Source organism: Ovis canadensis, chromosome 17 (genome assembly GCF_042477335.2).
Source record: "Ovis canadensis isolate MfBH-ARS-UI-01 breed Bighorn chromosome 17, ARS-UI_OviCan_v2, whole genome shotgun sequence".
Taxonomy (NCBI): domain Eukaryota; kingdom Metazoa; phylum Chordata; class Mammalia; order Artiodactyla; family Bovidae; genus Ovis; species Ovis canadensis.
The window spans coordinates 75,496,917-75,624,958 of record NC_091261.1 but is presented as its reverse complement, the minus strand read 5'-3'; the positions used below and the strand labels follow the sequence as shown (position 1 = coordinate 75,624,958).

General features: G+C 48.5%; 3 protein-coding genes and 1 long non-coding RNA gene across 7 annotated transcripts in view; 3 read left to right on the top strand and 1 right to left on the bottom strand.

The window, feature by feature from the left end:
• The window catches only part of LHFPL7 (LHFPL tetraspan subfamily member 7), a 6,190-nt gene extending 3,804 nt beyond the window's left edge, over window positions 1-2,386 (top strand). Inside the window, exon 3 of the mRNA XM_069558291.1 lies at window positions 1,961-2,386. Within this exon, the coding sequence (XP_069414392.1) occupies window positions 1,961-2,223 (263 nt within the window). The 3' untranslated portion in view covers window positions 2,224-2,386. The remainder of the gene's footprint in view (window positions 1-1,960) is intronic.
• A 4,048-nt stretch (window positions 2,387-6,434) lies between these two features.
• On the bottom strand, window positions 6,435-81,229 carry SGSM1 (small G protein signaling modulator 1). Of its 4 annotated transcripts, XM_069558288.1 has the most exons (26): window positions 81,123-81,229; window positions 80,983-81,026; window positions 56,536-56,611; window positions 52,237-52,399; window positions 49,915-50,067; window positions 46,481-46,548; window positions 46,057-46,202; window positions 45,788-45,919; window positions 44,002-44,126; window positions 41,941-42,008; window positions 40,719-40,882; window positions 40,405-40,537; window positions 36,738-36,902; window positions 34,736-34,871; window positions 32,288-32,352; window positions 30,235-30,380; window positions 28,817-28,945; window positions 27,393-27,575; window positions 26,144-26,212; window positions 24,607-25,197; window positions 20,050-20,174; window positions 19,220-19,302; window positions 15,014-15,123; window positions 13,117-13,213; window positions 11,265-11,432; window positions 6,435-8,589 (listed from the first exon to the last, which is right to left on the bottom strand). In XM_069558288.1, the coding sequence occupies exons 1-26, from the start codon at window positions 81,139-81,141 to the stop codon at window positions 8,501-8,503; spliced, it is 3,447 nt and encodes a 1,148-aa protein (XP_069414389.1). In that variant the 5' UTR covers window positions 81,142-81,229; the 3' UTR covers window positions 6,435-8,500. The 4 variants fall into 4 exon arrangements, with proteins under 4 accessions (XP_069414389.1, XP_069414391.1, XP_069414388.1 ...); XM_069558290.1 differs by lacking the exon at window positions 36,738-36,902; XM_069558287.1 differs by lacking the exon at window positions 6,435-8,589 and having other exon boundaries at window positions 10,565-11,432.
• Window positions 66,703-69,782, top strand: LOC138422788 (uncharacterized). Its single transcript, XR_011250014.1, has 3 exons — window positions 66,703-66,808; window positions 66,992-67,154; window positions 68,259-69,782. It is a non-coding gene; the product is annotated as an uncharacterized lncRNA (long non-coding RNA).
• Window positions 81,230-81,336: 107 nt separating the features above from the next.
• PIWIL3 (piwi like RNA-mediated gene silencing 3) lies at window positions 81,337-122,059 on the top strand. Its single transcript, XM_069558285.1, has 21 exons — window positions 81,337-81,492; window positions 95,910-96,093; window positions 99,425-99,533; window positions 99,950-100,078; window positions 100,706-100,920; window positions 101,711-101,829; window positions 102,551-102,631; window positions 103,650-103,847; window positions 105,820-105,931; window positions 109,346-109,472; window positions 109,686-109,803; window positions 110,283-110,397; window positions 111,482-111,663; window positions 112,069-112,141; window positions 116,126-116,326; window positions 116,458-116,561; window positions 117,504-117,574; window positions 118,014-118,167; window positions 118,832-118,960; window positions 119,824-119,977; window positions 120,644-122,059. Exons 1-21 carry the CDS (start codon window positions 81,443-81,445, stop codon window positions 120,758-120,760), a joined length of 2,742 nt encoding a protein of 913 aa, XP_069414386.1. The 5' UTR covers window positions 81,337-81,442; the 3' UTR covers window positions 120,761-122,059.
• The last annotated feature ends 5,983 nt before the right edge of the window (window positions 122,060-128,042 follow it).

Genomic DNA, 128,042 nt, shown 5'->3' with positions numbered 1-128,042 from the left:
TATCCAACCCCAGTCCTAAAAGTTTTCCTCCTTTGTTTCTCTCCTGTGCATCCACTTTGCATCGTTTTTACCAGGACCAGCATATACAGTTGGGCAGGTTGTGCACTGCACAAGGGCATCCGGCTGAGGCTGGGAGGGCTGAGAGCTGCGTTTGCTCAGAAGAATTATTGTTATTTCTGTTGTTTAGTCGCTAAGTTTTGTCCAACGGTTCTGTGACCCCATGGGCTGTACCCCGCCAGGTACCTCTGTCCATGGAATTCTCCAGGGAAGAATACTGGAGTAGGTTGCCATTTCCTTCTCCATGGGACCTTCCCAATCCAGGGATCAAACCCATATCTCCTGCTTGGCAGGTAGATCATTTATCACTGAGCCACCTCGAAAGCCCTCAAGCCCAGAGGATTGCTTTTCTCTAATTTACACATCAGCTTTGGATGATCTAGTTCAGGTCTTGGTGGTAACCCTCATCCAATTAATTCTCCACCATTTCCCACCTGGATTAGAGGTGACCACCTCACGCATCTCTCTGCAGCCACCCTTGTCCCCTAGAGTCTGTTTGCCAAGTGAGACCTGTTAAAACTGAAATCAGATCAAGCCACCATGTCAATGACTTCCTGTTACCGATGAGGCTCCACTGAGGAGGCCCTTATTCCTTCACTGACCTCATCTCTTAACTGGCTTTGCCAGGCTCAGCACGTACTGAGCACACTGGCTTGCTTTCTGTTGCTCATAAGCACCAAGCTTGTTCCCTCTGCCTGGAATGTTCTCTTCTCAGATCTTCACAGCTTGCTCCTCCCACTTTATGAAGGGCACTGCTCAAATACCTCTCTCAGTGGGGTCTCCCATGACCTCAAGGTCAGGAGCTCCCCTCTCCTTAGAGTCTCCTTCCTCTTGCCTTGCTGTCTGTTTTCGTAGCCTGGAATATCTCATCTGCCTAGCTGAGTTCTGCATCTCTCTCCACGAGAACATCAGCTCTGTGGGGTCAAGGACACGTCTGCCTTGACATCACCAGCATCTGACGCAGTGCTCCGCACACAGAGTTCACTAGATATTTGTCGGGTCAATGAATGGAGACACAGTCCTTGTCGTCAGCTTGCACAGAGTCTAGTGGGGGTGGCAGTTATAACTCGGTGGATATTTGGCACAATAGGATGAGCACAGGATGCAAGGAAAAACTCCAAGAGGTACCTGACTCAGTGTTTGGAGGGGGTGTTAAGGAAGGCTTCCTGAAGGAGGCGTCACTGAGATGAATCTGGAAGGATGAGTGGGAAGTTAACCAAATGTGGAAGGGCGTTTCGGGTAATGGGAACATCAGGGGGCAAAGGCGTAGAGAGATGAGAGAGCAAGGCACAGTCAAGGAACTCCAAGTGGACAAGTGTGGCTGAAGAGGGGTTGGAGGTCATGTGACTCTCCTGCGCTGGGACTGCCTCCAAAGTGAGGAGGTGTCTGATTCATTTGCTTAGTATCACTAGTGCTTTCCACAGAGCCCCTTACAGTTTTGAGGAATGAATACATGGACGGATGGGTGGGTTGGTGGATGCGTGGAGTGGGGTGTGTAAGTAGGTGGATGAGCTGATGGATGGATGGATCAGTAGATGTATTACTGAATAGATGGATGAATGGCTAGATGGATGGGGAAAGTGGGTGGAGGAATGGATGGATGGGGGGATTCGTGGTGGGCAGGTGGCTAAGTGGGTGGTTGGACAGATGGATGGATGAGTGAATGGATAGGTAGACAGAGGAATGGAGAGCCTGAGTGGATTAGAATATGGCTGAAAGGATGGGTGAGTAGGTGGACAGACAGGTGGAAGGTACTTGAGTGATAGGTGGATACAAAGATAGATGAGCCAATGAGTAAGTGAATGGCTGATGGATGACAAGTGAGTGGATGGGAGGACTGGGATGGAAGGTCAGCCCAGAGCCCCATGACCGACACACCGGCTTTCCTCCCTGCTGCCTCTAGCCATCGCCACCATCGTGGGCCTGCTGGTTTTCCCCGTCAGCTTGGCCTCGCCGTTCGCCAAGGAAGCCTGCGTAGCCTCCTCCATGTACCACGGTGGTCAGTACCAGCTAGGCTGGGGCTATGTGACCGCCATCCTCAGCGCAGTCCTGGCCAGCCTCCTGCCTGTGATCAGGCGGCCCCACGTGACCGAGGTCCAGTGGAGGACCATCTTCTTCTCCAGTGACACTGGGAGCGTCATCCTTGCGCCAGAAACGACCAAATAAAAATATCTCAGGAGGAGCAAAAGGAGCCCACGCTAGAGCTGTATGAAATCACCACACACCCAGGTTCAAATCCCACCTCTGCTGCTTGCTTGTCGTGTGGCCTCAGGCAAATCGCCTCATCTCTCTGGACCTCAGTGTATAACTTCTATAAAATGGGGTGGGGCAGGGGGTTGAAATAATGCCTACCTCGGAGGGCAGTTACGAGAATTAAGATGCTGTGTATAAATAAAGCCCTTAGGATATGTTAGGCAAACTTTAGCTATTATTATTGTAATCCTGACCCCACAGGAGGATTGTGCTGAGCATAAAGCTCTTCATGAAAAGTGCCTGGGGGCAATTCTGGATCCTTGTCACTCAGATACTACACCTTTTAACGGGTATGTGGATATTCTCTCTCCCCTCCCTTTCTGTAACTCCTCCTCTTGGTGAATCTGGAAAGTATTCATTTCCCATCAATAAGAACGTCTCCTTATAAATGAGAGCTGGTCCAGTGTTGGGGTGGGGATTCGGCGGGGAGTGGGGTCAGGCGTTAAGGACCTGTCTCACCCCTTCATGCAAATAACCCCACTGATGTGAAACCTCACCGTTACTTGGGGCACACGAGGCCCCTTGAGATCCAGTCCCAACCTCTCTCTTTGGCTTCTTTCTTGTCACCCACCTGACCCCGCACCTCTCCCTCTGGCCACGCTGACTTCTGAGCCCCACAGTCGGTCTCTTCACAGCTCCACACTGCTCTCTCTGCCACGGGGTGCTGGAGTCAGCCTCTTACCTTTGCTGATCATGACCCAGTGCCCTGCTTTGGGAGCAGCACCTTAATCCTCCCTTTGGATGTGACCCTCAGTCACTTTCTGACTGCTCCAGGCTTTAAGATGGACAAATGAGAACTTTTAGCCAATCAGGAATGGTCGGAGTGACTGGTTCAGAGACGGGCCTGGGACCTGTATAAACCAGCATGGAGGAGAGCAGAGCCGTAAGTCACACAGCTGATTGGTGGCAGAGCTGGGATTTGAATCCAGGGCTGTCAGACTCTGTGATGGAGGCAGAATGATGTCTCTGCCCTGACCCAGCTCATCAAGCTCTTTTGGCTTTAAGCATTCAACTAAGACCATCGGTAAACAACAGTACTATATTATTACAGCAATTCTATAACTTTGAAAGACACATCGGCCACTGAGAATGCAGCCTGCATTCATCTCTCAGAAAATAAGGACTATAATTACTTTTAAAAAGTCACAGAATAACGGAATAAGGTAATAGAAACCCTAGGAAGCCGCCCCATGGTGTGAAGATGGACTCGAAGACCCCTGGTATGTTTCAAGTGTCATCGGAAGCACGCTGATGAAGGTCAAGCTTGAGTGGGAAGATTTCAGGAACCCTAAGCAGCATCCCCAGTGCAAAAAGCAGCAAGCAGATAGATGCCAACAAGAAGAAGCCCAAACAGCCTCAGGTCACCCACCTGCGCTTGAGATGAGCGGCCTCCTCTGTGTAATAACCTTACAACAGTCCCCTGCCATCCAAATTCCTTAATCATCTCTCTTGACCACGCAGTGTGGCTAGGAGGATCTTAGTTCCTTGACCAGGGATTCAACCTGGGCCCTCGGGCAGTGTGGCATCCTAACCACTGGACCGCAGGGGAAATTCCCTTTCATTTTCTCTCTCAACAGTTTCAGCAGTGCCAAAGGGAGCGATTCTTCAGCCTATGAGGCAGAAGCATTTTCACAGACACCATCTTTATTTGACAAGAGACAGAAGGATCTGTCTCATTTTTCTCTTCTTCATAATAAGAGGCGCTCTTTGTTTGGAGGAGCCCTGCCTCTACAGAGGCTGGAAACCACTGTGCTTGCTCCACAAGTCTGAGTAAAGGATGCCAGAAAGATACCCAAGGAGCCCTGCCTAACGCCCTGATGTAATGGAAAGTCCCCGGGGCACTGCAGGGTTCGGAGGATCATCTGAATTCTGCTAGGTTGACTCCGAGGATCTGATTGCACTCCCTCTAGAGTCTACACCTGTCCTGGGCTCAAGCTCTCAGTGATTCCAGTGGCTTCAAAGCCAGCCGCACAGAGCCCCGAGAGCCCTTCCCTGAGTCAGCAGAACCCAGCGCAATCTGCAGAGTCGGCATGGGCTTTGCTCCTGCCAGGAACTGACGGCCTCACCATACCCCTCTCAAGGGGCTCCGTCACAGCCGAGAGGGCTCAGAGCTCATTCCTTCCCCACTTCTCCTCCAGGAGCTGTATCCTCTCAGGTTTCAAAGTCTCACCTGAGAACCTGAGCAAGCGATGATGGGAACTCAGGGAAACTGAGGTCTCAACCAGGAAATCGTTCCCAGTGATGCTAGGGCCAGAGGGTCCCAGTGAAAGAAGAGGGCCAGGACTGAATCCACAGCCAAAAAAGTAAAAGTGTTAAGTCACCCAGTCGTGTCCAACTCTGTGTGACCCCACAGACCATAGCCCACCAGGCTCCTCTGTCCAGGGAATTTTCCGGGCAAGAATACTGGAGTGGGTAGTTGTTCCCCTTCTCCAGGGGATCTTCCCAACCCAGGGATCAAACCCATGGGGCTCCCGCATGGCAGACGGATTCTTTATCATCTGAGCCACCAGGGAATCCACACCCAAGGGGGTAATTCCTACCACCAGTTTGCAAAAATGAAAACCAAGGCTCAGAGAGGTAAAATCACTTGTCCAAAATCACATAGCCAGGAGCTGGCAGACTTGGGATCCTAAGTCATCACTCCCCAAACATGTGGACAAAGATACAGAATGTAATTTTAGTTGGTGCAGTGAGAAAGTCATTCCCACATCAATCCTGCTTGAAGTCCTCCAAGAAGGAAAGCTCGTCTGGTGCTAATATGCCTTTAACCTCTCAGATCCTTATTACGTCTCTTCTTAACAGCGAGAGAGCAGGCTTCAGGAAAGCCTTTGGTGGGAAACAGTACTTTTGTAAAAGAGTGGTATTCATTTCTACAACCATCTTCTGTTTATGCAAATGATCCTGACTTGCTCTTAGCTTGAAGTTTAAAAAGTGAGTTGATCTATGGCATCTCCCTGGTGGTCCAGCGGCTAGGACTCCATGCTCCCAATGCAGGGAATCCAGGTTCGATCCGTGGGTCAGGGAACTAGATCCTACATGCTGCAACTAAAGATCCCACATGCTGCAACTAAGACCAAGCATGGCCAAATGAAGAGATAGATAAATGTTTTTTGTTTTTTTTTTAAAGCTGAGTTGATTTAAAGAAAACTAGTTAAGATACAATAGCACACAGATATGGTGCAAATCATAAAGGGGGATGGCAAGTGACTTGGGTTTGGAAGAAGCTGTCATAAAACTTGGGGAGAAGACTCATTGATTGATGGATCTAATGTCTCTCAAACTTGAGTATCTGTTTGAAAAAAGAGAAGAGATCTAAACTAGTTCCTCCCCCTCCCCTTAGCAGCACCCTCACCTCCCTTCTCTGCCAGGCTGCTGGAACTTCAGGCCTGGGAGAGGAGGGGAAGATGGAACAGGATGGCACACATGGGCACTGGCCCTTCTGAAATGGGATGGTCGCAACCTCCTCAGCTCTTTGCGGAAGTGCTTCTCAACTGTCCCCATGGACTCTCCCAGATGCCAAGCGGAAAGCTTGAGGTGCAAAGAAAAGAGAGTATGGTTTAGAAGGGAAATGGTGGAGCAGCCAGAGGGGCCTAAACCCAGCATGTTGTCCTAACCGGGAACAGCATCATTCAGGTGAAGGCATGGTGACAGACAGCATCCATGTGCTCGAGGCTACAAGGAGCTCCCCGTGCAGAGGGCTCAGGTTCAGTCCCTAGTTGGGGAACCAGACCCCACGTGCTGCAACTAAGAGTTCCCCAGGCTGCAGCTAAAGAAGGGTGCAGCACCGCAACGGAAGGTCCCACGCGCTGCACATACGTGAATGAATAAATAAATGTTAAGAACGAATCATCACAAGCTAAATAAATGGCTGTCTGAAGCCACTAAGATTTGGCATGGTTTGTTACACAGTGTCACTTGTGGTAACAACTAACTGATACAGAGCATGAGACCAGTTTCACCAGCCTTGAACTTTCTGGGGACAGACCAGGCAGCTAGCGTGAGAATCTGTCCCTCTCCGGGTCTGGGTCAACTGGGGTATGAGGACGCACTCTTCAGCAGCAAACATTTCTTTCTTTCAAATCAAAGAGAAAATCCCCAAACACAGAGGCAAGAAATAACCCAGGTTCACACAATTCTGTTTATATATATTTTCTCTATATATAGACACGACTCTTCAGTAAACAGTAATAAGATATGTTGGCAACAATGAGAAAAGGTGAGCACTCCATAGATAAAACGACTCCCACGCATTTGATTCGGGGACGCAAGGACACACACACAATGTACAGAGACCCAAACAAACACAGTAAGCCAAATAAATAAGCATTGTTTCAAATCACAACCACGACGTTCTCTGGAACACCATGAGAGAAGGCAGAGAAGACATCTTGTGCTGTACTTTCAGACCGGTCTGTCAAAAAATAAATACGAATCGAAAGGTCTAGGACCTGGGTCTTGCTAAAATAACATCCTCTGTAGTGAAGAGTTGAATGGCAAAATAAAACTCTTATCTAGAGGGAAATTTCATACATGATCACCCGTCTCGGGAAGGCAGAGGGCCAGAGCGGGGAGAAGAAACTTGCACAGAGCGCTCTTCGGAAGCGAGGTCCATCTCTCATCCATCCCACCCAGGACACCCCACTCGGGAGGAAGTTCTGATGCAGCCGAAAGTGCTGGGTCCAAGGGAAGCGCCTTCGCAAGCACGCCAGGCAGGGACTGCTCCCCTTCCTGGTTTGCTCAGGATGGGAGGACTGATGCGGCCCCTCTGTCAAGGTTTCAATGTGCTTGATGAGTCTCCTCTCCTCTTCAAAATCCTACCTGCCATTCTTGGGAAGAGCATCCTTCTGGGACTCTCTCTGTTTCTCCTGACTCTGGTCCGTTCTCTGAAGCAGAGAAGGGCTGGCACGATTGCTCTCCCGGGAAGACATGTAGGCAGGGTAAACTAGCTCACCTAGGGTCTGTTTAGGGGGTTGGTGACCCTTTGTGTGAAGACATGGAGGGGACCATTTCCAGGCTGGGCTGTGACCCGGATGCCAGTTCATTGGCTCATTTTTTTTTTCCCCCCAAGGAGAATACCCGCCACACCCTACCCTGGCCAGCCTCTGTCCTCTTCTCTTCCCTTTGTCCTGAGTAAGCAAGGGCACTTAAGGAAATGCCAGCCTCCTTGAACAAGTGGCTTGCACCAACACACACCTTCCAAGCTTCTGGAACTCCGGACCCAATGTAGGAAGGAGAGGCGAGGTCCTCCCCAGGATGAGAGGAAGGGGATGTGGGCTCTGCCCTGCCTGGAGCAAGGGCTCTGAGCAGGACCATAAAGAGGCCTGTCTCAAGCTTACAGACCCTTCTCACAGCCTTTTGTTGAAAGAAGAAAAAAGTCTCTCCCAGGGCCAGGGTGAGGAGGAAAAGATGAGAAAACACAACTGAAATCCCCGCTCCCAGGAGAGATGTGCAGAGGACCCCATGTGCCTTTTCTGAATGGGGGAGTCTCAGGACACAGGTGGCTCAGATACAAAGAAAGTGGGAAGGGAGAAACACTTGCAGTCCCTCCTCCAAGCCAGTGGCTCTCAAATGGGGGGGCTACCTGGCAATGTCTGGAGAAGTTCTGGATGTCATAAGGTGGGGGGGTGGGGCCTGGGGGGCGGAGGGCGCTACTGGCATCTAGCAGGGAGAGGCCAGAGATGCTGCTCAACCCCCGACAGGGTTGAGGGCACAGGGCAGCATCCTTCATAGAAGAATTGAGCAGCAGAGCAGTGATCTGCTCCCAGCCACACTCTGGAACATCTCCAAAGGCCCCTTCAGAGCTCAGAGGCAGCCCCAGACCTCTCCTATACCCGTTTCCGAAAAGTTCCCAACCCAAGTCTCATCGGACAAGACAGCTTGGAGGGATGGGAGCGAAAGGGGAGGAGACCTTGCTGGAGACCACGAACAGAGATGCTCCTCTGCCCACCAACAACCCCCAACTCCCGCCAGGGAGAAATCCCAGGCTTGGGCGATCTTTGGTCAAACAAGAAAACGTAAGGCTGAACCGCAGGGGCAACCCCTCCACCCCACCTGCCCAGCGGCCAAAGTTGGGGTGATTTCTCTTTGCACAGAAGTCCATGCTCGGGAACAGACGTCAGGACCTCGCTCCCCGGGCGGCTGGGAGGAGAAGCAGGCGGGACAGGCGGGTGGGCGGGCGGTGACGCAGCCCTCACTTGTTCTCAATCAGGGTCTGCACCTTGTACACGAGGTCCCGGGCCAGCTTCAGGACCTGTTTTGTGTTGTGTCGCTCGGCCATCTCTGCAAGAGCGGAAGGCAGAATCACATGAGCCTTCTCTTTGTCTATCCTTGGGCCACACTTCCAGCAGAGACCCTGAGAGGTCTCTGGGGCACCCCCATCCCCATCATCAACTGGCATCAACCCCAGAGTGGCTCTGGAAGCACAGACTTTGGGGACGGCCTGTGACTCCAGACCTCAGTTTCCTCATCTGTGAAATGGGAACCATAACAGCACCTACTTCACGAGGTTACTGTGAGATCAAACGGGATGAAGTGTGTTTGTTTAAAAACTGTGTGTCTGTGTGTGTTTAAAAAATGTTCGGTCTTCTCACCATCCTCCTACAGACACAATGACTGGGCACCTTTTAAGAAAGCAATGTTGGGCACACGGTGGATGCTTCAAAGCAGAGAGGAAAGGAAGCAACAGGAGGAGATGGGAAGGGGAGGGGAGAAAGCACAAATAGCCATTTTTGTCAGGAATAACACTCAATGATCAGCTCTTTGAAAAATAAAAATCCTAAATTTAGACATTTGTCATAAAGAAATCACCCAGTAGGAGAGAAAGACACTAAGACCATGGTTCCCAAATTGGGTGCCGAGAGTACCACTGTGAACTCATGGCAGTTTGGGGGGAAATACAGCGATCCTCCACATGTGTTGAACACCGCATAAACTGCTAACGGGAGTGAGTGAGTTTGCAATTTGCGCTCCTATCAATGGCTTTATAGCTTTGCAGAAAAACCAAGTTTTCAGCAAGCAGTTGCCATGATAAAAGTTTCATGTGAAAATCACTATGGAAAAGGAAGTGAAGGCGGTGAGTTCAAACTGGTTCCAAAATCTGAGCAGTTGGGCAAAGTCCAACAGGTGAGCACACCCATTAGAAACTACTTGTTTAAATAACAGTTCAGTTCAGTTCAGTCGCTCAGTCGTGTCCGACTCTTTGCAACCCCTCGACTCTTTGCGACCCCATGAATCGCAGCACGCCAGGCCTCCCTGTCCATCACCAACTCCCAGAGTTCACTCAGACTCGCGTATAAAATATATTTTTTTCTTTTGACTTCCATGTGCTATTTTTTCAAATGGCTACTAAGTTGTTAGGATAGATATACTTACTAGGTGGTTTGGACTTAATTATCCAATAGTCACTGAATAGTCTGGGATGCCATGAAAATTTCACAGAGACACTAGAGGCGCTATGAACTAAGAAAGTTTGAGAACCTCCATGCTAAGATATGAATTACTTTGAGTTTTCAGGTACAACCTCAAACCAAAACCAATGTAGATGTTAAACTAGAAAGGATGGTTCAGTAAGTTATGAACAGGTGCTTGAGGTATATTCTGCTTTCTCAAAAATTATTATATGGAAAATGGTTTTAAAAATATCAAGTGGAAAAAAGCCTAGATGCAACTCAATTCTGTGATGGTTGTTGTTTAGTCGCTAAGTCGTGTCCAGCTCTTTGCAACCCCATGGACTGCAGCCCACCAGGCTTCTCTGTCCATGGGATTTCCCAGGCAAGAATACTGGAGTGGGTTGCCATTTCCTTCTTGAGGGGATCTTCCTGACCCAGGGATTGTCTCTGGGTGTCTCCTGCATTGGCAGGTAGATTCTCTATAGCTTAGCCACCATATACATAAGTTTGGAAAAGACTGAATGAAAAAATAAACATTTTTAAATGAACCTGTTAAGTGCAACATGGTTTTCTGGGTCGGATCCTAGAGCAGAAAAAGGACATTGGTTAAAAACCAAATGAAATCAAGTAAGTCTAGTTTAGTTGATAGTACTATATCAGCATTAATTTCTTTGTTGTGATACATGTATGAGGATCAGGTAACATATTAATATTAGCAGCTGCTGCGTTACAGGTACAGGAAACTCTCTGTACTATCTTTCAAATTTTTTCTAATAATGATTTTAATTATTATATATTATTTAAATATAAAATATATTAATAATAATAACTAACAGTGTTTCCAGTGTAAGGTCATCACTGGTGGCTTTTTTCTTTTTTTTGCTTTATCCAAAACCTTCTTTAGTTTAAGGAGATGTTTTAATAGTGATAATAGCAACAGCTTCTTTTTTTTTTTTTTTTAACAGCTTCTATTCAAAGCAACAGTTATGAGCCAAGTGCCACGTGACTGATGGCCCTGACATCCCTGTGGTCTCATTTAATCCTCCTGACATCTCTGTGATGGAGGTGTCAGTACCATTTTATTCCCAAGGAATCTGAAGCCCGGAGATGTGAAGTCACTTGCCCAAGGTCACACACCTCCCGGGTGGCAAGACTGTGCCTTTTTCATGCCACCTTCCTGTGTCTGCTTTCCCTCCACACGTCAGCCCTCTGAAGCAGACACCCTCCGTCCTGTTCCCAGGTGAGGAACAGATGTTTAGAGAAAGGGGAAGTGACATGTCTACGGCACAGCTCGCTCCCAGCAGAGACAAGATCGGCCCCTGAGCCTGATGTCAACACCTAGGCCCCTTCGGCCAGATCCCTGAGAGAAACACACGTGGAGCACTCAGCATTACAAGATGTCAACTCATCCACTGGGAAATAGCCACCGGAGGTGGGCAGAAGCCTCCTCCGTCCCCTTCATCTTGAATCAATCTCAGGGACTCTGCATCCATCCCTCTCCAGGACCCAGGAAGGGGCCCTCCAGAAGCCTGCCCCCTTCGGATGAGACCCTGATTACGTGGGTACCGTTAAAAAATTTGATGATGTCTGTGAAATCCATGTTGTTCTCCAAGATGATGTCACGGTAGACCTCCACCAGCGCCAGCGCGATGAACAGGACGTAGTGGGCGGATGAGACGTGTTTGGCTGCCCAGATGGTCTCCCAGACGGAGAAGACGTCGTCATAGATGAGTTCTGCCAAGACACCAACAGACACGCATGCCCAGGGAGAGTCCCCCACGGAGCTCACAGCGCTGCCCTCCCTCGAGAAGGGGCCCAGGCCAGCCGTGCTCTGTGCTTCTGTCCTGGGGCAGCAGACAGAGCTCAGGCCAGGACGTGGGAGACCTGGGCACCGTCATTTGACAGCAGCCTCAGTTTCCCCTTTCTGTGGAATAGGCTGGGCACACTAGGGGGGTTGCATGTTTCCAGCTCCGATACCCTGTGAGTGGAAGAGCTGCGCACGTGCAGATTTAGTTTTCCTTGACCTGTCCCTGCCCTGACCCTGGGCCGGTGTCCTGCTCTCTGCCTGCACCCTCCAGCTCCTCGAGCACCCGAGGGGTACCTCCCCTTCCCCCTGCAGCCAGGCAGAGTCGGCTGCTGCTTCTGGGTCTAGTAAAGAGAGACGACAGAGTAAGGATGAAGAGTAAGGCTTCCTGTGTCCAATAAAAATCAGTCTGAATCCTGGCTCCATCGCTTATGAGCAAGGTGACCTTGGGCCAGTTACTTCCCCTCCATGAGCCCTTCCTTTTCCACATCTGAAAGCGTGGTGATGTTCGTGGCGGAGGTTGCCAGCTCTTTCTCCAGGGGAATCTTCCCGACCCAGGAATCAGACCTGAGTCTCCAGCATCGATAGGCAGATTCTTTACCACTGAGTCACCAGGGAACTTCGCATGGTGTGATACCAGTAGTATTAAAGGACTGAAGAGACTTTCCTGGTGGTCCAGTGGTTAGGCGTCTGCTTTGCGATGCAGGGGACACAGATTCAACCCCTGTTTGGGGAACTAAGATCCCACAAGCTCTTGCACTGCAATGAGGAGCCTGCGCACTGCAACAAAAGATCCCACGTGTCGCAACTAAGACTCAAAACAGTCATATAAACAGATACAGAAATAAATATTTTTTAAAAATAAAGGGCTGAGGAAATAATACATAGAAATGGCTCAGCACAGTGCCTGGCCCTTAATAAACACTTTTATACAGGTTAGGGGATTCCCAGGTGGCTCAGTGATAAAGAATCAGTCTGCCAATGCAGGAGACTCAGGAGACCCGGGTTGGATCCCTGGGTCAGGAAAATCCCCTAGAGGAGGAAATGGCACCCCACTCCAGTATTCTTGCTGGGAAAATCCTGTGGACAGAGGAGCCTGGTGGGCTACAGTCCCTGGGGTCGCAGAGAGTTGGACACGACTGGACAATTGCGCACATATGTATGCATAGAGGTTAAATATTATTACCAGCATTATCCCAAATTGGTATGATAGCAATGCACTGTGTCAGACATCATTTCTCAGTCACATGGGAAAGATACTCCACGGGCTTCAGAGTTCTTGGCCTCTGATAAGCCGCTTAACAGAATGATAGGGAACTGGGCTTGGGTAGAGAGACGGGGGCTCAGATCCTGGCTCTATTATGGCTAGGTCTGAATTTAGTTCTTCTCAGCCTTAGTTTCCTCATCTGTAAAATGGGGATTGTGACAACACCTACTACACAGTGTCTCTGCAAGATAAGGTAGGTAAATTGTAGTCAGAACTCAACAAATAGGTGTTACTCTCATCCAGTGGCTTTGCCCCAACACTTCCCAGCCTCACTGCTGTGGTATCTTGTCCCCCTGGGATTCTGCTACAAAGAGTCTGGGAACAAGGTCCCAGTTGGAAGTGTGTACCTCGCTTGAAATCCAGCAGGAACCAGCGGTAGCAGAAGTAGAAATGAGTGTAGTCCCCATTCTGATGCATCAACTCAAAGAGCTCTGAGTCCAGGATCTGTCAGAGGAAGAAAGAAAGGCATCAAGCCTCCCCGGCAAAGGCTGGGCCAGGGGGGACAGTCGAATCAATGACGCTACGTCCCCATACCAGACACCGCACAGCCCTTAACAACCGGGTGGAGTTTAAAAATGGCCAAAGAATCTGAAGCGGAAATCAGTCTGACGCAACCTAAGCCAGTCTTTCTCTAAAGAAGATATGCAAATAACCAATATGCACAGGAACCATGCTTACCATCATTAGTAATTAGGAAAATGCCATAACGAGCTACTATTTCATGCCCACTAGGGTGGCTATAATAAAAGTGACAGACAACAAAGGGCGGGGAGGATGTCGAGAAACTGGAACCCTCGTGTGTTGCTGGTGGATGTAAAATGGTGCAGCTGCAGTTTTACTTGTAGGTATATCCCCAACAAAAATGAAAACCTACGTCCACACAGAGACTTACACATGAAAGCACACAACGGCGTTCTTCATAATAGCCAAAAGGTGTAAACACCCCAAGTATCCATCAGAGGACGAATGGGTGCATAAAATTGGTCTATCCGTGCAATGGAATATTCAGCAGTAGAAGGAATGGCGTATCGATACGTGCTGCAACAGGGACAGGCCTTGTCAACATTATGCTAAGGGGAAAAAGCCAGACACGAAAAGCCACGTATTGTGTGACTCTGTTTACGTGAAACGTCCAGAACAGGTAAATCTACAGAGACAGAAAGTAGGCTAGTGGCCACCAGGAGCAGGGGAGAGGGGTTGCTGTCAGCGGTGCTGGTGTTTGTCGTTGTTTAGCTGCTAAGTCATGTCTAACTCTTTGGCGATTGAATGGACCCGCCAGGCTTCTCCGTCTCTGGGACTTCCCAGGCAAGAATACTGGGAAGTGAAACTCGCTCAGTTGTATTCGACTCTTTGCGACCCCGTGGACTATATAGTTCATGGGATTCTCCCAGTAAGAATACTGGAGTGGGTAGCCGTTCCCTTCTCCAGGGGATCATTCCAACCCAGGGAACGAACCCAGGTCTTCCGCATTGCAGGCGGATTCTTTACCAGCTGATTTCCTTCTCCAGGGGATCTTCCCGACCCAGGGATCAATCCTGCGTCTCCTATGTTGGTAGGTGGATTCTCTACCACTGAGCCATCAGGGAAGCTCAGGGGATAGAGATTCTTTTTCAGAGTGATGAAAGTGTTCTGAAATTAGATAGTGATGATGATTTCACACCTGTGACTATTCTAAAAACCAATGAATCAAACATTTTTTAAAAGCAAATTTTACAATATATGAATTTATCTCAATAAAGCTCTGCACGTGTGTCTGTGTGTGTGACAGAAAGAGAGAGAGAGAAATATACTCAAATATTTCTTTGCAGTCTGGAGGAGGAAATAGCAACCCACTCCAGTAGTCTTGCCTGGGAAATCCCATGGATAGTGGAGCCTGGCGGGCTACAGTCCGTGGGGTCGCAAAGAGTTGGACACTACTTAGCGACAAAACCACCACCATTTCTCTGTAGAAAAGGACCAAGACCCTCAGTGTCCTGTTAAGGGCAAGGACCGTGTCTTGTTCATCATTGTAGCCACAGTGCCTGGGCCAAGTAAATGCTCAGTAAGAATGAATCCAGTGGAGCTGACTTGAGCTACTGAATAAAGGTTAAGTTGAATTGAATTTTTCAGTTTAACTCAACTGGGCTGAGTGAAGTAGGACTGAGTTACTGAGTTAATTTAAACAAGGAGTGGCTATTAAGTTGGTCTGTGGTCCATTGTGTTGAGCTGGAATAAATTATGTTATGGAGAAGCACAAGGTCACACCTGGATTAGCGACCTCATGTTGGCAAAGTGTGTGTCCATGGCGCCCCCGTGGGGGAAGTTCTGATTCATCCTCTTCATGAGCTCGGTGAAGCAGCTGAAGGCGAGGGCCTCTGGGGAAAGAGTACAGGAGAAAGAGTCAACTCTGCCACTGCCCGGGGCCCCAAAGTGATGGTCCGAGGGTCTGAGCCAGTTCATTAAGTCCACAGGCAAATAAGAAACGTAAGGAAGTGGAGCATATGGATGCGCACCATTTCAAGGGATGCTCGCCAATCTTTCATTATGTACTTCCCACCCGAGAGGTGTTGAAATAGAGCATCCTTTCTTTTAGGAAACAATGGTGACAGCAAATCCTCTGTTTTAAAGATCCCTATTTGCTCTAATAAAAAGTTGACAATATTTGGTCCCAAACGTCTTGAAAAAAATTCTGCGGGGCTCATGAAATTCTCATGTCTGAGAACCACTGCATTAAAATAACAATTGTCAATATTGGAAGGGTGTTTGCAGGTGTTATGCAAAGGAAGGGTCAGATAACTTTGGGAAATGCTACATAGAGAGTGACTATACATACGAAGGAAAAAAACAGGCTCTGAGCACTTCAGTAATTTAAAAGATCTATGCTGGGAATTGCCTGGCGGTCCAGTGGTTCGGGCTCCACGCTTTCCCCACTGAGGGCGTGGGTTCAGCCCCTGCTCCTGTGGCCGGGACTCCACACTTGCACCAATGAGGGTGTGGATTCACTCCCTGGTTGGGGAACTGCTAAGATCCTGCAAGCTGCATGGCACGGCCAAAAAAAAAAAAAAAAAAAAAAAATCCGTTTCATACTGTTCAACCCAGTGTTTAAAGAATAATTTGAAAACAGTACCTATTTTCTCTTAACGCCAAGTAGCTTTAGAGAAAGTTATGAGAAGGTTACCCAAGTCACCACAGAATCTTGTTCATTTTCTTTATTTTTCAGAACAGTTTAGATTTACAGAAAAACTGAAAAGAGTGTAGAGTTTCCATATACCTCACACCTAGTTCCCCCCATTACTGACATCTCCCATTAATAGGTACATTTGTTACAATTAATGACCTACTTATGATACATAATTAACTCAAGCCCATAGTTTTTTTTACCTTTTGGCCTTTGCCGTTCCAAGAACTCATCTAAGAACTACATTATATACAGCTGTCATCTCTCCTTCGGCTCCTCTTGGCTATAGCTGTGACTCAGACCTTCTTTGTTGTTGGTGACCCTGATGGTTATGAAGAGTGCAGACCAGGTGTTCTACAGGATGCGTCTCTATTGGAATTTGTCTGGTGTTTTTCTCATGATAAGATTGGGGTTATGGGTTATTGTGAGAAAGACCACGTGGGTAAGGTGCCGCTTGCATCATGTCACATCAAGGGGGTACAGTTTTGATGTGACTGAGGACGGCGGATGACCTTGGCCACCTGCCAGAGGAGGTGTCTTCTCCACTGCAGAGCTTCTCTTTCGCCTCCCACCCTCTTCTGCAGAGAACTTTCTGGAAAGAAGTCACTATGCTCAGCTCTAAGAGTTGGGAGTTATACTTCTCATTTTTAAACAGTTTTATTGAGGCTTGCCCACCGTGCGAATTCACTCTTAAAATTCACTCTTTTAAATGTACTGGGTTGGCCAAAAAGTTTGCTTGGGTTTTTCTGTACAATGTTCTGTATGACGTTACAGAAAAATCCGGGCAAAATTCTTGGCCAACCCAACACAATTCAGTGGTTTTAGAATAGTCAGAGTTGCAAACCATCATCTCTATCTAATCTCGAGACATTTTCATCACCCCCAAAAGGCACTACATATTGGCAGGCATCACCTATCTTCCTCTCCTCACAGTGCCTGTCAACCATGAGTCTATTTTCCGTCTCTACAGATTTGCCCTTTCTGGAAGCAACCTTACCATGATGTTGCTAATGTGCCCAGCTTCTCAAATGTTCCTGAAGCCAGTTTTCGTACCTTACTGGTTTCCTCATTAATACACTGAATAAAATCTTTGTTCACTTTATTTGTATGTGAGAGTCATGTAACCTTTTAAAAATCATATTTTATTGGTTCTGAAGGTCATCCACTGAGCTGTTTGAGGGGATTAATCCAGTGGAGACAAATTAAGTCCACTTGCCTGCACATCTTTCCTTGGTTTCTGAAGTGAGTTTTGGGTGGCATCAGAGCTTGAACTTTTCTAGCCCTCTAGTTCTTTTTTTTTTTTTTCTATTGATATTATATACTTGTTTTTATTTCCAGTTTGTATACCTTCAACAAATTAATCTGACTTGGTGATAGCAATGGTTGGGGATTTGCTTTTATAGTTAACTATCTGGTGAGTTCTGTTGGGTGTATAATGAAAGTCTTTTCTCCCTTGGGTGAGAAATAACAAAGAATCCAATTTTATGGTCTTTTTTCTTTTTTGCTTTGTTTCCTTTTGGGGGATCTGTTTGTCTATTTGCAATCTCAGATCAATTAAGAATCACATGCTCACTGGAAGAAAAATGACTCAATTTTTGTGTTTCGGGCTCACTACATTCAGCAACATTTTAAAGTTTTTGGCGTACAAATCTTGTACTTCTGTTAAATTTATTCATAAATATTTTACTCTTCTAGAGGCTACTGCAGATGGAATTGCTTTTCTGTTCTCATTTTTAGATTGTTCGTTGCAATAGTATAGAAATATAACTGACTTCTGTATAAGTCCTATATCCTACAACCTTGCTGAACTTATTAGTTCTAATACTTTTTTGACTCCTTAGGATTTTCTGTATGCAAGATCATGCCATCTGCAAATATAGATGGTTTTATTTCCTTTCCAATCTGGATGTCTTTATTCCTTTTTCTTCAGTAATTGTTCAGGATAGAGCCTTTTGTGGCAGAAGTGGACATCTTTGTCATACTGTTGATCTTAGGTGAGAGGTATTCAGAATTTTGTTGACATTACTTTGTCAACAAAGGTCCGTCTAGTCAAGGCTATGGTTTTTCCAGTGCGCATGTATGGATATGAGAGTTGGACTATAAAGAAAGCTGAGCGCCAAAGAATTGATGCTTTTGAACTGTGGTGTTGGAGAGGACTCTTGCAAGTCCCTTGGACTGCAAGGAAATCCAACCAGTCCATCCTAAAGGAGATCAGTCCTGGGTGTTCATTGGAAGGACTGATGTTGAAGCTGAAACTTCAATACTTTGGCCACCTGATGCGAAGAGCTGATTCATTTGAAAAGACCCTGACACTGGGAAAGATTGAGGGCAGGAGGAGAAGGGGACAATAGAGGATGAGATGGTTGGATGGCATCACCGACTCAATGGACATGGGTTTGGGTGGACTCCGGGATTTGGTGATAGACAGAGAGGCCTGGCGTGCTGTGGTTCATGGGGTCACAAAGAGTTGGACACAAATGAGTGACTGAACTGAACTGATTCAGAATTTCATCACTGAGTATTAGTTGTGGGTTTTTCAGAGATGTCTTTTATCATGTTGAGTAAGTTCTCTTTTGTTCTGAGCTTGCCGAATTTTTTTTTTTTTTATGAAAGGCTGAATTTTGTCTGATGACATGATCATGTGACCTTCTTCCTTTATTCCATGAATGTAGTGAATTGCACTGATTGAATTTCATATATTGAGTCGGCCTTGCCTTCCTGGGATAAATCCCATTTGATCACAATATATAATCCTTTTAATATCTTGATGGATTCAGTTTGCTAGTGTTTTCTTGAGGATTTTTACCTTGATTTCATAAAGGATATTGGTCTGTGATTTTCTTTTCTTGTGATGTCTTTGTCTGGTATTGCTATCCGGGTACCAATAGGGCCTCATATAAGGACTGCACCATAGGATGAGTTGAGAAGCGTTCCCTCCTCTTCTATGTTTTAGAAGAGTTTATGAAGTGTTGGCATTCATTTTTTATAAAGTGTTTGGTAGCATTCACCAGTGAAGCCATCTGGGCCTGAGATTTCCTTTGTTTTCATTCATGTTTATATAACCAGTGGCTAGCAAGAGCTTGGATGGGTGTCAGGCACCTGGAAATAAGTGTTGGTCAATGTAGAATAAAAGAACTTTTTATTTCACCAAGACCTTGATGTGTTCACTGGACAGGTCTTCTGAACCCTGGCACTGCCTCAGTTTATGGGGTTGGAAAGTGAGGTTATCCTTTCTTCTCTGTCATGAGAAGGAAGCCACATCCCCAGGCCGAGGGCAGGGAGGGTACACTCACCATCATCCAGGATGACCAGCAGTGGGGCCAGGAGGTCACACATGCCCTGGACATAGCCGACCTCAATGTGCTGCCAGATGTAGCTGCAAGAGACACACAGGACGGCCAGTGATAGCGCCCACAGTCTGCCTCTCCAAACCCACTCCTTCTTTCCTCTCACCCTGCTTTGGCCCCCATCTCTCACCTGGATCAACTTCCTCAACCGCCCGCCTATCCTCCCATCCTGTCTCACTCTCTCCAAGCAGCCTACGCAGTCACCAGGATGACCTTCTTAAAGCTCAGGAACCTTTACAGGCTCTTCACTGCCTCACCGGGCAATGTCCAGACTCCTTCACTGGGGGTGCCAGGCATCTATTGCTTCCTCCCAATCCCCCTTCACAGTCTCACACTTCTCAGGACTTCTTCCCTTCCCGCTGCACTGAGGTACTTACCTCTGTACAAACAGAGTACACATTCACGCGCCTGTATTTTTGCCTGAGCTGTTCCCTCTGCCTGGCATTCTCATCTGCTTCTTAATAATCATGACTACTGTTTACTGAGCATTCACTGTATGCTCTGTCCACTATATATGTATTTATCACTCAATTCTCAAACTAATCATATGGAAAAGCTACTATCATTATCGCAGTTCACGGGAATGCACAGAGAATAACGGGAATAAAGCACAGAGAATTAAGTGACATGCGCTGAGTCACACACCTCATAATGAACAGCAGAGAAAGGATTTGAATCCGGGGGGCCTCACTCCATTGTGTGTGCTCCCCAGTGCCTGCACCTGCGCCGCCCATCACCCATCTCCGACAGACAGCCCCGCCCCCCGCCCCGGCCACCTGCACATGATGTTCCGCAGCTTCTCTAGGTTGGCGGGCGTGAAGTACCAGTAGTTGCGGTCACACCTCTGCACGTCCTTCTCGATGCGGTGCAGGTTCACCGTGTACAGGTCCAGCAGCTCTGGCTGCGGGCCCCCAGGAGGGGAGGGAAAGAACAGTCACACCCAGCTCCTCACAGGGAAGGAAAGAACAGTCACACCCCAGCTCCTCAGAGGGGAGGAAGAACAGTCACACCGCAGCTCCTCAGAGGGGAGGAAGAACAGTCACACCCCAGCTCCTCAGAGGGGAGGAAGAACAGTCACACCCCAGCTCCTCACAGGGAAGGAAAGAACAGTCACACCCCAGCTCCTCAGAGGGGAGGAAGAACAGTCACACCCCAGCTCCTCAGAGGGGAGGAAGAACAGTCACACCCAGCTCCTCACAGGGAAGGAAAGAACAGTCACACCCCAGCTCCTCAGAGGGGAGGAAGAACAGTCACACCCCAGCTCCTCAGAGGGGAGGAAGAACAGTCACACCCCAGCTCCTCAGAGGGGAGGAAAGAAGTCACACCCCAGCTCCTCACAGGGGAGGGAAAGAACAGTCACACCCAGCTCCTCAGAGGGGAGGAAGAACAGTCACACCCCAGCTCCTCACAGGGGAGGGAAAGAACAGTCACACCCCAGCTCCTCACAGGGGAGGGGAAGAACTTTTACCTCACAGGGGAGGGAAAGAACTTTTATACCCCAGCTCCTCACAGGAGAGGGAAAGAACAGTCACACCCCAGCTCCTCACAGGGGAGGGAAAGAACTGTTCCACCCCAGCTCCTCACAGGGAAGGAAAGAATAGTTACACCACAGCTCCTCACAGGGGAGGAAAGAAGTCACATCCAGCTCCTCAGAGGGGAGGAAGAACAGTCACACCCCTAGCTCCTCACAGGGGAGTAAAAGAACTTTTATACCACAGCTCCTCACAAGGGAGGGAAAGAACTTTTATACTCCAACTCCTCACAGGAAAGGGAAAGAACAGTCACACCCCAGCTCCTCAGAGGGGAGGAAAGAAGAGTCACACCCCAGCTCCTCACAGGGGAGGGAAAGAAGAGTCACACCCCAGCTCCTCACAGGGGAGGGAAAGAACTTTTATACCCCAGCTCCTCACAGGAGAGGGAAAGAACAGTCACACCCCAGCTCCTCACAGGGGAGGGAAAGAAGTCACACCCCAGCTCCTCCAGGGGAGGGAAAGAACAGTCACACCCCAGCTCCTCACAGGAGAGGGAAAGAACAGTCACACCTTAGCTCCTCACAGGGGAGGGAAAGAACTGTTCCACCCCAGCTCCTCACAGGGGAGGAAAGAACAGTTACACCCCAGCTCCTCAGAGGGGCACTCTTCCACAGTCTCTCTCCTCCTCCTCCTAGCCCTGTCCTGCCATCACTGAGAAAACTTCCTCTATCTGGACCAGTCAGATGTCTCACTTTATTTTTTGTTGATGCTGTTTCCTGAGAAGGCCTCTTTCATTTTGTCTGACGAAAATTCTCTTCACTTTTTTCTCACAATCCTATGAGGTTTATAGAATTATTATCCTCATTTTATATGAGAAGAAAGTAAGATCAAGATATATATATATATGTGTGTATGTGTGTGTGTGTATATATATATATATATATATATATGCTACAATATACATGTAACATGGAGAAGGCAATGGCACCCCACTCCAGTACTCTTGCCTGGAAAATCCCATGGACGAGGAACCTGGTAGCCTGCAGTCCATGGGGTCGCGAAGAGTCGGACATGACCGAGCGACTTCACTTTGACTTTTCACTTTCATGCATTGGAGAAGGAAATGGCAACCCACTCCAGTATTCTTGCCTAGAGAATCCCAGGGATGGGGGAGCCTGGTGGGCTGCCGTCTATGGGGTCGCACAGAGTTGGACACGACTGAAGCAACTTAGCAGCAGTAGCAGCAGCATAAATGTAACAAACCAATTAAAAAAACAAATGAAAACACTTTTAGGAAAAACAAAATTTTTTGCAGGAAAACATGCAATTTAATATGCATTATATTGCTATAATGATATAAACAAAGATCAATCACTTAACTAAAATTATTGTGACTATAGTGGATGGATGGGGAGTGGGATGGTTTCACTTGTGTGGTAAGGGTGTGCAGGTAGGGAAGGAAGAAGACTGAAACCTCTTCCTCCATAATGGGGAGTCAACAGGCAATATCTAAAACTGAAGAAAAGCAAAAAATATCAAGCAGTAGCAATACAAGTATATTATTTACAGACATGAGGGTAAACACCAGATAATTTGGGTGGAATAAGTCATTACTACTGCCTCGGGTGATGAAATTCCAGTTGAGCTATTTCAAATCCTGAAAGATGATGCTGTGAAAGTGCTGCACTCAATATGCCAACAAATTTGGAAAACTCAGCAGTGGCCATAGGACTGGAAAAGGTCAGTTTTCATTCCAATCCCAAAGAAAGGCAATGTCAAAGAATGGTCAAACTACCGCACAATTGCACTCATCTCACACACTAGTAAAATAATGCTTAAAATTCTCCAAGCCAGTCTTCAGTAATATGTGAACCGTGAACTTGAGATGTTCAAGCTGGTTTTAGAAAAGGCAGAGGAACCAGAGATCAAATTGCCAACATCCGCTGGATCATGGAAAAAGCAAGAGAGTTCCAGAAAAACATCTATTTCTGCTTGATTGACTATGCCAAACCTTTGACTATGTGGATCACAATAAACTGTGGAAAATTCTGAGACAGATGGGAATACCAGACCACCTGACCTGCCTCTTGAGAAACCTATATGCAGGTCAGGAAGCAACAGTTAGAACTAGACATGGAACAACAGACTGGTTCCAATAGGAAAAGGAGTACGTCAAGGCTGTATATTGTCACCCTGCTTATTTAATTATGTGCAGAGTACATCATGAGAAATGCTGGGCTGGAGGAAGCACAGGCTGGAATCAAGATTGCCGGGAGAAATATCAATAACCTCAGATATGCAGATGATACCACCTTTATGGCAGAAAGTGAAGATGAACTAAAAAGACTCTTAATGAAAGTGAAAGAGGAGAGTGAAAAAGTTGGCCTAAAGTTCAACATTCAGAAAACGAAGATCACAGCATCTGGTCCCATCACTTCATGGCAAATAGATGGGGAAACAGTGGAAACAGTAGCTGACTTTATTTTTTTGGGCTCCAAAATCACTCCAGATGGTGATTGCAGCCATGAAATTAAAAGACGCTTACTCCTTGGAAGGAAAGTTATGACCAACCTAGACAGCATATTGAAAAGCAGAGACATTACATTGCCAACAAAGGTCTGTCTAGTCAAGGCTATGGTTTTTCCAGTGGTCATGTATGGATGTGAGAGTTGGACTATACAGAAAGGTGAGCACCGAAGAATTGATGCTTTTGAACTGTGGTGTTGGAGAAGACTCTTGAGAGTCCCTTGGACTGAAAGGAGATCCAACCAGTCCATCCTAAAGGAAATCAGTCCTGAATATTCATTGGAAGGACTGATGCTGAAGCTGAAACTCCAATACTTTGGCCACCTGATGTGAAGAGCTGACTCATTTGAAAAGACCCTGATGCTGGGAAAGATTGAGGGCAGGTAGAGAAGGGGACAACAGAGGATGAAATGGGTGGATGGCACCACCAACTCAATGGACATGGGTTTGGGTAGACTCAGGGAGTTGGTGATGGACAGGGAGGCCTGGCATGCTGTGGTTCATGGGGTCGCAAAGAATCGGACATGACTGAGTAACTGAACTGAACTGAACTGCCTCGGGGGAAAGGCAGAGTTGGGCCAGACAACTTTAGGCTTTTGGATCCAGCCTAGTCTGACTGACTCTTTGCGACAGAAATGACAAATTCTTTGAAAGAAAATGGATGTAGGGACTTCCCTAGTGATTCAATGGTTATAACTCCTCACTTCCACTGCATGGGGCATGAGTTTGGTCCCTGGTCAGGGAACTAAGATCGCCAAGCCATGCTGCAAGGCCAAAAAAGTTAAAAAAGAAAGAAAGTGAAGTCACTGAGTTGTGTCCAACTCTGTGACCCCATGGACTGTAGCCCACCAGGCTCCTCTGTCCATGGGACTTTTCCAGGCAAGAATACTGAAGTGGGTAGCCATTCCCTTCTCCAGGGGATGTTCCCAATTCAGGGACTGAACCTGGGTCTCCTGCATTGCAGGCAGTCTTTACTGTCTGAGCCACCCGGGAAGCCCCCCAAACAAAACAGGTACATGATCCTTGGCTCAGAAAACCTTTTCAGTTGACATTCTTTCCTCTGGGTTTTTATGGCAAGAAAGTAAAATATTTAAGAGATACTGGACATGAGTGTAAACCAAGATGTGCCTAAGCTTGGATTTGAACCCAGCACTGTTTGTCTGCAAAGCCTGTGTTCTTTAAGTATTAAATTATCTTCTCTTCCAAATGGGTTTCTACAGTGAACCCTCCATGATGGGGAAAAGGCAATGAAACAGAAGTGGTTCTGGATAACAGAGGCTTGCCACCCTCCCGTGGCTGCAGAAAATGGAGTGGAGGAGAATCCTGGTGACTTACGGAGTAGGTGACGCCGCTGGAAGAGACGGGGGACGCCTCGCTGTTGGCCGAGGTAGTCACGGCCAGAGAAGCGAGCGCGGGGAAGAGACTCTCCATCTCAGGCTCCTCTGAGAGGTTGTCCTCACTGTCCACCTGGCTCTGCTTTTCCGCCTCGCTGCCCCTCCAGCCTTCCATCATGGGGCCCTCCTTTTCGGGCAGAGCCACGTCCAGGCTGCCAGTGATGGACATGAACTCGTCCATGCTCTCGTTGGCCAGGAGGTCGCTCTCCAGGCTGTCCTGCACGGCCAGCTCCTCACGAGTGGCCTCGTCCCGGGAGGTGGTGGCCTCACTGCTCTGCCCGTCATCCATGCTGCTGTCCCTGGGTCGAAGCACCAGGGGGGCGGCGCGCTGGGCATCCATGACGCTGTCTTCCGTGCTCAGGCTGGGTTCTGAGTGCTCCGAGAGGCCCGAGGAGAAGTTGTGGGAGGAGGGATGGCCTGAGTCTGGGGAGCAGGTGCCGTTCACCAGGTTCCCGTTGGGGATCTTGGTCGGTTTCTCTTCCAGCCTGCCTTCTGCCTCCACCTGCTCCGCCTCGTCCACAGACTCAAAGACCTGCAGACAAGGTGCACAAAGGCAGATGAGATAGGATGTCTGTCATGGTGCTGCTTCCAGCTCCAAGCTGAACAGCCATCCACAGGGGGCTGGTTCAGATATGGAACATGCATGCCGGGGACACTACACAGTCAGTAAAAAGATGGAGGCAGAACAAGGTGGGACATATTCTCCCATTTGTAGAAAATTTAAAACTACTCTGTATGCAGGAACAGGCATAGAAAAATCCAGAAAGAAACAGGGAGCATTGCAGTTGGCTCTGAGGAAGAAAATCTTTCATCACACAAAATCATGTGCACAAAAATTTCTTAAGTTAACTAATTAAAGGAACAGGCTTAAAAAATATCCATGTAATTAACCATGATGGATCAATTTTCAAGAACACTTAGATGAATATGAAATATTATGGAAAAGTCTCCAGGATATATATCCAAGATTTATTTGTGGTTATTTGTGTCTTTAGGCCATATCCCATCAATGCAGACTGTATAAGATCATGTCACAAGATCACTGAAGTATTTCTTTGGTGTGGTTATAGCACCCACTTGATTTACTATTAATTTCATGTGCTTCTGGTTTTAAAAAGATTTAATTTCAATTAAATTGCTTTCAGTCATGTTAAAACAAAACAAAACACTTTCCTAACTCCAAAGTCAAAACTAGAAAACAAAGTATATTCAGAGAAGATGGCAATGTTATTCCTAGGGAGGGCATGTGGGGATCAGGGATGGGCAAAACCAAATTTAGTTTTCTCTGCAATATTTTTTTAATAGGCAGAAGAGATTCATGAATTACTTGTGCAGGCAAAACTTCAATTTTTAATGGAAGTATAAAAAGCTAAAACAGAAATCTTAAGTGACCTGAAGATGAGGGACTTCTGATCCCATTATTCTGGGCTGGAGGGAGGCGGATGGGTAGAGAGGGGGCGGGGGCTCTGGAAGGTCACCTGTGTGCTGCTGCTGGAGTCGCTCTGCAGGCGGATGTTCTGGCGGCCGGAACTGCAGCTCTGGGAGGACTGAGAGGAAAGGGGGCAGGAAGGAGCTCAGGTGAGGCTGCATCTAGGCTCAGGGTCCCTGCGCTGAGCTCAGGATGGAGTGCTAGGCTGGGAGTCAGAAAGTGTGGTCTTGTCTCTATTCCTGACATGAGCAAGTCCCGTCTCAAGGCCTCCGCTTCCCATCTGTCAAATAAAACTGGGTGGCGGGGGGCTCATCTCTCCTGCCTAGAGCCCCTTTGGAGGCTACACAAACCACAGGACCTCCACCTCCCACCTGCAACCAGAGAATGCCACTTCTAAATGCTCTGCACGCGAGACTCTGAACTCAAAGGACTGCCTGTATTAATGGCCATTCTCTGCTCCTTTCCTGTATACATGCTTTTAGTCCTGTAGCTTCTAGTTTCTGTCCCCTCTGAAGCTAAGCTAGGCCATGGGACCTGCTGCAGCCAGTGGGATGCTGGCAAACTCAACAGGGCAGACACATAGAAAATGCTTGCGCATTTCTGCTTTTTCTTGTAAAGATCTGCTTTCACTGTGAGAAGGTGGCCAGGCTAGTCTGCTGGAGGATGGACGTGAGGGGCAGGGCTGAGTCACCCCAAACGTGTGAACCCGACAAAGAACAACAAACCTTTCAACTGAGCTTCAGCTGACCACAGACTCAGGAGTGAAAAAGAAACAGTTATTGTCGGATGTCACTGACTTTTGGGGGTTGTTTGTTACACAGTTTTAGGGTGGCAATTGATGACTGATACATCATTGGTGAAGGGAACTGATTTTCTTTTCACCTCCGGCTTTTGGCTGCTAAACTTGGGACTTCGTCAGGACAGATGTGTCTGACCTGTTCACTGGAGCATTCCTGACATTCCAGGACATTCCTGACAGTACCCGGCACATGGTAGGTACTCAACAGCATTTGCCGAATAAGTGAAGGTCTAATGCTGCATTGGATGGTTTATATACACTATCTTGTTGGAGCCTGCACGCAAATCTCCCCTATACAAATGGTCATTTCCATTTCATAGATGAGGTAACTGAAGCATAGAAGTGAAGCTGCTTTGCCAGAGCTAAGAAATGAAGGGGCTGGAGTTTGGAGTCAGGTCTGTGCTAAGACACCCAGCCCTTGTCCTTCCTTCAGCAGCCCCATGAAGCAGACCCCAGCCTTTACCCTCCACCTGGCTCCCCTAGGGGAGCAGCCCATCACCTCATTGCTGATGGTGGAGTCCCGGTGCATCATCTGGTGCAGGTGGCTGTCCAGGCTGGCCCCCGACGAGCATTTGGCCAGGGCGGCCGCGTGGGACTCCCGCTCCCTCTGTCTCACGATCGCCTCGCAGCCCAGCCACTCGGACATGGTCTGTGCGTAACAGGCGTGAATCTGCTCATCCACCTGCCGGGGTAGATGCACGGTCAGCCGGAGAGAGTAGATCAGTGGTTGCCAGGGGTCAGGGATGGGAGTGAGCGGGAGGGAGGCAGTGTGGCCATAAAAGGACACGAGTGCCACGGCAGCACCAGAAAACGTTCAGCATGTTGGCTGTGGTGGCGATACACAAACCCACTCGTGTGATAAAACCGTGGAGAACTAGATAGACACATACATGAGAGCACGAGTAGCATGGGAAGTTTGATCAAGGCTGACATATATATATTTACATTATATATATGTGTGTGTGTGTGTATGAGGAAATATTATACAGCACACAGAACATACCCAATATTTTATAATGACTGTAAATGGATTGCAATTTATAAAAACATTTTTTAATTGTTAAGTCCAGATGTCTGGACTGAGTAAAATATTTATTGAATGTCTACTATATGTCAGGCACTATGTTAATCAGTTGCTGTTGCTGCTGCTGCTGCTGCTGCTGCTCCTGCTAAGTGGCTTCAGTCGTGTTTGACTCTGTGCGATCCCATAGTCGGCAGCCCACCAGGCTCCGCTGTCCCTGGGATTCTCCAGGCAAAAACACTGGAGTGGGTTGCCATTTCCTTCTCCAATGTTAATCAGTTAGGTTAACACAATTGTTTTTTTAATCTTATTTTTCAGCTGTGTTGCGTGCCATATGGATCTTAGTTCCCAGACCAGGGATTGAACCCATGCTCCCTGCATGGGAAGCACAGAGTCTTAACCACTGCACCACCAGGGAAATCCCTAATTTATAAAAATTTTGAATTACTATGTTAAACACCTGAAACTAGCATAATGTTGTAAATAAACTATATCTCAATTAAAAATATATACATATTTAGTATAGACAACAACAAAAACAAATGCAATAAAATATGGACTTTAACTGCCAGTGTATATCCATGTTGATGTCAATATCCTGCTTATGATAAATTGTATTATAGTTTTGCAAGAAGTTACCATTGTGGGAAGTTGGGTGAAGGAGATGGCTCTGCATTATTTCTTACAAGCGCATGTGAGTCTATCATTATCTCAAAAAAGCGATTTGAAAAAATGGCATCTGTGGCTTGTGCTGCGTTTATTGGACGGCACTGCCCTCACCTTTCCTGGCTCCCCCTTATCTCCCTGTCCCCCTGGTCTACCAGGGGACTAGAGCTCCCCCAGCCCCACGTACCTGGCTCTTCCTGTTGCCAAGGACCCCACTGCCCCCTGGGGTAACCTACCTCCTTCCTCTCTGTTTCTGTCATCCCGAACTGGTAGTGGCCCAGGAGGAAGGGCCACACGGCTTTGCGGATCTCCGGCTGGATGCCCCCGTAGTAGATGAGACGCAGCAGCTCCTGCTCCTCGTAACTCTGGTAGGTGGGGGGAGGCAAAGATTTGGTCAACACGAAACTAGGGCATGGGCTCTGTGGCCCAGTGGGCCCACCTCTCAGACCCTCAGTAATCATGCTGTGAACAAGCAATGAACACAGATGTCCATCGTGGCATCATATTTGAAAAAGCAAAACCCTAGGAAACCCTCAATTGCTGTTATTAATAAACGAGTAAGAAATACACCTCTATAGGGTTAAGCAACTAAAACAGAAGGGACTACAGTGTTACTGCAGCCCGGATACAACAACGCAACAAACGACTGCAGAAGCGTTAGATGAAAAACATCCGTTTTGACTATTTATTATTTCAGCCAATTTGTCCTTAGGATAGTGCTTCCCAAACTGGGGAGATCTCTAGGAGCATTTGGGGAACTTTCTTTTCTTTCTTCTTTTTTTTTTGGCTGCAATGCATGGCTTGAGAGATCTCAGTTCCCTAACTAGGGATTGAATCTGGGACCTCAGCAATGAAAGCATGTAGTCCTAACCATTGGTCTACCAGGGAATTCTGTGGGAAATTCCCAAAATATAAATTCTTGGGGTCCACTCTTAGAAGTGCTCAATCAGTAAAGCTGGAGTGGGGCCCAGAAATTGATAAATCTTTTGCATTCCTCAAGAAACGTGCAATCATGCTCACCGACTGCCAGAGATCATGAACACTGTAACTTTTCGAGAAAGGTAAGCTGTCATATCCATTTAAATTTAAAATGGACATCAAACAGCTTTATTTCTAAGAATCTATCCTTGAAATAAGAAAACTAGTACAGAAAGGTATGTGCTTATAAAGATGTTGACTATAGCACTGCTGAAATAATTTAAAAAAAAGAAAAGAAACAGGAACAGCCTAGATGTCCATCATTAGAAGAAGATTTGATTAAATTATGGTCCACACATATATGAGGGGCTAAGGTTCTAACATGCAGTATTTCACCTAGAGATCTGAAAGATGTCCTTCATATAAAAGTAAGTTGATCACTTAAAATGCAAACATAATGTCACCTCATTAAAAAATGAATTTCAGCTCTATCTATATAGACATAGCTGTGGATGTATAAGTATAGGAAATGTATAGCAAAGTCTACACCAAACTGACATTAGTCATTAATTTAGGGGATCAGAACTGGGGGGGTGTAGCAGAGACATGATATTTTAAAACTTAAAAAATATGTACACTTGCGTTCTTCACTCTTTGCAGAATGCTAAGAGGTCCCCATAGTCTCTGTCCCCCAAAGCCTCTACCCCACAGCAGGCCGAGCCAGGCCAAGCCTTACTGTGCTGTCCTGAAGGTACTGCTCCCAGATCCTGGCTGTCAGCCCCTGTCCAGCATCACAGGGCAAGTCAGGGGACACGATCATGTGATTGACCAGGGCTGACAGGTGGGTCCTCACGGTAGACAGGTGTCTGCAGTAGGCAAGCCCTGTGGGGAGGGAGGTAGAGTGTCACTGCCCACAACGTAGCACCCCAGCCTTGTCTCACAAAGTCTCCAAAGTACTGTCCTCCTCGTAATCTGCCTGAACCCTTGTGACCAGCGAATTCTCATCATCCCCCTTTTCCAGGTTGAGGAAGGTGAGGCTCAGAGGGGCGAAATTACTTGCTGGCTCAACTGCTTCATGGCCCTGCGACCCTGGGGAAGTCACGTCACCTTTCTCAGTCTCAATTGAGGTGATGCCCGCTCCTCTCGGGCTGGAAACCAAGGCACTTAATTCACAAGCTGGAGGCAGGAAGGGGCAAGTGACTCTGCGGGCTCACTGTGCCTCGGGGTGCCTCCAATGAATACTGAGAGAGAGAGAATGGGAGAGGAGAGGACTTGTTCACATTGCAGCTGGATAAAGAAGGCCCTGAGGTGAGTAGCAGGCGAGATGCTGAAGGCACTGGTTTGCTTTCAAAGATGGCCCTGCACTCTTAGAGGATTACCCGCCAACGCACCACCCTTCATCTGCTCCACCCTGGGTGCCTGGAGGGCACAGCACCCGGCTCACATGTAGCATTCAGCAAACGCTAGCCTGTGTTTGCTTTGACCGGGCTCTTTCCTTCTGGTTATTCCCGACCCCCAATTCATCCTTAAGTCCCAGAGAAGACCCTGGGCCACCTGGAGCCTGAGGACTCAACCCACCAACAATGGGGCTAATGACGATGATTTTGATGACGACGGTGCGATGGCTGACACACAGCACACACTGTGCCCCAGGGTGCTGCTCCCAGAGCTTAGATAGCTTAGTTGATTCTCACTACAACCCTATGAAGCAGGTCCTCTTACTATGCCCAGCTTACAGATGCGAACACTGAGGCACAGTCTGCATGCGTCACTTGCCCAGATCACGGTGCTAGGTGTGGAGTTGGGATATGAACGCAGACCATCTGCTCCAGAACCTGGGCTCTCAACCACCATCAGGGAGGAGCCACATCACCTGAGGGCATCAAGCCCACCTTGACTCCCACCCCTTCTACCAGGAAGCTCCTCCACTGTGGTTTCATAAATACTTGCCCAGAGCCTCCTCCACGCCAGGCCCTGCATCAGGCACTGTGGATGGACGGTAACAGAACAGGCAAAAAGCCTGACCTTGGGGAGCTCACGCTTTCCCCATGAGCTCGTTCCAGGCTGATATGACCTGCACTATTTTTTGACAGGCCCATCCATGCAGGATGTAGTAACACATTTCTAGATTTCCTTAAAATATACACATGTTTTATCTTCCCCAACTAGGCTGTGAGGTGGGGGAAATAAAACTTGCTAAGAATCAAAATAGGAGAGTGGAAAAAACAGAGCCTTCACAGGCCTGGGTTTGAGAGTTCCAGCTCTGCTGGTTTATTTGCTGTGTGACCTTGGGTGAGTCCCTTTGCCTCAGTTTCCTCATCTGTTAACTGGAAATCATCAGAGCACTTGTGTTATTAATTTAGTTTTTAAGTTCTTGGGAAGGCATTAGGCCATCTTACTCTTCTGCTCCTGCCTATAGGAAGAGAAAACTGACATCTACTGAGCACCAGCCTCAAGCAATGTCAGGTGCTTTATGTATGTTTCCGTTTAATCCTGAAAACACACCCTCTAAGGTGGGAAATAGAGATGCAATGGTAATTAAACCTTGCTCCTTCCAGCAAGGAGCCCCATTGTTCACTGCCTTCTCTTAGAACCAAGGGAGAAATTTTATGTTCGGTCTGTAAAAGAGGAAATTGAGGCTCAGGGAGGTTAATGTAACTTAACCAACACGAGACACCTAGGAAACGGAGGCGCAGAGCCAGGCTCATTTCCCGGATACTGCTGATACGCAGTAGGCACTGAATAAATGCTCCCTGGAGACAAAAACGGCAAATAAGGCCAATACGCACATCCATAGAAGGCTCTGGAAAGGATCTGGTACTTCATATTGTCACAGAGAAGCTTCAAGGGGGCCCTGCAGATGGAGCAAAAGGAAGACACTTAGTACAGATCCATACATGGCCCGGGCTTGCTGGACAGGAGCATAACTCGTTATCTCTGGGGAGCGGATGAGAAGCAGTCAGTCAGAGAGACCAGGGGAACTGTTGTTTCCACCTGCGTAGCATCACTGCCCCTTCTTCTTGGAAGCTTCCTCTTCCTCAATTCTGTTCCTACGCTTTGGGTGGAGCTGATTCTACCCATGTACATGACTCAGCTTGGAGTCACAGTGATTGGGTCAGAGGGGAGGTCACATGATTCAACCTGGGCCAGTAAGAATCAACCCTGAGATTTTTGTTGAACTACTAGAAAAATGATACTCTTCTTTACTTGGGTTCCTAAGCCAGTGGGATACAGAGCAGCAGCTGCTAGGGTCCATTTTTCCTGCTGCATAGGAAGGGCCTGCCTGAGAATGAAACCGTCCTAGAGATAAGCAGAGCCGAGCACTCAAGAAACACATTCCTGTGTGCAGCATCTGGATCCAGCCATGCCTGAAGCCTCCATGCTGCTGGATGTCTCAGTTCCATCAGTACATTTTCTTTTTCATTTGCACCAGTTGGAAGTGGGTTTCCATCACCAGCAGAAAATGTTCTGACTTCTAAAGTCATCCAGCTGAACCCAAGAGGAGCCAGTCTGGGATTCAGAGCCTGGCTAATTGCAAAGCAGGTAATGCCTCTGAGATTATCCTTGCACGGGAATTTGAGGGCAGGGGGCTGTTTTGGGTGAAAGAGGAGAGAGGAATATGGCCTCAGAACTGATGGGGAAACGGGACTGCTGAAGGGAGTGTGGTACATTCTTGGAGAGAACAGAGTAGAAGAATGTCGCACCCATTAAAAGCCCAGGGAGACTGGGAAGGAGGCATGGCTGAAGTCCTCCAGGCATGCACGTGGAGGCATTAAGCATTCAAGTCACTCTCTTTGTGCCCTCAGGCTGGTGAGGCTCAGGCATCCTCAGGTTACAGAAGGGCAGCATCATACTGATCACTGCCCCCTAGAGTGGCCCTGGCTATCTGTAAGGCGGCGAGTTCCCCATCACTGCAGCTGTGGAAGCAGATGCTGTGAGGGGGGGTACTGGGTTAGAACAGCATTTGTCAATGGTCCGTGGACCATCAGTCACAGAATCACTTGGGGTTTCTCCAGCATGTGGATTCCTAGGCCCTGCACAGATCTACCCAATCAGGATCTCCAGGAAGTGGTCAAGGAAGCAGTCTGTGATCCCCAAGGTGATTCTGATGGATATTAAAATGTGAGGATCTCTAGTCATTTCAGTGCTTCTCAAGCTGAAAAGCACACACACCGTCTTGGGACCCTAGGTGATGTGTTAAATGCAGATTCAGCTTCAGCATTTCTGGGGTGAGGGGCAGAGAATCTGCTCAGGTGATGATGCTGCTGGTCCACAGACCACACACTGAGAGCCAGGAGTTCTGCGGCTTCACAGATTTGATGTTGGCCCCCACTTATATTCCTACGGCTCAAGAATGGGCCATGTGCTGGGACAGAGGCCCGGCAAGGAAAAAAGGATTCCACTCTCCCAGGCCAGGCCAGGCTGGGTCAGTGGGAAATATGACCAGTCTCATGAATGGGCTGAGTAGTCCTGAGAAGACAGAGGTCTGCAGACAAGGAGAGAGATCAAGGATTTAACTTTGTGCAACAAATTTAAGAAGTGTCATTTACTGAATATCACCATGTGCCTGGTACACGAGCTGGCCACTTTTAAACCATTATTTGATTTGTCCCTAAGACAGATAAATAAAGAATGCATTTCCCTTAGTCACTGGGATTTGCAATATTCAAGATGGTGGTGACTCCATCTGCCAGGGCTGTGAACATAGAAAAAGCAAAGACCCCTGCTGATGCATGGTAGACACTCAGCATGCATGATAAGTACTTTTTTGTTGTAATAAATCACTGAGATTTTAGGACTGTTTGTTACAGCGACAGCACCTTGTTGATCCTGACTGATATATATAAGGAAGCTAGGACTTCACAAGGCTAGGATTTAACCGAGATCTGAATGATTTTATGTTGTTGTTGTCATTGCTTAGTTGCTCAGTCATGTCCGACTCTGCGACCCCATAGACTGTAGCCCCGCCAGGCTCCTCTGTCCGTGGGATTTCCCAGGCAGGAATACTGGAGTGGGTTGCCATTTCCTTCTCCAGGGGATCTCACCCACCCAGGGATCGAACCCACATCTCCTGCATTGACCAGTGGGCTGTTCACCGCTGAGCCACCAGGGAAGCCCTGGATGTTTCTATAGCCTAAGTTAACCCCCCTGAATCCAGCACAGGACAAGAAGCGGGTGCCTGCACACCCCCAGTCAGTGCTTGCGTTTCTTCCGTCCACAGCCCAAGCCCCTCATACCTCTCATGGTTGCAGCCGTTGGTTGTGCCGCCATCAGCCGAGCCACTCTGCGAACAGGAGGAACAGGGCTGCCGGGGGCTGGGTTGCCACAGGGATGGCAGGTTGCTCACAGAGACATCCATTAGGTCCTGGGGAACTGTGGTGGTAGAAAGGGCAGAGGAAGAGCCCTGGTAAAGCTTCCGAGGGACACAAAAACTTCCCCCCAAAGCAAGCAGCTCACCCCCACACCAGCACAGGGACAGGGGAAAGACCCTGAATGTCCCAGCAGGAAAGAGCGACCTCAACCACTGTCTGACCCAGGTCCTTGAGCCCATCCAAGCCAATGAAAGCCACCACCACGATTTCGGGTCCCCGAGGTGATGGGAAGAGCTGATGGCAGTTGAAGAGACAGAAAGAGACCAGAGCCAAGTAGACAGGTCCGATCGCAGAGCAGCAGGCCAACCCACACCATGTTGTCATTTAGTTGTCCTCACGGGAGGCTGGCAGGAAGGAAGGGGAGCCTGCTGGGGAATCCTGGGGAGGACCCATGGCCTCAAGTCCCCAGAGGTAGGTCTCATGGGGAGCCCTGGTGGTGAGATGTGAGGGAGCCTGACTCAGCAGGGGAGGCAGGACACTCAGTAGCAAGGGGACCCAGAGGAGTCCCCACTGATGAAGATGCCTGCACTGTCCATGGTCCTGCTCCTATAGCTGCTCTACCAAGAGAGCCTCAAATAGAGGCAACTCCCCCAGAACCATGTGGGGTGCTTGTTTAAAAGCCATATGCCTGTATCCCACCCATATGCCTGACCTACTGAATTAAAGTCTCCTGGCAATACAGCCCTCGAGTCTGTCTTTCAAAAAGTTCTGAGGTAGTAGCCGTGTCTAAGAGCCAAGGGGCACAAATGGTCTCCTAACTCTTGGACACTGGTGGTTCCTGATCAGTTGCTCCCAAGGATATACCATTCATTGTTTCCCATATTGTTTTCTTTCCCGGCTCCACGGAAGCCACGGCATTTGCAACGCTGCAGAACAAACACACGGGTGCCCCAGGCATTACCGTTTCTATGGTTAATTTCCTGGCCTCTTGGTGCAAGAAAGTTATTTTCTCTAGGACAGGACTTGCTGGCTATCTCCTATAAAGGGCCAGGTAGACAATATTTGCGGGTCTGCAAGACATTGGGTCACTATCATAACCATTCTACTCTGCCGTCATAGAACAAAATTAGCCAAAAAAATTGCAAACAAATGAGCATGGGTTATGTTCTAATAAAATTTCATTCATGGACATTATACTGTGAATTTCATACCATTTTCACACGTCACAAAATATTCTTCCTTTTTTTTTCAGTTATTTAAAAACATCAACACCAATCTTAGTTCATGAGCTATACAGAGGATTCGGCTTTTGGCCTTAGTTTGCCAAGCCCTGCTTTAGGAACTTAAGAGGGGTACACATTTGCCTGATGAGCAGCGCCTTCTCAAGGATGGCTGGTAATACCTGGCCCCCTTGGGCTCTAAGGAGATGAGGAGCTGTGGACCCGGCCCCACCAGTCATCCCAGCTCCCTGCTGACAGCACCTGCTGCACCCACGGACAGAATAGAAAGCCGCTAACAGAATGAGGTTCTGGGGGCCATCAAAAGTGGCTTTGTAGCAGACTTACCAATGAACTGGCCAAGAAAGACCAGTCAGCCCCTATAAAATGTTCTTGAAAACATTTTATGAAAACATTCTTGAAAACATCAGTTCTCAGTCAACCTCCAGGAAGCACCAACCAGGAGATGTGCCCAGGTATGGCAAGCATCCCCCCAGCTCCAGCCTCTCGCACCCTGCAGACATCATCAGTGGGCCCCTCTGCTGCTGAGCCCACAACACCCCAAGCTGCATTTTGTAGCACAAAGGCAAGACAGTGCAAGGCATCAATCTTCCCTGCCTCCATCTCCCCCTGGGGACCAGGACTCAAATGACAACATGGCAGAGGTGGCCGGCGCCCAGTCCCAGGCGGGAGGGGAGCCCGGACATTACTGAGGGACTGCGGCTTCAGGCGTGACGTGGGGAGGGTCGTGTCCCGTCTGGTTTGCGCCCACCGGCTGCCCCTGGCCACCACTAACACGGACCGGCCTGCAGGAACCACCGTCCAGGCAGGACCCGCGGAGATGGGGGGAGTGCCGCCCAGGGGGCTGGAAGCAACTTAAGAGACAAAAATAAAAACACCAATGAAATGGAAGGTCTGCGGGGGGTGGAGCAGGACGCTGAAAAGGCAGAGGAACCAGTTCCCCGGGGCTTGAGCCTTTCCCCTGTCCTGCTCCACACAGTACCCTTGGCTTGTGTTTGATCAGAGGAAGAAAGAATGCTGACATCTAGAAAGTGCCTACTATGTGCTGGGTGCCATACTATTCAGGGAACTGCCTCATTCCTGATGAGCCTGTAAGGCAGTGGTCTCCAACCTTTTCAGCTCCAGAGACTGGATTTGGGGAAGACAACTTTTCCATGGACTGGGGTTGGGGTGGATGGCTTGGGCATGATTCAGGTGCATGACATTTATTGTGGATTTTATTTCTATTATTATTGCATCAGCTCCACCTCAGACCATCAGGCACTGGATCCCAGAGGGTGGGGACCCCTACTGTAAGGCATGTGTTTCATCTCCTATTTTGCACGAGAGAAAACAGAGGCTCAGAACAACAAGACAGCTTACTCACCCAAAGCCTCACCAGGTCGTCACTGGGATAACCTGTCTTTTTGGCTAAAGTCCCTTCTTCTCTTCCCACTAACAACAGCTATCAGTTTCCGAGCTCAAGTCCTACCATTATCCCTTTTACAGATTGGAAGACTGAGGCACAGTGAGTTTAAGCAGCATGCCTAAGACCACCCAGCTAATAAGTGGTGAAGCTGGGATTCCAACCCAGAGGATCAGACCCCGAGATCCTATTCATACCCTCTCAGCTGTTCTCCTGTTGGCTGTTGATTCCCTAAACCGTCCTTGCCCTAGACCAGCAGGTCTCAACTGGGGTGCTGCTGGCCTTCCAAGGGACACTTGGTGATGCGTGCAGACACTTCTGGCTGCCACAGTGTGGTGCTGGTGGTGGGGACGGATTCACTACTTGGCATCCAGTGAGTGGAGACCAGGGAAGCTACTCAGAATCCTACAGTGCAAAGGACAGCCCCCACCACAAAGAATTTTTCTTGTTGTTCCATCACCAAGTCATGTCCGACTCTGTGACCCTATGGACTGCAGCACTCCAGGCCTCCCTGACGCTCACCATCTCCCAAAGTTTGCCCAAGTTCACTTCCATTGAGTCGGTGATGCCATCCAACCATCTCATCCTCTGCTGCCCCCTTCTCCTCTTGCCTTCAATTTTTCCCAGCATCAGGGTCTTTTCCAATGTGTTGGCTCTTTGCATCAGGTGGCCAAGGTATTGGAGCTTCATCATCAGTCCTTCCAATGAGTATTAAGGGTTGACTTCCTTTAAGATTGACTGGTTTGATCTCCTTGCTGTTCAAGGGACTCTCAAGAGTCTTTTCTAGTACCACAGTTCAAAAGTATCAATTCTTTGGTGCTCAGCCTTCTTTATGGTACAGCTCTCACATTTGTACGTGACTACTGGAAAGACCATAGCCTTGACTATATAGACTTTTGTTGGCAAAGTGATGTTTGGTTTTTAATATACATCCCACAGGGCATAGGACAGCCCCCACTGCAAAGAATTATTCCATCCAAAATGTCAGTAGTGCTAAGATTGAGAAACTCTTTTTAAAACACACTGAGTTGGTGACAAGGCAGACAAGGATTTATGTGCAAGTTGGGAGGTGCTTCCAAGAAGCACAGGTAGGGAGAGATAAAGGGACCCAGGAGGAAAAGGGTGAGGAGAGTGGCGAGTTAGTCACCATGTATGTTGCCGTTACGGACAATTGGCACTTGATCTCGTGAGGGGTCTCTCAGACACGTGCAGAACACACGTTTCAGAATGGTCTCCCTCGAGGGGTGAGGGAGCTGGCGCATTTATACACAGCTCCTTCCAGTCGCTGACTGCTCCAGGGAGGCACTGATTGTAGTCCACCCCACCCACGGGCAGAAGGAACCCTGGTGGCTGGAGAAACCCTTAGGCAAGGAGACACTAAGGCTGGCAGATGGCAGTGGAGCTGCACACACAGAGGGGGTGAGTGGGCGCAGCTAGCATCTGTTCCCCTGGCACACGCAGGGCCACGACAGGCTAACGTGGATGTTCCCCAAAGAGGAGAGACATTGAGCACCCAGCCTGGCTCCCAGCAAGAGCCTACAAATCATTTGTTGGATGGGTCCCCGTAGAGCGAGCTGCCAGGGAAGGCAGCCGCAGGGCACCTGGCCCCTCGGATGAATCAGCTCTCTGGGGGAACGTGGTACCACCGAGAGGCTGGGGCAGCTCCAGACCTTCCTGGGCGGGAACAGATGTAGGGATACACGTCAGGACACTCTATGGCTCTTAATGACACAGAATGTGAGGCTTTGCTCCTAACGGGCCATAAGGAACACACATAGAGACACAGGCTAACCCAAGGCCTTACCACCAAGCCTGCCCCACACCCCAGCTCTGACAGCACTGGGTGCGAGCGAGAGCATCCAGAGGCCTGGGACGGTGAGTCCAACCTCGCCAGGGAGGACGTCTGCTTTAAAAACGTCCTCACCGCCCCGCTGTGGTGGCTTAAACAAAGGGAATCTCGGAGCCATTATCCATTAGATGGGAACAACAGGGCCACAGGGGGTTAGATAAAATGAGGCTTCCAGAAACACGCTGTAACTTATTACTCACCTGTTTAACAGACATGCATACAGGGCCTAACAAATGCCAGGCTTCCTTCTGAGAATTTCTCAAATATTAACTCATTTAATCGCCACCACAGCCCTCTGGAATTGATGATCTTTGCAGTAACCGCAGTTTCCATTCACTAAGCATCTACTTCACAGCAGGCACCATGCAAACAGCAGGACACACGTTATAACCTCGTGTGCCAGTGTCTGGGGTTGACCTTCCCCTCTGCTGTCTTTTATTTATTTTTTTGGTTGTGCTGCATGACTTGCTGGATCTTAGTTCCCCAACCAAGGATTGAGCCCGCTCCCTCGGCAGAGAAAAAGCAGAGTCCTAACCACTGGACGGCCAGGGAATCACCCCCTCTGCTGTCTTGACAACTACTTGAGGGCCTACGGTATGCGAGGCCTCATTCTATGGGCTCTACGACGACCAGCTTATTATCTCACTGAATCCTTACAATAATCTGTTGAAGTAAAAAAAAATAACAGTAACAAACACATAATAGCATTTGAGTGTTCTTTCTGTGCCAAGTACTTTATCTCATTTGATCCTCGTGAGAGTCCTGTGAAACAGGTGCTATGAACATCCACATTTTACAGACGAGGAAACCAAGGCACAGAGGGGTGATGGGATTTGCCCAAGTTCAACCAGGATTCCAGAGCCCATGTCACAGCTGCTACCCCATGCCACCTCACACCCAGGGACACCTAAGTTAGCCAAGTAGAGAGTGGTCATTCATTTGGGGGAAAATCAAGGCTGCCGATACCCCAATTTCCTGATTCCAAGTCCCCCTACTAACCCCAGAATTCACATCTCTTGGCCTCTGGTCCCACGCAGCTGAAGTCAATTTCAGGACCAGCTAAACAGATTGATTCCCCGGGCCAAGGGCCAGGGCAGCTTACCGAGTTCAGACTGCATGCCGGGATAGATGATCCTGAACACGTAATCCGTGGCCTCGTCGTCTTCCTTGTCTGAAGACGTGGACTCGGATGAACCCTGGGGGCTTCGCTTGCGCAGTTTGGGGAATACTTTGCCCTGAAAGAACACACCCCAACGTCTGGCCCTGGGACATACCCGTCCCGCAACCCACACAGCCCAGGGGTCCCTGTGGGGCGTGCCTGAGCCCACGCAGCCACACAAGGGCCCGAAGGCAAGAAGGGCCACTTCCCACAGCTGACTCCCAGCCCTGCCTCCCTGGGCCCCCACAATCACTCACCTTCCCCCGCTGAGACCACAGCGGCGGGTCCAGCTGCCCGTGGGGGAGCAGCCCGTTCTCCAGGCACGAGAGGAGCTGCAGGAGGTGCCCTCCCTTGGGGAAGCGGAAGGGCGGCCTCTGGATCCCGTCCTGGCTGACCAGCACCACCGTCCCGCCGCTGTCCACTGCCGCCGCGACCCAGCCAGAGGAGACCCGGCAGGAAGTCACGATGAGGCGTGGGGATGCCCCCTCCTCCCCAGACGTTCCCAGCTAGACCCGGGGTCCTGCTCCGAGGCTCTGGGAAAGGCCCGGGCAGAAGGTCGGGGCAGTTTTCACCTCCTCTGAGTCTCCCTCATCCTACCCGCCACGGCCATCGACTGGAGAATGAGAGGCCAAGGCCAAGACGAAGGTGGGTGGCCTCCCTGCAGCCACCCAACAAAGGAAGATGATGCCCCCCTGAAACACCCCCAACAGGTTGACCTGGCCTGTCTCTGTATGGAGGCCGTCAGATAGATCCCTCTGCAGGGCATAACTGACTCTTGCTAGCATGCGTTACATGCCTTAAGCACTTACTATACACATACACAGCACATTAAAGGCACTGTCTTATTGTAATACTCAAAACAGCCCTGTGAGGCATATCTATTATTGCCTGTTTTGCAAATGATAAAACTGAGGCCCAGAGAGGTTATGTCACTTGCCCAAGGTCACACAGCTGGTGAATAGCAGAGCCCGGATTTGAACCCAGGTGTGTTTCATTAAATAGGCTGAAACCACTGTCTTCTGTGCCTTGGTGAAGCGCAGATTCCTTGCTTTCTAAAGCAGGATGGCCTTTGGCTTATTCAGAATATACCTTCTTTGAGCTATAAACTCCAGTTATAAATCATCGATTTTCAGAACACTGATCTTGGAGGGACAAAGGCCTGGATTTGGGACCAGACTAGGGAGCTTAGAAAGGCTGTCTGTGTGCCATGCTGCTTCCTCGGCTCTAAGATGGGAACGACGGTGCCCCTAGCACTGGGCTGTAGCAACAATGAAACAGCAGGCACGTGAATAGTGAGGACCGCGCCTGACACATGGCTTTGACGCTGAGCCCTTAACAAATGTCACTTGACCCTCACAACAATCCCGTGAGCAGGTACTGTTACTACCCCCATTGGCTCAGAGAGGTGAGGCCGCTCGTCTGAGGCTGCACAGGTGAGAAGGGGGTGGGGAGAGGCCCTTGTCTGCCCGCGGGCCCTACCTTGCTGGTGGCAGTGCAGGTAGACGATCTCCTCCAGGCGGATGGTCATGGCGTAGTCCCAGTAGACGCTGCAAGGGGCGGGAGGGCCAGGCTTGCAGGATGCCTGTCCCACTCGCCACGGGGAAGCCCCACCCGCAGGCTCCTCCACCCTCCTCACCAGGACCCCCTAGCCCCCAACATCCATGTCCCCAGGCTTCCCAGGCTCTACCTCCCCTTCTTCTGGCTCCAGAATCCCAGTTTTCCAACGTTCCCCCTACACAAGGCTGACCTCTCCTACCCTCCCCCTTCAGGACTCCAGACCCTGGCTTGGCTGACCGTCATATGACACTGTTCCAGACCCTGACCCAAGCAGAACCAGTGAGACTCAATTATTAGATCTATGTGAGAACTCTCTGGGGAAGAAGGGCTTCTTTCTGCTCGGAGAGTAGTGGTAAGGCAGACAGAAGTCTGGAGATAGAGAGGGCCTGGCGCAAGAAGAGCCTGCCTGTGAATGGAGTCAACAGTCAGGGAAGTAGAGCCAAGAGACGGAAAGAGGTCAGGGACTCCTCGCTTGAGTCCCTGGATCCAGCCACGCCTGAAGCCACCACCCCTGCATTTTTCTCGTTTATTTGAGCCAACGCTTCAGGCAGCTTGAGTTTGGTTTTCTGTCACCAGCAGACGCTGGAGAGAAGATGTGAGCAAGACAGATTCCTTGCCTTCACAGAACTGAGATCCAAAGGGTGGGACAGTCAGAACACAAGTAGGGACAGATTTATTACAATTTTGTGAATGCTCTAAGAAGGAGATTCAGGGCTCCGTGCAATCTGAACTCAGCTGGGAGGTCACAGAAGGTCTGATATTGAGGTTTCAGATGAATAAGGTGAGATAAGGTTCAAGGGCAAGAGTGTTTCCTGGCTCCTAGAGGATTTCTCCATCAGAAACTCAGGTGGCTGGCTGGAGTTGAATAATCTGGCCCAGCTGAGGACTGACTGTACCTCCCAATGACCCTCTCTGAGGACAGATGGAAACCTCTGCTCAGGAAGTGATCAGCTTAGAGAATATTAATCACACCAAAGCCTGGCAGTAATCGCACTGAGGCTTAACATCAAGTAACCGTGCTGTGTTTACGGCCCTGGAAGAAAGTCCTTATTCTATATACACACACACACACACACACACACACACACACACACGCATACATACATATGTATATAAACACATATATGTATATACACATACATATATTTACATTCATGTTTACAAGTATGTCTATGAACTTCTAGATAAAATCCTATAATCCTGTGACGTCTGTTTGCTACTGCAGGACAATGCGCAGGGCAGAGGAGGGTGAGGGGCAGGTTGTTAGGGCTGTGTGATGGGTGCTTGAGTTCTTTCTACTTTTATGTTAGAAAGTGAAAAAGTGAAAAGTAGCTCAGTCGTGTCCGACTCTTTGCGACCCCATAGTCCATGGAATTCTCCAGGTCAGAATACTGGAGTGGGTAGCCTTTCCCTTCTCCAGGGGATCTTCCCAACCCAGGGATCGAACCCAGGTGTCCCGCATTGCAGGCGGATTCTTTACCGGCTGAGCTATCAGGGAAGCCCTTTTTGTTAGAAATTCCCCATAAGCGAAAGTCTTGAGGGAGTCAAGAACATGTGCGATAATAATAGAATCCTCGGCCACCAGGTGTCTCAGGAGCATGACTCCAAGGCCTTTGTTGGGCCTTATAACTCACAGGGCATCCAGGAGCCCTGGACGAGATGCTCACAACCAACACCTCCAGCTTCCTTCTGCATTGGGTGATGGGTAACGGGGCTGGAGACCGGGGAGTATTGCCATTTCTGGGCTTACAAGATCTTTGTGAGTATTTCTCTCTCCCTGCGGTGTTTGCTCAAGGCACTGCCTAATTCCCATCCCCTAAGACTCTTCCAGTTGGTTCTCAGATCCCATGAATTACCCATGAGGCCACAGCTGCAGGGAGGCTGGGCCACATGCCCATAACAACCAGACAGATCAGGGCCAGGGGCGGGGCACAAGGGACAGGGCGCAATCGTCCCTGTGTTAAGGGGAAGGGAGGGACTTACCTCTTCTCATAGTCCAGGTCCCCCACAGACCCGTTCATCAGCTGGTTGGGCGTCCACTTCAAGGTCATGACGTCAGCCGTCTGGTGCAGGGACAGGTACCCCGGCACAGCCTCCATGTCATCTCTCTGCAGAGAAAGGAGGACTCAGGCCTGGTCGTGGTGCCAGAGCCACAGTGGACACAAGCCCTGGCCTATGGGACTCGCGGGCACACAACCAGAGGCACACACACGAGGCTGGCTCATTCCCTCCAAGGCCATGTCCGCTGGGAAGACCCTGACCCTCCCTCCAGGTGGCTGTGCGAAACAAAGCCTTCTGCAACCAACCACCAGGATGGGTTTGGTTCTACAGGGTCCAGCTGTGAAAGCCACCCACTCTACCCAGGGCCCTAATGCAAAGGGGGGTGGTCTTTAGAACAAGGAACGGAGCTCTGCCCTTTCAACAATACCTTTTCCAAAACAGAAGGCATTTGTCTGCCATCACTGTGGCCAGTCTTAAGGGAGAAAGAGCGCAGCTGAGCTCCATGTCCCATCCCACAGATGTTACCCAGAAGCCCCTCCCCAGATACCCGCTCCATGCTCCCCGCCCAGCAGCTCCATCCTCCGCCTTCCCAATTCATCTGCTGAGCTTCGCACTTGCTCTGCTTTATCCCAAGTGGGGTGCGGTGGAGGGGGCTCCAAGACTCACATGTAAGCGGCAGCCCTCCTCCCTGCAGACCCACCCCCAAAACATGTGGAGACAGACAACCAACATTTACTGAGCACTAAGGGTGTGCCGAGCCTGGCTCTGCTCCATCAGTATCATCTCAACCACATTGCAACCCCAGGAGGCAGCATCCTTGCCGTATTCCATCGATTCTAAGGCGCACAATTGTTTCTTTACATTTTAATGCACCTAAAGTGGGGATGCCTCTTATAATCAGCAGTTATCTTACAACTGTGACATAGTCATTCTTGCCCAATCTCGTGCAGACTCAGTTACAGACGTTTATATTGTTGACCCCTCAGTGAGGTTCTGTGTAATGGTTTTTACTCCACACGCAGACTATGGGGGCTTTTTAAAATGTCTTCGAAAAGATGATAGACTGTGATCTGATTGGAAAAGTGACTGTGTACACAGGAAGGCTGCTTCCTTCCTACATACACACCAGTATCTGCACTCCATAAATACTGGCTGTGAAGACGTTCCCCTTGATATCCTAAGCACCCCGTGCAGAGCAGGTTCAGCACAGATGAGGGAACTGAGGGAGTGAGTGATGACAAGGGAGGATGATAGATAAGACAGCGGGGTGGACAGGCAGTGGGTAGATGGACTGGAAAACAAATGGACAGATGGACAGATGGAGGTTAAAGATGGGTGGCTGGATGATTGATGGGTGGAGTTGATGACGGGTAGGATGGATGGATTTACGCATGGACGTAATGGTGGATAGATGGATGGATGAATGGATAGGTGGCTGGGTGGATATAAATACAGGCAGATGGATAAAAAATGGTGAACGGATGCATGAACAGAGGGATGGGTGAATACAGAGGCTGGAAGAGAGCTGACCGGCTGGCTGGGCGGGATACTGACAGATGAAGGGATGGATGATTGAATAGAAGGACATACCATCCTGCGGGTGAACAGACGGAGAGATGGAGATATTGGCAGATGAATGAACAGGCAGATCAGTGAGTGGACGGATGGATAGATGGATGAGCAACCTGGGCCCCCAGGGATTCCCCTCCTCTGTAACCTGGAGCCAGACCCGCAGTGGAAGCCCTGGGCCCGAGATGGGGCCTCTCACCGGCTGGACCAGAACGTTGTTCTTGCCGTAGAGCAGGGTGGCACGGGAGTTCTGATGCAGGGACTCCACATAGTCACGGGCAGAGAGGGAGGGCCGGTCGTCCATGCTGCCGCTCGAATGCCTTTTCTGGATCTGGCAATGTGAGGGGAGGTGGCGGGTGAGGCCTGAAGTGACCTTCAAGGCCCCAGTCCGCTCCCTACCTCCATGCCCAGTCCAGAACTCAGCCGGAGTGCCCCCGCCCCGGAGCCCCACCGTCCCTCCCCACTCACGCAGAGGGCCGGACGCTTGGTGGGCGAGTCCTGCCTCAGGTGCGAGCTGTGGATGCGGTGCCTCTGGACGAGCTCATCGGCCGAGGGGTCCGTCCAGAAGTGGTCGGACGTCTTCATCTTGGTGTACTCCAGGGCGCAGGGCCCCACTGCGGAGCAGACGGGGCTGGGAGCCCATCGCCCAGGAGAGTCCTCCTTCTCTTTTCCCACCAGAAGGACCACTTATTTCCCCACCCCTTCCCTCCAGCAGCTAGGGTACCCCAGGCTCCTGCCAAACAGGGACCAGCACGAGAGCTTGAAAGCGAGAGGCAGGGAGCAGTTTTGAAGGTGGGAGGCTGGAGGGGGGCGAGACAGGCCCTGCGGAGATGCCCCCTGGAGCCGAGACCGAGATCCAGATGAGGCTCAGAGCACTGGCTAGGCCACTTACCCAGCAAAGACGCAAGGATGGGGCCGTCCACCGGGTCCATCAGGAGAGCTTCCTTCTCGTAATACTTACTAGCAAGAGAGGAAAGGACATGCAGGGTTGGATGGTGACCAGCAGAGGGCGCACAGCCAACTACAGCCTGATGGTTGAGAGCCGACAGACTGGGTTCAATGTCCCTCTGGTCACCCAGTTACTGCTGTGAGCCTCAACTGCCCCATCTGTAAAATGGGCATAATGATAATATTATGGGCTGCCTAAGGACGTTTGAGAGCGATAACAGGTGTCAGGCACTTAGCACGGCACTTGGCTGTAACTGCCTAATACAAAGGCTGTGGAAGAGCCTTAATGATAATAACAGCAACAATCATTAGAAGGCTGTTGAGGCCTGGCTGAATCTGTCTGGTTCTCTTGCATTTTCCATCTCAGACAGGAAGTCACTTAGAGGCTCAGATGACGTCTGCCCTTCTAATGTTATCGAGGCAATAAAACACATTTTAGCTGTGGTGTGTCCCTGAAAGCTGTACTAACAGGCCTTCCCATCTGGGTAACCAGTGCAGATGATGCTGGCCTGACATGCTCAGAAATGCCTCCTGGCCTCCGACTCTCCAAATAGCAACGCAATGCTGTCAGTACGGTGTTTGTGCTGAATGGTTTCCGTTTTTGTTCGTTTGAGGTAACGTGTGTGTGTCCGACTCTTTGGGACCCCATGGACTGTCAGGCTCCTCTGTCCATAGCATTCTCCAGGCAAGAATACTGGAGCGGGGAGTCATTCCCTTCTCCAGGGGATCTTTTCGAACCAGGTCTCCTGTATTGCAGATGGATTATTTACCGTCTTTGTCACCAGATCAGATCAGATCAGTCACTCAGTCGTGTCCGACTCTTTGTGATCCCATGAATTGCAGCATGCCAGGCCTCCCTGTCCATTACCATCTCCCGGAGTTCACTGAGACTCACTTGCATCGAGTCCATGATGCCATCCAGCATTGTTGTGTCCTGGCCTCAAATTCTTTGCAAATTCATACAGTCTAGAAACATAACTCCAGAATGGAAAGGCCCAGAGAAGGTAAGTGACTTGCCTGAGGCCACACAGCAGGTAGATGTAGGCTACATCCAGCCAGTTCAGCTCTTCTTCTCGTTCAACAGCAGGGGGTGAAGAGGCCAGAATCTAGAGTTGGACATACTAACTGGGAGCCCAGCCTGGCTCCTCCCTCCCTGTGTGTCCCTAGACAGGTGACTACCCTCTCTGAGCTTCAGTGTCCTTAGCTATAAAACAGGAAGAAAGACAGAACTCACCCACCCAGGGCTGCTGGGAGGAATAAATGTCCAACTACATGTATTAAGTTCCGACATCAGGAGAGGTTCTCACTAAATGCGGCAACATGATTGTAATATCACCCCAAAGAAATCTTCAGTCATCCAGAACCCTGACTGCAGCAGAATGACATGCTCTGGACATGCTCAATGTCAAGTTGATACATTTTGGTGTCAGATCTGAAGCTAATACTTAGAGACACTTTCCAGTCCACAGCTCAGCTTCTGTTTCCCAAATCAGCACAGTTATGTGACCATAACCTGGAAATAATGCCTTAAAAATCGCAGGCATAGATGGGAGCAAGATGTGACTTAGAGGGCAACCCCAGGGAGTCTCTTCAGGGTGATGGGTTCTTTGGTATAGTATTCTGTAGCCTGAGTGTGGTGTTGGGTTTTATGAAACTAGCCATGTATTAAAGTTTCATAGAATTATATAGCAAAAAAAAAAAAAAAGTGAGTTTGGTTAACATACTATGCCAATGGCAATTTCTTGGTTTTGAGACTTGTACTATGGTTATGCACGATGTTAACACTTAGGGTAGGCAAGAATTCTCTGTACTACTGTTTCAATTCTGTGTGGATCTAAAATCCAAACTGTTTAATGAAGAAACAGTGCGTTGGTATTGCTACTCTGTGTCTTAGATGCTCAGTCATGTCCAACTCTTTGTGACCCCATGGACTGGGGCCTGCCAGGCTCTCTGTCCATGGAATCCCCCAGGCAGGAATACTGGAGAGGGCAGCCATTTCTTTCTCCAGGGGATCTTCCTGATCCGGGGATTGAACTCGGGTCTCCAGCCTTGCAGGCAGATTCTTTACTATCTGAGCCACCTTGGAAACCCTAATAAACTAATAAATAAATAAATAAGCTACTCGAATAAACCACTAAATAAACATGACCAATGTTTCCAGCAGGAAAACTCAGGCTCATGTGCCAAAGGCAGTAACTACATAGACCCTCGACCCGCAGCAAGGCAGGGGGCAGAGAGGTGCTATAAATTACTAGAAGGTGAAGAGGTTAACTGGAGCTCTGGAGCCTGAATTTCTTTCAGTTCCTCTCCAGCCTCCGGGCCTTTGTGCCTGCTGTTTCCTCCGCTGGGAACACTCTTCCCCACACCCTTCTGCTGGGTAACTTCTGCTGGTTAACACGTCCTTCAAATTGAAGTTTGACTGTCCCATCTTCCAGGACACTTTCCCTGACTACCCAGAGGAAACTAATCGCCACCCATCATCCGTCCTGGCACACTCATCACAGATTAGCACGATTACCGAGGGTCTGTTCTCCCTGCTAAATGCGAGCTTCGTGAGGGGAAGCGCTTTGCTCTGCACGTTCACACATATTTTCCTAGCAAACGGGCAAAGGAAAGGAGTGCTGGCCGTGAGGACTCTCAGATCATAGATCTGCCAGGAGCTCCTCACTGCTCTCTTCATAATATCCAACTTCTTTAACATGACAGGCAAGACCAGTGTATCCTCAACATCTAGGTTGGTGCCTGGCATCGTAAATGCTCATTAATTATTTAGTGGATGAGTAAACAGATCCACAGATGAATGCATGCCAAGAGGACTCACACTATAAAACCTCTGCGGCTGCTGCTAAGTCGCTTCAGTCGTGTCCGACACTGTGCGACCCCATAAAACCTCTATACCAGGCCAATCTGAGCTAGGAGAGGAAATGTAAAAAATACCCCTAGGCCTTTCCAAAATGCTGTGTACTCACTAACTCCTTTTCTCGCCTCTTCTCCAGAGTGGCAGCGATTCCCATCCTGCCCCACTCACCAGAAGACACAGCAGGGGCACAGAGAAGCTAAATGACTCCCCTAGGGTCACACAGTGAATGGACTGTGGGCTTAACTCACGGGAAAAGAAACATCTCTTAAGACTGCAAGATCCTTACACCCCACCCCAATTCTGAAGATCCTGCATTGCTATTAAGCACCCAAGTCGTCCCAAGGTTCTAAGCTTGGCTAGTTTAGAGTCAAACAACCAGGAGGTCCTTATTAGTCACTTTCAAATCCAGTGTATATATCAAGAGGGCGAAAAGAAAGCAGCTCTGCGAGCGAGGGCGCAATTTCCAAGATCGCCAGCAGGTGGAAGCAGAGTGCACCAAGTGTGTTTCTTCCACTCACCTGCTGTTTTCCACAAGGTAATGAACAATTTTGTCCAGGACCTTCTCAAACAAGGCCGTGCGGATCCACAGGTGCTTGATGGCAAGCGGGGACAGGTTGGGGAGTTTTGGCAGCTTTCGCACATTCTCCTGGAGGCCCTGGATCTGATTTCGCCTTTGAGACCAGCAAACGAAGAGAACAGATACTCACAACAGAGGAAATCCAACAGGATCAATATGCAAATAGGAAAGTGTCCAACTCCTCTAAGAAATGAAAGAACGGCAACTAGAACAGCAGCAGGAGCCCACACTGCTCCTGGAGAATGGGAAAAGAGTTGGAAAAATAACAACACCCAGCGAGTGTGAAGACGGGGTAAAACTGACCCTTTCATACACTGGTGATGAGTGAGCCAGATTCTCATACTGAAATCTCTCTGTCTCTTACTTTCTCTCTCCCAGCTGGAAAGGAGTGCTGGCCAAGAAGAGTATTGGATTCTTCTCTCATTTTGGAGGCTCCACCATTGCTCTGGAGAAGCAAGCTTTATAACACGACAAGCAGGGTGCTCCACAACCTTGCCCCTGTCCACCTCTCCAGCCACCTCCTTTCCACTCCCTGCCTCTGACCCCAGGATCCCGCCAGAGATCTCTGCAGATCCCTGAAGCTGCCAAGCTTTCATCTGAGGACTTTCTGTGAGCTGCTGCTTCTTTCTGGCTTCCCTCCCCACTCTATTATCTGGTTGAACTCTACTCACTCTTGAGGTCTCAGGGAGGGCACCCCCTCCGACAGGAAGCCCTCATGAGCCAGCTGAAACTGGGAGGGGCCCCTCCTCTGTGTTCCCTGGATCTCTGCAGCTTAACTTCTGGCTCACTTCTCTGTCTTCCCCTCCACAATGGGGACCTCAAAGGCATGGATTATGCAATTCAACTGCTTTTTAAATAAAACACCGAGAGTCTACCACTTGGCAAGCTTTGGCCCTGTTTCACACCTGTATCTCTGGGGTCCAGCAGAGTGCCTGGTGTGTATGGGGGCTCAGTAAATAAGTCCATAAAAGACCGATTGCAAAAATGAGTGAATGGGCCCCTGGAATGGACATCTCTCATTTCTCCATTACAAAGTTGTTCCCAATGTTATGGAAGGTCCATGGAAATCCACCCCTTTAAGAAGCTATCAGCAGACACCTGGGAATTTAGCAGAGGGACTAAAGACCAGGTGGCTGAAGAGTCAGATTCCGAAGGGGAACTCGCAATGCCAAGTCCAGAGTGCTGCCCATCATGCAGTTCTGGCCAGCAGCCCTGGGCTGGCAGAGTCTGAAGGGCAAGGAAAGGGCCATTTCTCTCCCAGTGAAGTGGAGTGGCCACTCATGGCAGCGAGGGCAGACTCATGGCATGCCTGTCTGCCTCTCCCTTCTCTTGCCCGAAACACATGTGGCTAATCAGTCTATGCACTCTTTCCCACGAAGCCCACTCACAGCTTCAGAACTTTCCACAAGGCAGTTCTCTGCTGGTCTCTGGGCTCTTGTAAAAGCAATGAGCTCTGGCCTTACAGCCAGAGCTCTCCACCTCACAGCCACCAGCACCAACTAGGGATGAAACCTATTCGCCACCCCTGACCAGGCTCCAGGTTGGGGGCTTGGTTGTGCAGTTGGGACTCGGGGTGGTTCTGGTGGGAGGCACTCATTTACGCATTTTCAGGCCATGAGCCACTAAGACAATGCCCCTATAAATGGCCACTTCACCGTGAGCATCAGATCCACGCAGATGGAGGCCACGTGATTAGAGCATCAGATCCATGCCGACGGAGGCCACGTGGTTATGTTAAACTTTGATCGGCCTGCATTTGGCACAGGCCTGGCTCAGTAGGCACTTACTCATTCAACAATCGTTTCCTGGGCATTTCCCGGGTGCTGGGTGCTGTCCCAGACACTGGTGACCGAATGGGGAGCAGCATAAGTGCAGCTGCCTATCCTCAAGGAGTTCAGAGGCCAGTGGGGGAGACCGATAACAGTCAGGTTAACAGTAAATGAATGAATGAAAAATTATAGGTGGTAATAACAATTGGGAAGATAAGCAGAGTGATACAAAAGAGAAAATGGGGCGAGGGTTAGAATTTACTACTAGTTAGAGGACGTTGCCATCCCTGGGGATGACAAGGGAACCACCACGGAAGGTTAGGGGTGTGAACTGGGTGGAGGGTACAGTGTGGGCACGAAAGGCCCTGGCAGCTTTGAGGAGCAGAATGGAGAGTGGAGAGGGTGCTGGGAGGCACAGGCTCTTGCGGAGCCCAGGGAGGAGCACCGGCTGCCCACTGGGGCGCCCCAGCCCATACCCCGCGCTCAGCACTCACGCGCTCTCAATCAGTTGCTCCAGGTCCTGCACCTTGCGGCTCAGCTCCTCGGCCGGCGGGAAGCTCTTGCCCACTTTCATGAAGAGAGCTGCGATTTTGTTGCTGCGCAGGAAGCCAGCCGCCCGCCTCCGCAACCCGTGCAGGACGCAGGCCTCCACGGCCGCTGCAGGGACACCGCGGTCAGCAGGCCCCGCCCATGACCCTCCCCCCCCATGCCCAGCCTGGTTCTGGGCTTTCTCGGTCACACATAGGTGCCTTGAAGGTCTGGGGTCCCCAAAGTCACGAATTTCATGATAGCATCACTATGATCGCATCATAGTGAAAAGCTTGTATGTCTCTCCACCGTCCAGCCCCTCAAAAGGGAGCAAGAGGGCCTGGTGGTGAACCCAGGCTTGCTGCCCTGGGTCAGAGCACCTCTGTTCGCATCTTCTCCTGTCCACTAACCAGCTGTGTGATGGGGTGAGGGGAATCACTTCCCCTCCGCATGTCTCAGTTTCCTCATCTGTAAAACGGGATAGTATGAACAGTAACCTCATAAGGTTGCTGTCAGGATAAGATGGGGAAAAATGCATGGAAAGTGCTTTGCTCAGAGCCTGGCACGTGTGTGCGCTTCATGAAGGTTAGCTATTACTCCTCTCGCTGAGGGAGGCGAGCCGGGACTGTGCGACTGCCTAGCTTTATTTCAGTTAAAAGAACCACACTGATGTCATTACTGTGCCTTCAGTAACAGCTAACATTCAATCTCTGCCATGGCCAGGCAGAAAGGAAAACCATCCGTTTTCCAGATGTAGAAACTGAGGCTTCCAGAGGTGAACTGAATTGCCAGGGCCACCCAGCAAATAAGTGATGGAGCCGGGATTCATACCCACGTCTGAGCCCAAGGTGTGCTCACAACATCTATGCCTCCACCAAGGCCCTTTGAAGAGAGGTTTCAGTCATAATCTCCCAATTTCTGTGTCTCCCCTGGAGGCTCTGTCCAGCCCTCCTCAAACAAGAGACCCGGGGTGTAGCCTGGGTTCTACCACTAACTTGCTGTGTGACCTCAGGCAAATAACTTTCCCTTTCTGCCCCTCACTGTTCCCTTCTAAGAAACAGGCCCTGTGCACGCCATTCTGATGGCCTCTATCTTACATATCTGATACTTTCAGCAGCCTTAGCTTTTTTTAATTTAAAAATTAATATGTATTTATTTGGTTGTACCGGGATCTTCAGTTGCGACGTGTGGACGCTTAGCTGTGGCATGAGGGATCCAGTTCCCTGACCGGGGATCGATCCTGGGCGCCCTCCGTTGGGAGCGTGGCATCTCAGCCACTGGACCACCAGGGAAGTCCCTCAGCAGCCTTTATCTTCTGACTGTCCGTCTTACACAGCAGCCTAGGAACTCACTCTGGTATGCACTAGGAGCATAATCCATGTCTATGGGCTGGGCGTCAGACCAGTGTTAAGGTTCACCTCCCCTAATCCCTGTAGTGAAACTCATGGGGCCACTGTTCTAGTTACTATCGTTTCACAGAGGAGGATACCAGCACGTGCAGGGTTAAGAGCCTGGCAAGGCCATGCCACGCGTAAGGAGAAATGCTGAGAAGTTTTGGGGTGATTGCTTGTCCTGTTCTTGCTGCTGCTGTCAGCAATGACTTGGCTTTAAAAGACTTCACATACTGCCTAATCTGCTCATCGAATTAAAATATCCTGGGTGATGATCTTTAAAATAGCTTCGATTTTGCTTACATATCTAGGACTTTTCATTTGCTTACATTGATTAAATTCATGATCTAGTTCAGCTTGGTAGACATTGTTCCATTTTTTTCTGACAATGGTTCATAAGGAACAATGGACAAAGGAAACCTTCAGGCCTCATTTAATGCCAGCATGTTTCTCTCACCCCTGAACTTTGATCGGAGTTAGAGAATTATTATGATTTTTATCACTTGCTAAAATCTTCTAGGTCTTGATCTTCTAAGTCTTTAATTGGTAGGTATGCTAGCAAGCCCTGAAACAGACATGCATATTAAGTTTTTTGCAAATAACAATGTCCAGGAGAAAAAAGAAAGCCAGGGATCTGTATCTATATTTATATATCAGCTCAGTTCAGTTGCTCAGTCGTGTCCAACTCTTTGTGATCCCATGAGTCACAGCATGCCAGGCCTCCCTGTCCATCACCAACTCCCGGAGTCTACCCAAACTCACGTCCATCGAGTTGGTGATACCATCCAACCATCTCATCCTCTGTCATCCCCTTCTCCTCCTGCCCCCAATCCCTCCCAGCATCAGGGTCTTTTCCAATGAATCAACTCTTCATATGAGGTGGCCAAAGTACTGGAGTTTCAGCTTCAGCATCAGTTCTTCCAATGAACACCCAGGACTGATTTCCTTTAGAATGGACTGGTTGGATCTCCTTGCAGTCCAAGGGACTCTCAAGAGTCTTCTCCAACACCACAGTTCAAAAGCATCAATTCTTCAGCACTCAGCTTTCTTCACAGTCCGACTCTCACATCCATACAAGACTACTGGAAAAACCATAGCCTTGACTAGACGGACCTTTGTTGGCAAAGTAATGTTTCTGCTTTTTAATATGCTATCTAGGTTGGTCATAACTTTCCTTCCAAGGAGTAGGCGTCTTTTAATTTCATGGCTGCAATCACCATTTGCAGCGATTTTGGAGCCCCCAAAAATAAAGTCTGACGCTGTTTCCACTGTTTCCTCATCTATTTCCCATGAAGTGATGGAGATATATATTTCCATATACTTATGTGTGTATATGGGCATGTGTATATATGTATTTTTACATACATAAAATATTTTTTGGGGAATTCCCTGGTGGTCCAGGAATCAGTGCTTTCACTGTCATGGGCCCAGGTTCAATCCTTGCTCAGGGAACTAAGATCCTACAAGAAAAGCAGTGTGGCCAAATATATAATTTATGTATGTGTACATATATATATATTTGGCGGGGGGCTTCCCTTGTGGCTCAGCCAGTAAAGAATCCATCTGCAATGTGGGAGACCTGGGTTCCATCCCTGGGTTGGGAAGACCCCCTGGGGAAGGGAAAGGCTGCCTGCTCTGATATTCTGGCCTGGAGAAAGAACTCCATGGACTGCATAGTCCATGGGGTGGCAAAGAGTCAGACACGACTGAGCAACTTCCACTTTCATTTATAGTCATGTACTTAAAGATATATCCCCTAAAAAAATAAGATCTTGCCCAAGGTCACCCAGCAAAGGAGTGGCAGAGATGGGGTTTGAGCAGAGCTGGGCAGCCAGACAGCAGAACTGACATCTGTGGTTTCCCAGGCTGTGGCGTGTGCTCAGATGGCTGTGGGCCGATGGGCAGTGTCCCCAGCCACCTGGACGGAAGCTGATGGGCCCCTCTGTGGAGCCAAGACCGTGAGAGGGGCATGATAGCTTGTCCTTCGTGGAGAGACACTCCACAATCATGAGGTTAAAAGGTCTTCGGGGAGGAAGAAACACTCCCATATATACGTACACCCTGCGTATGTGCTGAATCCTGACTTCAGGGACATGCGGGGCCCGTGGCTCTAGCCATTGTGAAGGTGCAGTGAGCACCTGGCAGCGGGGGCCTCACAGGTTCAAGGAGAGGGAGAGGGCTGAGTCACACTCCGAGCCCCGGGCCTGCCTGCTTTGCTGAGCCAGCTGGGAGCGATCCCCCGGGAAGTGTCCACGCTTCTTGATTCCTTAAAGTCCCCATCCATCCTGTCTCTCTACCTGGCTGAGGAAAGGACGCGGAGCCCATCCCTCAGAGGCAAGCCCCCCGGTCACCTGGGGTGGGGTCGCTGTGAAAGGAGCCCTCGGGAGGGGAGGCATCTCTCCGAGTCGACCGTGATTACCCCTTCCTGGGGCACAGAAGGTGAAAGGGAAAGTGAAGTCGCTCAGTCGTGTCCGACTCTTTGTGACTCCCATGGACTGTAGCCTACCAGGTTCCCCTGTTCATGGGATTTTCCAGGCAAGAATGCTGGAGTGGGTTGCCGTTTCCTTCTCCAGGGGATCTTCCCGACTCAGGGATTGAACCCGGGTCTCCCGCACTGCGGGCGGACGCTTTACCCTCTGAGCCACCAGGAAGTCCTCCCGGAGCACAGACGTCATTTCTAATCTCTTCTCTAATCTTTTCCCTATTTCCAAACTCCCTAGTGGAGTCCCTTTGGAATCTGAAAAACACTTTGCAGTTACGAAGCGGCGAAAGCATGACCTTTGGGGACCTCTGCTCAAAGAAAGCTGCCATGGCTCTGGGGCAGCCCACAGAGAGAAAGCTGCTTTTCAAGGCCGCCTGGGGCCACCGACTCACCGCAGAAGGAGATGATGTGGCTGCTGTCCTCGTGGACAAACTTGCGCGTGACGGCCTCCTCCATGATCTGCTTCACCTGGAAGGCAGAGGCACTGGAGGGTGAGACCCCACTCTACCTGGGGAGCGAGCACCGCAGGCGGCTGCGCTGTCTCCGCTCCCGAGCGGCACTCTCGGGTTGCTTGGGACGGTTCGGTAACTGTGTTCCCTCCTCGCATTCCCCGTGTTTTCTGCAGGGCTGAGGCCCGTGGCTCCTGCTGCCCCCACACTTCACCCTGAGATGAATTCTTTTTCAGGCTCTCTGCAGAGTGGGCTTCTTTTGAGATGGCACATGAAGCGTCATCTCCTTCCCCGTCTACGCAACCTAAAGCACCCCGCCTCCAACTTCTTCCATCCCGTTATAGTTCCTTCAGGGTACTTCCTGTACTATTTCTTTGCTCACTGTCTGTCTCCAACTTCTAGAATACAAGTTCCTCGAGGGCAGGACCCCGTCTGCCTTGTTCACCGTTATATCCACAGAGCCTAGAACAGGGCCTGGTACATAGTAGGTCTCCACAAATACTTTCTGAGTGGATGAATGAATGAATGAAATGAGTATATATAAAAAATTGGGGGGGCACAATATGAAATATCAGCCCTGAGATCCCGTAGATCAAATCCCTGCTCAGGGACCTGTACCAGCTGGACCTGTGGTCTTATTTTGGGAAACTGAGCTCAGCAACACGTAGAAATTCACCCAGAAAGGCAGACCTGGCCCAGAGTGGAGACAGATTTCAAGATGGGTCTGAGTCCCCAGGCTGTGTGCTCTCCACACTACATCCCTCAGTCGATCAATGCTCACTGAGTACCCGTGAGGGGCCAGGCACAGGGGACACGACACTGAAAGGGCAGTCATGCCTCTGCTCACAGAGGTGACCCTCTGGTGGCCTGGACGCCCATTCTGCTTTGCTGGATTCTTGGGTCCAGAGTCATTGTAGTACTTTAAGCAAAACGTTTCTCCCCTCTGGGTCATCAGTTTTCCCACCTTGAGGAGGTGGGAAGAGATGATATCAAAGCCTGGCCCCAGATCGAACATCAGCAGGGCTTGACGTGGGAGTCTGGAATCCACCCCCATCGATGGGCCCCCTTTCTGGCTGCCCCGAGGGCCACCCAGACTCATCCCGGCCAGCCCATCCACGCACAGATCTGGGTGCAGTGTCAGGCTCCCAGCGCCCTTCCTTTCCCTTCCTTCTGGTTGCCTCCTGGAGAAGAAGACAGAACTCAAAGCATCCTTAGCCGTGTTCTCTGGAAAATCATGTGGCAGTGCCCACCCTAGCTGGTATGCCACCTCCGCCCTTACACAACCAAGTCAGCACCTGCCTTGTGAACAGCTCCCAACCTCCCGGCCCAGCAAGCTCCAAGCCGGGCTCTGCCAGCGGCATTTCAAAGTCTGAACCCTAGCTAACCAAGCCTGAGGAACTGGTCCCGTTAACAAATGGGGAAACCAAGCTCAGGAAGATGAGCTAGGCCACCCAAGGCCACATGGCTAGGAAGGAGCAGAGCTGGAATTCCAACCTGTACCAGTGTTTCTCACCTTGGCTCCAGCCCCTCCAGCTGCTGCTGCTGCTGCTAAGTAGCTTCAGTCGTGTCCAACTCTGTGCGACCCCATAGACGGCAGCCCACCAGGCTCCCCCGTCCCTGGGATTCTCCAGGCAAGAACACTGGAGTGGGTTGCCATTTCCTTCTCCAATGCATGAAAGTGAAAAGTGAAAGTGAAGTCACTCAGTTGTGTCCGACTCTTAGTGACACCATGGACCGCAGCCCACCAGGCTCCTCTGTCCATGGGATTTTCCAGGCAAGAGTACTGGAGTGGGGTGCCATTGCCTTCTCCAGCCCCTCCAGCTGCTAACTGTATTTCCTCAGGCACTGCCCTGCCTAGAGGCTCGCCTTTGGCCTCCTTCACTGCTAATTCTGATCCTGGCGGAAACATCAGCTGTTTCGGTTAAACCTCCTTGTCTGAGGTCCTTACGGTGGCTGCTTTTGTAACACCCATCAGATTTATGCTGATTTTGTTAGCACCTGTGCCCCTTGCCAAGCTGGTGATCCCACGAGGGCAAGCACTCCATGTCTCCCTGATTTACAACCGTGTCTCCAGCACACAGCAGGTGCTCAGTAAAGTTGTGTTTGACTAATGAACAACTTGAAGGATCATGACTGACTTTCTGCTTGGGTAGAATATTTTAGTCGGGGAAAAAAAAAAAAGCTTTCTTGTTACTATGCGAAACACGCTTAGCCGTGTCTGACTGTTTGTGACCCCATGGACTCTGTCCAGGGGATTCACCAGTCACTACAGCCATGGGTACATAGAGCAACAGCGTACTGATCCCTGGAGCAAGCAAAGGCACAGAGAGGTAGAGTAACCCGCCCCGGGTCACACAGCTGGTGAGCAGTGGGTTCAGGGCTCGGATCCAGGTTTACCTCATGCCAGGGGCTGCGCTCCTTCTACAACAAGCCGTCATACAGATAAAACCAAAACAAAAAGAAAACCAAAATTAACCTCCCCGGGGAAACACGGCCACCAAGGGGAGCCTGCACGGTGTGTAAAGAAGGGTTGCAAGCAGGTGGACAGAAAGAGCCAGAATTATAGTTTCTGCGTGTATCACTGCTTCCAAAGCTCTCTCCTACCTGCCTCGCCTCTTTGGATCAGCAGAAGAATGGCATGGTAACACCCTCGCCTTGCATAGGGGAGGAAACTGAGATGGAGGAGGGAGCACACTCCTTTACAAAGGGCAGTTCAGGGTCCTCCAAAATTCATCCACTGAAACCCAAACTTGCACTATGATGGGGTTAGGAGCTGGGAACCCTGATCTACAGCCAGTCTGCCAGAAGTACAAGGAATAGCCTGAAATTTGTGATCGGTGCCTGAAATCGGGGGATGGGGGTCAGTATTATGGGACTGGGCCCTTAACCTGTAGGATCTGATGCCACCCCGGGTAGATGGTGTCAGAACTGAGTTAACTATAGGACACCCAGGTAGTGTCAGAGAATTGTTGTGTGGAAAACCCACACGTCTGGTGTCAGATTACTGTGTGGGGGACAGCTGAGAGCAAAGGAGAAACACACAAGAGGGGCGTGTTTTTGCAGCTCTCCGACTGAGCACAAGAACACTCGGCTCTGCGGGCCTGGTGTGTTTCTTTTAGCAGCAGGACAGCTCTTGTGGGGGAAGGGCAGGGTGGCGGGGAGGGTCAAAGCCTGTCTGCCCCACGCCACGGCAGGCCCCAGCTCCTTCCAGAGAGAGGGCTGGCTGCCCTCTAAGCAGGTCACAGCCCTCCTGCCGACGCCCTCCTGTTCCTCGGAGGTGGCCATCTGCCAGTCACCCTCTGGAGTGGCTCTGACGCGGGGACCCTGCTGCCCGCTGCCTCCTCCGCCACGGTGAGTGCAGAGACGACCAGGCCCATCGGCTCCCTCCACAAAAGGAAGCTCTGAGCTTCCTGAGGACACGTGAAAAATCCCTCAGCTTCGACTTCTGGTTCGGCCATCAACTAGGAGGTGCCCTGAGCCTGGCACTGCCCCTCAGGGCTGTGGTTTCCCCCTCTGACCTCAAATACCTGCTCAGGATGCCTTAAACTCTTTCCCTTCCCTTTCCTTGTCACCTTCTTTCCAATCCTCTAAACTGTCACCTCCCCTAATATTACAGGCTCAGCTGTGGCCCTCCCCGGGCCCCCACCAAATACGTATCTTGAAATCCTATCCTCAGTTCCTCAGAATGTGACGGTATTTGGAGGTGAGATCTTTACAGAGTGATTAAGTGGAAATCAGGACATTCAGAGCGAGCCTGAATCTGTTATCATCTGGGGTCCTTACACGAAGAGGAAATTTGAACACGGACGGTCACAGAGGAAGCGCACGTGAAGATACAGGGAGCAGACTGTCATCGGCAGCCGGTGGGGGACACCCGACACAGACCCTTCCCGCGAGGCCCTCGGAAGGAACCCGTCCTGCCAACACCTTGATCTTGGACTTCCAGCCGCCAGAAGTGTGAGGAAATGCATTCCTGCTGTTCAAGCTGCCAAGCGTGTGGTACCCTGCTATGTCAGCCTGAGCAGACTCACACCTCTGCCATCTTCCTCTCTCTCCAGAAGGCCTGGAGCATCCCGACCCATGGCGCTTGGCAGGGAATACCGATGAAGTGCAAGCGGGGTGGGGCCTTGGTGGGGGGTGCTTTTACTTCTTGGAGCTGCAGGAGGGCCTGGCCAAGCAAAATGAAGATTCAGAGGTCTGCTGGTGGCAAAACCGTGGGCAGGTGTTTTGCTCTGGGGGCAAAAAAACTGGGGGCGGGGGTTGCTCTGTGCACTTGAGTGCTAGCTAGAGGGCTTTCTGGTTTGGGGCTGGAGAGGAAGGAAGAGTGTGGAGTGCAGGGGCCATGGGCCTCAGGGACAGAGAGAGGAGGGCAGGGAGAGGGGTGGGCCGTGAGAAGGTTCTGATGATGTGGCAGCTGCCACAAGGCACCACTTGGATCCCATGAGGACTGGAGGCTGGGAGAGCTGCTGGCCCCTCAGAACAGGGTCACCTCAGCTGCACAGATACCCCTCCAAAGTCTCGCTCCTTCCCGAGGTCGGGGGTGGGGTGCCATACAGGGAATGATGTGGCTGTGAAGATCCAGCATCCTTGCCCTCACACGGGACAGGTCACGGGGCACTCCCAGTTCCCCACGGGGATGGTGGGGGCTGCCAGGGGCTTCCGCGGAGCCCAGCTCAGGGCCCAACTTCTCCCTCCACCCATTCCCGCTGCTCCTCCTCACCTCCCCTGGAGCTGACCCCAAGAGCGGACCCCTGTAAACCTCCTGCATCCTGACCTCCATCTTAGCGCTGACCTCCCATCAACGCGTCTGGATAGCAATCTCCAGGGACAAGTTGCAAATGATATAAACGCAGGGGAACTCATCTGGGCAGAAGGCAGGAGAATCAGCCCTTGGGTACTGAGCTCGAGGTAGGGAGAGCCGAGGAGATGTAGTCAGACAGTCCTGGGCTGGAGGGGCCCTTAGTCCTAAGAGCCACACCCTAAGAGAGGCACCAGGTACATGCAGTGGGGACTGGCAGAGCTGCTCCAGGAGGGGCCGAGAGGCACCAGTGCCAGCTGAGAACTGGTTACAGATACAAACGCTCGGCCTCACCCTGGACCTACTGAATCAGAAACCCTGGGGTGGATATCAAGACCCCCAAGCGATCTTCTTCACGCTCATACTGCACAGAGGAGCTAAGGAGATGGAGACGGAGGGTGGGAGAGAGTAGGGAAGGGTGGGGGAGGATATAAAACAGGGAACTGTCCCCAAATCCTCAAGGAGGAGATGCGGCAGTCACGGCTGTGTCCAGGGACCCTCCCCACACAGCAAGCTCCTCCTGGGAATGCCTTTCTCACACCCTGGTCAGGCTGGGGGCAGTGGTGGCTCCTGGCTCCCCAATGTTAATATCACAGAGTGCTGCACGCTTCCTGTGGTCTCTCAGCATCCTTCCCTCGTAGACAACAGCCTTTTATTAAATTCATCTTAATGTCCTCGGTTTGGGGGAGCCATCTGCTTCCTATCGGCACCCTGACTGCACACATGCCCTGTCTCAAGTTCAAAATCTGCGGAGCAGAGAAGACTGTTTGCGTGCAGCTGTGGATCCTGAAACTCAGGTCTTGAGGTCACACAGTCAGGAAGCTGGCTGCAGGGAGGAGCCCTGGGCATGGATCCAGGGCGGGGGGGCTGGAGGGGAGAACGCAGCGCCGAGGTGTTCTCAGCCTGAAGGAGGGGTTCTGGTGAGTAAAGACCCCTCCCCACTTCCGCTGGCTCCCAGCTGTGGGCTAGAGCGTCTCCCCAGAAGTTAATAGCAGGCCGACAGCCGGAGGCCAGGGAGGAAATGAAAAGGCAATGCCGTGGGAGCCTGCCCAAGAAGGCCACTGAGAATCCTGCAGAAGGGGGCATGGTCTTGCGGTGGGAAGACAGAAGCTGCTGCCCACTCCTGCATGAGTTGGCGGAGACCATCCCCAAAGACTGACCAGCACTGCGGGCGGGGAAAGAGGGCCTGGCAGCCACAGAGAGCCTCTCAAACTCTTAACCACCTTCCTCCTCTCAGGCTGCCAGACATGGTCTTGAGTGTGGTCCACTTTGGAAGGAGACAGCTCAGAAGGACCACGGGGTGGTGTGGAGACAGTGTGGGTGGCAGGGTGGCATCCTGGCATCCAGTGTGACTTCCCAAGCCCGGGCCCAGGAGTCATGCCCTGTCTTGGCGGCACGGAGGCTGTGGCTGTGGTTGGCGCTGTTCTGGAGCCGCACAAACCTGTGTTCCCACCCCGGCTCAGCCACCAGTGTCCTGTGTGGGCACGGTCAGGTCACCCCCCTGCTGCCACTTCAGCGTCCTCAACTGTGAAGTGGAACCTGTCACCCTGCAGGGCTGCGCTGAGGATTAAATGGGACATTGCTGGTGAAGGGGCAGCCTGGGCCAACACACAGTAGGAGCTTTATGGCACTAAAGCGTACTCTCACTTTTTTGGGGGGTGCTTGCTATGTTCTGGGGACTGTTTTTGTAAACACAACCTTAAGGAGGCCATTTCCCAAGTTATTCCCATTTTATATATAGATGGGGAAACTGATACACACAGAATTAGCTAATCTGACCCGGGCCATGAAGAGGTGACAGGATTCAGACCCAGGGCCTGATCATCACTACACATCTGTGGATCTGTGGATCATCACTACGTGAAACTGTTCAGTGTTCATCTCTCCCAAGGAAACCTTGAGCCCCTAGGGGAGTGCCTGGACAGACCCAGGGCCTTTGTTCTAATAATACTTTGTCCCTCTCTGCAGAAGCCAGAGGCCATTGTGAAGCAAATGCTTTTGTTATTTTCCTTTTGTTTTATTATTCTGCTTTTGTTATAAACAGAATATTTACTAACAGTACCTACTAAGTGCCAGGTGAGCTGTATAGTAAGTCTGATTTAATCTGTTCAGTTCAGTTCAGTTGCTCAGTCGTGTCCGACTCTTTGCGACACCATGAATCGCAGCACGCCAAGTCTCCCTGTCCATCACCAACTCCCGGAGTTCAATAGACCATTATTATCCCCTACTTTAAAGATGGATGAAGTGAGGCATGGAGAATTTATATGACCTGCCTGAAGGTCACACAGCCAGGACTTGAACCCAGGTCTGCCTGACAGCCTGTCCTGGAGCCCTGCCTCCAGCCTTGCCCAGTCGTGGGTCAGGTGCTGAGAAATCTGTGAGGCGGGACTCCTCGATGTCTCCCAACTTGGGGCTGGAAACAGGCGTTGAACTAGGAGTCAGAAGACCTGGCTCACCCGGATGTGACTCTGTTAACCACTGCGGGGACCCTTCAGAGGCGGGGGGGGACCTCAAAGGTCACAGTGGTCAGGAAGCTGCAATCCCTCTCCATTTCCATTCTCAGGAGTCCTCCAACGTCAGCTTGCATTCCTCCAATGATGGGGAGCTTGCTCCTTTTGGAACCAGCTTCTCAGATCTAAGGATAGGATGTCGGGAGGCAGGTGAGAGAGGCTAAGAGCTTGGGAGGTGGAGTCACTGACCTGGGGCCAAGCCCTTGGTCACTCACTGCCCGCCTGATGCTGGACAAGCTTCCCCATCTGGAAAACGGTGTGTGTGGGGGTCTTAGCACCCCCACCTCACAGGGCCAACGCGAGGCTTGAATGAGATTGTGGACACAGTGCCTAGCACATATAGGGATTCTACAAACAGTAGTGACTCTTGAGATAACAGTGACGGTCAGGTTCACTGCCTGGCCTGGGGTGGATTTTCATGAGGGTTAGTTACTCAGCGAATGTGCAGGAACTAGGAGGCCCTTTCAGCTCTATTCGGGCGAGCAACCTCAACTTGCTCTGGCTGTGGCCTGGCCCCACCCCTCCCCCACATCAGACCTGGAGCAGCTGCCCCTGCTCCTATGGCCTCACCCTGCAACCACTCAGAAAAATGCCCCGCCCTCCTTCACCCAAACCTCCCTCCACCTGCAAATATTTAAACAGCATAAAAGGAGGATTCATCTCTGAAGGGAGGCAGGGAAATCCAGGCCAGTCTGCACAGCTGGAAGGGGGGCTCCTGGGGGGCCCCCCAGGCCATCCTGTCTCTCTCCTCCTCACACCTGCCACCTGCCCACACCCAGGTACTCTCACGCTGCCCACCTGGAGCCCTGCCAGGCTTCAGAACACCTGCTCCTCCTCCCTGCCTCCCCATGCTGTGCTGTGTCCACCGCCTCCAAGCGCCTGGTGGGAATCACTTGGCCCAGTATGCGGGACTGTCATTAAGGGCTGTGGAAGATACAGGCAGGGGGCCTTTAAGTGGGACCCAGCACACAGTTGCCACGGTGTAAAGGGAGGCACTTTAGTGACGTAAGAACATGGGCTTGGAGCCACCAGGCTGCGGTCAAACGCCAGCTCTGCTGTTAGCTGGGGGAATCCTAGGCCTCAGTTTCCTCACCTGTGAAATGGGGATGATGTTTTGCACCACCTCACAGGGCTATGGGGAGACTCCAAAGACAAAACAGGCACAGCGCTCAGAACTGCCCTAAAACAGAGTGTCGTATGTGGCACCTTAGAACTCATCAGGGCCTGATCGTCACTACACATCTGTGGATTTACCTGCTCAAGTAAACCTTGAGCCCCTAGGACAGTGACTGGACAAGCAGTTCGATATATATTTGGTGATCACTCTGATTATATTAACACTAATACCAGTATCCAGTGCTTATGGAACTGGGTTCCAGGCAGTGTCCTAAGCCCTTTTGATGGATCGTGTTTGCTCTTGTGTAAGTCTGGGGGTGACAAACTTCTTCTATAATGAGTCAGACAGCAAATGTTTCAGGCTTTGGGACAAGGCTGCCACGTAAAACACAGGCTGCCCAGTGAAATGTAAGTTTCAGATAAATGTATATTTAGCATAAGTATGTCCTAAAGAGTACATGGTGCATGTTTTTACTAAAACGTTAATCTTTCCCTGAAATCCAAATTGAATTGGGCGTTCTGAATTTTCATTTGCTAAATCTGGCAAACCTCTTTTCAGCCACCTATGGTCTAAGTGAGTCTCTTGTTTTTACAGCTCTTTGTAATGTAGAAAGCCCTCTCAGCTCAAGAGCCAACAGGGACCCCCGGTTTACAGCACCCAGCGCAGTGCCTGTGGCCCATAGGAGGCCAAAATAAACACCCCTGGAGCTGCCACCTGCTCCTCGGAGGCCAGCGAGGAGCATTCCCACCCCAGCTGGGGTCTCAGGGGGTTGGTGCCTGGCCATGCAGGCGGGTGACTAATGCTGAGGCAGCATCAGCTTCTGAGATAAAGGCCCCCAAGCAGCCTGACTCTTAACTCTGCAAGAAACTCACAGTGGAGAGGACCGCTAAATTAGGATGCCTGGAGGGCCTTCAAGGTGGTTTTAAAAATAACTCTCAGCATGTGGCGAAAGTGGGGAATAGAGGGGAGTGACACAGAGTCCCCCTCAAGGATGACTGGGGTGAGGGGGTGAGTGGTGGATGGGCTGGGCCCCTCTGCAGGCACTCCGGATGCTGAGAGCAAGATGCAGACACTGTAAATCCTGCCTGGAACAACTGACTCCTGGATGTGGGTCCCCAAAGGCCACCCGATGGGCTCACCTCCACGGTTTGCCCACATGGTGCCTTCTGCCAGATGCCCCTCCATGCACACTCCAGCTTGCTAACTGCAACTTGGGCTTCAGCTCAGGTGTCCCCTCCTCCTGGGAGCCTTCCTGGACTCTCCATATCCCAAGCAGGGATAAGTGCGCCTCTTCCACATTCCGCTGACACCTGCCTTCCCCTCATGGATCACATGAACCAAAACGCACTCGTTCACTCAACATTCATAGGGCACCTCCTAGGCATCTGGCATCAGGCGGCGAGCAGATTCAGTCTCTGTCCTCATGGAGGTCACAGTCCAGCTGAGTGGAAAGACGTTAACTAAATCACACCAACCAGTGTGAAGTGAGACCAATTCTCTGCAGTGAAAAAACTTGGTTCTATGAGAACAAATAGCAAGGAAACTGGGGAGGTGGGGAGATCAGCGAGGGCTTCCTGGAGGAAGTGATGCTCAAGTTCTGAAGTACAAGTAGAAATGAACTCTGGGTTTCGGATTCACCAACTGGAAAGCAGAGGGGAAAAGCTTCCTTCTGCTACTGCCCCCACAGAGGCGCCCTGGAGCTCAAAGAAGGAACAGATGTACGGATGGTGTGGCAGGGAAAAGCACTGCACGGAAATAGCTGGCGGCTCTGCATTTTTCAACTTGTTATGGGTGAGGCACACAGGAGGTGAGAGGTGGGAGGGGCTGGAACCGGCCTGATCAGTGGGGGATGGGGAGGGGACAGGAATATTTTGGGAAGCTCCAAAGCACAGACACAGACGTGGGGGCTGGACCTGGATGGGACCGCCCTGCAAATCGTGACCGCTTCCATGTGGCCCCCACCTTCCTTTCCAGCCAAATCCTGTCCCTTCCCAGGCACACAAGCACTCCTTCCGGGTGACTCACGTGACTCCCACCAGCTGACCTTGACTTCCGTAGTCCTCTCCACCTGACACCCTTCCTCCTACCTCCATCTCCAGCTCTGGAAAACCAGCCAGATGCTCAGACTTGGAACCAGGTAACGTGAGCGTCTCACTCCCTCCTGAGATGCCCTCAAGTTGCTGTGATGCTCTGCCCACCCCCACCTGTTCCAGGTAAAGAACCCGCCTGTCAGTGCAGGAGACGCAAGAGAGGCGGGTTCGATCCCTGGGTCGGGAAGATCCCCCAGAGGAGGCAAGGGCAAGCCACTCCAGTATTCTTGCCTGGGAAACTCCATGGACAGAGGAGCCTGGTGGGCCACAGGGGTCGCCAGGAGTCAGATACGACTGAGAACTCACACACACAGAATAACACCCACGGCCCAGCCGTGAGCTCTGGAATTGAACTTCCAGGATTCAGATCCCAGCTAACACACTCGTGATCTTGGGCAAACCGTGTCCCTTCTCTGAGCCTCAGCATTCCCATCCGTACAGCGAGTTCTAGTCATATTAGTGTTACATTACTATTTGTGTTGGTATTGCCTCTCGGGCATAAGATAATACGTTCCATAGCAGTATCTCTTGGCTCTGCCTCTGAAGGCAAAAGAAATAAAAGCAAAAATAAACAAACGGGGCCTAATTAAACTTGAAAGCTTTTTGTACAGCAAGGGAAACCATCGACAGGACAAAAAAGACAATCTAAACAGAGTAGGAGAAAATATATGCAAATGATATGACTGATAAGGGGTTAACATCCAAAATACACATAAACACTTAGACAACTCAGCACAGAGCACTGAACAGAGCGGCAGCCACACAGCAGGTGCTGCACGCATCTGTTTTATGTAAGAACAACCGGCACTTACTTATAAGGGCCTCACTGCGCCTGGCACTGTTTATCTCATCCAGTCCTTGTGGTAATTCGGAAAAATGGGCACAATCACTCTCCCCATGTTACAGATGAGGAAACTGAGTCTCGTTGAGACTAAACGACTTCCCAAGAGCCCAAGGTTTTCAAATGGCAGGGCAGAGGTTCAAACCCATGACTGTCTGCCCTGTACCGAGCCTGGCACGCAGTAGACGCATCCATTGATTCAATAGACACATACAGATGCTTCCTGCACGCTGGGTAGGCGCTTTACGAAAGTGAGCCCAGAGATTCACAATAATGCAGGTATTATTGTTATTATTCTCATTTTCCTAAGGAAGCGGTGGACCTGGGAGGGACAAAGATCGCTGGGCCTGTGAAGAGGCTGGGATCTGAGTCCAAGGTCTCCTGCCCTGCAGTCCCAGGTCACGGTGGGGACCCCAGCAGCCAGCTGGACAAGGCACCTGCTCCCTCAGCCCGGTGCAGCCCAGCGTCACTGGCACAGCCGCGGTCCTGCAGCGCCTGCCAGCTCCACCTCTGCCTCAGCCGTCATCTTTCATCTTCCATCACTCACCTCTCCCAGCTTACATCCTAGTTCCCTCGCTCTGCCCCTCATCGGTTCCCCAAGGTGAATCACAGTCACGAAAAGAAACGTCCAGGCTGAAATGCTTATTAGTAAATGAAGGAAGCCAATCTGAAAAGGCAACATGCGGTATGAGTCCACCTGTAGGACGTTCTCGGAGAAGGCGATGGCGCCCCACTCCAGTGCTCTTGCCTGGAGAATCCCATGGGCGGAGGAGCCTGGTGGGCTGCAGTTCATGGGGTCGCGAAGAATCGGACGCGACTGAGCGACTTCCCTTTCGCTTTTCACTTTCATGCATTGGAGAAGGAAATGGCAACCCACTCCAGTGTTCTTGCCTGGAGAGTCCCAGGGACGGGGGAGCCTGGTGGGCTGCAGTCCATGGGGTCACACAGAGTTGGACACGACTGAAGCAACTTAGCAGCCGCAGCAGGAAAAGGCAAGACTATGGAGACAGTAAGAGGATCGGCGGTTGCCAGGGATTGAGGGGAGAGAGATGAGCAGGCAGGGCATGGACAGTTTTTACGGTCCTGAGAGTATTCTTCCCAGGTGGCTCAGTGGTGAAGAACCCATCGGCCAGTGCAAGAGACATAAGAGATGTGGGGTTTGATCCCTGGGTCGGGAAGATCCCCTGGAGGAGGGCACGGCAACCCACTCCAATAGTCTTGCCTGGAGCATCCTATAGGCAGAGAAGAGCCTGGCGGGCTGCAGTCCAAAGGGTCGCAGAGCTGGACACGATTGAAGAGACTTAGCTCGCATGCACGAGAGTATTCTGTGTGATACTCTAATGGTGGATACCTGTCCTTATGCATTGGTCCAGACCCACAGAATGTACATCACCAAGAGGGAAGCCTAATGTAACTCTGAACTCAGGGTGACAATGTTGCGTTCATGTAGGTTCACCCATTGTTAGCAAATGCCCCACTTTGGTGGTGCAGGGTCCATAATAGGGGAGACTGTCCATGTGCGGGGGTGGGGAAAGTGAAAGTTGCTCAGTCGTGTCCGACTCTTTGCCACCCCATGGACTATAGAGCCCATAGAATTTTCCAGGCCAGAATACTGGACTGGGCAGCCTATCCATTCTCCAGGGGATCTTCCCAATCCAGGGATCAAACCCAGGTCTCCCGCATTGCAGGCGGATTTTTTTACCAGCTGAGCCACAGGGGAAGCCCACAAGGGAAGTGGGGGTGGGGGATATAAGGGAAATCTCTGTACTTTCCACTTAATTTTTACAGTGAACCTAAAACTGCTTTTAAAAATAAAGTCTGTTTTTTAAAAAAATGTCTTTCCCTCAGTCTGCTGCCCATGGAGGATGTTGGCAGGGGTTCCAGCTTTTGGGCAGACATGCTAAGGCACTCCTCCACACCCTCAGTCTGCATGGGCCACAGGGGGCCATCGGGGTCTCGCAGAGCTGGGGTCTGAAGACCTCAGCTAGGACCTTGGCGACCACGGGGAACGGATCAAGGCTTCCTTTTCTGGACTCTCTCTCACCTGCAGTTCCGGGACTGACCTACCTCACCCTCCCCGCCCACATCCTCCCATCCTGCCTGCCACATCCACAGGTAAGGAAGGCAAAGCCCCAGGGGCATCCTTCTGCCAGCCCATCCGTGTGATGGGAGTGAGCAGACAAACAGATGATGAGACAGTCGAATGTGAGTCTTCAGACTCAGGGAGGGGCTCCTCTCTTAACGACCCTAAAGGTGGCTTTGGGGCTTGCAGGAGAAGCAGACACCTCTCCCGACCTGCTGCCAGCCCAGCCCCAGTTAATGGTTTACTGGTGTGCTATAAATAGTGCATATAAATAGGAAACCTGCATTCTTTCTCAAGAGTCGGAGGACTGGCCAGCCAGCTAGCCAGGAAGGAGAGGTGTTCTGGGGCCGAGAATGGGGTTCCCACCAACCGGAAGCCCTGCATGGGTGCCCCCCAGTGCCTGACAAGAAGCCTCCCCCAGTGCCTGATGCTAAGAGCACTTGCCAGGCGGCACCTTGGGGAAAATGTCCTTTCAGCCAATACTCCTATACCCAGTCAATGATGGAGATGGAGGAGCCTTAAAGACAGCTGCCCAACTGCCTCCCGTCCCCAGGGGAAAGGGCCCTAGTGTTTCACATCCTGAGCTCACACCCTGGACCCCCGCCAGCTTTCTCCCGGGTGCCCTGCCCACTTCGTGTGGCAGCTCCCCTGGCAACACTCCCTGTTTCTGCAGACCCTCGGGCCTCGTGGATGAGGAAGCTGCGCACAGACTCCAGACGGTGCTGAGATTCTCTGGAAGGCAGCCTGAAATTCGGGGGTGTAGGGGCCACAGGAAAGTAAGAAATGGAATTCCCAGATGGTTCACACACAGTGTGGACCAGAAAATGGACCAGCCACCTCCAGCAAACCTTAGGAGGAAAAGCAGTGAGATACTGTGTTTAAGGGTTGGCTTAGAATCCTGGTTTTTACCACCTCTGTGACCTTGGGCAAGTCACTTCACTTCCTCTGTGCTTTGGTTTACTCATCTGTAAAATGGGATGATAAATAGGACCTAAATAGTCAAAGCTATGGCTTTTCCAGGGGTCATGTACGGATGTAAGCCCTGGGCCATAAAGAAGGCTGAGTGCCAAAAAATCGATGCCTTCAGGCTGTGGTGCTGGAGAAGACTCTTGACAGTCCCTTGGACAGTAAGATCAAACCAGTCAATCCTAAAGGAAATCAACCCTGCATAATATCATTGGAAGGACTGATGCTGAAGCTGAAGCTCCAATACTTTATCCACCTGATGTGAAGAGTCCACTCAATGGAAAGGACCTCGATGCTGGGAAAGACTGAAAGCAAAGGGAGAAAGGGGTGGCAGAGCATGAGATGGTTAGATAGCATCACTGACTCAGTGGACATGAATTTGAGCAAACTCTGAAGACGGAGGACAGAGGAGCCTGGCATGCTGCAGTCCATGGGGTCGCAAAGAGTTGGATGTGACTTAGTGACTCGACAACAACCTCCCTGCCTCAGGGGTAGGTCCTGTTCATTAAGGATTTTTTAAAGATTACATACGTCAATGGATATAAAGCACTTAGCATGCTGTCTAGAACATGATAGAACTTTCTGGACATGCTCCATCCCTGCGTTGTCCAATACAGTATAGTTGCCATGTGGGGCTATTGAGTACGAAAGGTACCCAGTGAGGCTGAGGAACAGTATTTTAAATTTAATGTTACTTGATTTAAATGTAAATAGGCACATGGGACTAGTTGTTCACACTGGACAGTGCCAGTCCGGAATACAGTAGGTGCCCAATAAGTGCTCACTATGATTACTATTAGGGGTTGTTATTATTATTAGAAGACTCACTGGGTTAGAAATTAGGAGACACCATTTCATTTCTGAGCGTGTGGAGGGTGGGGGACTGTACTGTAGTCATCTTTGTATCCCAGCACCTTGCAGGGTGTTTCGTTTATAAACTTGGTGAAAGATTTATTTAAAACCACAGTGAAGAACACCTACCGTACTGGAGTGTTTGGGCTGTGGACCCTTTATGGGTCCTGAGGAGAAGGGAGGATACCCTCTCCATACGGCAAGTACAGAGTGTTCATACAGTTTCCGGGTTTGCACACCCCAGAGTAGAAATCTCTGACCGGACAGACACCTGCACACAGTAGGTCACCAGGCAGCGCCGGGATCACAGCCAGGCACGGAGCATCAGAGAGGCCGCTTCCACCGTGAGGGGCTGAGCTCCAAATGCGGCGCCCTCCGGCTGTCGAGGTGGACGCCTGCGGTTTCCCGGCCCGGAGATCCACCTCCCTGTCTGGACGTTTCGCCTCGACTCTCCTCTGGGCCCCCTCCTTTACTCTCACGGGGCTGACTCCACACTTTGCCTTCCCAGGCTCGACCAGTCGGAGGAATCCGTACCGCGGCCATTGGCGCAAAAAGAGCACACGACCCAGTTGGTCCCGTGAGATCTAATCCTGAGACTTCCGCTAGAACCACAGGGAAGGGGAAGCTTGGCTTCTGTTGATGCCAAGCTGGCAGATTGGGCCCTGAGAGCGGCTGAGCAACACTTGACCTCCCCATAGAGACAGACAGGGCATAAGGCTTACACAGAGAAAAAGCAGCGCAGAGAGATGGAGACATGACGTCATTGGAACCCCTGCATACAGCCGTACCTAAAGCGGGTCACTCCACAGCTTCCCAAACCCTCGCACCAATATATCCACTTCTTAGCCTCTCTTTCCCTTTCTGTTTTATATTTGTAGGTTTATTTATTTCCTGCACTAGTTTTGTTAGCAAGTTATGATCCAACTTGAAATGGGTGGGGCTGGCTGAAATGCCCAGCGGTGCTGCTTCACAGCTGTGTGCTCTTACTTAGTCTGGGTTCTTAACCTATCTGAGCTTCAGTTTCTTCATCAGTAAAGAGGAGCTGCAGTCTGTACCTACCCTAGAGGAAGACTGCTTTGTGGATTAAATGAGCCAGAGCTAAGCACTTAGTGTTTAATAAATGGTAGTGGTAAAGATGTCTTTATTTCTTTTTTTTTTAAAAAGAAAAATAATAGCTGCTCCAATTCTAATTTTCTATTTCAACCTAATGCACTAAATAATAATTAGAGGAGAATTCACTGAACACTGCAAGTATCACCAAGCCCCTTGATCTCCTGGGACTTCAGTTATCCGATTTTTGTATGGAGGTCTACTGCAAAAGGTCCTGTCACTGTCCTTTACAAACACCCAGACACTGAATTCCTTCAAGATTTTGCAAAGAAAAATCACCAAATAAACCTCCAAGCAAAAACTATTCATCTCCTATCTTCTTGCACCACTGAAAGAAAGGAAAATATGCCACCCACACCCACTCGAGTCCAGCCCTCCTAGCCGCCTCACCCAGGGGCTCACAGTGCCTAAGCAGCAGGGCCGGCAGGCTCACGAGGGTTTCTGACCTCCTGAGGCAGAGGGAATACCTCCACTGGGGACCGAGGAGCGTCCAGACACAGAGGGACGCTCCAGCTGCCCACCCCAGGATGGTGATGCCATCAGTCAAGACTCAGCTTCCCGGACTCCTACTCACGGGGCTCAGTCCCTCTGGATCCCCAAACATGCCCCTTCCCCATCCACAGCACCCCTCCTGTGGCCCTGGCCCTGCCCCTCACCCCCGTAGCCCCAGGCTGACCCAAGAAGGGCACGATCCCACGCTGAGGGCACCTGCAAGTTCAGTGTGACCAGAAAGGGCAGCAAAATGTCCTTCTCACGCTGAACTGGGTTCTATCTCACTCTTAAGTGGGTGAGTCAAGCACCGTGCCTGGTCCCTCCACAAAGAACCCTCCGGTGATAGCACAAGAGAGCGGTGGGTGATGCCCCAGCGGACTGATACACGAGGAAACTCAAGTCCGAGAGGTTCCCGCAGCCCCTAAAGGGCAGGGCTGTGACCTGAACTCAAGGCTGCCTGCTTTCAAAGCTTGGCCTTATCCCCAGCTACACACTTCCGGTGTCGCTCACAACCACATGTGGGTTTGGGCTCCGCAGTGATACAGAGCAGGATACTGGAGCCAGACCCCCAAGAAGTACCACTGACAATCTCCATGACTGCAGGCAAGGTACTTGTCATCTTTTGTGCCCCAGTATCCGTCTCTGTTAGGGAAAACATTTTATCCACTTCAGGGGGCACTGAGATCCTTAAGTGAGGTCACTCATATAAAATGCCCAGTAAATGCTGTTCTTTTTTTTTTTTCTTTCTTTTTAAAATCTTTCTTCCATTAGAATGGCTTTAGTCAGCCCTTGTTTTCCTTGAGTGAAGGCTCCCTAAAAGTCTTATCAGCTACTGAGTTTTTTTTTAATAAGTCTTAAATACAGACTTGGCAAATTCAGAGTAGAGAAAACACGGGGGAGACTTGGCTCTCGGAAAGTGATGCCGGCCAAATCAGATGGCTGGAGGTTCTTAGAATCCGCTTAGAAAGCAGAAGAACGAGACAGGGAGAAGGGGCCTGGTAGGAGGCCACAGACTGTTAGGGTCAGCGTGGGGACAAGGACTCGGGTGTCCTCACCTCCCATCCTGGGGTCTGCAGTCAACAACTGTGGGCCCAACATGGCGAGGAGGCAGAAATGCCTTTTCCTACGTGCCAACCAGCACCCTCTCCTGAGGCCCCCAGGAGGTTACTGCAGGGGGACCCAGGCAGACTACACTTAAGCAGGAAAGCCAGCATCCCTCCCAACACACCTGTCACGTTGTCCCCAAGCCCACCACTATCAAAAGCTCCAGGAAGCCGCATTGCCAGATACACGAAAACAAGCATCAAACCGGGCCACGTGCAGATATGGTTGCATCATTCATGAGCACTTCTGCCGTCTTTAGCCTGAGAACACAACACACATGAACTGATTTGAGTCAACCCTGCTAGCATCGGAGCGCCCCCAGAATATCCCACCCAGTGTTCCTGCTGTCATCCCTTCCATCGGGCCAGCGTTTTTGGAACCTGCACTTGGCCCGGCGGGGGAGTGTGGGGCTGTGATTTCCGGCCCAAGAATGGAAAGCTCAGAAAATATAAGATGGGAGTTTCCTCTCTTGCCTAACCACTTTGAATCCTCATTTGTCCCTCCATGTACTGCCCATCTGGCAGCCACGCGTAGGTGAATTCACACTCCTCTCGTGATCAACGCCTCCCCGCCCCCCACCCACACCAGCTTCCATCTCACTCAGAGTAAAAGCCCAAGCTTCTGAGGGCCACAGGCCCTGCACGACTGGCAGCCTGTTCCATCTCCTCCTCCTCTGTTCTTTTTCACTCTGCTGCAGCCTCGCTGGCCTCCTGGCGATTCGCTGATCCCCTCTCAAGGCCTTTGTGCTTGCTGTTCCCTCTGTCAGGGACACCCTTGCCACGGATGTCTGCCTGGCAGGACTCTGCTCAACATCACCCCGTCAGAGAAGCCGCCCTTGAGGGTCACCTCTGGAGCCCGCTTCCCACCAAGCTCCACCGCCTTTCCTGCTTTATCTTCCTCCCAGCTCCCGCTGCTTCTAATACCTATTTATTATGTATTTATTAAACTTCGCAATAGAGCTTCCCAGGTGGTGCTAGTGGCAAAGAACACATCCGCCAAAGCAGGAAACGCAGGTTTGACCCTTGGGTCGGGAAGATCCCCTGGAGGAGGGCATGGCCACCCACTCCAGTATTCTTGCCTGGAGAATCCCATGCACACAGGAGCCTGGTGGGCTACAGTCCATGGGGTCACAGAGTTGGCCATGACTGAGCACAGCTTCTCACGAACATGTGAGCAGGGATGTTGTTTTTGTTCGTTTCTCAACCTTCCTGCAACAGTGCCTGGCACCTAGTAGATGCTCAAGAAATGTTTGTGAAAAGGAGAGAGGAAGTTTCCTTCTAAGAACTGCCAGAAAAGGTCCGTCTCGGCCCTTGCTGCCAGTTGAAGTCTCCTGAGGTACAACTCCAAGCAAGACCCTCCCCTGCTTACAAATCTTCCAGAGCTCCCCACTCTCTGAGGGGGCAGACGCTGCAGCCAAGCATTCACAGCGCTGCACAGGCTGTGACGCATGGACCTCTCCTGACTCATCTCCTTCCCCTCCACACATCGGAACCCCCAGCTGGCTTCTAGGGACTCTGCTGAAGCTTGTGGTTCCCAACCTCTGCCCTCTGGGAATGAGGGGCCATGAGGCCGCCCTCCAGATCCTGGCAAAGCGGGATCTGAATCCTGGCTTCTCCACCCGCCAGCCGTGTGACCATCTCCGTGCCTCCAGTTCCTCTTGTATCCAGCAGAGGAGGTGGTAAGTCTCCCTGTTAGGGCTGTCTGTCATGAGGGGTGAAGGAGGTAAGCATCTAGGGACCACTCAGCCCAGCTGTGCTATTCTGACCTGGAAACTTCCTCGTGACGGGGGCTGTGCTGTGCTTTCAGGATGTTGAGCACCATTTCCGGTCTCTCCCCACTAGATGCCAGAGCATCTCCAGCTCTGACAACCGAAGACGTCTCTAGACGTTGCCAAATGTCCCAGTGGGTGGGGGGTAAGGCTGCCAGATTTAGCAATGCATATTTATTCCAAAAGACTATTCATTGTTTATCTTAAATTTGAATTTAACTGTGTGACCCATGTGCTATCTGGCAATCCTACCTGGGAGGCAAAACTGTCCTTCCTCCTTCCTCAAGAGCCCCTGGGTTAGAGGGACACCACCGCAGGGTCCTGTTGCTAACATCCCTGTTTTCCTTCTTGACTTCCTCCAACCTTCTCAGCACGTCCCACCCTCCTGCCCTGATCGCCCACTCAGGGGTGGGGAGGTTCAGCTCCCCAAACAAGCCCGGCTCAGCTGCTGTGACGATGGCCCCCCCGGAACAGCCCTCGCACCAGGTCCAGGAAGCAGAGCTAAACGTGGCTTCCCTCTCATCCCCAGACTCTTTCCCGGGGTCTCTCTGCAGACCCACAAGCCCCTGCCTTCTCCCCTCCAGTTAAGAGGCCAAGCAGGCCCAGCCAAGAGGCAGGAAAACAACGCAGTTAGTCACTTCGCTTCTGTTATCAACCCGTGTCACGTGGCTGGCTCCTTTAATGGTAGTCGTCATGGCAACGGGAAGCCAGTCCCTGCTGCTCTGGGAACCAAAACAAAATTAAAGGGGTGGAGGTGGGGAGGGGCAAGGAGGGGAGGGCTAAGGGAGCCAGGAAGGAGCCAGGAGAGAGTGGCTGGATTTGACTGGAGGAAATCATGCTGAGGCCATCCTGTTCCCAGCTGTCCCTGGGGAGGGAGACAGTTCAAAAAAAAAAAAAGAGATTCCTGTCCTGGAGAAGCTCAGGCTAACATGGTGGGTGTTTTCACATGGTTTATACTGACAGGTGAGTAATTTTCATCCCCATTACGAATAAACTAGAATCCAGACACGTGTGAAGGTAAAGACAGATGCTTGTCCAAGATTGCACAACTGACGAGCAATCAGTTTCAGCTCCTCCCTCTTCTTTCCATATTCCTCATGTCCTCCCCACTCCTTTCCTCTTGCTTTTAGGATAGGACCACATGGTCTGCCCCCTCTTCGTGCAGCCCTCTGCACTCCAGCCATTTCCGAGTCCCCTCTCCCACCTCCCCGCGCCCATTCCTCCAAGTTTGTGGTTCTCCCTCCAGCTACAAAGTCTTGGTGTGTGCAGTTCCCTCTGCCAGGAATCGTTTTTCCACTATCTCTCACCACCTCATACCTTCACCTAAAAAGCCTACTTATCCTTCACACAGCTTCTTAAACACCACTTCCTCCAGGAAGCCTTCCTGAGCCACCTGCATGCAATTACATCTGGATACATGCTCTTGTAATGCCAAGTGATGCTTGCTTCTCCTCTAGACCTTGGTGCGCAGCCTGCAATTACCCCTTTAATTACATTACCCCCCAGGATGTCTGTCAGGGTCTGTCCACCATACTAGAGTGTCAGCCCCGAGAGGACTCAGCCGATCTAGTTCACCGTGGGATCCGCAGAGCCCGGCCGAGTCAGCATTCGACAGAGCTTCCAGCCCCACAGCCTCTGCCAGCCTTTGTGGCTTCAGTGGCTCACACAAAAGCTTGCAGACCCGCCTGGCTTATCTACAGAAACTTGCTGTTAAGTTGCCCCGTTCCAGAAAGAAGGATGGGAGGCACCTCTGCGACAGGCTGCGACAGGCAGGGATGTGGCTTTGAACCCAGAGGGTGCAGGGAAGGAAGACTTGACTCCTAGTTTTCTAAGCAAAGAGCTCCCCTTTGCCCTCCCATTGGAGATGCTCCCCGAGGAGGTGGTCAGAGGAAGGAGAGAGGAGGTCTACTTTGGAGGGGCGTGTGTGTGGCTGGATTTGTCTCCATACCCTTGGCGGGGGGTACCCATGCTGAACAGGGGGCTCAGGGACAGAAAACTGTTCCCCTTTACTGGTTCTGTGCCCCTCCCTCTCTTGCTCCCTCTCTCTGGCCCAGTTTTCTCATCTACAAAATGGAAATTATAGCACCCACACACACTGAGATTGTGGTGCCGTGTAGACGTGAATGGGCATGTTTGTGATTTAGGGGGTAAGAACCTGGCTCTGATGCCAGGCCAGGCTTGGGAGGGTCTGTCCCTTCTGGGCTATGCGTTCGTGAGGAACTCACTCCTCCTCTGTGAGCCTCAGTTTCTGTGTCTGTAAAATGGGGAAAACCTCACTGACTTCATAAAATTACTGTGCACACAGGATACAGCTTAGAGTAGCCTCCAGGAAGTGGAAGCACTAATTACCATAATGATGAGCCTGGAGAAATGCAAAATTTAGAATCAGCCATCAGCTCGCGAAGTCCTGCCCTCTGATTGCACTTCAGGGTCAATGGATACTTGAGTTCTTGACCAAACTTGGCAAGGTCTGCCTCTGCACCCCCACCCACCCCTGCCCAGGCAGCGAGCGGGATGCCAAGAGGTCCCTTAGACCAGATGGCCTTGGCCTCCAGTCAGGCAGAAAGCTCATCCCAATCGCCAAACTCAGCGGCTCAGAAGAGAAAATGCAGCCTTTGATCACCAGGGGGAAAGTGTCCCCCCCGCAACCTGGCCAATAGCCCAAAGCAGACTGACATGGATGGGACCTCCAAGGACACCGGACCAATGCTTCCTCCTCCAGACGTGGAGAAACTGAGTCCTCGAGAGGGGAAGGAACTCGCAAGGGCATTGAGGGAGCTGGTGGCAGAGCTGGGTTTAGGGCTCAGCTGGAGGCCTGCCCAGAGCAGAAATCACTCCCTCCAACGTGCTCACAATCTCTTCTGCTTGTAGCCGTGCCCCCACGCCCCCCACCCCAGCCCCCAACCCTCAGCGGAACCATGTCCTTACAAACACAGCCATTCTGGGTGAAAATACATGGAGAGCACACAGAACATCTGGGTTTAATGAAACAACGAACACAAAAATTGCAGGGTTTTACTCTGAAGGCTTTTGGAGGGGGCGGTCTATATCCATTCTCGCCTGAAACAGTCATCCGAACGTGTAGCTTTCGATGGAAAGCGGGTCTAGACAGAGCTCTCTTCAGGTCCCCGCAGGGGTCTCTGTGAGCGTAAAGTTCTGGGCCTTTCTGAGGGATTTCATGTGTATGTCTCCTTATTCAGAGACACTAGAATGTGCAATCAGCCTGGAGTGGATTCTTTCAGCAACAGGGGGACGTGCCACACAGGGAGACACACACAGACACACGCCCACGCTCTCCGGGGGGGGGGGGGGGAGGGGCAGCAACAGGTCCCAGCGCTGAGACTGCCCTTGGTGGCTGGCTGGCTGCCACCGTGCAGGGAGGGCCTTTTTGGTGGTCAGCACTGCCCCCAGATACCAACACCCTCAACACACCCGGAGGCACAGGACCAGGCCAGCCCCCTCCACCGAGAGCTGAGTGCTCAGAACGCAGAGGTGAGGCATGCTCGGCAGTGACGGGGTCCCAGGTGGTGGGATGCAGGGTGACGTGGGGGCATGCACACACACACGGCCGCAGCCTCACTCATCCACACACAGATTCATGCCATCCCATGTCACACGCACAGACACAGCCACTGGCTCACTCATTCACAGATTCCTGCATCACACAGATACACATCATAATCAGAAAAACAGATAAACACGCAGATGCACGGACACACAGAGATACACTTAGATATCTCTAGGGAGATGCGTGGATGTGCTCAGATACACATACAGCTACACATCCTCACTCACACAGGCATGTGCGTGTACACACACAGACACACATACACAGAGTCCACACAGGCATGTTTGTGTACACACACACACACACAGAGTCCAGGTGTCTAAATGCTTCCCTAGGCACCCATCACTATAGATTCTCTTGCTCTGTGAGAAGTCATGAACTATTAACTCTGAAGGCTAGGCTGGGCTAACCCCAGGGAGAGTGAAGGGTCAGAGGAGCAGCTGAACCCTGACTAATTCTCACCTTCCTGCCAGAGTCGGCTGGGTGGGGGTCCGGGGACCCTGCCTGTCAGGAGAGCAGGCACACATGCCTACCAGTGGACTTAACCCACTGGCCTGGGACTCTCAGGGAGGGGGTCCCCTGGCTCCTCGGGGTGGCTCCAAGGACTGAATTTAGGGGAGGGGTGTGTGTAGGGAGCTTTATTTTCCCAAAGTGAATCCCCCCGCTTCCGGAAGTCTGGTCCACTGCCTGCAGCCCCATCCAGGCCTCCCCGACTCAACAAGCCTCGACAGCAGCAACCTCCCCCCCCCCCCCCCGCCCCAGGTGCGTTTCTCACCTTGATGAGACCCACCCACCTGCTCTTCCACAAGAGGGGGTCCTACCGAGACACATCCAGGTATGCCCCCCCCCCCACCTGGAGGGCCCTCACGCAGCAGTTGCTCCTGTACACAGCATAAAAACACCCAGGGCCCCCTACCCCCTACTCCCATCCCCAAACTCACCTGCTTCTAGCCCTGCGCGAGGTTAGCCCCCCCCCCCAGGTGGGCCCCCCACCCCAGCTGGCCACGCGGCCTTTGGGGACGCTTTCCTGGGGGTGGCTGCGGCGGCCCCCTCCCCGGGGGTCGCGCCGCCCGCCTCCGCCCGGCACTCACCTCCTTCTTGACCGTGCGCAGCAGCCTCTGCCGGGTCTCCGCCTCTGTGGGGTGAGACGGGAGGGCGGCCGCTCAGCCCAGGGCTGGGCGCCGCGCTGCGGAGCTGCCTTCCCCCCGCCCCGCACCCTGCGCCCCCTTACCCGCCAGCCCCGAAGCCATGGCTGCGCGCGCGGCGATCCGAGTCCGGGTGGCGGCGGCGGCTCCCGGGCGCTCCACTCGCCTGCTGCAGCCGCGGCGGGGCGGGGCGAGCGCCGAGTGACGGTCCGGGCGCCAGACGTCAGGCCCCGCCGCGCCCGCCCCACCCTCCCGGGAGCCACGCCGGGCCGCCCAGGTCCTCTCGGAGGCTCCTCCCCGCCCGACACACACCCTCGGTCCCGCGCGTCCCGAGGAGCCGGCGCCGGCACCTCCCCCCCAAGGGGAAACCCACCACCACGACCACTTCCATGCCCACCCTTCTTCTATGGGGCCGGGAAAGACATCATCACTTGTTCACTCTCTGCGGTGTGCCAGGTTCGGATGCGGCGGTGGGGGGCGGGCTTGAGGGGGGGCGGTGCTACTACCGACAGTCTCCTAGCCTGTTTTCTCCTCTTTAAAATGGATATAGTTTGATCACCTCATAGGAATGATATGAGGCTTAAAGGAAGTCCTGAATGTAAAGCACTTAACACACATCTAGGGATAAAGGGCCGGCAGCCACAAAGATAGCTGGGCTGCATACTATTACTACTACGACTACTGTAGGCATACCTCTTTTTATAGTGCTTTGCTTTACTGCACTTTACCATTGCGGGTTTTGCTTTTTATAAATGGAAAGTTTGTGGCACGTCGGTCTGTGCCATTTCCCCAGGGGCACCGACTCGATCGCTTTGTGTTTCTGTCACATTTTGGTAGTGCTCATAATAAATATTTCACACCCTCCACCAGCAAAAAGACTGAATCCTCCATGAAGTCGCCGATGACGGGCTTCCCGGGTGGCGCTAGTGGTAAAGAACCCGCCTGCCAATGCAGGAGACATAAGAGACACAGGTTCCAACCAGAGGTTGGGAAGATCCCCTGGAGAAGGGAATGGCAGCCCACTCTGGTATTCCAGTATTCCAGCTCCACTCCAGTATATCCAGCCGTGGATCCAGAGTCCCTTCTTTTCCATTTGTCAGTGTCAGGGGGGCCTTTGGCCATAAGCCACAGGTGCTGACTTTGGCTAACTTTGCAAAACGGAATAGACTCGAAGGATGACAGGCATTCCCAGAGTCCAAGGGAGGCTGGAGTACTCAGAAACAGGGTGAAACCAAGGCAGTGCTGGAAGGCCAGCAAGAGAGACTTGAACAATCATCTGACAGAGACAGGGTGTTTAGGGCACCACCACTCAGGTGATAGGAACTCCATCTATTTGAGGTCCTGTTGCAGAAAGGGAGCGTCTGATTGGTCTGGCCTGGGTCACACGCCTGCCCCCTGCTGGGGGAGGGCAGCCTCATTCACAGTCCTACTGCCCCACCATCTCCAGGCAGGTGTGGTGGGTCCCCTTGGAGCCCAGAGAATAGGGAACAGTTGCTTGTTGGCAAAAATACCTAACAACCAAGTGAACAGCAGTCAGAATCCTGAGCTCAGGGCCCAAGAGACTGATCCAGGGGTTCTGTTCTTGACTGTGCCCCTAAGATGATGGAGTTACTTTAGAAAAGTAGGGCACCCAAGCCCCACGTTGGTGTGTGTTTCCTAAAACCCGTGTTTTTCCTTCTGTCTCGCGCATGTGTGTGTGTTAACATGCTTCAGTCGTGTCCAGCTCTTGGCAACCCCATGGGCTGTAGCCCGCTAGGCTCCTCTGTCCGTGGGATGCTCCAGGCAAGAATACTGGAGTGGGCTGTTGTGCCCTCCTCCAGGGGATCTTCCCAATCCAGGGATGGGACCCCTTAGGTCTCCTGCACTGGCAGGCAGGTTCTTTACCACCAGCACCACTTGGCAAGTTTTCCTTTTCCTACCAAGCTCAAAGCATGGGAAGGTGACTTGTACTGATCCTTCCTTGAAAACCTGGAGCTTTTCTTCCAAAAGGAAGGATTTGATGAAGCTTGCTTTAGTGGCAACAGGAAGATGGGCATCTATGGGACCTGGATTTGCTCAGGTTTTTGGACCCGGACTCAGTTTTTTATTTTGGGGGGCTCCAAAATCACTGCAGATGGTGATTGCAGCCATGAAATTAATTAATTAATTGACGCTTACTCCTTGGAAGGAAAGTTATGATCAACCTAGATAGCATATTCAAAAGCAGAGACATTACTTTGCCAACAAAGGTCCGTCTAGTCAAGGCTATGGTTTTTCCAGTAGTCATGTATGGATGTGAGAGTTGGACTGTGAAGAAAGCTGAGTGCCAAAGAATTGATGCTTTTGAACTGTGATGTTGGAGAAGACTCTTGAGAGTTCCTTGGACTGCAAGGAGATCCAACCACCCCATTCTAAAGGAGATCAGTCCTGGGTGTTCTTTGGAAGGACTGATGCTGAAGCTGAAACTCCAGTACTTTGGCCACCTCATGTAAAGAGTTGATTCACTGGAAAAGACCTTGATGCTGGGAGGGATTGGGGGGCAGGAGGAGAAGGGGACGACAGAGGATGAGATGGCTGGATGGCATCACCGACTCGATGGACGTGAGTTTGAGTGAACCCCGGGAGCTGATGATGGACAGGGAGGCCTGGCATGCTGCAATTCATGGGGTCGGAAAGAGTCTGACACGACTGAGCGACTGAACTGACTGAACTTGGACCCTGAGCTTGGCTCTTTCTGCTGCAGTTAGACCAGTCACCACTAGGGGCGCTGGCACCGAAGGTCAGCTTGTTGAGTCGCAATCTCTCTGAGATAGAGCAGGAAATCTTTCCTGGGTCCCAAAGCCCAAAAGCAGGGTCTGAGAATCCCACCATCTGACTCACTGCTACCTAGGCTTTGTCTCATACCTGTGCAGCTGACCCCTTGTTCAAATGCCAGAACCAGTGAGGAAGGCCTGTTCCTCCTGCAGTGTCCCTTTAGCGCCCTCTACGGAGAAAACTCAGCATTGTGCTTAGTATAAATGAGACAACGTTAACGCAGTCCTGACTATTACCGAGAAGCCCCCGTTGGACTCTGGGAAAACCCATTTTTCCTCCAGTTTATTGCCTTTTGCTTAAGTTAGCCAAAGGCAGCTTCTGTGGCTTATGGCCAGAGATCCCTAAACAGTTCCATTTATTATGGAAGAATGAATTTGGAATTGAAAAGCAGTACACTGATTACTGGTACAATGGCATGGCCTCATTGTGAAGCCACTGACCCAGAGTTTTCTATTACTTGCAGTTGAAAACATTGTGCTCATAAAATTATTCCGTGGAATGTGTTCATCTGTTTCTATGAACATGAATAGAAAAAAAGCTGACCTACTTTTCCACTTAGAAAATGAACATCTCTCTCTGTCAATAAATGCAGATCGCAATCATTCCAGGCACGTGGGAGAGCAGGTGCAAAGGCCCTGGGGTGGGAATGAGCATGCCTAGACAAAGAAGAGAATGGGTTTGGTGGAGACCGTCACACAGTCAGTGCTTAAGGCTCCTCCAGTCCATAAAGCCTTAAAAAAGCCCAAGAGAACCTTGATTTTCTTCTTACTTTCTCATCCCACATTCTCTCCACCAGCAAGCCTTTTAAACCTACTGTGGTAATATTCACATAACATTCACCACTGTGACTAGTTTAAACTGGACAGTCCAGTGGCATTTCCTCCCAATGTGCTGAGGCCATCACCACCGTCTAGTTCCAGAACACTTCTTCACGTCAAAAGGAAACCCTGTACCCATTAAGCAGCCTCTCCCCATCTCCCCTTTCCCCACAACTTTTAGCAACCACTCATCTGCTTTTTGTACCGATGAGTCTGCCTGTTCTGGAGATTTCATTAAATTAAACGAGCCGATGTGTAGCCCTTATATCCAGCTTCCTTGACATACCGCAGTATTTTTGAGGTTCATCCATGTTACAGCACATAGTACTTCTTTCCTTTTTATGACTTAAGAATATTCCGTTGTGTGGACATACCCACACAGTGGGTGGGTATGTTTCTCCATTCATTAATTGCTGGACGTCTGGATGGTTTCTACCTCTTGGCTGTTATAAATAGAGTGCTTCTGTGAATAGAGCTGTACACACTGGTGTAGAAGATTTTATGTGGACAAATGTTTTTAACTTGCATATTTGATACCTAGGAGTATAATTTCTGGGTGCTACAGGTTAAGAGTTTATGTTCTCTTCAGATTTACATGTTGATACCTAATCCCCAATGTGACAGTATTTGGAGGTGGGGCCTTTTGGAGGTGATTAGGTCAGGGGGATGGATCCCTCGTGAATGGGATTAGTGCCCTTATAAGAGATCCTGAAGAGCTTTCTGGTCTCTTCCACCATATGAAAATACAGCAAGAAGATAGCCATCTAGAAATCAGGAAGTAGCTCTCGTCAGACACTGGATTTGTCAGTGTCTTGATTGTGGACTTTCTAGCCTTCAGAACTGTGAGAAATAAATCTCTGTTGTTTATAAGCCAACCAGTCTATGGTATTTTAACAGTCCAGGCTGACAAAGACATTGGTCATATGGCCATTCTATGCTTAATGTTTTGAGAAGCCTCCATATTCTTTTCCATAGCGACTGTACCAATTCATATTACTACCAGCAGTGTGCGAGGATTTCAGTTCTTTTCACATCCTTGCCAAAACTATTTTCCTTTTTAAAACTTAAAGTCATCTCAATGGGTGTGAAGTGATATCTGATTGTGATTTTGATTTGCATTTTCTTAATGACTAATGATGTTGTACATCTTTTCATATGCCTGTGAGCCATTTGTAAAACTTTTCTGGAGAAATTTTATTCTAGTCTTTTGCTCATTTTAAACTGAATTGTCTTTTTGTTGGTGAGATGCATGAATTCTTTCTGTATTCTGGATACTAGACTCTTATAACACATATAATTTGCAAATATTTTCTCCCATTATGTAGGCTTTTTTCTTTCTTGACAGTGGCCTAGTAAGATAGTGCAAAAATGTGTGTTTTTTTTTAAAGTTTTAAATTTTTATGAAGTCCAATTTAGGTATTTTTTATTACTTGTGATTTTGATGCCATATCTAAGAAACCATATCCAAAACTAGGATTATGCCTATTTGCCCCTATGTCTTCTCCTAAGAGTTTTATCGGTACAGCTTTTATCTTTAAGTCTTCAGTCAGAGCACGTGCCTATGAGTGGGGCCTGGAGAGGATGGGAGGGAGTGGAGAGTGTTCCCGGCGGTTCCAGGATGCCTGGCTCCTGCTTCACAGTCCTGGTCTTCTGCACATCCTTCCTGATTCTCCAAGTCTGTCTTCTCATCTATAAAATGGGACAGGTGTGAATTTTACTTGTCTATTCATCGCCCAGTGCACCTGTGAGGATGAGAATCAAATGACATCGTGTTTATGGAGATTCTTGGTGTACACAGGATCGTTAATTTAGCGAAGTGATACAATTATGGTATCGAGCTGCTAAAGCAGATCTCAGTCAAGGCTCTTGGGAGAGAAATGACACTCGCTCTGAGTCACTTAAGCTGATGGAAAGATACAGGGGTGGGGGGTGGGGGGGTGGATTTGATAGAAAAAAAAGGACAAGCCAAACAGCAGTATCTCTGGCTGTGTGAGGCTGATGGATTTTCTCTTGCTGTGTGTGGCTCCGTTCTCTCTGCTGATGGGTCCTGTTCCCTTCACTGACGTAAGGGAAGGGAGACTTACTCGGAATTGTGGACTCTTTCCAGCAGCGTGCTTTTAAAAAAGTTATTATAAACATATGTTACCTTTTCACAAAATATAAAGTAATAAGGATAATAATAAAAAATGATGGGGTAAGATCTCAGCAGGAATTGGAAGTACTGGCCTGTTTTGTGAATCTTGCCTCCTTGTGAATCAGTTGCTTCTCCAGGAAGGCCTGGTTTCTTTGTTTGGAGTGTGGCTTTTAAAACCAAGATCTGGGCATTAGGTGTCTTCTGCTCCGCCTTATTCTGCCTCCCTCCTTCTCTTCACACACTCTTTGAGATCTTGGGATTCCAGTTTCCTGGAGGGAGATAAGTTTGTGTTAGACAGACCAGAGGCAAGGTCCAGGATGCAGGAGGCTGAGCTCTGGCTGCCTCTTGAGCAAGCTGTTCTTTAGGTCAGCTTTTGCTGCTTAGACCCTGGGAGTGTGGATCCCGAACCAGAGGAAAGTGAGCTGGGTGATGACCCGACAGTTCTGTGTCCAACAAAGCCTGGGCAGGTGACGAGGGGACCCTAGAGACAGGGCTGCTTCTCACTGTGCCTTTGGCAGAATCAGGGTCACCAGCAGTAAAGGCCAGAGCCTACATCTCAGCGCAGCCTTGCCTTGGTGTCACTGGGCTGTGTGCTGGCAACAAGGGGGCTCTGCTTGGATGCGCCCCTGGGTCCTGACTTAAGGGAGGGGCAATCGTGCCTGCAAACACAGGGTCACTGTTGGTCCCTAGGTCACTATGGGGGTGTTCTGGCGGGGGAGGGGGTGTTCCAGGTGTCCAGGCCCCTCTTTCCCCACAGCAGCTTGTGGTTCTCGGGGACCCACTCGCTTCTGCTGTAGTGTGGAGTGCTGCGAAGGGGCAGGTCGGCAAAACAAACACACAAAACACAAAAGAACCACTTACCGGGGGGCTCACATCACCGACACCTGGATACCCTCTTTCATGGCTTACTTTTCAGTGAGTCCACCTCCCATTATCTCATAGGAACTAGGGAGTTCTTAAGAATTTTTGGGCTGGAAGCATTCTCTCAAGAACTAAATTTTGAATTACAAGAGACAGTTTGGGGAAGCTACATGGGCCTTAAAAGATCCACTTAATGTGATTTTGGGAGGCTTAAAGAAGTGACTCTGACCCTATGAAATCAGGAAAGCAAAATGTATGGAAATTAAACTCAGACTGCACAATTATTCCCGGGAAGATGGTCTTACATTTGTACATATGGGTGGTGTTGTACAAAAGCAATTTTACTTGTATTTAGAAGAGGAATCCTATAGTGATATTGTGGAGGCCACAAATATCTACCTACAGGATTAATTAATTTAAGTAAGTAATTAATTTAGGCTGTGCACAGTCCATGTGGTATACTAGTTCCCTGACCAGGAATTGAACCTGTGCCCCCCACAGTGGAAGCACAGAACCCCAACCACTGGCACATATTTTAATTTTTTCAAATGTCCTAATACCATGCAAGCACCTTGCTGCGGTTCGTCACAAACTCCTGATTCAAAAAGGCCTATTTTCTTTCCACATAGATGGAAAAGAATCTGAAAAAAAAAAAAAAAACAAACAGATTGCATATGTATGTGTAACTCAATCACCATGCTATACACTTGAAACTAACATATTGTAAATAACCTATAATTTAAAAATTTAAAAATAAATATCTAAAGTAAATGCTAATAACCTATAATGAAAAAGGATCTGAAAAAGAATATGTGTGTATATCCATATATTAAATCCCTTTACCCCTGTGCTGCACTTTTACTGTACCACTGGACCTCTAGGGAATTTCCAGGAATTTTTAATTTTGGTTACTAAGGACACAAAAAGCCACCACGAATCTACTGTCTCCATATTTCATAGAAGAAAAACCATCTTTTAACACCTAAAGGGTAGGAAGCGTCTAATTTCAGGAAAAAAGGAAAAAAAAAAAAAAAAGCCTTTCCCCAGGCAGGGACAGCTGGTGTTGGTATACTAACAATGTCACTGCAGAGATCTTCTGCCTCTGGCTTATGGAATCGAATCTTGTCTCTGATACTTCCTAGCTCTGTGACTTTGGCTAAGCAACTTCGCCTCTCTGTGACCTACCACCTCCTTCTGCGGGTCATTGAGAGGACCAAGTGATGCAAAGGCCTACGGAAAGGCCTTGTGTGTGCTTATCATTCAGTCTCAGTCATTGTCTGACTTTTTACGGCCCCATGAACTGTAGCTCGCCAGGCTCCTCTGTCCATGGAATTCTCCAGGCAAGAATACTGGAGTAGGTAGCCATTCCTTTCTCCAGGGGATCTTCCTGACCCAAGGATCGAACTTGGGTCTCCTGCATCGCAGCACATTCTATAATTGTAAGTGAAAGTCGCTCTGTCATGTCTGACTCTTTGCGACCCCATGGACTATACAGTTCATGGAATTCTCCAGGCCAGAACACTGGAGTGGGTAGTCTCTCCCTTCTCCAGGGGATCGTCCCAATCCAGGTATCAAACCCAAGTCTCCCGCATTGCTGGCAGATTCTTTATCAGCTGAGCCACAAGGGAACCCCAAGAATACTGGAGTGGGTAGCCTATCCTTTCTCCAGCGGATCTTCCCGAGCCAGAAATAGAACTGGGATCTCCTGCATTGCAGGCAGATTCTTTACCAACTGAGCTATCAGGGAAGCCCAGTCCATAATTATGCTGATATAGAGTTATCGTCACCAATATTCGCAGGAGACAACAGCGCCACCGCGTGGCTCTGTATTCCAGGTGAAGACAGCTGCTTCGGCGGAGGCATCCACATGGACACTGAGTGGAAAGCTTGTGTAATGGCCACGGTGCGGGAGAAAGAGGAAGAAATGCCATAAATATTCATAGAATTATAAAGTTGGATCCTCACTTTATGCCATATACAAAAATTAATTAAAAACTGATCAAATATGTAAACATACGAGCGAAATCTATAAAACTTGAACAAAACAGGGCAAAAGCTACATGACATTCGGTTTGGCAATGCTTTCTCTTTTTTTCCCCTTTTAATATATTTATTTATTTTTATTGAAATTTTTACTCGTACTGGGGTATAGCTGATTTACAAACAATGTTGTGATAGTTTCAGGTGAACAGCAAAGGGACTCCGTCATACATGTACCTGGATCCATTCTCCCCCAACTCCCTCCCACCCAGACTGCCACACAACATTAAGCAGAGTCTCCTGTGCTATAAAGTAGGTCCTCAAAGGTCAGCAGCGATTTCCTGGGTGTGACACCAGAAGCACAGGCAACAAAATAAAAATATATAAGTGGACGACATCAAAATTAAAAGTGCATCAAAGGACACAATACACAGAGTTTAAAAAAGACAGGCAACTGAGAGGATGAGAGAATATATTTGAAAATTATTCATAAGGGGTTGGGCTTCCCGGGTGGCTCAGTGGTAAAGAATCTGGGTGCCAATGCATGAGACTCGAGTTCGACGTTTGGGTTGGGAAGAGTTCCTGGAGAAGGAAATGGCAACTCGCTTCAGTTATTCTTGCCTGGAGAATCCTTTGGACTGAGGAGCCTGGAGAATTACTGTCCTCAGGGTTGCGAAGAGTTGGACACGACTTAGCGAGTAAACAACAACATGAGGAGTTAATATTCAGGATATACAGGAGCAATGGAAGGATCTATAAGGAACTCAGAATTCAACAACAGAAAACTAACGTTACAATTAAAAACGTGCAAAGGAGTTGAATAGACTTGATTTCCAAAGTATATACAGGTGGCCAACAAACGTGAAGAGATGCTCAGCGTTACTAATCATTAGCAAACACAAACAGAAGACTACAATGAGGTGCCACCTCACATCCATCACAAGGGTTGCTATCAAAGAGACAAAAGACAAGTGTTGGTGAGGATGTGGAAGAATTGTTAACTTTGTACACAGTTGGTGGGAATTTAAAATGCTGCAGCCACTAAGGAACACTGTGGTGGTTACCAAAAAACTTAGAATTACCAGCAACTTCACTTCTGGGTGTATACCTAAAGGAATTGAAAGCAAGATCTCAAAGATATTTGTACACCCATTTTCATAGCAGCATCAATTACTACAGCTAATCCATGGAAGCAATTTATGTCTCCATTGGCAGACGAATGAATAAAGAAAATGCTTACATATGTATGTTAGTTTTTCCAACATTCTCGGTTATAGCTTCTTTAAACTCATTTTTTTACTTTAGTATAGCTGACTTACAATGCGTTAATTTGTGCTGTACAGCAAAGTGATTCAGTTATACATACATATTCTTTTTGCTCTTCTTTTCCATTACGGTTACAGGATATTGAATATAGCTCCCGGTGCTGTACAGTAGGACCCTGTTGTTTCCACTCTGTATATAATAGTTTGCATCTGCTAATCCCAAACTCCCCGTCTGTCCTTCCCCCGCCTCCTCACCCCCTGGCCACCACGAGCCTGTTCTCTCTGCCTGTGTCTGTTTCTGTTCCGTATAGATGGCTCAGTGGTAAGGAATCCACCTGCCAGTGCAGGAGAGGCAGGAGACGTGGGTTTGATCCCTGGGTCAGGGAGATCCGCTGGAGAAGGAAATGGCAACCCGCTCCAGTATTCTTGCCTGGGAAATCCCATGGACGGAGGAGCCTAGCGAGCTGCAGTCCATGGGGTCGCAAAAGAGTGGGACACAACTGAGCGACTAACACTTTCACTTTCTTCCGTGTCGTATTTTAGATTTAACATATAAGTGATACCATGTCGTATTTGTCTTTCTCTTTCTCATTTACTTCACATAGTATGGTAATCTCTACGGCTGCCGTCTATGGGGTCCCACAGAGTCGGACACGACTGAAGCGACTTAGCAGCAGCAGGGCCATCCATGTAGCTGTAAATGGCAGTCTTCGTTCTTTTTTGTGGCTGAGTAGTATTTCAGTGTATATCAGTTCAGTTCAGTTCAGTCACTCAGTCGTGTCCGACTCTTTGCAACCCCACGAATCACAGCACACCAGGCCTCCCTGTCCATCACCAGCTCCCGGAGTTCATTCAGATTCATATCCATGGAGTTGGTGATGCCATCCAGCCATCTCATCCTCTGTCGTCCCCTTCTCCTCCTGCCCCCAATCCCTCCCAGCATCAGGGTCTTTTCCAATGAGTCAACTCTTCTCATGAGGTGGCCAAAGTACTGGAGTTTCAGCTTCAGCATCAGTCCTTCCAATGAACACCCAGGACTGATCTCCTTTAGGATGACCTGGTTGGATCTCCTTGCAGTCCAAGCGACTCTCAAGAGTCTTCTCCGAAACCACAGTTCAAAAGCATCAATTCTTTGGCGTTCAGCTTTCTTCACAGTCCAACTCTCACATCCATACATGATGTGAGAAACCTGGAAAAACCATAGCCTTAACTAGATGGACCTTTGTTGGCAAAGTAATATCTCTGATTTTCAATATGCTATTTAGGTCTGTCATAACTTTCCTTCGAAGGAGTAAGTGTCTTTTAATTTCATGGCTGCAGTCACCATCTGCAGTGACCTCAGTGTATATATGTATATCCATTTTCTTTATCCATTTAGCTGTCAGTGGGCGTTTGGGCTGTTTCCATGTCATGGCTCTTGTGAACAGTGCTGTTATGAACATAGGGTGTACGCATCTGTTTGAGTTATACTTTTGTTGGGTCAGGCTTCATCTTGATGTCCAACTCCAGTTGGTTGGTTCTGGAATTCTGGAGCTCTGTTTAAGAAAATCTGAGGCCACATCCGGGTCTGGCTGGGAAGAGCACAGTAATCAATTAGTAACGACTGTCCTGGCTTTCTCATCCCACTCCTCCAACAAAAGTCCATCCCATTGGGTTAGGAGGCTTAGGGGCTGCTTCCAGCTCTGTCCCACTTGTTTCAGGAACTGGCAGATCTAGTGTGGATCTAATTTGTATCTCAAGTCCTACACTCCTTGGTATCTGTTTCTGATTGATCTTCAGTCTTCATGAATCTAAACTCTGGGAGTTGGTGATGGACAGGGAGGCCTGGTGTGCTGCAGTCCATGGGGTCGAACTGAACTGAACTGAACATTCTAGTTAAGGCTAAGTGATTTCTTGGGACTTCCCCAGGAGTGCAGTGGTTAAGGCTCCGCACTTCCACTGCTGTGTTAATCTCAGCTTTGGTCTCCTTACTTCCCTTGTGGATGAAAATCCTTTACTGCCGTATCAGTAAACAAAAGATGTTGCTACCATCAGTCACGGCAGCTGCCCTCCTGCCATGAGCCACGAGGGGACTCAGGATGGAAACAGATGGCTCATTGCCAAGCCCTCAGCCACTGCAGGCACCCCCATCTGTGCACCCAGATGGGGACTCAGGATGGGAAAGAACAGGATACCAGCCCTAGACAGCAAAGTGAAGTGAAGTGAAGTTGCTCAGTCGTGTCCGACTCTTTGCCACCCCGTGGACTGTAGCCTACCAGACTCCTCCCTCCATGGGATTCTCCAGGCAAGAGTACTGGAGTGGGGTGTCATTTCCTTCTCCAGGGGATCTTCCCGACCCAGGGATCGAACCCAGGTCTCCCGAATTCCAGGCAGACGCTTTAAGCTCTGAGCCACCAGGGAAGCCCAGGTGCTTATCAAAGGAGTGATGTCAAGGAGCCCAGACTCTTGCATCTTCCTTAGAAAAGAGCTAAATTCATTAACGTGAGGTGCCTGAAAACAGTGGAAGTGACAGTTGCTCAGGCGTGTCCGACTCTTTTACGACCCCTTGGGCTACAGCTCGCCAGGGTCCTCTGTCCATGGCATTTCCCAGGCAAGAATTCTGGAGTGAGTTGCTATTTCCTTCTCCAGGGGATCTTCCCGACCCAGGGATCAAACCCGCGTCTCCTGCATCCCCTACATTGGCAAGCTGATTCTTTACCACTGAGCCACCTGGGAAGCCTGGACACACGGATATTCCAGGGAAATCTTAGTGAGGACTCTGCAACTTGGGAGAACTAAATCAACATCTAATTTCAATACAACCTCAAAATAACAGGATGACAGAGTTTGTTACAGTCTAGAACTCATTGCAAGGATTCTAAAGTTCATTTGAAAAAATACGTTTCAAGGAACAGCCAGAAATTTTTGAGCACTTTGAGGCTTTTTTAATCTTTAGGATCATTTCAAGATACAGCAAACAAAATATTGTTACGGGAGCCCCCTGGACAGTGCAGAATTGAGTTTAGATTTAGAGCTGAGCGTGCACATAGGTTTCTGTTGGATAACAATGGAATTTCAAAGCAGTGAGTAAGGTGAGGGTTATTCAGGTGTCAGTAACCTTCTCGTAATTAAAATGGGTATTCAGTGTGTACATCAAGGAATTAAACGCAGAACAATGCAACTATGAAAATATTAAAATTAAAAAAATTCATGATTTAAAAAAATTTGTTCCCTTGTGGCTTAGCTGGTAAAGAATCTGCCTGCAATGCGGGACACCTGGGTTCGATCCCTGGGTCAGGAAGATCCCCTGGAGAAGGGAAAGGCTACCCACTCCAGTATTCTGGCCTGGAGAATTCCATGAACTGTATAGTCCATGGGGTCGCAAAGAGTCAGACACGACTGAGCGACTTTCACTTCACTTTTCCTATTTTACTTTAAGTGGCAAAGCCAGAGAACGACAAAACCTGGAAACAATGAACACATGTGCTCAGTCGTGTCCGACTCTGTGACCCCATGGGCTGTAGCCTGCCAGGCCGTCTATGGGATTTCCTAGGCAAGAATAGGAGTGGGTTGCTGTTTCCTCCTCTGGGGGGATCTTCCCAACCCAGCGATAGAACCTGCGTCTCCTGCATTGCAGGCAGAATACGACAAATATCATCTGCAAAAACGACCTCCAATACTTGGCTTACAAATCACTTCAAATCCTCTTGTAGGGACGTGTGTGCCAAGGAGATGATTAGGGAGGAGCCAACATTAAGAGTCCAAAGAAGGTCACAGCAGCTACAACTTGGCTACATTGGCAACAGCAGGGATTTAGTTCAAGTATTAAGTGCTAAGGGCTTCCCAGGTGGCTGAGTGGTAAAGAATCCGCCTGCCAAGCAGGAGATGTGGGTTCAATCCCTGGATTGGGGATATTCCCTGAAGAAGGAAAGGGCACCCCACTCTGGTATTCTTGCTTGGGAATCCCATGGACAGAGGGTTGGGCTGTAACTGGCCAGGCTGCAGTCCATGGGATTGTCACAGAACAGTCAGACATGACTTAGTAGCTTAAGGACAAAAACAATTAAGTGCCAAGGACCTCAGTTTCTGGAGTTTCAAGTGCACCTCATTTGGTAAAGTCACCTGGCAGGTTAATTGGTGAATGGCTGAGAGGCAGAATCAGGTGGGCCCGAGGGCAGGCAGAGCAGCCCCTCAACCCCTCCCACCGACACTCAGAGCATCGCTCAGCTTCGACTCAGAGTCAGCTGCACTTGGGCCCCGATGGAGGCGGCTCCGGAAGGGGCGGGGCAGCAGGGTTGAAATTGAAATCAGGGTGGGCCCTGCTGGTGGGGGCAGTGAGGCGCATCCTGCAAGGCGGCCAGGCCTGTCCTCTCTCTGGTCCCACCTTTGCTTGGTGACTGCTTTCGGGGCGCAGGGCTGTGTCCTGGGAAGGGATAACTCTTTTGGAAAGGAGGTCTGCACCTCTAACCCCGCAGAAATCGGTGTTCGGACACCGTGGGGCTGGAGGAGAGGGACCCGAGGGCGCAGAACTGTGGGAGCATCACACATAGATCTTCCTAATCCCAGAGGAGGAGAGACAGGAGGTGAGCCGTGCGGGCCGAGTCCAGAGGGCTGAGACCAGAGAGGTGGAGTCGCAGTTTAAGGGCGTGTGTGTGTGTGTGGTAAGGGTACGTATGAGTGTGTTAAAAGTCTAGGGGACATTTGGGTTCCTCACTGTGCTGTGGGGATGCCTCGTAGGTAAGAACTCAGGACACAGCTAGCTAAGGCCAGCAAGCACTTTGACCATAATGTCTTGTGAATCCATGTGAAGAAAAGACTCACAATGAACAATCTTCTTAAACTGCCATGAGTATCTTCCCAGGTCCCCTGTCTTTTATTACGGGACACTCCTCTGACTAATTTAGCGGCAGTCCGTTTTGTTGGTGTGGTTGGCAATCATGTAATTAGTAACCAGACGCTTACCGTTAAAAAAAAAAAAATTCCCAGGCAACAGTGCAGAGATGTCTAACATAATTGCATTCTTTAAGGGCCTCTCCCCTTCAGGTCCATCGGATTCAGGACAGCAATGACCGGCAGGGCCAGAGTTCACGCCCGAGGAAGACGGCGGGACACCCCACCCTCAGAGCCCGCTCAGCCCGAGGCGGTGAGGGGTCGCCCAATGCCTCCAGTGCCCAGGACCGACCCACCACTGAGCTTCGCTGACTTAGTGAGACGCGGCACGGCGGCGGTGAGCTCCCTCGCATTGTTCCCTTTATGTAAAAATGCTGCCTTTCCAGAAAAGAGGGAGATTGGTTGCTCAGCCGGTATAGCTCCTCTCCTGCTATGGAGTTCAGTTCTGCCGAGAGAGAGGGAGGGAGAGGGAGGGAGAGGGAGGGGGAGGGAGGGGGAGGGAGGGGGAGGGAGGGGGAGGGAGGGGGAGGGAGGGGGAGGGAGAGGGAGGGAGAGGGAGGGAGGGAGAGAGGGAGGGAGGGAGAGGGAGAGGGAGGGAGGGAGGGAGAGGGAGGGGGAGGGAGGGAGGGGGAGGGAGGGAGAGGGAGGGGGAGGGAGGGAGAGGGAGGGGGAGAGGGGGAGAGGGGGAGAGGGGGAGGGAGGGGGAGAGAGGGAGAGAGGGAGGGAGGGGGAGAGGGAGGGAGGGGGAGAGAGGGGGAGAGAGGGAGAGAGAGGGAGAGAGAGGGAGAGAGAGGGAGAGAGAGGGAGAGAGAGGGAGAGAGAGGGAGAGAGAGAGGGAGGGAGGGAGAGAGAGAGGGAGGGAGGGAGGGGGAGAGGGGGAGAGGGGGAGAGGGGGAGAGGGGGAGAGGGGGAGAGGGGGAGAGAGGGGGAGGGAGAGAGGGGGAGGGAGGGAGAGGGAGGGAGAGGGAGGGAGGGAGAGGGAGGGAGGGAGGGAGAGAGAGGGAGAGAGAGGGAGAGAGAGGGAGAGAGAGGGAGAGGGAGGGGGAGAGGGAGGGGGAGAGGGAGGGAGAGGGGGAGGGAGAGAGGGGGAGGGAGAGAGAGGGGGGGAGAGAGAGGGGGGGGGAGGGAGGGAGGGAGAGAGAGGGAGAGAGAGGGAGAGGGAGGGGGAGAGGGAGGGGGAGAGGGAGGGGGAGAGGGGGAGGGAGAGAGAGGGGGGGAGAGAGAGGGAGAGGGAGAGAGAGGGAGAGGGAGGGGGAGAGGGAGGGGGAGAGGGAGGGGGAGAGGGAGGGGGAGAGAGAGGGGGGGAGAGAGAGGGAGAGGGAGAGGGAGAGGGAGAGGGAGAGGGAGAGGGGGAGAGAGAGGGGGAGAGAGAGGGGGAGAGAGAGGGGGAGAGAGAGGGGGAGAGAGAGGGGGAGAGAGGGGGAGGGGGAGGGGGAGAGAGGGGGAGGGGGAGGGGGAGGGGGAGGGAGGGGGGGAGGGAGAGGGGGAGAGAGAGGGGGAGAGAGAGGGGGAGAGAGAGAGAGAGAGCAGGCAGAAGCTCACGAGAAGAGTCAGACTCCACGGCTGGGCTGCCCATGTGGGCAGGCTTTGTCTCCACTGCTTGCTTCCCTTTCTCACGTGTGTCTTCACAGGTGCACACAGGCTTTCTTCCAACCCTGAGTGGATGGAAGGGCACTCATCCCTTGGCCTCAGCCGGTGACTCCTCTTTGGGGAGTGACCTCAAAGCGGAAGATTTTATTCAAGCGTGTGAACAGATTGAGCTAGACAGAATTTTCTGTTTTGTTTAAAACTCAGTATCCCTGCTGTCTCAAGGCATTTCGGTCTTCTCTTATCCCCTATCCTCTTTGTGTGCTGAGGAGAGGTGGGGTGGGTCTGGCTTTTACAACCTCTGATTGATCCTGGTGCTGGCCCGGCAGTCCCGTGACCCCAGCGGTCCCATTCTTTCTCCTCCAGGACTGTTGATCTCGTATCCTCTCCCCCTGCTGCCTGCTCCATCCCTCCTCTGGCTCCTCCTCTGTCTTCATTTTCAGCCTCCAACATCAGCTTCTATGTCCCTGAGACAAATACGGCACCCAAGCAGAACTTCAGTTCTGTCTTCACTGAATCTCCACATCCTGGCCTTGGCCCCTCACCCGAGACCCCAGGGCACTGGCTCTGCTCCTGCCTGAGGCCCCTTAGCCAACTCTCCATCCCCTGAATATTTCTTGCGGTTCTCCTTTCTTATCTCCTGAGTCATAGGTCATTCCCATCTGCCTACAGCTGGCTGAGCTGACTCCCACCAACAACAATCCTCTCCCGGATTCCGCTTTCCCCATAGTTAACTTTCTTTCTCTTTGCTTCTCATCAAAGAAGGCTGGTGTCTACTCTGAATGCCAGCCCTTATTTCCGCGTCTTGTCTCTTCACTCCGGTCAGGGGTCTCCCCCATCCCTCTGCTGAAAAGGCTCTGGTCAGGCTTTCCTAGCATCCTCTACTCTGTCTGTTCTCCGGGTCAGTCCTCCACGGTCTTGCCTATCGCTTATACTTGGAACCGTCAAGCCCTCTTCTCTCCTTGGTCATCTCCTTCTTGTGTGGTGGTCCTGTCACCACACACCCTTGGCTTTCTGCTGACTTCACTAGCCACTGCTGCAAGCTTCCCTTGGTTGGATTCTCCTCCTGTGCTGTTGAAATGCCCAGGACCTAATCCTTGGGCCTCTTCTCTGTGGTCTGTGCGCTCACACCCTTGGTCATCTTATCCGTATCATGGCTGTAAGTGGACAAGTTCCCATGTTTATATCTCCAGCCAGACCCTTCTCCTGCACAAAGGAACATCCCCGTGGATGTCCTACATTCTTGATTTGCCCTCCCAGACAATTCCTGACTACTTCACTTGATGAAATCCCCTTCTTCTAGTTGTTGAGGCTGAAACCTTCAGATGTATCCTCTCTTGACCTCAAACCCTTCACAGAAACCACCAGGAAGTACTGCTGTCCCCCCGACTTAAAAAAAATCCAGTCTTTGATCATTTTCACCCTCTCTATTACTACCCTCTGGGCCAAACCACCAGCATCCCTGGCTGGACCCCATGAACAGCCTCCTAACTCCTCTTGCTTTTGCCCTGGTCTCGCCCTCAGTCTTTTCCCAGCATCGAACCAAGTATCTTGGGTTCACGTTCAGCCCACACCCTGTAAGGGCTCCTGTTTGAGTCGGAGGCGAATGCCTTTAGTTGGCCACCCTTCCACTGCCCCTCTGAGTCCTCCTGCGTCTCCTTTCCTTGTTCGTCTCACTCTTCCTTGAGCTTTTCTTCCTTAGGAGCTTTGCTTTTTCTTCCACCTGAGGTTTGTGTGGTTTGTTAACTCGCTGCCTCCAAGTCTTTGTTGCAGGGTCAACTTCTCGCTGAGGCTCTGTCCCCCATGAGTCAAGGCAACCAGCCTTCTTCACACCCCACCTTTCCAGGATTTTTCATACTTGGCTTCCTCCTACTTTTTTTCATTTCCCCAGCAATTATCATATTCATGCTTTGTAAGTTAATTGTTGATTTATTTCCTGTCACTGGAATATGAGCTTTTCAAGGCAGTTCCTTTGCTTTATGCCCTGATACATGCATTATGGCACATGGCAGGCACATGATGACTTTTGGATGATGGTTGAACATATGGATAACATTACTCTATCTCCCCAAAACATGCAGGCTCAGCAACCTCGTCAAATCCAGCCTAGACTCCAGTCATTGACAGGTGTTAGACACGTGGCTGAGGCTGGACCACCAGCAGGAGCAGAAGCGACGTCCCGGCCTTCAGGTAAAAAGAGGGAGGAAGAAAGATTCGGTGAAGGGCAGAGAATGTTTAGTACATGACAGTGTTAGTTGCTTAGTCGTGTCCAGCTCTTTGTAATCACATGGACTATAACCCACCAGGCTCCTCTCTCCATGGGATTCTCCAGGCAAGAATATTAGAGCAGTTGCCATTTCCTTCTCCAGGGAATCTTCCTGACCCCGGGATTGAACCTGGGTCTCCTGCATTGGCAGGTGAATTCTGTGCCACTGCACCACCAGGGAAGCCCTCTTTTCTGATGACCCATTGCTAAGTAATGTTTGGTTCCTTTGCTATCTTTTCTACCTCAAAAAAATCTTAATAGCTGGGGTGTAATATTGCCCTTTCTAGTTCCATTTCCCTTTTTGTGTAAATTAACAACTGTTATGCTTGTTTGTACATAGAAGAACTTCAACAGGCATCTGGATCACAGGGATCCTTGCTGAGGAAGAGGAGGGATGTTGGTAGAGATTTTCAAGACTTTGTGGTAAATACTCGGCAGAATTTGGTCCACGTTAGAGAGTCGACAAAAGGTATGCTGGCCATTAACAATACAATTTTATGGAGTTGTTTAAGTGTCTCTGATGCTTTATACCATCACTTTAAGTGGAGGTACCCTCTCACCTTCTTACAATTTTATAATAACATTCACTTTTGCAGAAATTAAGACTTACTTAAGAGTCCTGGAGGTACTCATTTTCCTCTCTTCCTTTTATAGACACTAAGATAGAATGACCCAGTTCTTTGGTTGTGCTGAGACATACTGGTCAATAAACTGCACCCCTCCCCCCCGAAAAAACATTATTATGTACAGCGGCTCCCCTCCCCCAAACCCCAGCTTTTGGGACATTTGTGCTGCAGAGGTTTTCTTTTGATATTTCTGTTAAATATAGAAATATATCTGTTAAGTACCTGTATTTAAATACCTCTGTTAAATACCTCTCTCCTTGAACTTCCTAAGTGTGGGCTTGGATAAGGGCTCACCTAAACTCACGTGAGGGCTTCTGGATGCTGGGCGTATGTAACTGCTTATGTCGTTTGCGGACCACCTCCCTTGTTGGATCTAACTCTGGCTCTCAGTATCGTGGTGTCCAGATCGTCTGTCTGGGGTCTGATCAGCCGGATTGTCTCATGACTGCCACGTGATTCCATTTTCCCAGGCACAGAAGGTAGCCCGGTAATGCTGTTATCGAATCATGTCCGGCTCAAGTCTCACTCTCAGAGGCATTTATACAAGTACAACGTCATCTACACACCAGACATAGAGGATGGAAGCAAACGGGAAGCTTTACTCTCTGAACTGGAAAAGTTACTGGGAAATCGTTGTATATACGACGGAAACTCTTTGCTGTTACCTCACTCGCTAGGGGAAACGGTTAAGTAGTATTCTGCGTCTTCCTACTTTTCTCCGCTACATCTGTAGTAGTATTCTGCCTTGTTCTTCTCTCCCATTTTTCACTCGAGAGTAGCCAAACTCTCACCATTCCTGCGCAACAGTTTGTGGAGAAAATCCTGTACACTCCTTGCCCATAGGACTTGTAACTAACCCACAAACCATGTTTAATTTTCACTGACACTCTCTAGGGTCTCATCTTTACTGCCAAAACTGACTTTATTTGACATAAAGGTAAAATATAACTTTTACCTTTTTTGATGGCACAATATGTTTCAAATGCTGATACTGAAGCTGAATAACGGCAGCCCACTCCAGTATTCTTTGCTGGGAAACCCCATCGACAGAGGAGCCCTGGAGGGCTGGAGTCCATAGGGTTGCATAAGAGTCAGATAAAACTGGGCAATTTAACAGCAGCAACAACAATTTTTAAAATCCCCTCTCCCCCCGCCCTTTTTTAAGCAGGAAAAAAAAAAAAAAGAAAAAAAAACCATTAGGAGAGGGACTTACTGTTTTATTCTAGAAACTTCTCCAGTAAAGGGTCACATAGGAACTTGCTTAAATGAAAGTTTTGACTTGCACATTTAATTCTGACCCTTCTCTTTGGTCTTGTCCATCCCATTTTTTGCCTGCGTCTGCCTCTCTGTGGGAGAGACTGCTCCTTGCCCTTGTGCTATGCTGGGCAGCCAAGTGACAATTTGATCTATCACATGGTGGAGCTTAGTTTCCTTAGAAGAACTAAGGGAATTTTTTTTTTTTCCCTTCCTCTCAGAAAAAGGAAGTGGTCAGCAAGCTGAAAAATGAACCTGTGAAGATAACCTTCGAGCTCTCCAGAGAACTCCAGACCACTTCTCCAGACTGCCTCCGCTATTACAACATTCTCTTTAGAAGGTATCTGAGAGGGTTTCCTTCGGATTCAGTTGACACACACTACTCTGTGTCAGTGATGCTGAACACAGCCATGTGCTTCTAGCGTTGTGTTCTTGACAAGTCCCACATTCTGAGAGGGTGAGGGATCTTCTGAGATGAAATGACACTGGAGCTTTAGCGAGGCATGTGCATATTCCATGGGTTTCTTCAGTATTCCACTTCCTGCCCACCTCTACTTTCCCTGTCGGGGACCTGTCTAGAAGAAGTAATAGACATCAGCTATGTATATCCATGCTTATTTCTTTCTAGAGAAAATATACTTGTTTTCTGTTCTAGACTCATTATAATGAATAAATAGTCAAAATTAAAACTTGGAACACATAGACTGCAAAAGATGTTTTGATCCATTTCTAGGAATGAAGGACATACTGATGGCCTTTCCGTGTTATACTGTTTTATATTATGAAAGAGAAAATTTGACATTAAATTAACTTCAGTATTCACCTCAGCAATGTATTAATAATTTACTTGTCATTAATAGTCATTATCAGGTATTTTATGTTGTTAGTATAAAGAAAACCACTGACAGATCATTTCCCTCTCTAATGCATCCTTATGTGTTAACAAATGCTTACTAATACTTCACTTTCAACAAAAGCTACGCTTCCAGTTCTTATGTGTGTTAACAAATGCTTACTAACATTCACTGCACTTTCAACAAAACCTATTCTTACATTTCTAGAATGTTGCAGAAGATGGATTTGGACCAAATTGGTCGCAACTATTACAATAAAAATAAGAAGACTGAGTTCAACGAGTATAGGTATGTATGAAGTGGTCTATGAAGTGCAAAGTTTCACATTCTGTAGACATAATCACAGAAACGTTTGAGAAAGTTGCTCATCTGAACTGGTGTATGATTTACAAGTGATCTTTTAAATACTATCCAATGACTGTGAACAATTAAGTTACAACTGAATTTATAATTTAAACTTAAAAATTTATTTACCCTAAAAATTCCTAGCATGATAAGCATCAACTTTTCAGATGGTCAGTTATTGTATAAACCTTAGGAAACCAATCATCTGAAACTCGGATAATTTCTCTGAAATTATAGTCAGTCCAACACTTGCCTCTATGTGCGTCTATTACTTATTGGTATCAGTTCAGTTCAGTCGCTCAGTTGTGTCCGACTCTTTGTGACCCCATGAATTGCAGCACGCCAGGCCTCGCTGTCCATCACCATCTCCCAGAGTTCACTCAAACTCATGTCCATCGAGTCGGTGATGCCATCCAGCCATCTCATCCTCTGTTGTCCCCTTCTCCTCCTGCCCCCCAATCTCTCCCAGCATCAGGGTCTTTTCCAGTGAGTCAACTCTTCGCATGAGGTGGTCAAAGTACTGGAGTTTCTTTTCAGCATCAGTCCTTCCAAAGAACACCCAGGACTAATCTCCTTTAGAATGGACTGGTTGGATCTCCTTGCAGTCCAAGGGACTCTCAAGAGTCTTCTCCAGCACCACAGTTCAAAAGCATCAATTCCTCATTGGTATATGTGTATATAATTTACATATTATATATCATATATTCTCATATGAGTATATATAATAGTTTAAGGCTGCAAGTGGTAATGAAAATGATTTAACGAAGATGTATTACTTCTAACTAGCACATCCGGTAAAAGTCTCTATTTGAAGGTCCTTCAAAGGATCAGTGATTATTAAAAATAAGAGACTAAAACTGACACCATCAATATGCGTTTTAGGCAGTAAGTTTAGGTCCCCTACCACTTGGCTTTATGTCCAGAGCTGGGATCTTGACACCCACACCTAACTTGTTTGCAGGTTGGAAATATGGCCTGGCTATGTTACTTCTATTCTCCCATATGAAGCTGGTCTTACTCTCTGTGCTGATGTGAGCCATAAACTGCTCCGAATGGAAACTGCTTATGATTTAATATCACACACTCGTGAAAAAGCCAGAGGAGAAGACGCCAAAGAGAAAATTCTTAGAAAATTAGTTGGGTCGTCTGTTCTTACAAAGTAAGTCTGCTTTTTGAAAACCTATGCAATCACTTTTACTTTTTTTCATTAGAGAAGTTCCTAGGATTTTAAAATGATTAAATGTTGACCTTCAGAAGCAGAAATAGCATGAAAATGGTAAGAATCATTAGATACTTTTTCTCACCGAGTTATACAGCATAGAAGTATGTGAGAAGTCAATTGTAAACTCTGCAGTCCTTGTATGTCCTACTGCTAATTCGGTCATTGGCTCTGAACCCTTATTGCACATGAGGGTATGTATGCTTCTTCCAAATTTATTTTCCGTTCTCTTTGCCTATAGCTATTTTTTAAAATTTGTGCTCAATTATAATCTAGCAAATTCCCATTTGAAGGAAGTTTTTATTTTTAATCTCCCTCTACACCAGAAATCTTAAATTGATAAGAGGACATTTTGACTAAGTAAGTGTAAAACCAATCTTAAGAAGACCAGAGTTGGAAGACTCACACCTCCTAATTTCAAACCTTATTATGAATCTGCAGTAATCAAGACAGTGTGATGCTGGTGTAAGGATAGACATAAAAGTCAGTGAAACAGAATAAGGAATCCGTGCGTTTAACTCTCACTATTAAAGTCAGTTGACTTTTTGACAAGGGTATGAGGACAATTCAGTCAAGAAAAGAATAGTCTTCAACAACTACTGCTGGGATAGCTGTATATTTACCTGCCTCTTCATCATAGGATATACAAAATTAATTCAAATTTACTAAAAAATTAACTCAAAATAGACCTAAGTAAAAAGTTTTAAAAGAAAACATGAGTAAATTATTTGACTTTGAGTTATGCAAAAACCTCATCAGAAAAGTCACCAAAAGCACAAGTGATGCCAAAAAAACAAATTGGACTTAACCAAACACAAAATGTTCTTTAAGAACACTGTCATAAAGGTGAACAGACAACTGGCGAATGGGGGAAATATTTGCAAATCTCATGTAGTAAATAATTTGTGTCTAGATGCATAAAGAATATTTACAACTCAATAATTGAAAGAAACTTGACTTTAAAAAGTGAGCAGAGTCTGAATAGACATTTCTCCACCTAGAATATACAAATGGCCAATAATCACATGAAAAGATGCTCAACATTTGCTATCAGGGAAATGCAAATTCAAACCACAATGAAATGCTACTTCCTATCTAACTAGGTTAGCTAAAGTTGAAAAAGGAAGATGTTAGCAAGTGTTGGCAAGGATGTGGAAGAACTGGAACCAACCATCATATGTTTGGTATGGCCTCGCTGAAGAGCCTGTCATTTCCTCAGTGTGTTAAATACAGCATTACCATATGACCCAGCAATTCTACTCCTAGAGTAGAAATAAAACCATGTCCACCAAAGTTGGTATATGAATATCTACAACACCACTATTCACAATAGATTGAGTGTGAACAACCCAGATGTTCATCACCTGGGAAATGGATAAACACAAATGTGGTATGTCTATACAATGGCATATTTGTCAGTAAAAACAAGGAGGTAGCAATACATGCTACGGTGTGACTGAACCCTGAAGAAACCCAGTCAGGGAAGGTCTCATATTATATAGTTCAACTTATATGAAATGTGATGAGTAGGCAAATACGTAGGGGCAGGAGGTAAACTAGTAGTGGTTTAAGGTCTGGGTGGAAAAAGGGGGTGACTTATAGTTAAGTAGAGTTAAGCTTAACTACACTTGACTATGAGCTTATAGTCAAGTGTAGTTAAGCTCCTAGTTAAGGTGTTTCTTCTTTGGTTGATGAAAATATTCTAAAATTGCATTAATGGATGCATGACTGTGAATATGCTAAAAATCACTAGATTTCACACTTACATGGGTGAATTGCATGTTATATGAATTAATCTTAACAAAGCTGATACATCCTACAATTGGAGTAGGATTTTAAACCACTTCTTTTTTACATGGTTCCATGCGCTAAAGTCAGGAATAATACCATATATTCCATGATTATTCTGCAGGTATAATAACAGAACCTACAGAGTGGATGATATTATTTGGGAGATGTCTCCCAGCTCTACATTTACCAAATCAGATGGCAGTGAGATCTCCTTTGTAGACTACTATAAGGAGGTATGAAATTAGCTTTAAACACATTCGTCCTAAAAAATTTCCTTATATAGTTAAGTATATGTCTCAAGTCTTATTTGGATATACATATGTATATATTTGTATATATTCTACCTTTGGGGCATTGTAGCTTGGCTTATGTCGATTATGCGTGTATTCCAGTGCCTTGTGTATTGGGTAAAGTCACATAATTAGAATGGCTCCTAGATGGCCCTCCCTGTCAGTTTTAGATGTGGCTATGGTAGTTTTAAATACGTAGATGAGCTGTTAGGTAGAAAATATAAAATATGGTAGAACTTCAGAAATGAGAATGTTACAGAGGAGCTTCAGCCCTACACAACTTGGTTCAAAAAGAATGACCAGCTGCAATCTGAAACGATGCCTGTTATGTGTTAAATCTCTTAATTCACGGATTCCTCTATTTTTAATTTGAGTGCTCACAAAGACAAACTGAGGCCAGTTGGTGAGGTTGGTTTTCTAGTTTTGGCTCATAAAAGAAAGATAATGAAAGGAATGGTAGATATATGTGACAAATGGAAAGAACTTATAAATGGATAAATTTTTAAAAGTTATGCATTGACACTTAAAAAGCCTGTATTATATTGGGACCCAAAGCTACTTGCAATTTATAGGTACATAGACCTCTGACCTCCCTTCAAGGGGTGGTTATTATGACATCTTCATTTGTGTTTCACTTATTGGTTGTTCATTTCAATCCCTAAAGCATTTAGTGGATGCCTATTGTATATCTTGGGTATACATTAGTAAAACAATTGAGTTCTCAGCTCTCAAAGGACTTGCATTCTCATTGTGGACAGAGAGGTGATGAAAGAAGAAAGCTATTCTAACAGTTACAAGGGATATGGAGACAACTAAAATTGGGTGGCATTATGGAGAGAGTCCTGTGGCTACTTGGTTTGCATATTCTTCAAAAGCTCCTCGGAGAAGCTGATACCCAGTGTCAGCAAGGAGCAAGCTGGGTGTGGATGAAGGAAAAGAGATGGTATAAAGACACTATTTTCAGGATGGGCATGGCGTATCCAGAGCCCAAACAAGGGTGGAGTGTTCTTGAGAGAAATTGGATGTTATCGTCCAGTCAACTTACGCAGATATTTGTAAGATGTCTCATCTAAGGTACAGAGAATGGGCTGCATGGGGGTAAAAATGGAGGAAGGGAAACCCGTGAGAAGGTTATTAAGTCAGTCGACTTAAATGGTGGTTGGTCTGGAGTAGGGTGGGAGAAGTATGGAGAGGACATAGCGAAGGCTTGGATGTGATAAGTGGTGGAAAGGGACGACTGAAATGTAACCCTTTGGGCTTTATCTGAGGAAGTGAGTGGAGGGTGGTTTTATTTACTGAAATAGGGGAGTCTGTGGGAGGAGCTGGTTTGGGGACTGTTCTGGGATGAGACAGGCACTCAGTTCAGTTCAGTCACTCAGATGTGTCCGACTCTTTGCGACCCCATGAATCACAGCACGCCAGGCCTCCCTGTCCATCACCAACTCCCAGAGTTCACTCAGATTCACGTCCATCAAGTCAGTGATGCTATCAAGCCATCTCATCCTCTGTCGTCCTCTTCTCCTCCTGCCCCCAATCCCTCCCAGCCAGAGTTGCAAACTGAAATATCAGTGAGTTCATTTTAAAAGGTTTACGTCTGGCTCGAATACTTCTGGCTCTTGAAGGCTCGGAGATCCCATCTGTTACCATTTTGTGGCTCTACCATCCTAACAAGTGGGCTCCAAGGTTGTGATATTAGAAGAGAGGTAGAAGCAGCTTACTGGCCTTAGGTCCCTTAGGCTGAAAGTTGTAGGCTGACGAACCTAACTTAGGGAACAGTTCTCTTCCATGTACAGACGTAGTGAGCTCAATATCATTTCTTTGCCAAAGTGGGTAAGTTAAAGCATGCTCTCTGGGCCTGTACAGCCTGGAGTTTTCATTTTGGGAACAAGCTCCTTTTGAATTTCCCAGAAGCTTAAATGCCAGTGAGTGAAAGTGAAAGTCTCTTGGTTGTGTCCGACTCTTTGCAACCCCATGGAGTATACAGTCTATGGAATTCTCCAGGCCAGAATACTGGAGTGGGTAGTCTTTCCCTTCTCCAGGGGATCTTCCCAACCCAGGAATCGAACCAGGGTCTCCTGCATTGCAGGTGGATTCTTTACCTACTGAGCTATCAGGGAAGCCTTTAAATGCCAGATGATGCCACAATTCATGTGGCTAACTTATTACTGATAAGGACCTTGCTAACAAGCAGCTTAAGAACAAAATCTATGAAGAATCTCCACTTTGGGTTTAGAGTACAGGCACCCTGTTGTACAAGAATTTGCTGCCTTAGGGATAGGAACTTCTGTATGTGATGTCTTAGAAGATGCCTTTCCTTACTGGCCATGAAATTAAAAGACGCTTACTCCTTGGAAGAAAAGTTATGACCAACTTAAATAGCATATTCAAAAGCAGAGACATTACTTTGCCAACAAAGTCCATCTAGTCAAGGCTATGGTTTTTCCTGTGGTCATGTGTGGATGTGAGAGTTGGACTGTGAAGAAAGCTGAGCTCTGAAGAATTGATGCTTTTGAACTGTGTTGTTGGAGAAGACTCTTGAGAGTCCCTTGGACTGCAAGGAGATCCAACCAATCCATCCTAAAGGAGATCAGTCCTGGGTGTTCATTGGAAAGGACTGATGCTCAGGCTGAAACTCCAATACTTTGGCCACCTCATGTGAAGAGTTGACTCACTGGAAAAGACCCTGATGCTGGGAGGGATTAGGGGCAGGAGGAGAAGGGGACGACCGAGGATGAGATGGCTGGATGGCATCACTGACTCGATGGACATGAGTTTGAGTGAACTCCGGGAGTTGGTGGTGGACAGGAAGGCCTGGCGTGCTGTGATTCATGGGGTCGCAAAGAGTCGGACACGACTGAGCAACCGAACTGAACTGAACTTCCTTACTGGAAGCAGGGCTAAGGATTTAGGGCAAATAAACAAGGAGGAATGCTGGGCATAGATGTATAACTGCCACTCTAAAAAGTGGCCAGGGCTTTTTTGTTTCCTATTGCTTTACTAATGGGAATCCTCTTGAAAGTTCTCAATGTGTGTTAGAAAGTTTCAAGGCATTACTGTGGTGAGAAATACATGTTCCGAGAGTCTCTCACCTATCTACGTCTGTATTAAAAAGAGTAGCACGATAATTCCATTATGTTTGGTGGGTGTCCTACTCTTCTTGGCCATCAGTGATCCCTGGGACATCAAATCAAGAGAACATTTAGAATATTTTTGGTGCTTTCTTGAACTTGGGGAAACTGTATCACTACACCTCTGGGCCTCCAATTGTGATCTGAAAATATACCTTTGCACCTATTTATGTGACGTTACTAAGGTTTTGCTAATAGTCATGCCAGCGTTTGTTCTTCTGTCCAACAGCGGTACGGTACAGTGGTCACTACCTTAAATCAACCACTTTTGATCACCAAAGGCAAATGGAAAAAGAGCCGACAGGACACACCTCATCAGCCTATCATGCTGGTTCCTGAGCTGTGCCACCTGACAGGTGCTGTGGATTTATCCCATCTTCATAAAAGACACCCCTTCTTTAAAGTCACCAATATTACTTTACAGGCTTTTTCATAAGATTCCACATGACCCAGACCTGTGTGCTCTCTGATTTCCTCCTCCTTCCGGACACAATAGTTAAGTCTCCTTTAATACAAATCTATCCTTGCTTGTTGAGCATGTTATCTTTCAGATTTTTTTTTTTTAAAAGGCTTAACGGATGACATGCGTAAAGACTCCAGAATGATGGGAGACTTGTCCACCCACACGAGGATGGATCCTGATAGAAGGCAGCATAAACTGCTGACATTTATGGACTCTTTAAGAAAGTAAGTGTTTGGGAATTCCATGCTGATCCAGTGGTTAGGACTCTGCTTTCACTGCTGAGGACACAGGTTCGACCCCTGGTTGGAGAGCTAAGATCCCACAAGCCAAGTGGAGTAAGTGCTACTTTTCTGTGTGGAGTATGAAGTAAAGACCTGAGTGGATCACTTGGCATCTCAGATTTCTTCAATTAAAAAGTGATGATTGGAAAGAAAATTATATTTGGGAGGAGACGGGGGAGGGAAGGGCAATTCTTCTGTCATTGCGAGGGTAAGACTGAAATAGATTCTGAGTGCCCACACGAATGTGAGAACAAAGACAAGACTGTTGCTGAGTTTAGGGAATTTATTGGTAGCATCTTGACACAAAGGACAAGCAATGAGGATCTTTAGATGAGAGAAATACTGACTTGTGTTTTGCAAATGGATAATTGTCTTTGCTTATTTTCTTGGGTTTGGTCACGTGGAAATGTCTTTTCTTTCAGAAATAATGCTGTGCAGAAGGAGCTTCGAGACTGGAATTTGGAACTCGAGGAGGGGTTTTTGTCCCTTTCTGGAAGAACTCTGCAAGATGTCAGAATTCGCCAAGGAAGAAGGGTGGTAAGAGATTCAGAATTGTCATGTCAGAGTTGGGTCAAATTACTAACAACCCAAAGAGGGACTAACTTGGGCATGTCAATAACTCTTTCCAGACTACCTGTCCTTTCTCTATGAGAGGACAAGTCAACATTCAATAAAAATGCATGTAACATGCTTGGCATATAGTAAACTCATGTGTTACATATTATATCTTTGTTATTAATAGTGTTGTATACATTCTATCGTGGCAAAATAATCTACCAAATGTATCCTTAAAGAGTCACGATATCCTTAAATATCTAAAATCAAAATAACCCAGAATTACCGATGGTAGAACTCCAGTGTTACTAACCTATGTCTTGAGGAAAAATAGCTAATACTTTAGATCAGCTGCTGAAGTCTACAGTGGACAAAGATTTCCTTGAGACTGCTTTTTTAAGTCACTGTTTAATACTCCCAGTATTCTCATCTCAATTGTTTGTGATTTCATAGATCCATATACTTAAACAATTTTTATTTGACTGTACTGGATCTTAGTTGCAGCATGAAAAATCTAGTTCCCTGACCTGGAATCGAACCTGAGCCCCTGGCATTGGGAGCACAGAGTCCTAACCACTGGACCACCAGGGAAGTCCCAGCCTGTGCAGTTGGAATATTTGTCTCATGCAGTCTGGCATTACCTGTCCTTATCCCTCAGTATTTTGAATAAGCGTCATAATGACAGCAGAAAGCAAGTGGCTTGTTGATTTCTTGATTTTAATGGACGTTTGTTTAGAATATAATGTTTTGGAGCTTTCAAGGATCAACTAATGAATGAGAATTTCAGGTTTAAAACTTGAACTCTGTCTAAGTTCTTATAACTCTGTCTTATGGGGATGGGGGAAGCGGGGCGGTGGGGGAGTGGCGGTTACTTTTTTAGCAAACATGTTTGAAAACATGTCAGATTTTACATTAGTTATAATAAACTTATCCTATCATGGCTGAAGTTTAAAATGAAAATGTTCCAGTAGGAAATATCACAGCTTTTACAATGGAAAGGATCTTAGATAATGTCAGTTTTTCTTTTTTAATGAATTTTATACCATGGCTTGGAATTCTCTTCCAGTTTGACAACCATAAAGCCGACTGGTCAAGAAACACAAGGGAGGTGCCGTTACTTAGAGCGGTGTCACTGGATCATTGGCTGATAGTCTATACTAAGGGAAATTATGAAACAGCCCTGACCTTGCAGCAGAATCTACAGAGAGTGACACCCAGAATGGGCATAACTGTCAGAAATGCAAAACTGTAAGAGCAGAAATTATCTGTGATTTCAAAACTGGTTGCTGGCAATCTGAAAGGGGAAAGACTTCTGAAACTGTAGGACTCTGACATGTTGTCTAAACTCTAAAATGTGTGTGAGCGAAAAAGTAAAGTCTGCTCCAGCCTGCATGTATTAATATCAGACCCTTGGGATCTGTAGATTTCTGGCTATTGGGCTTCATCTTGAAGACACGAGAATTAGCAAGTGGAGGTGGGGGGAGATGGTAAAAACTAGTTTCCAGTCTTATTTCCAAAAACTGAACTTGGTTTTGCCTTAAAAACTTTCAGCTGAAATGCTTAGCTTGTTTTATATCATGTGTCATTGGCTGTATAAAATGTTACATGTTTCACTGTTCATTATTTTTGAAATATGAAATACTTATTTTCTAGGCTTGAAGCAGCTGATACAGTCCAATCTTACATAAGAACCTTAGAAAAACATGCTTCACAAAAAACACAGATGGTAAGTGTCTCTGTGATGTGTGCCCCCTCCTTAGTGAGTGAGCTGCCTTTGTATGTATTAATATCTTTGAATTGAGATGTTGCCATTGGTTTCCCAAATCAGCCAAAAAATAGAAATTTACCCCTGTAATGTAGCTCAATACAGACTTTGGGGTTTTAACTACTACCTAATATCACTGTGTTATGCTCATTCTTTCAGGCTTGAGGACTTAGAGTTAATTTTTAAGTCTCAAACTGAAAAACACCATAAAAATATTAAGTAATATGGATTATGGTAGTCACGTGTACTATTTCTCTCTCCAGCTATAACCTGCAAAGTCTATGATCTGGTCTCTTCCAGTAAGTGTTCTTTCTTTTGTCTGGTATTTCTCTTGGGATCTTTCCTTTTCCCCATCCAGTGTCTTAGACCAAACTGTGAACAAGCGTTGTGCCTAAATTACTAAAGTTACTTCTTTTTCCTTCCTTCCTTTGGGTGCTTTGTTCAAACTCATCTCACATTGTTCCTTTGTCATCCAAAATGCTCTTAAAAGGGATCTTTTGTTTCTTGATCACAAAACCAGGCTATTCTTATTGTCTTATCCACAGAGCCTAGACTTCTCTCTCCTTTCAGCTTCTACCAGGGAACCTTTTAGGCTACACTGAATGCTACCTTCTGTGAGTCACCATGCTAGTGGTAAAGAACGTGCCTGCTAATGCAGGAGATAGAAGGGGCTCAGGTTCGATCCCTGGGGTGGGAAGATCCCCATGAGTAGGAAATAGGAACCCACTTCAGTATTCTTGCTGGAGAATCCCATGGACAGAGTTACATTCCATAGAGTCACAAGGAGTTGGACACAACTGAAGAGACTTAGCACACATGCACGGTGGCTGCTTTCTGTGAGCCATTATCACACTCAAATGAAATGTCTTACTTTTGAAATCCTGTTCTTAAGTCTTGTGTGCTTGCTTCCTGTCACTGTGATTGAATACCATGCTTAATTCTTCTCCGGTAGGGCAGGGAAGCCTCTGGTGGGACTCAGCAAAGACTCACATGTTAGAATGGGCATTGAAGAGCCATGGTGGTGGGTCTGCATCCCAATTCATGACATGACTTTGTCCACTGAGCATCTGCCTGGAAAGTGAGAGACTGCCTTTCTAATTGTGGGGATGTCTTTTAAGAAAGCTTATCTGTATCTTCAATGGGAACGTGTCCCACTTTTACCCATTTATCCTGGCTTTGCTTTTTGGAACAATATCTCTTATTCAAGGTGCCCCTTAAATATTTTAAGGTATTTTTTTGTTTCAGATGGTGGGGAGAGCATGCCTATAATCCTACACTCCAAACAACTGGAATGACTGATGAAACAGCAACTGGAAATTATGTGCAAAATATCTTTAGGCATAAACAGAAGTCTCCCTAGACTCAAAACAGAGGGGAATTCATGTGTATAAGCAGGGGTGAAGCCACGTGGCTCACAAATTTCAAAGTCTGTGTGGCATTGGGTGGGTGGGGGGCCAGAACCAGCCTGTGTAAAGTAATCCACTGAATGTGATGGGAAGACATCAAACCACATATTTATATCTAAAAGTACATGTTAACTTCCCAAATGTTGAAGTGAATTGGTGGTGATACTAGAAGAGTTCATAAGTGCTCACATAGTTCAGGAATATTTTCCTTATGGCATGTGTAGACAAAAGATTATAGATCACTGTTTTAACAGGTCATGATGAGGAAGCATAAGTATTTGAATAATAAATAATTTAATTCCTATAAACGTGTGAGTTGGAGGAGTAAGGCAGATATACAGGAAATAAAAGCACATTTAAACTATAGATTTTTTAAACTAGGAAGGAAAAGAAATCTACTACTGAGTTAATAATTTAAGGCAAAAAGAATAAAGTAATCAGCTTATATTAATACATAATACCACCTAGTCCTCAAAATCCAATATTGGCAGTAAAAATGCCAACTGTGAACACAGTGCCCATTGTTTTAAATAGAGGATCTTTTATCATTTTTGTTTTAAAAATGAGTGCACATCAATCCAGTGTAAAACCTCCACTATTTTCGTGAGGTTTTACAACCTTTTTGCTTTTCATATTTTCAGACTTACAGGAAAGTACAGCTCTCTTTACAACCGTCATTCAGGTTTCCCACTCAGTAAATTTTATCACATTTCTATGAACATTCTTTTCCCCTCTCTATACCTACCTGTGTTGCGCTGTGCTAAGTCTCTTCAGTCGTGTCCGACTCTTTGTGACCCGATGGACTGTAGCCCACCAGGCCCCTCTGTCCATGAGGATTCTCCTGGCAAGAAGACAGGAGTGGATTGCCGTGCCTTCCTGCAGGGGATCTTCCCTACCTGGGGATTCAAGCTGCATGTCTAAAGCCTCCTGCATTGGCAGGCAGGCTCTTTACCAGTAGTGCCACCTGGGAAGCCCTCTGTATCTACCTACATATAACCATTCTTTCCTTTTCATCATACATGGAATGTTCGTGTATACATACACATGGGTCACTATTCACAGCAGCTACAGGTATGTACATGGGTTTCCCAGGTGGCTCAGTGGTAAAGAATCCACCTGCCAATGCAGGAGATGAAGAAGACATGGGTTCGATCCCTGGGTTGGGAAGATGCCCTGGAGGAGGAAATGGCAACCCACTCCAGTATTCTTGTCTGGGAAATCCCATGGACAAAGGAGCCTGGTGGGCTATAGTCCATGGGGTTGCCAAGAGTCGGACACGGCCGAATGGATAAGCACAGAGGCACACAAACGTGGGTGGATATGTGTTTTTCCTCAGCCATTTATCTGATCTACACACCTAATTCAAATTCTACCTTCGTCCCCTTTTATGGCAAAATAAATTCTTTTGTTCATCCAGGGTCTCCTGAAGCATCTGACAGGCTTTTTCAGTCTTCTTTTAATCTGGGAATTATCTTTAATCTGTCTTTGGGTTTTACAACCTTGACATTTTATATCGTTCCTAAAAATGAACTGGTTAGTGTGGAGAATTACAGTATGGTGAATATTTCTCTTGATTAAATGCATTATGCAGGTAATGCATTTAATAAAATCCCATACCCTTTCATGGGCCCTGTGGCTCAGCTGGTAAACAATCTGCTTGCAGTGTGGGAGACCTGGGTTCAATCCCTGGGTTGGGAAGATCCCCTGGAGAAGGGAAAGGCTACCCACTCCAGTATTCTGGCCTGGAGAACTGAGCTGTACAGTCCATGGGGTTGCAAAGAGTCAGACAGGACTGAGCCACTTTCACGTCACCCTTTCATGTAAAAAGAAAAACTTGCTAAATCTACAATGAGAAAAGAATTGCCCTAATCTGATAATGTCTGCCAAAAACTTCTGTAAGTATCATTATGTTGAAAGGAATATATTGATGATTTTTTCCCATTAGTCAGAAACAAGTCAAGCAGGAACCTCCCTTCCTAACTGCTTAGTATCCTATCAGAGGTCCTGGTGAGAGTTTGGAAGCTTGTAAATCAGGCAATTTCCATAACAACTCCCCAGATTTGTTTGCTGGTGTTGGGGGGAGGGTAAAATGGGGATAATAGTATTTCTAAGTAGACTGTTGAGATAATTAACCAAATCAAGTAAAATGCTTGGTGAGTGCCCCACACATAGTGATCATCTGTCGATGGTGACTGTCCTGATGATGGTATAGTACAGTCCATGTTCTTAACCCACTATGTCAGCTTCATGATAAACTCCTGGAAATCAAATGACCAGCATAAAAGCGTTTAAGCAGGTTTAAGGGACTGATGCGTATTTCCAAATAATACCTCACAGCCTGTCTCTTCCGTATGTTCACACTAACAGTTGTTGGATGAAGTGTGACTCTAGACCCTTCGCGCTCATACACTCAGGTATCTGCTTAAACAGGCTCTACTTTGTCAGTGATCCGCCTACGTAGCTTCCTCAACACAGCATCCGTTTCTGGCGTCATCGTGTCCTTGCATCTTGGGGAGTTTCACGTTTGCTTCCTTTCAAGGTCCTTTGCCTGCTGCCCACTGACAACAAGGAAATTTACGATGGCATAAAAAGATACCTGTGCATCAATTACCCAATTCCAAGCCAGTGCGTGTTGAAACGGACCTTGGACAGACCTAAGACGCCGGTGACCATCGCTACCAAAATTGCTCTGCAGATGAACTGCAAGCTGGGAGGTGCCCTCTGGAAGGTGGACATAGGAGTACGAGGGGATTCTGTTGGCTTCTCTTCCTTTCATCCCTCTTTGGCAGAATTTGTTAAGGTCCTCTTTAAATTGTAAATTTGCTTTGTGTTCTGTTCTAACTCAATCTTCTACCCTGTTTAAAACTTAAGTTGCAGAATGCAATGTTCATTGGTATCGATTGTTTCCACGATATTGAACGTCGGCGGAAGTCGGTCGCAGGATTTGTGGCAAGCATCGATCCAGACCTGACGCGGTGAGTTAAATCTCTGGGAGTGCTTAGTGGGGAGGCCAGATGAGAGAGGTGGCCCTCATGCACACTGCTGGCAAGATCCACAGACAGGTTAGTGATGGGCTTTCCTGACCTTCTGGCCAAGTTAGGCTCCCAGAACATTCTGTGTGGAAGCTTCTGGCCATTCTCTTTTGCTGCGTAACAACGGTGGCAAATGTGGCCGCTTAAGACAATGCCCGCGTGAGCACGGGCAGTCCTGCGGGTCAGATAGTGGTCTTGGCAGGGCTCTCGGGGCCTTATAAGCATTTGCTACGTGCAAATCCTGAGAAGGCAGTGAAAATGTAGAGCCGGAATGCCTCACCCCATCCGCTGAGTGCACATTCAGATGATGAGGCAAACACACATCATGACCGTTTACCAGGCCATCCCAAGACTCTGAAGTGAACAAAAGTGTAGTAAGGGGATAGACACGCGAGGCAAAGAGGTGATTGTCCTTGATACGCTGAACACTGGTCACGGTATCTATTGCTGTTTTGAAGAAAACTGTTCCCTCCAAGCAGATTCATATGGATGAACTGCTGTTTAATCGATTCATGAGGATGACTCCTGACCTATGAAATATGAGGAGGAGCCTCCAGGAAAACCCAGGGTTTATGCCTAGTGGAATTTCCCAGGAGCTGCAGCAGTAGGAACCCTATGTATTCAAAGCATGTATAACTTGTAGTTAATGTTAATGGCTGTTTCCATTCTCTCTTACTATTTGTATGCATTCAAAATGCCTACAATATGGGAGAGACCAATACTTGGATCACTGCAGGGGCACGAACACATGGATCTTCAGTTGGATCCTCAGCTACTGACAGTGAATTTGGAGGGGCAGGGGGCGGCGTACGTAGATTAACTTCATCATGTTGATTCTGAGTTAATCTTGTTTTCCAAGCTAATGGTTTATTTTTCTCCAAACAGGTGGTTCTCTGAGTGTATCATCCAGCAATCGGGGCAGGAGCTTGTCAAGGGGCTGACAACCTGCTTGTATAGTCAGTGTCTGGTGGAGGTTGGAGGGCCTGAGTCTATACTGGGTGGAGATTTTGTGCCCAGCCCCTCCCCCTGCACCGCCCCCAGCCCCCCTCCCCACCAACTCCCAGCTCAGGGACATCTGGCAATGAGTGAAGATGCTTTTGGTTTTCACAGGGGTACAGAGGTGCTATTGGCATCTAGTCTAGTGGATAGAGGTTTGGGGAGGCTGTCAAATGTCTTACCATGCATGGGACAGCAATACTTTCTGCCTCTGACCTTCACAAAGAACGATCTGGCTCAAAATGTCCGTACTCTTGTTGAGTCTGGACTAGACGGAGGACTTTAGCAGTGTCCTGAAAGCCGCCGTATTGACAGAAGAATCCAGACGTTGTCAGAAATAGTGGCCACTTTGTTCTAAAAGTCATGGTTCATTTATATGTGTTTCTGACTTCCTTTCAGCTGCCCTGAAGCTCTGGCGTGAGCAAAATTCATCTCTGCCACATTCTGTCATTGTGTATCGAGATGGAGTGGGAGACGGACAGCTTCAAGCACTCATAGACCAAGAAGTAAAACAGATGGAGACCTACTTAGAGAACACTTACAGAGGACAAAAGTAGGTATACACATCCTGAAGGGCAGACTTCATAAGTCTTGCATTTTAGTTTGGGAGGGGCAAGGGGCGGGGAGGAGTATCTGTAACCATTGTGGTGTGCAAATTGGAAAGCTGGACACAGCAGCCTTCAGTGGGTGGTTGGGGAGAGAACATACCTTTCCCCTAGAAGCCCTGAATAGCAGGTGGTTTCCCCACATGGGAACCCATGAATCTTTCTCATCTAATCTCCTGCCAAACCTCGATGGAGGAGGGCTTGTTAGCCTCTGATGTTTTTAGCACCCATGAATACAGCCTGTCAGTAGTTTGTACTCATCCAGCTTCTCGATCCTGGAGTTCTGCACATCCCAGGGCTGTGGCTCTCTCACAGTTCTCTTCTCTGACCTCATCTGCTTGTCCGTGACGCCTGGTGCCCAGCATAGACAGTACAAATAATTCTGACCTTGGGAGCTAAGGACCCTTCCCCTAGGATCTGAATGGCTATGAGTCGAACCTCCTCCTATACTGCCTGCATAAGGCTAGTGGAGCTAAGACAGTCAAACGGGTGGGCAGAAAGCTGCCTGCCGTCTCCCTTTATTGGCTCCAAAGTGTGGGCTGTCTTTGACATTCTGAATGCTTCTGAGATAACACAGAGCAAGTAGTGACAAGTGATCGTAATTTTTTTAAGGGTCAGACTAACTTTCATCGTGGTCAAGAAAAGAATAAATACCAGATTTTTTATTGAAAAGGATGGAGGGAGACTTAACAATCCGTCTCCAGGAACAGTCATTGACCTAAAGGTGACCAGGACAGAATGGTAAGCCCCCTTTCTTTATTTCAAAGGTTCCCTTTTATTTAAATAGTAAGAATTTTTCAAGGTTTGAATGATTTGGATGAGAAAGGAAGAATTGGCCTAAAGAGGGTTAAAAATGATTTGTGTGTTAGATGGTTAAGTTTTTTTTGGTCTTCATTTTGTTTCTCAGAATTTAAAAACCAGACAGATAGACTGATCATTCTAAGATGACTCAGGTGTTAGGTAGAAATGCTAGAGCTTCCGGTTCACTTTGAATGTCTCAAGAAATTATGCAAGTAAGAAAGTTATGCAAAACGCACAGCGAGAAATAAACAGGACGTTCATACCAGTAGAGAGGGAGAAATGAACACAATTTGAAGAAAGGCAGAAACATGGATCCTTCTGGTAGAAGGAAGGCAAGGACTGAAGAAAACACACCCAGTGGAGAATAGGATAAACGTGACGCACAGCATAAGATGATATGAACATTCAGCACTGACAGGAAACCCGTCAACCTTACCACTTACGTAATTTAGGGCGTTTGAATCTATTCTGGTGGCTTGAAAGACAGGTAACTTCTATTTTCCCCTGAATCACATTCCCCATGACCACGTCTAATGTGCTATTTTGAAGTGTGCTGCCTCTAGGCATCAGCACATATGCTTTTGAGTGTGGATCCCGTGAGTGTTATTAATCACGTCGATGATTTCCCTGTCTTTTGCACGTGTGCTTTAGCAAGTCCCCACTCAGCAGTTAGCCAGGCTTCTAAATACACAGGAAGCTCGGTAGAATGGGCTTCTATAAATTAATGTTACTCCAGAGACTAGCTTTGCTGCATCATTTTTCTTCTAAAATAAGCGTGAGACCGACACGTTCTATAATTCTAGGTATGATTTTTTCATTGTGAGTCAGTCTGTGCGAGAAGGTACTGGTACTGTCACCCCCACTCATTATAACGTCATCCACGACACACTTTACTTGAGCCCGGATGCAGTACAGGGTCTCACTTACAGACTCTGCCACATGTACTACAATTTTTCGGTAAGTTTTTTTTTTTTTTTTTTCTTCTTCAGTTTGGTAGTGTGTATCTGTTAATCTCAGACTCCTAATTTAACCCTCTCCCCTGCCCTTTCTCCTTTGGTAACCATGGATTTGTTTTCTGTCCATTTCTGCTAGGTAAATAAGTTAATTTGTACCCTGCTTTTTTAGATTTTACATATAAGTGATACAGCGTAATCTTTGTTTCTGGCTTACTTCAGGTAGCATGATAGTCTCTAGGTTCATCCCCGTGGCCACAAATGGCCTCATTTCACTCTTTACGGCTGAGTGAGTGTTCTATCGGAGAAACATACCGCGGCTTTGTCCATTCATCTGACACACACACACAGGTTGCTTCTGTTTCTTGGCTGTTATAAACAGTGCTGCTGGGGTTCATGCATGTTTCTGAGTTAAAGCTTTCTTCTTTCCTGGATATGCACCCAGGGGTGGGATTGCTGGATCGTATGCTAACTTTGCTTTTAAGGAACCTCCATACTATTTTCCACAGTGGCTGTGGTATTTTTTGACACTGATTTTCCTTCACATTTGTGAAACTGTACAAAATTGAATCTACTTTTTGAAACTTGGATATCTATAAAAAAAAATTGAAACTTAGGGGAAGTAAACATAAAGGTTAAAAAAAAAATGTTTTTTTTCTTTCTCCTAAAGGGTATCATCCGAGTTCCTGCTCCTTGCCATTATGCCCATAAACTGGCTTACTTGGTGGGCCAGAGTCTTCATCAACAACCACACGGATCTCTGTCAAAATCTCTCTTTTACCTTTAACCTACAGAAGAAAGCACAGTGGGATGCTGAAAAACATAATTTATACATTTATCTTCTCATTTTGTATCTGTGCATCTGAAATATTTTTTCCAGATGCATGATCAGAATTTAAAACCATTCTTGACATGGATGAGATTCAGAGATGTTAAGCTATTTTCAACAGGATCACTAACTTAAACATGAGGCTTCTCTTCTCCAGGTGGGAGAACTGACAATGAAGGTTTTGACTCACAACTTACCACTCAAATGTGTTACAAAGACTTTATGATTCAATGTGTCTGAATCCTCTACTCCAAGTAAAGTTGCTATAATTGTAAAGGTTGGGAACTAGTCACATGGAGAATATGTCTATGAACAAGTAAATTCTACTTGGAAAAACCATACCTACTTTATTTTTGAAACCTTTTCCTTAAGGACAGAAGATTTAACAGTGGCAAAATTAAATGGGAATTTGTGTTTAATATTCTGTAAGGAAGAAATAACCTATATGTGAAACAGTTTATTTTTTGTACCCATGTAAGAATCAATTTTTTTTATTTTTGGTGGAGCTGTAGTATGGATTTAAAAGTTGGAAGCTCAGGAACATAACATTTTGTCATTTTTAAGGTCAATTAAGGGCTTTGTTAGCATTTGTTTAATTCATTCTCTTCTGCATGTTCTAAATGTGATGTTATTATGATAGCTGTACCATCATCAGAAGATAAGCTGTTTAAAGTTGCCATGTTTTTCCTGAAAGCAGACATTTTTTCTCTCTCCACTCAAATCTACCTTTAAATACACTTAAGAGACAGTATGTGAAGCTTTTATTTTCCTATACTCCTAAATGGAGTGGTATTTTTTTTTTTTTTTGAGGTGGGGTGGTTAGGGAGAATACACTGGCTTTTAATATATCCAAAAGGATATGCTTAAAAATAATATAATTGCTTTGATTATAGGTTATTCATTTAGGTTTGAAACAGTCTTATAAGAAAATGAAAACAAGTTATTTAAATATACTGCAGTCCAGGTAATGTCCTACCTAGCTATATTGCCAATAATGATAAATATAGGATATGGTCTCCATGATTAAAGATAACATATTCTCTTCTAAAACTAGAATTTGATTTATGAGAATACATTTATGGTAGCAGGTTTCTAGAGATCTATAGAAATCACTTGGAAGGAACAAATTCAAAGTAATAACTTTCTGAATGTTTCCTATAAATGCAATACAAATATCATTTATTTGTAACACTATAATTTCTAGACTTAAAATTTAAAATGTGACTCAATAAAGGTATTCATGTTAAAATCATTGAATTCAGTCTTGTTATTAAAAATATATGCTGGTTTTAGGCCTCTTAATCTGCTGATTAGAAAAAAATTATTGCTTTTCTAAGATTAATAGAAATATTGTGACCAGGACACCATCTGATTTTATTAGCCTACTGCTGCTGCTGCTAAGTCACTTCAGTCATGTCCAACTCTGTGTGACCCCATAGACGGCAGCCCACCAGGCTCCCCCGTCCCTGGGATTCTCCAGGCAAGAACACTGGAGTGGGTTGCCATTTCCTTCTCCAATGCATGAAAGTGAAAAGTGAAAGGGAAGTCGCTCAGTCATGTCCGACTCTTCGTGACTCCATGGACTGCAGCCCACCAGGCTCCTCCGTCCATGGGATTTTCCAGGCAAGAGTACTGGAGTGGGGTGCCATTGCCTTCTCCAGCCTACTAGTCCTTTATAAAATCAGATGAAAGAAACTGGGTATCAAATATTTCTAGGGGAAAGCTGTATTATTCCAAAGGCCTAACAGATAAACTTTCTCCAATATATTACAGTACTACCTAAGTTTCATGTTACTGAGCAGGTGTTCAGTTCAGTTCAGTTCATTTCCATCGCTCAATTGTGTCCGACTCTTTGCGACCCCGTGAATCGCAGCACGCCAGGCCTCCCTGTCCATCACCATCTCCCGGAGTTCACTCAGACTCACGTCCATGGAGTCGGTGATGCCATCCAGCCATCTCATCCTGGGTTGTCCCCTTCTCCTCCTGCCCCCAATCCCTCCCAGCATCAGAGTCTTTTCCAATGAGTCAACTCTTCGCATGAGGTGCCAAAGTACTGGAGCTTCAGCTTTAGCATCATTCCTTCCAAAGAAATCCCAGGGTTGATCTCCTTCAGAATGGACTGGTTGGATCTCCTTGCAGTCCAAGGGACTCTCAAGAGTCTTCTCGAACACCGCAGTTCAAACACATCAATTCTTCAGCGCTCAGCCTTCTTTACAGTCCAACTCTCACATCCATACATGAGCACAGGAAAAGCCATAGCCTTGACTAGACGGACCTTAGTCGGCAAAGTAATGTCTCTGCTTTGGCAGACCAATTAAAGGTCTTTTAGGAATGAATTTGGCTTAAGTATCAGTGTGTGTGTGTGTGTGTGTGTGTGTGCTTAACTGTGTTCAACTCTTTGAGATCCATGGACTGTAGCCCAACAGGCTCCTCTGTTCATAGGATTCTCCAGGCAAAAGTACTGGAGTGGGTTGCCATTTCCTCCTCCAGGGGAATCTTCCCAACCCAGGGATTGAACCTGTGTTTCTTGCACCTCCTGCAGGGCAAATTCTGTACCTGGGAAGCTGTAAGTAGCAATAACAATATATAATCTCAGAATAATGAACCTCCTGACTCTGAGTGAGAGGTCTGACGCAGGCCTTACCAGGCTAAACTTAACGTGTCCGCAGGGCTGCATTCCTTTCCTGCTCCAGGAGTCTTGTTTCCTCCACTCCATTTCCTATAGGTTGTCTGCACTCCTTACCTCCTGGCCCCACCTCCAGCTTCAAAGCCTGCAGTGTTCAGTGGAGTGATTCTCATATCGCACTGACCCTGGCTCTTCGGCCTCCCACTTCCACTTTTAATGACCCTTGTGATGATGCTGGGACTACTTGGATAATCCAGGATATTCTCCCTATTTTCATGTTAGCTGATTACCGGCCTAGCTTTGTCTGCAACCTTGATTCTCTTTCCCAAACATATAAGGCAACATGTGGGTAGAATTTAAAGATTAGAATATGGACATCTTTAGACGGGCCATTGTCCTGCCAGAAACATTGTCCAGGGCTGAGACTGTCGGGAACAAGGGACATATGTGAATGTAGGGACTCCTTCCCCCATGGGTGCCTCAGAATAAGAGAGGCTTGGGGGAGCCCCCTGCTGGAGTCTCCAGGGGCACACCTCTTAAGCACCTGCTCCACGGCCTGCACCCCGCTCTCCTCATCCTCCTCCCTCTCGGTATACGTGGGGGCTGACCTGCTCTGGGTGCAAGATTTCTGGGAGACCCCCTTCTGTTCTGCTCTGTACCCTCACATCTCTGGTTGTTTCCGTGTCTTGTCTATTGTAAATACTGCTGCTATGGATGTAACTTAAGTACGTTCAAAGAATCAAAAGAAATGATACTTTAAAAAGTGAACGGTAGTATGAAAATGATATTCTTTGAAGTACAGAATAGCAATAAAGGAGATAAACTTACACAAGAGAACCAAATGGAATATCTGGAGTTGAAAAGGGTAGAAGCAACTGCAAATTTCACCGGAGGGGCTTCCATTACTTTCTCAGAGCTGCTGTAACAAATCACGACAAACCACATGGCTTAAAACAACAGAAATTTACTGTTTCACACTTCTGGAGGCTGGAAATCTGGAGTCAAGCTGTAGGCTGGGCTCAGCTCCCTATGAAAAACTAGAAAATGAGTTCCTTGCTTTTTCGCATTTGGCATCTTCTGGAACTCCACGGTTTCCTTTGCCTTCCAGTTGCATAGTTCTAAGCTCTGCCTTCAATATCATGCGGCCTTCTCTGTGTCTGTGTTTCCAAACTTGAGACCTTCTTTCCAAATAAGGAACTAATACCTAACTGGGGGTGGGGACACAAACCCACAATAGGGCTGAACAGATTTCAATAGGAGGAAGACCGAATCAGCAAATTTGAAGACGTCGGGATACCTGAGTTCCAGTCTGATGAACACTTTTTTTTTTTTTTTTAATGAAAAAGGCAGGGGGATAGGGAAGATAAATGAACAGAGCCTAATTAGACCTGCATGCTACCACATGCATAAAGAGAGTTCCTAAAAGACACAAGAGAGAGAAAGGGAGGCCATGTGAAGTACTAGCCAAAATCTCACCAAATTTAATGGAAAACACAATCTCAATATTCAGGAAGTCTGATAAACATCGAGTTGAACAAGCTTGGTGGTTTAGTCACTAACTTGTACCCAACTCTTGGGACCTCATGGACTGTAGCCCGCCAGGCTCCTCTTCCTCGGTCCGTAGGATTTTCCGAGCAAGAATACTGGTATGGGTGGCCATTTCCTTCTCCTTCTCCAGGGGATCTTCCCAACCCAGGGATTGAACCTGGGTCTCCTGTACTCCAGGCAAATTCTTTACCCACTGAGCTATCAGGGAAGCCCAAAGTGAAAGTGAGACTTGCTTTCTTTGTGACGCCATGGACTGTATATCCATGGAATTCTCCAGGCCTGAATACTGGAGTGGGTAGGCTTTCCCTTCTCCAGGGAATCAAAATCTTCCCAACACAAGAATCGTACCCAGGTCTCGTGCATTGCAAGCAGATTCTTTACCAGCTGAGCCACAAGGGAAGCCCAAGAGTACTGGAGTGCGTAGCCTATCCCTTCTCCAGCGGATGTTCCCGACCCAGGAATTGAACTGGGGTCTTCTGCATGGCAGCTGGATTCTTTACCAACTGAGCTATGAGGGAAGTCCTCATACGATGAATAAGCTTGCATCATAATAAAATAATTCAAGGCCAAAGACAAAGAATCATGAAAGCAACAACAAAGAAGGGGCAGATTGCGTGCAAAGCCTCCCACTAAGTGTAAGGGCCGCTTTTTATTAGCGTCAGTGGGATGGTGTATTAAAAGCATCGGAAGAAGGAATTCTCTGGCAGTCCAATGGTTAGGACTCGCACTTTCACTGGCCGAGGGCCTGGGGTTCAATCCCTGGTTGGGAAACCGAGATCCAGCAAGTCACATGCCGCACAGTCAAAAAAACAAAACAGACAACTGCTAAAAGTCACTGGATGTCAACCGAGAACTCTCTAGTAGAGACGCCCTTCAGTGATGGAGACATTAGACATTACCGATGAATAAAACCTGCGAGAATCCATTGCTACCTATAAGAAATGTGGAGTCCTTTATGCTGAAAAGGCAATAGTGTAAATGTAAGTACATAAGACGCATATAGGATAAACATAGAAAGTGAAAGTGAAAGTCACTCAGTCGTTTCCGACTCTTTGTGACCCCATGGGCTATACATAAACAGTCCGAGGAATTCTTCAGGGAAGAATACTGGAGTGGGTAGCCTATCCCTTCTCCAGGGGATCCTCCTGACCTGGGAATCGAACTGGGGTCTCCTACATTGCAGGTAGATTCTTTACCAACTGAGCTATGAGGAAAGTCCATATAAACCATGTACTATTTTATTCTATCTGGTTAAAAAGGACACTATAAGAATATTATAAATCTATGTTCCTGAACACAGAAGGTATAAAGTGGATAATGACTACAACAATAACAGCATACAGGAGGGTAATGGAACAGATCCACAGATGAGCCAAGTCTCCGTGAATCGCTGAAATTAATTTGGTGTTAATCCAAATAAGGATTTTATAAATTAAGATGTTAATTGTCCCCAGAGAAACCACTAAGACTATAATCCAGAATCTATAGTAAAAGAAACAACATGGGGATTAAATTGGTCCACTAGAAAATAACCACAAAAGAAAGCAGTACCAGAGGAATGGGAGAACAAAAAGATGTAACTCCTACAGAAAACAGATGGCGAAGTAACAGATTTCAGTGCTATGTGATTAGAGATTAAACAAAATGTATATGGTTTACATAGTTCAATTAGAAGGCAGACACTGGCAGAATGGATAAAAAGTTCTGATCTTACTATGTGCTATGTAGAGCTGAACTTTAAATTCAAGATACAAAGGGACTGAGAACAACAAAAGGATGAGAAAACGTATACCAAGCAAATATTAACCAAGAGAGAATCTGACTGGCTTTATTATGTAAAACAAAGTTTGTGACAATTTTTTCTAGAGACAAATAAGGACATTTTATAGTGACAAAGTGTCCATTTTTCAAGGAGGAAACAGTTACCTTTTTTGCACTGAACAAGATAGCTCCAAAATATATGAAGCAAACTGACAAGAAACTCTTTAATGATAATAGTTGGAAATTTCAATACTCAGCTGTCAGTAGTGGTGAGAATCTGTTATTTCTTGGAATCAACACTGTGGGGCGGGCAGAGTAGGGGCTGTGACCCATATTTTACAGTTCAGGAGACTGAAATTTAGAGAGACTGACTAACTTGCCCAGAGTCACAACACTCATGAGTGATGGGTCTGAAGCAAGACAGGGAGAGGATTCCCTGGGGATGGAGATTCCTGAACCCTTGGACATGAGATCGTGCCCTGGATACACAAACCAAGAGCTCTCCTCACTCCCTTCCCACATCCTCCTGCCTAAGGATGCTGCAGGGAGACAGCTAGTACCCAGAGGAGATGCCTGGCCCAGGAGAATGGCTCAAATCTAAGCCCAACTCCTGACTCAATCCCTGAGCCCAAATACACTGCCTTTCCCCCAAATGAAGACCCCCTGATGGACCGGGAGATCAGAACATGCATCTTGCCCCCGCCCCCCTCAGCACATGATTCTGTCCGCTGCTGCTTTGCAGTGAGACTTCCTGGTGGTCAGGTGACCACCCTGAATGACCAGTAGCCTGCTTGACTCAAACTGGCTCAGAACCCAGGACATTCTAAACCGACTGCCCACACGACAGTTGCACAGAGAATTCGCATCATCTTCAACTGACCAAACCTGGACGAGGAGCAGTGGCTCCTCACTAGCTGGGAACGGGATCTCCCGGGCTGGTGGTGTTTGGGGGGCTTAATGAATGAAGTCTGTGGGCCCCAGCGCCTCACTGACTAAAGCCTGGACTAAGGCCTGGTTGAGGGCGGGCAGTGGCTGAACTGGTTCTGAGTGGGCACCATCTCTGCCCAGTCCTCGCTCACCCAGATCCAGGCTCTGCTGTATCCACTACAGCCTTTACTCTTGAATCTACTCATTGGTGTTACGCCCACAGTACCTTCAATGGAGTGGTTAGTGGGGGTGGCACATGTCTGCCCCTACCTGTGGTTTGGCCAGAAGTGAATTCTGATGTGTCTGAACCACGGCTGGGAATGGTGAACAGACCATCTTGACCGCACATGATATTCTTGTGCGTCCAGTGTCTGAATC

What these genes read in the sequence shown, in the direction of transcription:
- SGSM1 (XM_069558287.1), bottom strand. An exon ending in CCTGAAGCCGCAGTCCCTCA is followed by an intron (nt 34,872 to 36,737) that starts GTAATGTCCGGG and finishes CTACCACCACAG; the next exon opens with TTCCCCAGGACCTAATGGAT. An exon ending in ACATGAGGTCGCTAATCCAG is followed by an intron (nt 13,214 to 15,013) that starts GTGTGACCTTGT and finishes TTCCTCTGACAG; the next exon opens with ATCCTGGACTCAGAGCTCTT.
- PIWIL3 (XM_069558285.1), top strand. Translation starts at nt 81,443, where the DNA reads ATGGGGCCGGGAAAGACATCATCACTTGTTCACTCTCTGCGGTGTGCC. An exon ending in ATCGATCCAGACCTGACGCG is followed by an intron (nt 116,562 to 117,503) that starts GTGAGTTAAATC and finishes TTCTCCAAACAG; the next exon opens with GTGGTTCTCTGAGTGTATCA. An exon ending in AAGGTGACCAGGACAGAATG is followed by an intron (nt 118,961 to 119,823) that starts GTAAGCCCCCTT and finishes CTATAATTCTAG; the next exon opens with GTATGATTTTTTCATTGTGA.